The sequence below is a fragment of the Dendrobium catenatum genome, unplaced genomic scaffold (genome assembly GCF_001605985.2).
Source record: "Dendrobium catenatum unplaced genomic scaffold, ASM160598v2 fragScaff_scaffold_621, whole genome shotgun sequence".
Classification (NCBI taxonomy): domain Eukaryota; kingdom Viridiplantae; phylum Streptophyta; class Magnoliopsida; order Asparagales; family Orchidaceae; genus Dendrobium; species Dendrobium catenatum.
This window is the reverse complement of record NW_021319083.1, coordinates 10,642,507-10,778,488: the sequence shown is the minus strand read 5'-3', so window position 1 is coordinate 10,778,488 and position 135,982 is coordinate 10,642,507. Positions and strand designations below refer to the sequence as shown.

The following is a 135,982-nucleotide window of genomic DNA, read 5'->3' as shown; positions in this document are numbered from 1 at the left end:
CCCTCTCCCTCTCTTTTTTCTCCCTCAATCTCTCTCTTCCTATCTTGCTTTAACTCAAAGTCACAATCAACAAAATTGATCTACCATAAACTAAAATAACACTTAATAAAAAAAATTTAGATCTAACAAAATGATTTCAATATTACAACTTTGCTTACTACCTAAATCATCCAAAATATCTCTAACACTTTCAAATGTGTAGTGAGAACAAATAATTAAAGAAAAAACATAAAAAATAACCTTAAAATAGAAATCAGACGGTTTGGGGTCGGACTAGGTCGGCGGTCGGATTGGGGTCAGCGGTCGGAGTAGATTCGTCGGTGGCGGTTGGACTAGCGGAGGCAAGCGTAGGCGACGGCAGAGCGACCGAGAGAGAGAAGGAAAGAGTAAAAATGAAATGCGAGGCACGGGTCTGGTCGTATTAGGGCTTCTACCGGCGGCTTTCCGGCGATCTGGACCGCTGGTAAAAAATCACTTATCAACGACGGTCCAAGCCGCCAGTAAACCGCCGGTTCATATTGATGTCCGGCGGTTTAACGTCGGTTTAGGGACCGCCAATAGTACCGGCGGCTTAATGTAGCAAAATCATCGGTTAGGCCGCCGTTAAAAGCTGGCGGTCACACCGCCGGCTATGCCGCCGGTCCATGAACCGCCGGTTAGAACCGCCGGTAATGGGCATTTTTCCTGTAGTGTATGATTGAAAGTATTATTATATTAATGTGATATTACTGTGTGTGTGTGAAAGATAAGTAAAGACTAGTTGAACTGTTGGTTGGAGACTGATTGACCTGTACAGGATGGTGGGCCGACGGGCTTTCCTTTAAATATGGTTTGGTGTTATCCTCTGCTGATCACGTGATTGCTGATTGAAGTTATAAGGAGATGATTACTGTGCCGATGAGAAAAGAGTGACGACTCTGTTTACTAAGCCGACGGATATAAAGAAACTGATACTGGTTCAAGACTAAAAATACTATAATAGCCATAGCTTTTACTTGTTGAGTATGATTACTACATTGAATTGCATGTTTTAAAGCATTGTTCTTATCGTTATTGTACATATTTATTGATATTGTATGGATTTATTGTTACTGCATGATTTTACTATTATAGAATTATTGTTCATGACACTGGATTATTACTGATTCTGATACAGGTACTGATACTACTAATTCACTATACTGACATTATGCATGTGATATACTGAGCAAGTGACATGTGATTCACTGAACATGTGATATAGATTTCTGGATTGCATGTGATACACTGAGCACTGATATTGAATAACTTGAATTGCAAGTGTACGTTTTGATATGATTTTACTACATTAGTTTGATTTCAACAGTTACGAACGATAGTATTAATTTGACATTTTATACCAACTGATATTATTGAATTGATGATTCCTCTGTATATGATTGATACTATTGATACGATGATTTATTGATTGATTTGATTGATATTACTGATATGAGGATTTATTTAATGATTTGACTGATATTTTAGATATGATAATTTCCCTACTGAATTAACTAATGTTATAGATACGATGACTACTATTGAGATTTGACGCACGTATTGGTTCATTGAACTTTATGGATTTTTCTATTATTGACTGATTCTATCATTGATGATTGTGGATTTAACTGTTTCTGTATTGACTATCATTTTTGTACTGATTACTATTTATGCATTAATTTTTGTTCAGCATTGACTCAATGATTATGTGTAAGTGATAGCTATGATTTGACTGATTGACATGCATATTACTTCTGTACCGTGCTTTGATTTCAATTATAGATTTTTGGTGTCATGCTGGACTTTTTAAGCTCATTATATGTGGTTAATGATTTTCAGGTCATGGCAATGGAGCAGGAGTGTGAGATTGATCAGGAATATTCATATTTTTGTTCTTTTGTCATAGCTATTCTTTTTGTACTAAAGACTAGTTGGATTAGTAATTTTGTTGAAGTTCTTGAGTAATATAAATGAACTTTTGGGTAATAAATATAAATATTTACATGATGTTTAAATTATAGATTTTTTTAGATTGTTTGTCATTGATATATGACTATAGATAGATCTGGTAGTTGATTGACTTAAAGGATTAACTAAATAATTCTTTTAAGTTAAATCTTATGGTGTCACATATAGGATGATCGATCGATCGTATTGGATGATATTTAATGATATAATTGAATTTTTAGGATTTTTGAAGCCTTCTATTTAAGCTTTATCTAAAAACATTATAAGTGTCTTTGGCAGCCATTATGTCTTTGTTCTTCTGAAAAAAAAACTTGAATATAGAACTTAAAAGAGAGAGAGGAAATGATGGAGTTTAAGAGGGAGAAGATCCTTAGAGGGGTTTTCAATGAAGTGTGTAGGAGATTTCACACGGTTTCTCCGGCAAGCTTGCACTTTAGTACCATTGGATTTAAGGTTTTTCTTGAGGAATTTTTTGGGATTTCTTTGGTGTCAAATGATCCCTATACTTCACCGCACTGGGGAAGGTGAAAGAGATTCGTGGTTCTCTGCAATCTCTTGGAGGGAGAAAAAAGAGTTAATGTTCTCTGCCTGTGAAACAAGTTTTGGTCCTCTACTGCAACGGGTTGGTGGAAAAATTTTATAAGGGCTTCTCCATCTTACTGTGTGGGCAAAAGGAGAGAAATTAAAAGATTTTAGTGTAATACCCTGAGGGTTCTTTCGGGGAGTGGATATAGGTTAGGTTGGACCGAACCATTATAGATCTGGTGTTTTCTTTTTAATTTTATTTTTTTCGCACTTTATTTTCTAAATTTATTTTTTGATATAATTATTTAGTTAAAAATATGTGATTGATATTACGTTGTATTGATTTTTTTTTTTAGATATTGAAAAAACTTTAAGAAGATAATTTTTCTTTTTTTTGAAAGAAAATTTTTAACACATCCAATTCATCAACTCTCTTGGTTAACATCGGGACTAATTCTTAAGGGTTTAACACTCCTCGTGAACTTTCAAGTTGTATCAGAGCGAGATTCAAAAATAGAGTTATAAAAAACCTTTGGAAAAATGATCAATGGCTAATTTTAGAGATTGTAATATTATGAAACGATATTTAACTATGCAACCACCTTTATTTAAAAATATTTCTTTTAATTTTTAGAAAATTTGTATGTCTACTTTGTTGAAATCAATTGATTATCGAATATTATATATGATTAAAACTAATTATTCCATATAATCATAGAATTGAACTTTTAAAATTAAATCATTTTTATCATTCTATATTTCTTCTATCTCATAGGAATCTTTCACAAGCTGATGAATCCACATTATAATTTTCTTAATTAAGCTGTTTATTTACTGAATAGAGTATAATAGAATTAAATACTTAATTGAATGTTAAATGCTTGAATTATTTTTTATGTGCTTTGAATTCTTAAGATTGTATGTTGAAATCCACATGCACTACTGATATGAAAATTTAGGATAAATTATTCACTATATTTGAAGGTACTAATGAAGTCAAGCATTTCAGGTTGAATATTTTAATATATAATTATCAATACTTTTGCATGAAATTTTATGAGACTAATTTAGACATGTATATTATATTTACTCAAAGAAGAACATCATTACATGCCTTAGGTAAAGAAAATTCAAATTTTAAAAAGTCAATAAAATTCTTCATTGTCTACTTGCAAAGTTTTATGCCAAAGTCGTTGATATTTGTGAATCAAAAAATTTGAATGAATATTATATTGATAATTTGATTGGCTTAGTCATTGCATACGAGCAAAGCTTAGGTAAAAGATTCTTTGATGCAGGTGAAATAATAGTGCTAAAAGGTGAAAAGATGGATTAGAATAGCTTAGTAGATAATGAGAGCAAGGAGATAGCCTCAATAACAAGTGAATTTGAAAAACTACTAAAGCATAAACATCATCATCAACAAAAGTAAAACAAATGTAAAATTGATAATAATGCTAAGATTTCTTCTAATATTATTTATTTATGGTGTAAGAAATGCAGACATATAAAAAATGAATGCATTAATTTATAAACTCTTAGAGCAGAGAAAAATTATAAAAACTAAGTAAATTACAATAAGAGCAAATGATAAAAAGTAAAAAATCTCTGAGTCATAACTAGTTTCTGAATCATCAGACAAAGAGTAATATGATGAGGTATAAAGTTTGTTTGTGTGCTTATATGTTATAGTGAATGAATGCGTATATGTTTTTTATTTTGTTTTATTTATTTTAAATACTTTCTGTGTTATTTTTGATGTTTTTGTTTGCAATTATTTAATTTTATTTTTTATTTATATTTTTTTTGTGATTTATCTCTGATTAACAAACTTAAATCATATTTCATATTATATTTACATAAGAGAATCAATTTAATTCTCTTAAATTTTTACCTAAAAATTTTAAATAAGTGATGATTGACTTTTCTAAATTATTAAAGGAAGAAAATTCATGATTATATTTTTCCTTCTCATTTCCTTAATCTATTGCACTTTTGAATTAAAAGCTTTATCAATTTAAGAATTGAACTTTTAAAATTAAATCATTTTTATCATTCTATTTTTCTTCTATCTCATAGGAATCTTTCACAAACTGATGAATCCATATTATAATTTTCTTAATTAAGTTGTTTATTTTTAGATCAGATTTATTTTGAGTCTTTAAAGATTAACAAAGAAAGTAAAATTATAAAAATGAAAAGAGGCGTAAAGTGACCCCAAAGATAAAAAGATGTATAATGTATGCCAAAATTAAAAAGATACACAAAAGTGTATCAAAAAAATAAAAGATAAATAAGCATGCAAAAAATTGATAAATAGACACAAAATGATCCCACAATAAGTTAACTTACATTTCTTATATTTTTAAATCTTAAAAAAATCATGTGTCTAATGATACTTTCAATACTTGAGATTAAAAATCATGATTCATGACTGATTATTTTTTTATTGATATTCTATTAGATATATTTTATATAAGAAGATTGAAAAATACATGTTTTCTTCTCTTTTTTTTTGAATTAGATTTTTTATTTAAAAAGAATTTTAACCTAATAGGAGCCTGCGCTAGGGTAGATTAAATTCAAAATTCTAATATTTCTGGTAATTAGTGCAGTCAATTTATTTCTTACTAAGCTTTTGAATAAAATGAAGAGGTAACATTCTCATTCCAAAAAAGAATTATTGAAATAAAGTAATTGTTCTTAAATATCACTACCACCTCCATCTAATCATGGACGACTTGATCTCTTGTGTTTGTGTCATTTTTATTTGTTTCTTTTTCTGTGTTGTCTTCTTTTTTATAATATTAAAGGAGATAATGCATTTATTTGGTTGCATTTGTTTATCTATTATTTTAATCTATTTTTCTGTTACTTAGTTTTTTAATTTCATTTGTCTTAAATTTAAAAAAAAAAAATTATTTTCCTTAGTTTTAATATAATTATCTTAGTGAGAGGGAAATTAAAAGAAAATACTTTTAATTTTGCAAATTCATCCAATAATGTTTGTCACCATAAAAAGGGTGAGATTATTACAACTCATGCTCACGAGTTTATTTTTTTAATGATAATAAATATTATAAATCACACCCTATTATCTACCTGTATTTGTAATATATTTTTATTTGTGTGTGTACTAACATTTTAGAATGTCATATACTATCCAACGAAGATTTAAGGCTCAAAATTAGGTAGAATAGGTTATATTGTAAAGATTTTTAATATTCACTATTGTATTTTTGATTTATTGAGTCAAATCTCATAAGGGTGTATGCTAGCTTGGTGAACATGCACACACATACTAAGGGGGAGTGAGATATAGTCAAAATCAGAAGTTTAATTTTTGAACTAATAGTATTGTATAATTAGCTCATATAACTAATTGTAATGGAAGATCAGTTATGATATTGCAAAATTACCGTAAGTCATAGTTTAGGAAAAATTTTGAATTTCATATTTTATTCAAATTATCTAGGACGATGTACATCATACTAGATGATCTGTAAAACTCGTACCTAAATTAATCATGTAATTAATCAATTGAATCTATTAAATTTTGATCTTATGATGGTAATGTACTAACTGGATCGTATTGTATGATCAAGAGAGATAATTTTGGTTGTCCCATTTTTCATTCAGGATGAATTGCATTTCAGTTGAACTACTAATTGCGGACAATCTCATAATTATACCGAACAATCTGTTCAAATACTTAAACTGATTGTATAGGGAAAAGTTGACAGTACTAGCTAAAAGGGTTATTTTGAACTAATTGTATTAGACGATCTATCGATCGTACTAGACGATCTTTGACAACAAATTAAATTTTAGGATTTTTTAAGCCCTCTATTTAAGCTTTCTCCAAAGACATTGTGAGTATCTTTGGCAGCCATGTGTCTTCATTCTTTTAGAGAAAACTTGAAGAGAGAACTTGAAAGGGATAAAGGAAAGGGGAGAGCTAGAGAGGGAGAAGATATTTGGAGGGGGTTTCAAGGAAGTGTGGAGGGGATTTCACATGGTTGCTTTAGCAAGCCTGCACCTTTGTACTATTGTTTTCAATGTTTATCTTGAGGGAAGTTTTTGGATGAAGAAGAACTCTTTCGTGTCAAAGAACCCAGCTACTCCGTCACACCGGAGAAGGCGAAAGGGATTCGTGGTTCTTTGTCATCTCCTGGAGGGAGAAAAAAAGTACATATTCTCTACTTGTGAAATGAGTTTCGGTCCTTTGCCGCAATGGGTTGGTGGAAAGATTTTATAAATGCTTCTCCGCCTTACTTTAGGGGCAAAAAAGAGACACTAAAAGGTTTTAGTGCAATACCCGTAGGGTGTCTATGGGAAGTGGACATATGTTAGGTTGGGCCGAATCACTATAAATATGGTGTATTCTTTATGATTTTATTTTTTTTGCATTTTATTTTTCGCATTTATTTTTGGATATAACTACTTAGTTGAAAATTTGTTATTGATATTATGTTGTATTGATTATTTATTTTCAAATATTAAAAAGCTTTAAGAAAGGAAATTTCTTTTTGTTGAAAAAATATTTTTTAAATATCCAATTCACCACCTCTTAGTTAGACTCAAGACTAGTTCTTTTAGGGTTTAATACCCCTTATGATTTGGTTTAACACCCCTTAAGATTTTTTACAATTTAGTAGCAAAATTTGATGGGCAATCAAAACTGGATAGACATTTAAAACTTATTCAATTTGCAACCAATTACAACTTGATTTACAATTAAAAATTAAAATTGTGCTAAAAACACTAGCAGTAAAAATGATTCGGGTGGAGCTCGAGTCATTCTAACTTGAGCTTCGCTCATCGGTCGGATCATGAGCTCGAACTTGAGCATAAATGGCTTGCTCAAGCTTGGCTCATGGCATGGATGCAAGTTCACAACTAACTTGTAAGGGGCAAGGCTCTCTTTATATTATGATCCCATTTTCACATCTACGATTCCATCAGACTATGCACCGAGCTTTTGCTTTTCAACCCATGCTGATGCTTCCGCACCCATGTTGTTGTTTCTGCATCCATGCTTTTGTGGTTTCACCTTCTGCACTAGAGCTGCTCCACGAGTAATCAAGTCGAGCTTCATCTCAATCGTACTCGAACTCAAAACTCGATAAACTCGGCTCACAAGCTCGTTAACAAGTCAAGCTTGCAAGTTGGCTTAACTCATTTACATCCTTAGAAAACATAATATGAATACTCGATTTAAAAAAAATACTTGAGTTTCTTTTAATGTTAGGTTTTCAATAATTAAATTTTTTTCTATAAAATAAATGATGCATCATGAAAAATTTATCTTGATCAAACACAAATCTTGAGGCAAAATCAAATCGGAAGCATCAAAAATTAAAACTGAGACCATATAAACTCTGATTTCTAGAAACTTATAGTCAAACTGAGCATCTTGAAAGCACGAACCCAACGACATCAAAATCGACCCAATCCAAGACCAAATGAGTCCAAATCAAAGACTCAAAGCACTTTTGGAAGGATTAGACCACAATTTTAGTTATCAAACATTCTCAAATCGTGACATGCTTATAGTCGAATTGAGCAGCTTGATGAGACAAGTCTAACAAGCCTAAGATCATCAAATTTTGATATCATTATGATAGTCAAAGGTCCATTAAATGGTCCATGATTGTAGGAATCAAAGCAGGTTGCCCATCCGAACCACACCCAATTTAACCTTGATCTTCCACTTATTTACAAGTCATGCCACTCAAGAATTTTATAAATAAAACCCCATTTACTCTTGAAAAGAGTGAAAAGAGGGGGGGGGGGAAGCCAAGAGAGAAGAAGAAAGAGAAGGAAGGGAGCTCCAACCGCCTAGCTCCTTTTTGACCACCACCGGGTTCTGTTGCACCATAGCCAGACCACCAAGGGACGCCGGAGTTCTGCTACTCTACTGTCGAACTACCAAGGGACGCTGAAGTTCTATATAATCACCACAAGACTATCAAAGGACGTCGAAGTGCCACCCAAAGTTGGAGTGTTCCCTGACGCTGAAGTGTCATTATCATACCATCGTCTGACATCGGAGTGCAGCCAGACCATCAGCTAACACTAAAGTGCCACTACTAGAACACTGCCAGACGTAAGAGTGTTGCCGGACCATTACTTGATGTTGGAGTAACTTTGGACTTTTGCAAAACTTTCAGTTGATATTTGTAATCTGGTCGTCTTCAGGGATTCAACTCGACCTCTTTCATACAAGTTAACATCAGTACTCTGACATACAACCTCGAAAAGGTCATACATCTTTGGTGGATTCCCTTGACCTCTTCCATACAGGTTAAAGTTATCGAGAAGGGCTTTAACATACAATCTCATATAGGTCATATATCATTGGTGGATTTTCTCGATCTCTTCCATATATGATAACGTCATCGAACACTACTATAACATATAACCTCATATAGGTCAAACATCCTTGGTGGATTCTCTTGACCTCTTCCATATATGTTAACATCATTGAACAGGGCTCTGATCAACCTTGGATAGGTTATACATTCTTAGTGGATTCTCTCGATCTCTTCATATATACTAACATTATCGAGCAAGGCTTTAACATATAATTTCGGATAGGTCATACATCCTTGGTGGATTCTCAATCTCTTTTATATAAGTTAACATCATCGAGCAGGCTCTAACATATAATCTCATATAGGTCATATATCTTTAGTGGATTATCATGACCTCTTCTATATATGTTAATGTCATAAGCAGGGCTCTGATATACAACCTCAGATAGGTCATACATCATTGGTGAATTCTTCAGACCTCTTTCATATATGTTAACGTCATCAAGCAGAACTTTGACATACAACCTCAAATATGTCATACATCCTCAGTGTGTTCTTTGGACCTCTTTCATATATGTTAATATTATCAAGTAGTGCTCTACGTGAATAACATTCTATCTTTAAAGATTTCATGAACGTAAGTTGTTGATAAAATCATCACTTATATGAAGATCTTAACATGCTAAAAAGCCTAAAAAAAGCACGTTATGCAATATATCAAAGCATGTCTCAAAGATGTAATAATAATTTAGCTTTTTTTAAGGGATAAGTTCTTAACTTCATATAAACAATCAATGGAGTTATATAAATTTAATTTCATGTGAATATTTATTCTCATATAATATGAAATAAAAAAGTACATTGACATCATCCATACAAACTACTATCATCAATCAACAAGCAACTTCAAAATAGTCAAATATCCTTGGTGGATTTAAGTGACTTCTTCTCTACTACACACAAGCATCTCCTGCAACTTTGTTTTCAAAGAAAGGATATAACCTTATCATTATTAGGCCTCCACTCATTTAATAGTGTTAATGTGTTTCTAGAATACTGACATATCATATTAATCTTGCCCCTTAACTTAGGGATATTTGATGTTGGTACACTTCAATATGCATACATATTATCTTAGCAAAATGCCACTGGACACCCGACATCATCGGCCCTTCATCTGATATTTGTCGATGGTTTACGACCGGGCAGTGGTGTTAGAGCACTTCAAGCTTAAGAGCTCTCTCTAATCTCTAGCTAAAGACTCATCATCACTAGAGAAGGCCTTCCTCAACTTGCTTTCAATATCACCTCCATCCAAATATGAAGAAGGATCCTTAGAAGCTGTCTAGTAGTTAGCCCATCAATCTTAACTCCGGCCTTGTGTTGTACCAATCGAACTCTCTTCAGGAAACCCCGGGTGAAGCCTTCATGCATGCACTGATTCTCTAGATCCTTTACCTCTACATCATATATATGCTTATGAGCCTCCTAAAGGTGATCCTAGACGATAGTCTTGAAGGTTATATACTTCATAAAATATTTGTTAACTCTTGAAGATTCTAAGCCAAAGAAAGTGGCATCCTTTTCACCTATAAGAGTCCAACATTTTTTTATAGCTTCAAGTACCACTACCTTCTCTCTAGAGATCTTTTGATCCTTTAGAAGCTGTGTGATTGTTGCTTGTGCTTCCATAAGTTTAATCTGGAGTCGATCTATCTGCTGGTTCTTAAGAGAAGTAATAGTCATAATGTTGGGCAATTCAGTTCTACAGTCGATCAATTTCACATATAGTATCTTCACCTCTTCAGCCTTATGGTTGTAATTCCACTTGTACTCTCATTGAAGATATTTCACCTTCACAAATTCATAGTTCCATTCATTTAAGGTATGGGTGAGCTCAATGCGACGTGACAGTTGAAACAAGACAGGAGGGTGCATGAGAGAACATTCCAATTGATGCATAAAAAAGAAGTGTGAAAATTAAAGGAGAAGACGCTACTCAACAAGTTATCAGCTTTGCAACATCCAAGACACTGATGTTTCAACACATCCCTAAGAACATGTAAGTTGGCAGGGGAAGAGTCAGGAGTAACCTGGCTAGTGCTCGTTGAAATTCCCTCCAATTTCTTCTTCTTCAGTAGAGCTTGAGGATCATCACTTTTTTGCATAGAAGGAAGTTTTAGAGATGGGACAGGTGGCTCGTAAACTTTAGAAGACTTTTTCAACATCTTTGCCTCTGACCTCCTAGCTTGAATTGATAGCCCTAATTTGAATAGAAACTCTTCTTCAATATATTTGGTCAAGTAACGAACCTCGAATAAAAGATGTTTGATGTCAGGGATGTTAAAAATCCTCAGGATGTCTTCTTCTTTGGTATGTCAGGGATGTTAAAAATCCTCAGGATGTTAAAACGGGTAGGTCCTTTAGCCTCCCCCATTTCTCTATGAGACTCTAATCATTTTTCACATAGAAAAATACATGGGCCCAGCTATTCAATAGGTTATGGGTATGCATGTCTAACCATTTGAATCTAAATGTTATGCACCTCTATATATAAATAATGAATCAACACATCCGCGAAAGATACTCGGATGTTAGAATGACACGTCAATCTTTGAAGAATGCAATCAACCCCATAGTCACTGACATAGCTTTGTGCAAAATTTGGCCTAAACTTATTCCACTTGTAGAGATATCGATTAGCTCAAGAGGAGGGGGAAACCGCATCCTAGCTCACATATTAGACTAAAAAATGGTCAGATATCCTGGTGAAGGAAGACATACCCGATCCGACTTTTTAGGAACCTTCGCCACAAGGTCACTAGGAAAATGAATTTTTTTTGTAAAAGACGATCAAGGAATTGCTGGTAATGGTGGATGCAACATTATTCAATTTAGCTCCCTTACTTGACCCCCTCTCATCGTCATTCTAGGCAACATGACGTGAATTTTTTTTAGTCATCGGATCTCTCGAAGGATGGCGATTGCCCGTCATAACGTCTATATAGGAAGAGATGAAGAAAGAGGAGAAAATTCCTGCTTAGTTAGGGACCCTAGGGCTGAATAGGGAATACACATCTAAATAGAGCTAGGGGAAAGCCTTAACTTGAGAAAGAAGATGAGAGAGGGGGAGATGCAAATTTTCATACCCCAAAGAGGGGTATTTATAGTTATGTGAGGGAAAGATAAAGAGCAACTTCAAATTAATAAAAATTAATTAACTTTTAGAATTTAAAAGGGCGTAATTAAGTGGAATAATGATGAGAGAGATGATGAGCCACTTAAAATTAATAAAAATTCATTAATTTTTATAATTCAAAAGGGCATCATTAAGTGGCATAATGATGAGAGAGATGAAGACCCACTTTAAATAAATAAAAATTATTTAATTCTTAGAATTTAAAAGGGCATCATTAACTGGAATAAAAATGAGAGAATTCTAAATATTTTTAATAAATAATAATAATAATAATAATAATAATAAATCTTAATAATAAATAATACGATTCATGAGGCTAAATCAAATTGGAAGCTTCAAAAATTAAAATTGAGACCATCCAAACTTTGATATATGCAAACTTACAGTCGAACTGAGCGTCTTGGAAACACGAACTCAACGACACCAAAATCGCCCAATATGAGCCCAAATGAGTCCAAATCAAGGACTCGAACCACTTTTGAAAGGATCAAACCATAATTTGGATTACCAAATGGTCTCCAACCATGATATGCTTATAGTCGAATCAAGCGGCTCAACGAGGCAAATCGAATAAGCCCAAGATCATTAAATTATAATATTATAAAGACAGTCATAGGTCCATTCAACAGTGGATGATCATAGGAATCAAAATTAGTCATCCATCTAAACCACCCCCAATTTACCTTTGATCTTTCACTTATTTACAAGAGAGAAGAAGGAAGAGAAGAAAGGAAGCTCCAATCGCCTAGCTCTTCTTTCACCACCGCTGGAGTTTAGCCACACCACCACCGAGTTTTGGCACACCATAGTCAGACCACCAAGGGACTTCGGAGTTCTGCCGCATCACCGCCGGAACACCAAGGGGTGTTAGAGTTCTATCGAATCACCACCAGACCATCAAAGGACATCGAAGTGCCACCCGAAGTCAGAGTGCCCCTTGATGCTAAAGTGCTACTACCAAACCATCGCCTGACACCAGAGTGCTGCCGAACTTCCACCTGACGTTGAAGTTTCACTGCCAGACCATCTCCTGACACCATAGTGGTGTCGAACCATCACCTGACGTTGGAGTGACATTGGACTTTTGCGAAACTTTTAGTTGACATTTGTAATCTGGTTGTCTTCAAGGATGAGTCAAACTATTGTTCTTTGCTCAAATTCTAGTGAAATTATTTTCAATTGGATTAGGCCCCATGATTTTTTCTATTTCCCGAGTTTTCTCTGTGTGTGAGCTGAATATCCGTGCAACACTAAGATGTAGAACTATAACTCTATCGCCGCATATATTATGACCCATAATAATAAACAAAAGAAAATTTAGGAATTCAAAAAAAAAAAAAAAAAAAAAAGACTTTTAAGGACCTTAAATTAAATTTTATATTAGCTTAACATTCATTTTACATTATGATGTTTAATGCTATTAGAAGTTATTAGTCAAACTTGTGTAAGTAGTTAACCCGGTAGAGTTGAAAGCTGGAAGTCTTTTATATTTCTTTAGACTTATATTCGAATTACTACTTAATTAATAGTTCTCACTTTAGTTTTAGAATTTAAGGCTGATAGTTTCTCGTTTGCTACGTTGTAAGTTGTCACATTGTTGACCTTTTCTTTATCTTGTATTAATAATATATTATCTCTAAATTTCTAATAACATGAATAACACAAATTTTATTTTATTTTTATTTTTTTAACATGAATAACACAAATGATAAATTTAAAAAACCAAAAAAGTAAAGGCCAACACAAGATAAACTTAATTTGAATTTTATTCGAATCATGATGGAATGATATAAAATCGTGTTCAAGTAATTTTTAAATTAAGATAGTTCACATCAATTTTACTGGTGATGGACTTCAAATTAATAGTTTTTTGGGACATTTATGTCAATTAGGATAAACTCATACGATTAATTATTCTATGCAGATACCAAATGCCATCTAGAGACCAACCAGAATGCGCCACATCACCCCTTCGCTTGATACCGTGGCGCATTCTGATTGGTCTTCGAATGACGTTCTATGTCTTGTCATCGCACAAAATAATTTCTCAACTCACACACGCTACATACGTAAAACCTCGAACCCAAGACATTTTTATTGATAGCCAAAACTCCCAACCAATAGATCAAGATAAGCTGCGTAATAGTTAATAAATAAAAGAGAGGATTATCTGATTCTAAAGCAATATTCAACAATTTATAAAAAAATAATAAGAATATTTTTTTAATTACTTATAAAAAAATACTGTCACGCCTCTCCCTATAATTTTTTAATTAAAACCAATAACAACTGCAAATTTTGCTACCCTTGTGGTGGAACCTTTCATTACCGTCGTCGCAGTTCGTCATTTCTGCACTTTTCTCGATCCGGTGACAACCCTAAACAGGAAACAGAATCACAATCGTCCAATTTTTACCACGTGTCCAGGTCATGTACTACAGCGCTCGGATAACTTATCTACCCTATGGTCCCGATCTCGCGACTCGCCGCTGTTTCTCTCTCTACCCGCAAGCAAGCGAGCGTTCGTCTCGGCCCTTCTCTCTCTCTCTCTTCTGTCTTCGTCTACGCATTTCCGCTCTCCCGTGTTTCTCCTCAAATCCACTGCACTAACCCTCCTGGATTTAATCCTTCCCCCACTTCGAACCGCGTTGGAGAACAAAACAAAACCCTAGAAATCTCACGCTTCAGTATCTCAACATGCCGCCCAAACTTTCTTCCTCATGATGGATCCCGCCGCCTACTCATTTCCGGCGCCGAAGCGCTCCACTCCGCTGTTCATCGATCTCAACGAGATCCCCTCCACGCCATGCGACACTCCTTCCCCGGCCACCGCGCCGCCAGAGCCGGTGGAACCGGCGTCTATGGAGTTCCCGGTCGAGGACGCCTATGCCCTGGTCTGCAGGATTCACGGGCGTCTCCCAGCGATGGACAGGCCTGCAGCGGAGTTCCCCGGAGAGGCTGGCGTCGGGCGGCAACTCTCTTGTGGCCTCTGCGGCCTGCCGGAGAAGCGAGGAGAGACGATGGTCTGCGACGGGTGTGAGCGGGGGTTCCATGTTAGCTGCGCGAGGTACTGGCCTCGGCAGCAACGGATGGAGGTTGAGGATTGGCTTTGTGACGAGTGCAGCATGAATGAGGTGCCGAAGAAGCGGTGGACGCTTGGGGCGGTCAAGTTGCTTGACATGAATGCGTCGCCTCCGAGTGAGGCTGAGGGCGATGGCGAGGAGCAGCTTGGCAGGAGGAACGTTAAAGACTATTACATGTATTTTACTCTCCTTAGAGTCTGCTTTTTCTTTGCGGGATTGTTATACTTTTTATTTTGCATCATTGTTAGAAAGTAAATGGACGCTGATGCATGCACAATCCAATATCTGCTATATCAAAGAAATGCTTTAGTTTATCCATTTGCTATTCTAGAAACTTGAATTGTCATATTCATATTTTACCCGGTAATTAATAAGGGGGAACCTTTTAGTTGACCACAGCAAACAAATAATTGGGGAATGCTTTATCATGACTTCAGAATTGTAAACCCAGGGACCAATGAGCCAGGATCTTATAAAGGATATTTCCCTGGAATATCGTAGTGATCTTATTGTTTTCTTTTCTTCTAGTTGAAATGTTTGTGGATAAAACTGTGAGGTGCAGTGCCAAGTTTTTTTGTACATCATGTAGTAATTGATGATTGATAGGCAGAGTTCCTTTTTTTTTTCCGTTTATATCTGCATTTTGTTAAACTGAATGTTTATGCTGCAGTTGATTTTCATCATTCTCTGAAAGTAGATAAACCTTGATGCATGTGCATCTGGGAGCTCAGTGGACAGTAGCTCTTGGTGTTTAATGAAAATGTTATAGGAAGGCATTGGTTTTACCATTTACTGTTCTAGAATATTAAATTGGAATATACTCAACTTACTTGTGAGTAACTGAGGGAGGAACCTTTTAATTGTCCATGGAGGAAATAATCTTTGGAAAAAAAAAGGAAGTTTAAACCCAGGGATCAATGTGCCATGATCTTATATTGGTTTTTTAACTAGATAATCTCTTTTTGTCCATCATAGTGGTGGTTTTATCCATTTGTTATTTTAGAAAACTGACTTGTGATATAAACATCTTACTGGTGAGTAACTTAGGGAGAATCTTTTAATTGGTCATTGTGGAAATTGTCTTGAAAAAAAAAAAAAATCTCACAAGTGTAAACCCATGGAGGGGACAATCTGCCATGATCTTATAGAGGGTTTTTCCCTTGTTGATCTTAGTTTCTTTATTCTTTCTTTTCTGTTTGTTAAAAAGTCGGTGGATAAAACAGTAAGCTGAAGTTTCAAGGCATTCTTATAATGGTGTCATTTATTAATTGAAGCTTGGCTTCCCCTTTTCTAGTCGCAGCAGCTGTTTTTTTAATTATCTGACAATGCTGCACTTGATGAAAACAGTTGAGGACTGCAGGCTGTGCGTTTTATAGAGAGGTTTTTTCTTATTGCAGTTGAACAGTTGTCTAAAAGTCTAAAACTCTTAATAGGTTTTCTTTTATCATCTTGAAGAGTTGTCGAAATAGCTTCTCTTTTTTTATTCTTCCTCCTTTTCCATTGGGCATGGGCATTAGAAAAATGGATTGATGTAGTAGACTTACTGTTTGCTTGAAGACCTGAAGAGAATTAGGATATTACATAGTTACATGGGCTTTTTGTTTGTTGACCATTTTGATCTACCTTGTTATTAGCTTGACAACACGTTATTGCTAAATCATGATTTGTATAAGTGTTGTTAGTACATTATTTTTGTGTTGATGATAGGACATGTGGAAACATGTTGTCTATAGGATAATAATAATGACAATGGGTGTATTAATGACATGTTCAAATCTTTATATGGTAATTAGTTTCATCAAACTATTGTACCATATATTTTCGGTTTGTGTTTTCCCCATAAGATGATCTATATGCGGTGTTACCGTATAGATTTATATAAATCAAGTTATGAGGGTGTGGACAAGATTAAACTTATACAGATCAAGTTATGAGGGTGTGGACAAGATTAAACATAATATAAGGAGCCATGAAAGTCAAACGAGTTGTCATCTTAATCAGAGTAATGCATGCTTAAGTAACCAGTTCAAGTTGTAAATGACATGAGTGAATGCCATCATTAGGTGTTCAATTGTTTGTGTTGTGCACGTTAGGGCAGAGTATTGCATCAATGTAGACACTTGTGTAGATGTGCATGGGTGTTCGAGTCATGGAGAGTAGGTGATAAGGGATGGAAGGTGTGGTGTTGTGATGAGACGATAAGGAGGAAATGCCTCAACACATTTACATATGGAATGTGGATTTATGAAGTGAAGCCATGGCTAATTTTCTAATCTTGCCCATGGAATGCCTAATATAGTCTGAAGAGTCTTTTATCCAATGTGTGGATGAAGACAATATCAACCAACCATGTGGTTGAATGAATACATTCTAAGAGCAAATCTTGGCCATGTTGGAATAAAGAATGGAGGCCAAAGCTAGACATTTTGGAAATGGATTGGTGGAGAGGGATGATAACAACATAATGAACTATGGGAAAAAATACAACTATGGAAAGAAATTGTGTGCTTTATTCACGATTTAAAGAAAAATATAAATTAGAATTTCATGGGCAACTCACCAAGGTTCCCATATGAGAGAGTCATCCATTCTTACCTAAGAAAAAGCCCAAAGCATTCTACATCATACAACCCAAGCATTCTAATATAAGGCTATCATATATTTATAGCCATATATTTGTGATTACATGAATTAATTAAATAAAATAAATTCTATAGCGCGAGCCATGTGTCAATTCAATTTGAAAACGCTTCTATTAAAACTTCATTAATGTAATTCCTCTTATTTAAACCTTGCTCCAAGTGAGAGAAGGATGACCAAATTTAAATCTTCATGGCCGGAATGTGCTCATTTGATTGAGAAATTTAAATTGTTTCAATTAAAGCTTCCCTTACCAAATCTTCCATAAATCAACCTTGTTCTAAGGGAGAGGAGTGACTAAATTTGAATCTTCTTGGAGTCGACTACATGCTTATTTAATATAAAAATTGAAATTATTTTCATTTAAGCTTCCAATTTTCATTAAAGCTTCCATTGTGTAACTCCATAAATTAATTCTTATTCCGAGAAAGAGTGTTGGCTGAATTTTGACCTTCGTGGGGCTGTATGTGGTCATTTAATTTGAAAAATAAAATTATTTTCATTAAAGATACCATTGGATACCTCCACAAATCAATCTTTACTCGAAAAGAGAAAGGGTTGGATTAATTTTAACATGTATTAAAATGTCTCTTTTTGAATTTCAAATTGAAGGAGGTGGCATCTTCTATGGAGGAGAGATAATGTTGGTTGAATTTTATCATGCATGAACTTGAAGGACTCAACCATAGCTTGAAGGATTCCATTATGATTATGCATTCTGGTATACTCTTGATAATGATGATGATAATTATTAATGAACACATATCATGGCCATATGTTGATCAAATTCCCTTATTTTTTTGAATAATTACATGCCAATTTTAATAATAAAATTGTGTTGTAACAATTGTTTGATTTTTTCTAATTTTGATATTGAGTTTTTATGGTTTCTCTCAAATATTCTTTTGATCAATATTAAAAGATGAAAACATCTTAATTTATTATATATTAGTTGGAACATTAGGTGTAATATGACATATGAGTACTTGAGGATGGCTGCATAAGGAGACTCCATGTCCAAGGTTTAAAAAGGCGATATCAGGAATCAAGATGTCTTGTCTTAGCTAGGCAAGGCGTAAGCTTTGAGGCAGATCAAGGCATAAGTCTCAAAATGATAAAATAAAGTATTTAAAAGATAAAAAATAACTCATAAAATGACAATAAACTAAGTAAATTATGAGTATGATGACTTGTTTAAAAGTAAATGTTATTGGAACGCAAGATTCAAATTAAATACTTACTTAAAACTTAAGCATGCCACTAATATCAAGACTCAAGGCAGTCTCATCATCATCTTTGATAGTCTTCAAAAGAATTCTCATAGTTTATGTGAAAGTCATCATCAAAATCTTTTTTAGCAAAAATATTTTTTCCCTATCCTCTATATTAGTTTGTATTTCATTAGTGTAATCTAAAATAAAATAATAAATTAATAACATAAAAAATAATCAATTATATTAAGATTACCTTTAATTTTTTTTTTTTGAAATTTCATCATCACTTTGTTTCTTTCTTTTATATACTTGTAAATTAGAAGCTGATGCCCATTCAATAGACATTTCAATATCAATGTTGATTGCTTCATTCTCCTCATCAACATAAGTTTCTCCTTCAGCTTCAATTTAAAGAACATCAACACTTTTAGGAGTAACACATTCATCATCATATTATAAATTATCAACAAGTAAATGATTTAATTTATCATCATATATTCTTTGTTTCTGTAATTTGAGGCTTATTTTTTTTAGTTTTTTTGTTACACATATTATAAACAAGCTTGTTCTTCTGCCCTGCAGTCTTCTCTTTATAAGAATTTGATTGAATATGCTCTAATTGTGCTTACATGCAGAAGTCGAACATGTTAGGCTAAGAATTTTAACTATAAATGCTTTTAATTCATGAACATCATCTTCAAATTGAGTCCACCAACTTTCTATATTAAAATGAAAAGTATATTATGAACATATATTCAAGCAGGAAGCTTAAACATAAGCATTCTAATTTAATTTTATAAATGTGCAAATATATCAGGTGAGCGTGTTGGTAACATGCTTGAGCTGCTCTAAATCTAAACATTCCATTCTTTAAATGAAAATATTCTAGTTGATTATTTATTTTGAGACAACCACCTTAAGGAATGAGCATATCCATCCCAAATTTTTGATCACAAAATTAGAAGACTTCCTATATAAAAGAAATACTAAAATTGCTAAAGAAATACACCAAATTCTCAAAATATACAAAATAAGAAACAAAGACACTTTTATAATATTAGAAAAGGACACTTACAACTCTTGAACACAAACAAACCTAAATGAGCTTCATTCCATTAGAAGAAGGATACAGGCGAGGTGGCACTTGCGGCGAGAAGGAGGTTAGAAGCCAAGACGAAGTGGAGACAAGCTCGCAAGCTTTCTCAAAGAGGGAAGGAAAGAGGGAAGTTGGACAAAGCTCGCAAGCTTTTCCAAACAACAAACCAGCAGGTTTTATCTCCAAAAATCACATCATAATCTTCTCTAAAACAACCACAAAACATCTATTTATAGACCAAAGAAAGGAATACAAAAAGTCCCTAAAAAGCTGAAAATAGAAGGCCAAAAGGCACCTAAAACTGCAGTAGAAATCTGTAAAAAAACAGCAAAAAAAAAAAAAACTTCAATTCCACACATAAATGGGGAATTGAAAGTCCAACAGTTTATGTACAGAAATCCCAAACGACACAGCAAAGCACAAGGAAGGAGGCCACGGTTCTAGCAGCCAAGCACAGGAATCAAGCAGGCAAATCTCGGGTCCAACAGCGAAGTTCATTTCAGGGTAAAAAAGGGGACCACGGGTAGTAAAGAAGGCAGCAAACCGAAGGGTCAACAGCAACCCGTGGGAGGAAAACCAGCAGGAAAATTGCAGCAGCCCAAGAGTCAAAAGGAAGATGAAAGAACAAGTTCCACTCACCAAATCTAGCTCCTTTTTTCTTTAATTTCAAAGCCAAACATCAGCTCATAATGAGCTTCCACTAACCTTGAAATAAATGAGCTAAACTTTAGCTCATAATGAGCTAACCAAGAGCTCAAAAATAATGAGCTAACACTTAAAATAGCTCAACACCAAAGCACCCAAAAAGCCCAAACCAAGAACCACTAGAAGTCCAAGGGTCATGAAATTTTGATTTTGATTTGACCCATTCCTTGCCTACATCAATACATGTATATAAACCAATTTTTACTTTTTTATTAACACGAAAGTTCTTATCATAATGAAATTGAGATTCAAGTAATATGCAACAATATATAAGTATTGGTGTAACTGATGATCCCACTTTCCATCTATAATTTTTAAAATTTCTTTGTAGGAATCTCTTGCTATATTTTATTTAGTCTTTTTCATTGCTTCATAAATAAATTCCATTGCGAGAGTCTTCTCACCATCAACCATTCTGAGCATCTTAACTAAACGTTCTTTAGTCTTCAAAGTATAATTTATACTATGTCTAAGAATTTTTTTTTCATAATAATCTTTTTTACTTGTTTCCCTTTTTATTTTTTGTCCTGTGAACTACTATCCATTCTTCAGAAGCAAACATAGCTTCTAAGAGTTGCCTCAACTCCTTTAATCATTGGAATGCCAAATATGCAGTTACAAATCTAGTGACAACAGGTTGAATAATTTCTTTATCATTAAAATTTTTAATTTAGCTGAGTACCCAAGAGTGATTATGATGAGGACATCAGTAAGAGATTTTGACTTGTTTATCATTGGAGGAATCGTAGATCGACGGCTACGATTCAGAATATTTACTTATAACACATTTATGTATTTAATTTTTATTTATATTCTGGTTTACCATTGTACCCCCGAGAGGGATTAGTTTATGTTGTAGCCCTGAGGGCATTTGAGTCTTTATGTTTTCTTTTATTTTGAGACCTATATATAGAGGTCTTCACTATTGTATGAGGTTAATGATTGATCAATAAATTTTTTTAAGCTTTCTAGTTCCCTCGAGTGTTGAGAATTCTTAAGAATGAGAAGTCCCTAGGTGAGGGCAAAGGAATGCCCGTTAATCGTCGGAAGAGTCCGGGCTCACGGTCTACCTTTCCATCTCTTTCCCCTCCACCAACCACCCCTTCCTTTCCTTCCAACCGCCGGCCCCCCCCCCCCCATCTCCCCCTACCTATCAGCCAAGATCTCCCTTGCACCCCAAACTCGCTGGCTCAACCCACTCCCCAACTCCAAAATCGTCGGATAATCTTCACCATTCACCCCCACACCGCCGGCCACTTTCCTCGAACCCCTAGACGTCACCCCCCCATCCATTACCCCTTAATTCCCTTTAATCACCTATTTATTACTTTCCAAATATATCCTTCATTTGATTTGGAAAGTTTGTTTATTTAAATTCAAATGAATTTAATTTTTAAATTCTTTCCTAAATATCCTACACCTAATTTAGGAATTCCCTCAATCACCATAAATCTGAAATTCATTAGATTTGATTCTCCAATCAATAATTAATGTAAGGATGCACATACATTGTATTTGGACACTCCCAACCCCCTTCTCTTGGTCGGCCCCCCTTCTCTATCCTTTTCTCTCTCCAATTAACTTCCCCTCTTAATTAATCCCATTAATCCCCACACAAGCCATCGCTCCCCACTCCCTCTCTCCCTTTGTTGCCGCCGTCCCCTCCCCTCTCTCTCTCTCCTCCATTTAAATTATATCCCAATTAAAACCCAATTTCCCCATAATCCCTCCACCAATTAGAGATTTTGAATTCAAATTCTCCCTCATTCCCTCTCAAATTAATTCCAATATTAATTTCTAATCAAGGTAAATTAATCAAGGAATTAATTGCCTCCTCTCCTCTTGATTCCTCTTACTACCTAAATCCCTATCCCCAAGTCTCTCCAAGCCGGTTGACCTCTCTTCCTCTCCGTCAAATCACCGACCACTTTGGGCTGCCCCGGAATTGAGGAGACTTCTCTCCCCCATGAATGGCCGATCCCGAACACGATCATGGATTCATGTATGATCTTCAAGGAAGAGTAGATATCCTCCGGTCTCCCTTCTTCAACCTCAACTTGGAGATCGACGACACTGTCGACACTAAGTCGATCGAATCCTTTTCATATTGACGTCTGCCGTCGAGGAACACCAAATTTCCGAATAGTGGCGAGTTATCGGACATCCACCAACTTCTTCCCCTCCGGCTTACTTTTCGTTGGACACTATTGTAGGTGTTTCCTGTCTTTTGGTGTCATCTCTTATTATTCGTGGAGCATCAACATATTTCAAAAATACATATGGATTGTTAGCAAGAAAGTTAATGATACTCTTCTGTTGAATATCTGATCAACTATTTGACATTATGGTAACTACTTTCTCAACCAATGTGTTTTTAACTTTATCCACCATCTTTGTTGTTGTTCTGACATCCTCTTCTAACATCCAGGTCCTCAACTCATACATGCTAGAAAGCTGCAGGCCTCGATTATAGCTCCTAACAGATCGAAGCATGTTGATCTATGCTGGACTCCTAGCAACACTGAATAAAATGCTTTCATAAAAGTACTTGACAATATCTAAACATACCTTATTCCTAAGTTCCTTCGTAGCAGCTGTAGGAGGAATAGTTTGAGTGTTTATGTTCACCTCTTCATCATCATTCAGCACAAACCTATCCATTGGCCCATGAATGTCTCTATTAGAAGAAATTAAATTGCTTCTAGTACTAGATCCATAATTCTGGGAATCATAATAAGAGTTATTTTCAATAATTTCCTCCATATTTCTGTGTAACTTCTTTGGTTGTGACACAATTTTTCAAATTATCTGCACATTCTTTTTTCACTTCATTAGGGAACATTTACACATGGTCTAATGTTGACATGTGTGTAAGCCAAGTGATCCTTAAGCCTCTTAACATCTCCAATTATCCTCTTATCACAAATGTTTCATTTCGTGTAAAATTGCCCTTCGTCACACCTTCACCTTGCACTTCAATTTGAGTGCGATATTTCCAAGCCAGAGCTTTTCTTTTTGTGCTACCAGTCAATCTAATCAATTAAAGAAATAAAAAATCAACAATAAGCTCATGAATTTTACTTGCCAATAGTTTTTCAAGTAGTGCATGCATGCCATTTCTTTCATTAATCTAAACTATTAAAATTGTGCTGACAACATATTCTTCAAAGTAAAGGTTATGTCATTAAGTTGATATGATCAAGTTTCATAATTTTCCAGAATGATTTAGATATTCATCAAAGATTTGACAATGAAAAATGCCCACAAGTTTGGATTAATTTATTTATAGATATGCACGATATGAAAAGTTTCCAATGAACATGAAAAGGAGCCAAACAACGGTCAAATTGAGTGAAATTTGATGTTGTTTTTATCTGGTTTTAGTAAAAGAAGGCAAGTATGTTCTAAAAAGTCATAGACAAATAAATCTTGGTATGAGAAATGCTAATCAATTAACACATCAAATGATACCATTATTCCTGGTAGATTAAATTATAGTGATTGGAAGTAGTTTATTAATATGTCTTCTAATTGAATTATTTGTGAGGGCTAGGTAGGCAAGAGATGTATATATAATAAGCTGATATGCTCGAGACTGCTTAACTTTCTCTTAATAGACACAAGTGGCAAGGATTTGGCAGGTTCATGCCAACGATGAATAGCATGTGGGGCACGGGCCTACTAAAATTTTAATTTATATATAATTCTTGAATCAAACAAGTAAACAATAGACCTTGTATGTATAATATTTTTTTCTTAACCATTCCAAATCTTTTTTAAACTTCTCCAAAACTACAAAACTCATGATTTTCAACACTATTGTTCTCTGCTTAGTATTAAGTGCAGCCCATTGCCATGAAAACAGCTTGAAATTATGGTTTTCTCCAATAAATTAAAAAACTATGATTTTCTATATATTTTCAAAAAACTCACCTGTTCAATGGCTGAAATAAAAAACTTATCATCCTTTACTAATAGTTTGCAAATCATTAAATCAATTATTTATATTTACATATCTTACCACGGTGATATGTATAAGAGTTACCAAAATAATGACTAATTTTTTGGCTTAAAAAGATTTTCCTATATTAAGCTACATTTATAACTTTAAGGAATAACTTGAACTTCAGTCACGTTTGCAAATTAACTGCTTTGCATTAAAAAAATATTGAAGCAACATGAAGAAAGCTCGTTGCTGTCATTGTACTAGTCAAAATGAAAGTACATGAAGTAGTGAAGTAGAAATAGTGGTCAAACAGGTAGAAGGATTGTTACCTTTAGTGCAAGCTTCAACTTCAAACGAAGCAGACAAACCCAAAACAACAGTCGAATGGGAAGAAAGGTTGTCTGCAGACTGCAAACAATCCTGTTTGATCGATGACCTCCAATTAACATGAAGTAGGCAAAGCAAAGAAACACTTGAAAGGGAAGAAATTTGCTACCTTCGTTGCGAACTTTGTCAAATCCGATGGTACTGGTGTTATGAAGACGGCGAGGGAGCCTCTCTTTCAAAACTTTACCCTCACGAAACATGGCGAAACTGAAGGAACCCTAAAACCATTATATCCAGGTTGCGTGTATTTGAAAAAAATATGTAAAATGATGCAGCGCCTTATGTTGCCTCGAGGCATTAAGCTTTGACGCTTATGCCTCGGGTGAAAAATCACACGCATCACCAAATTCATAGAGGCTTAAGCCTCGCAACGCCTAGATTGCACCTTGAATTGAGGCGCGCCTCTTGCCGCATGCTTTGATTACTTTTTTTAAATGATGTCCTGATCTATTTATGTTAACGGTATTGAGCAAGCAAGCTTGATTGGTGCACGTAAGTTGGTAGGGAGTGGGCGTGCGTTCAAGCACATAACAATATGCAATAGGACTATTGTAAGCACATAATTTGGGTGATGGTAATAATAATAATAGGTGGATTAATGATCCTGTTCAAAATTATTATATGATTGCAATTTCTTCTTTGTTGAACATATAAAGCATTCATTTTATCAAGCTATTGTTTCAAATAGTTTAAGTATGTATTTTCCTCATAAGATGATCCACATATAATATCCTTCTATAGATTTATATATGTTGAATTATGAGAACGAGGAAAAAGATTGAATATAATTTGGGGAAACATGAGAGTTAAATGAATTGTCAGTCTAATTGGAGTATTCATGCTTTAGTGATTAGTTCAAGATATATGCAACAACAGTGGGGTGACATGATTAGGTGTGTAATGTGTGCGGTGTGCACAATATTGTAGGGCACATGGATGCTAGTGCTGTAGAGAGTAGGTGTTGGGTGTGAGCGGGTGGTTGGCGCAAACATTGAGTGTAATAGGGCATACATATGCTTGAGGATGGTTGTGGCAGTGAGTAGGTACCAATTGGTGGCGATATGAGGGAATGGGCATGTACATAAGCACAAAGTGGTATGAGTAGATGCTCGATGCAGTAGGTTGGTTACCTGGGAATTTGTGTATTAGCGATATCAACTGTTCATAACGGAAGGAGTCGTGTGCAATGTATGTAGTTGAGTTAATGGAAATGAAGAGTGCTGTGTTGTGCATCAGGGAGGTGCGGTGTGTAATTCTTAAGATACATATGGCATGGGTTGGAACGATTTGAACATATATTGAGCAGTTGAGTGTTAGAAAAATACACAACTTGGTCCTATAGAGCTATAATAGACAACAATACGGAATGTGCACAATAATGATGGTACCACACAAACTAGACACATGCTAAGCTCACAACTATAAAGTGGGTGCGACAATTGGGCATGAGAAAAATAGATTTAGGTGTGCTAATTGATTGCAAGAACTAGGCTCAGTGGTTGTGGTTGGGCTTAGCTAATTGCAAGCTGGTGTGGCCATCGCTGCCCAAAAATAGGACTAAGCATAGTTGGCAGTTGTAATCAATAGTACTCGTAGGTGCATTTGGGCACTTCAATGAGAACCATGGCTAGCACAAAAGTAGAACACAAACAACAACTTACATGTAAACCCATAATAAAAGCAATGGAATGTTAGCAAGCATTTCAAGAATTAAAGTGATCAAAGCAACAAAAATCAATAAAGGAATTGAGGAGGAAGGGAAGATTAAGACGACATGACCATGATCATCGTATGATAAACCCTCTGATACCTAAGTGATGCAGTTGCAATCCTATAGAAAAGTAATTGAACTTATTCATCATCCTTGCCCTTGATTAAAGACCTTCAATTGGGCAGTGGGGTGACCTTCGAAGTCGATGAATGCTTGAACAAGCTTGAAGATGGCTTGACATTGTGGGGAATGGAAGGAGGCTGCATAATTTTGTTTGGAAGAGATGGTTGTTTTGTTGGATAGACTAATGGTGAAGGCTTAGCGCTGGAGCTGGAATAGGAAGAGGGAAAGATCCTTATAAGCTTGTAAGGAGAAAATTAGATGGAAGCTAAGAGGGGAAAAAGGAATGAAATGAAATTTAGAGTCCGAAAGAAACGGTAGGAGGAGATCGAACTAGTATGAGTAATAGAGGAGAAGGTAGGAGTAGATAGAGTTAGGAAGAGGGAGGGGGGATTGGCCAAAGAGATGGAGAAGGAATGATAGATGGAGAAGGGAAGGCATCAATGCATTAATTCATTCATCCATCATCATTATCCTTCTAAGGGAACCCCTTTATATTGAAAATGACCCTCTTACATGAAGAATAAAACTTATAAAGAAAATTAAAGAAAAATCATCATATTCTAACTTCTAAGTATGTAACATAAAGAAAATGCAGCAGAAGATATTCATGCATGATCAGTTCAAAGAAGGGTTGGCTAATAATGATCTTGCATCTGTTGTATTCAAAGTGTAACATGTAACGAAATCTTGCACATGTTCAATAGGTCCTTGACATTGGCTAGTGGTTGCCTATGCAGCTATGCTAAAAGTTAATATGCTCTATGCTTAGGCATTTTTTAATTAATTTTTTTAAGTAACATATCAACAAATGAGGATGTTTGCTTTAAGATGCATTACTTCTTTGCGGGTTTGTTAGAAATTTGTCATCTATTTGTGTTGGTTTGGCTTTTGGTTAATGCATTGTAGAAATGAAGTCCTTTTCTTCTGATTTGTGCTCACAATTTGGGTTGTTCTACTTTAAAGAAGCAGTAATTTCAATTTTTTTTTTAATTTATCCAAACAAAATCAGTTATTTTTCGTATTACTACATGTTTTAAACGCAACTTAATATTTTTGAAACATGCATGGTTTAATTCAAACTTTACTTTAAAATTCACCAGTTTTCAGCTATGGTTTGATGAATTAGCTACTGGCATTCATAAGTATGATTTCAGACTACTCCTTTAATGTTAAATAATGTAATGATACTTTTGCTTGCTGCTCATTTGCCACATTTTTTTTCTGGCTTATAACCTTCTATATCTTGGATTAGTTGAGTTTATTCTTTTAGTTTTTCTAGCCCATAGAAGTTGAAATGCTGTCCTGTAAACGTTGCGTTTCTTATGTTATTCTCATTTTTTTGCTGGTGTGCCGGGGAATGTTGCTGTCAAATTTAAGTGTCTGGGTAAGTCATCATGGGTGTTTGTGTTAGTTCATCTATTTTCAGCAGGACACGGTTCATGGGCAATTCCCTAATAGCATGTGTTCTTTTTGGGTTTTTATTTAGTGATTAGGTGATTATATTAGCATTGCGTTCCAAGTGTTAGGGAGGTGGGTGGCACACCGTTTATTTATATATGGAGTATTTAATGTGAAATGCCATTTAAGTAAAAAAAAATTGTGGATTTGATTTTGATCATTCATTTAGGGCCTATTTGGTTGGAAGTAAAATGGGTGTAAAGTATTTCAATTGTAGGGTTTTAAAAATATTGGCATTTGGTTTGATGAAAAAGGAATGCAAAATAAAATAAAGTAAATGTAGTGTAAACCATTTTAGTTCTTTTTTAAGGTAAGCTAAACTTGCTTAATTTTTAGCGAGAACTGTTTACACTGCAAGGAAGGTCACTTAACCACCGCCACATGCTGTCGCCCACCATCGGCGATGTGCCATCACTTGCCGACCGCCACCCACTATTGCTGGCCACCACAGTTGGCCGCTGCAACCACCCTCTATTTGCTACCACTACCGCCGCCACCCACCGCCACCGTAGGTCGCCACTGTTGCCACGTCACCGTAGGCCGCCACTTGCCGCAGGCCACCACCAACACCATCCGCCACTTACCGCAAGCCACCACCACTGTTGCCAGCTATTGCCGGTCGCTGCCACCCGCTGTCGGCCACCAGCTATCCGCCTGTAGCAGGTCACTACCCATTGCCGCTCGCCGCCTCCACCCACCGTCTGTCACAAACCAGCAGCACCACCACCCCCGGCCGTCACCGACCACCCATCGCCGATTTTTGTTGTTTCCATCTTTAGACTTTACACTACATTCAATTTACTTCAAACCAAACACAAGAAAAAAAAAATTATATGCATTTACTTTACACTCATCCAAACAACTCCAAAGTTTTTCTTTTTACACTATATTGCTTTTACGACACATTACTTTTACGATGCATTTCATTTTTAACCAACAAAACAACCCATTAGCTAATTTTTTGTCATACAATTGATAGGATAATAAGGGGACTCCTGATCACATGCACTTCTAGATTTTCTTTCTACTTATCAGACACATGGACGCTTGAACATGTTATGCGGGAGGATTATGAAATGAATGATATGATGATAAGACATCATGATGTTTTATGCTGTTTTTTCTTTCAATTTGTTTTAATATCGTTACATTGCAATTAATAGGCCCTTTCTTATTTATAGGAAAAGAAGAGTGTAATGAAGTTTAATGATGATTTGTATGTCTACAGAGCCGGGTTAGAATTTTTCGGGCCTATAGTTCTCTCTTCTTCTTAATCTCCCCGCTTAACCTTCTAACTACCACCTCTTCCCCCTTTCTTGCTCGTCTTCTCTATCCTATCCTCTCGTCTTAGCCATCCCAACGAGCTTACTAAGGAGTTCTTTGTCCATTAAAGTAAGGAGCACTTGACAATGGTGGCATATACTTATTCTTGTCATCTTCCTTTCCTGGAGCTTGGTATAGGCATAGGGGAATATATATAGCACATGAACGGTCTACCTCCTTCCAATGCATATTTGAAGTTTTCTATAGAATGTCTTTCTTTATTTTTGCTATTTTAAACAGATTATATTGCATCTCACCTTTTGGAAATCGATTGGAAGGATTGTGAGCAGAGTTTTATATAATTTGTGTCACTATAAATAGATTTCACTCGTCAATCTTATTTAAAATCTCCCTGACCTCGTTTTTATCACTTTCTTTGCAAGTTTACATTGTATTCTAAAATTTGTGGATCCTATAATCACAATTTTTTATCCATTTTCATATTTTTCATGTATATGCCTTTCTATCCTTATGCTTATAGCTACGTGTAACTTTGGTGGGTTGTGGCCCGTACCTTCTAGATTTTTTGTATTTGTGTGGAGTCTGTAATTTTATCCGTGCTCCCTTGAGTAACGTGCATTTGATTGACTCCTTGTTTGGCATAATTCACTAGGTATATTTTGGTTTATTTTGCCAATGGTTGAATCATCAATTGCAAACTTGCTTGCATACGAAATAATTAATAATTAAATTATATATGTGGTTCTGATCAAAATTTTACCTATTACTGCAGCAATATTGTCAAAATCTGGCAAAGTAGTATGGTTAAATAAACAAAGGGTTTTTGTTGAATAATTTAAAATTACATCATTTCAAGGAGAACTAATTAATTTATTAGTATATTTAAATTTTTGGGCGTTGCTTACAAATTTTGTTATCATGTTTATTTGTTTGCACCATTGTTACGTAATTCTTTAATCTCATAACATATGCAAATGTCCCTGGTAACAAGAGAAAGTAGAGATTTTGAGAATTGAAATCCAGATATGAATGCAATAACTAAATGTCTAAATTATGGCGCACATGTGATTGGTACTACCAGTCTAATAACATGCATAAGTAGAAGTTTTATTTTGTTTATTGCATGGTGAATATGACATTAAAATAATAGATAATACATCAGTGATAGATGAATTTGACCTATAAAAATATCCTTTTATTTAAGGGCGGATTATATTTTCTTTTACCACCAGCTGGAGCTATATATGCCATTGAAGCGCACATGCTTACGCAATTATGGCAGTTTTGATAGCGGGAGAAAAGGCATGAATGAATGAGCATTATGAGGAAATGCTTTTATTGATATTGAATTCAACTATTGTGCAGGATTTTCTGCTGGATAAGCCTTCTTAGATTTATTTATTTTGTTAATTTTACTCACCTATTTTATTTGTTGACATTGAAGTTCGTCAGGCCATTCTTAGCCTTATCCCTGTTATTTGCGATTATATAATGAATACTTATTCTTCTGTATTTCTGATTGAGTGTTGCATGAGGTGTTATATCTATATTGTGCAAATTTTTTTTTGCTTAACTTCTATTTATCACATTTTTTCTACCCTTCCTCCTTTCTAATATTTCCTCATTAATTTATCTATTTTATGGGTGCATTTTCTATCATTTTTTGTGCATGTCTAAACCACTTAAGTTTATTCCCCACTATATTATTATTTTTTCGATGCTACTCTTACTGTCCTTTTAATAAATCATTCCCTGCTCCATTCTTCTTTCCTAATTTTATGACGCATCCTTCTTATTGAATATTGTTGCACCAATATGTTTGTTCATTAAGGTCTGCACTTCTTTACAGGCATCACATGTTTCTTGTTTGTGCTGACACCCTTTTTTAAAATTTTATTTAATTCTCTTTTATCAGGATTTGCATTTCTGCATAAAAGCATATTTGGAACTTCACCTAATTGTCAATGGTCGACCATATTTTCATTAATTGCTTTTTTGGGGGCATTTAATCCTAAACATTTAACCCTATTTCAGATAAATGATCTTGCGTTTGAAGCACTTTCTCTTTTGCTATTTCTTTTTTAATGATTTGATGTTATGTTGGTAAGGGCTAGTTTTTTTAGGCTCTTTGTTCTATGCTTGGTTTATTTATCGGCATCTTCTATGTGGCTTACCTTATTATGACTGCTTCTTTTGTTCTCCAGACCTAATGAAACTGTTTTGAGTGGAGCAAGCCCACAAGATTTAAATCCAAATATTGGTCACCCAATGAATACATTTGCTATAGGAAATAGTACTGGTATGGTGGGGAAGGTAAACAATTCAGAAGCTGCTCCACCCCTTGCGGCAGATACAACCAATGTTTGTGAAGGCCTGCTTTTAGGAAGTTCTATTAGGAGTAGATATCCTGTTAATAGTGGTACAGTGTCCAGTCATTCACAGGGGGACATCTTTCTCTGTTCCTTGAGAGATTTTGTAGCTCAAAAAGGAGGCTGTCTGGGTGATGGCTGGCATGTAGAATTTAAACAATCTGCTAACAGTTCTGATTCATATGCAGTTTATTGTGCTCCTGATGGTAGGAGATTTGAGTCGGTGTTTGATGTTACTCGTTATCTTGGCTTAACCTTTAACGCCCAGTCTATAGAGATTGAAAAAAGGGATGCTGTTTCTGGATTAGTACAGAGATCATTGCCTTCTCGAAGAAGGAAAAGAGACTTTTCACAAATCTCAACTTTAGAAACTTCCTCTAAAAATCTGAAGAGCATTACTAGCAACTTTGATAGGGAGCATTCTTCTGATGCTGAGATTTTGCACCCTCAGTTCTCTTGTGTCAGGAATGTTTCAAGAGTTACTGATAATCCCCCTGAGGAAATGTGTGGCTCTATCTCTCAAAGTTCTCTGGTAGGTATCTTTCTTTTTATATTACTATGTTTTTTAATCATTATGGTTTCCTTTCATTTCTATCATGGTGATGTGCTGAAAGTTCCTATTTGGCATGTCGTACATTTCCAGGTTGCTCTTCCTGTTCAGTTTGAAGATTTCTTTATTAGCTGTTTTGGAAAAATTGATTTACGAATGGCTTATCATAACAACTGTCAGATTTGGCCTGTAGGATACAAATCTATTTGGCATGATAAAATTACTGGATCAGTTTTTGAGTCTGAGGTATTTGATGGTGGTGATTCTGGTCCTATATTCAGAGTAAAAAGAGTTCCTTGTTCATTATTTTCCATTCCAAGTGGGGCGACTACTATTTTACATAACACGGCTGCTGGAACTGATGCTACCGTAGGAATGGATGAAAGTTTGCTTTCTGATGCGGTTGACAGAGATGATGACATTATGATGCTCATCTGTGATCCTAGTCCTGCGGACAACAATTTGTTATCTTTGTTCAGTGGTGATGATGGTGAATCACCTTATGTTTGCTCTATTCAAATTGATACTCAAGAGTCCATTGTGTCAACTATCTCTTGTGATGGTTGTCATGTTGAAAGGCGTGGTGCTATTTCAAACAGGAACTCTAGCTTAATGGATAACATTGGGGAATTCTATGTTGAAGGAAGATCTTCTACTGCAGTATGGAAAATGGTTTCGGAAACTGTTCTAAATGCATGTCATGAAGTGTTCAGTAGGATAGGATGCGTGCGGTTTGGTTGCAAGCACGACTCCAGTGGTTTTCCATCTAAACCAAATAATGTTGCTGCCAAACAAGTTCATTCAAATGGCTCATTAGCTAGATTCTCATGTGCTTCTGGACCTCTGAATATTCCTCAACTAATTAAAAATGATACTGTACTAGAATCTACGTGCAAAGCTTTGTTAGAATGGTTGGATGGGGATAGATTTGGGTTGGACATGGGTTTTGTACAAGAAATGCTTGAAACGCTTCCTGGATCCCATGCTTGTTCTAGATACCTGTTTCTAAAGGATAGGAAAGATTCATTTATACCTTGGACAATTGGAGGTGGTCTGCTGGTAGCTGCACCAAAGAATGGAGAAAAGGGGGAGGAAATAGCATTAGATAGTTTACAGGAAGGGAGCAAAGGATCTGTCCTACCGGAATTTGATGAGTCTCAAGCATGTCACCGCAGGCTTCCATATGGGCGACCTTTGAGCAATAAGCTTCCTTGTGATCTTGTTGGGGATGTTTATCAGGTGTTTTCTTTAGTGATTAGAAACTTAGTTTAGTAAGGTTACCTTTATCATGTTCGTGTGGATCTTTAATCTGTTTCATTGAACTTCTCTGACTTCTTTATGTTTTTCTGTTTATGATAGATATGGGAATTCCTTTGTCGTTTTCATGAGATTTTGGGCCTCAAAGAGCATTTGGATTTTGATGAACTTGAAGATGAACTAGTTGATCCATGGCCTTGTGTTCCTAATAATTTATCTTCATCTGAAAAGCAGAGTCATGATTCTAGAGAAGGAATTTCTCAAGCAAATGGAAATGCCGTTGGATCATTTTATACACATGATTCGTGTGAGAGTTTTGATAGAGATAACACATTCACATTCATTCCTATTGAAAATTCAGCACTGAGGGAAGTCGACCAAGTGAAGCTGGCAGCTCGTACTTATGGGAGGTGCACAGGTCTAGCTCTGACAAAAATTCATACTTCACTACTAAAAGTGCTAATTGGCGAACTCTTGAATAAAGTTGCAGTTTACGTAGATCCAAATGCTGATGCTAGGGAATCAAAACCAAGACGTGGAAGAAAGAAGGATGTGGATAACAGTCACATAAAAGATGCAAAATTGGAGACACCAACTTTTAATGAGTTCACATGGCCAGAGTTAGCTCGTAGATATGTCTTAGCTGTCTCATTACTTAATGGCTGCACTGATTCATCAGAATCTTACAGCCGGGAAGGTGCAAAGGTGTTCCGCTGCTTGCAAGGTGATGGTGGTGTTCTTTGTGGTTCACTTTCTGGAATAGCTGCTATGGAAGCTGATGCACTGGTAAGAGAAAACAGTAATTTCTATTGCATATTTTGCTTTGCAGAACTTCATCCAACTAAAAGAAAAACTTCAACACTTTGATGATGATGGAGAGTTTTAATTTCCATTTGATCATCTTAATCGATTGCATTTTATTAAGACTTGCTTGGAGAATTTCATTATGAAGCAGATACGTTTTAACTTATAAATCAGGAAGTTGTTGACTTAAAATATTGAATCTTAATTTTCAGGTGCAGTGCAAGTTACTGTTCGTTTATGCTGATTTTATGAATGGCATCATTTATCATTCAAAATAACGATAAAAGGGCATCATCTGTAGCAACTCTAGCATTTTTAACGTCTTCTTATTTCTCTTTAATATTGCATATCTGAGTGACATGGAACTTTATAGTAGAACTTTTTGAAGTTTATTTATGTGTAACCATTAATGATATGCATACTGAGATCATACTGCTTATATTGGGCAATGACTTTGATAGGAAACACTTGTATTTGATAGGAAACACTTGTAGATCTTCTGAAAAATAGCGAGAATAGTGACTGGACTGCTGTCCACAGCAGGAAAACACAGCAAAAAGCAGTTTAACAGCAGTATTTCAGAGGAAATTTGAAAGAAAACTCAAAACAAGATTTGTATTCCACTAGACGATGAATAAAATACCAAGATACAATTGATCCTCAATTCGAGAGGAGGATCGATCTCTCCCAAATCTCTAGACGCCACTAGAGCCCTAAGAAAACCTAAATCTAAGAGATCTCAAATTTCAGCCAAATTCAAGATACCCAAACCCTAGAAAAATAAACTATTTAATGCATACAAATCAAAAGGAATTCCCTAAATAGTCCCTACAATCAATTTCCCTCCTAAACTTCCTCAAAATTCCTTCCTAAAACAGTCCCGCAAGGCGAGCGGCTCGTGCGGCCTCCGCCTAGGCGGAAACTTCCGCCATTTCGTGTCTGGGCCGGTCCCGCGTGGACCGGCTGGACTGGTCTAACAGACTTCTCCGATTGTTATTATTATTATTTTTTTATGTAGGTGGAATTTCTCTCAGTTCACCATAATTTAATTATTATACTGATCCGAGTTATTCACAAGTAACGCATATCTCATGCTTCCAAAGAATTTATATACGTAAAAATTTGTTTTTTGTGTTACCGTCACATTATTGATATCTAGAAAGTTCCCTTTTATTAGATATGTTGTCAGCTTGTCATCCATTATTACATATTGTCGTGACGCTCCTTCTTGTGTTGTCTTGCGCCTGCTTGCCCTAGCCTCCTTCAACTTTGTTACTTCTCTAGGGTCACAATTTTGTGGAGAAGTCTTCTTGTAGGCAGGAATTTGTTTGTCCGTAGCAACCTTATTTTCTTGTTGTTCTCTAGGTGATTATATTAATTGAGTAGCATATCTGAATAATGTTGTAAATTCAGCTTCATATTGTATAACTGATCTATCTCCCTGCACCAGTCTCATAAATTTATCCAGCATATGCTTCCTTGCAGAAAGCGGCACGATCTAATCTCTGAACATTTGTATAAAATCATCCCACTTAATTTGCATATAAAAAAATTCCTCTAGTTTTGTTTTGATGCTGACATCTCCACCATCTTTTTGCTTCTCCATCAAGTGCAAAGTTTGCCAAGAAAAATTTTCTGTCCCTTGGACAAAACATTCATTCTAAAATCTTTTTAATTCTTTTATAACCATTTTTCAACTTCAATTGGTCTCTTAATTCTCTTAAATAATGGATGTCTCATATCTTGAAACAGTTTTAGATACTTATCCATAGTCATTCCACCACCATTGCTACTTCCTGATGGTTGATTCATTGAATCTTGAATAAACTGAATCATAGATGTCATCATTTGTGTAAGTGCATCAGGGTTAACATTAACATTAAGCACTGACCTTTACTCTACTTCCTCCTTTCCTCCACTTCCTCCTCTTCTCCAGAACCATTTTGGTTATTGTTTACAATAAGACAATTTATTTGCATTAAATCTTTAAATCATTAATAGTCATCCTAATAACTCTTCAAGTATGTTTCATATCCTAATTGGACTCTGATAACACTTTTGCCACGACCTAGCCCAGATGCTCGAATTAACGAGGTAGGAACTAAAAGTCGGATGGTATAATAATTCAATATAATTCATACACAACACAACATACAATTTTTTCATTTTTTCTGAAAAGCCACTATATACACAGTCCAAAAATTCTATTCATTTTTCATTTTAAAAGAAAACTAAAATTTACATCAGATGATTTACCTGTTTTCATTATTGCGTCGCCTTTTATTGACAAACTATTCCCTTTCAGCCATTAATAATTTTGAAGATTTACCTGAAAAATCAAATTCGTGAGTTAAAGTAAACTCAGTGGATATTTTTTACATGTAAATGTTAAAAAATAATTTAACATGGATAAGTACAATACATATAATCTTTGATATATGTCTATTAATTTAACATTTACTAAATATTTTCTTTCTTTGGAATGTATATCATATTACATCATGTATAATGTATTCCTTTTCCATTTTAACATGTATTCCTTTTCCAAATTTTCATCAGTACAATAGCACCGTTTAAATGTATCAAAGGTACAACTATTTTCATTACCTTTTCTATTTCCATTTAACATGCACGGGTACGTTGCTTCCCCAGCTAGTACCATACGGGGGTGAACTCTTGTAATTTGCAATACATTTTTCTTATTATATTCACATATGTTTTATTTCCATACGTATATAACTTTTGTCTTTTCTTTTCTTTTCCATATTTTATTTTCCATTTAATCATTATTTATTGCATATATATATATATAACCTTTCACTTTAATGAAACTTTCAAATATTTATAACAAATACAATTGATTAGAAAACTATATAATCATAAGATATTTATACCTTCAACATTTGTAATTTATGCAAATAATCAAATATTTAGAAGACTGTATGCATAAAATAAAATCTTGAAATAACATAATTTACATACTTTATTCTCTTCTTCCAATATTCATCCTTTAATTGTTCACAAATATAATGATTTAATTAAATATTAAATCTCAATTTGAATGACTCAACAAATATTTGATTTCTTACATACCTCACCACAAATTTTCTTTCTTGTTGAATCCTTGAAGAATCCAACTCCTTTAACTTGATCTCTTTCTCTTCTAGATTTCTAAAATTAAACAATATAAATTTTCATGGAATGCGATTTAATAACAAATTTAATATAAAAGGATTTTTTTTACTTACAAAAAAGTGATTTTCCAAATCCCAAAATCTTTCTCTTACTCTCTCAAAATCTCTTCCCCTTGCTTTAAAATTTCTTTATCTTCCTTAAATAAAACATCACTTGCTTTAGATGAAGTAAAATGATGAAATTTATACAAAAATGGAAAGAAATTTTTTAACAAACCTTCTTCCATCTTTCCCTCGGTCGTTCCTCTTGTTTCTTCTTAATATCCACTTTTTTAGCAATAGGAATGAAGTGGATTTGATGATTCTTATCCCCAAATGCGATTGATTGCTAAAAAAAACGAAAGGAAAACTCCCAATCCTCCCACGCAAGCGTTGTGCAGTTCCAGACTTCCACCCTCTATTCACGAACGTCTCTTCTGTTTCGCGAAAGGCTTCGACCCCTTTCTTTTAATAGGTCTGAACCGGCTGAACCGAATAAGATATTATAGAATTAATAACCAAGGAGCTAGAGTTAGGCACTATTGCGAATTTAAAAGAATAAGAAGATGAAGTGATACCTACAAGAGGCTAGTACCTATTGGTGGAGTCATTTCTAGTGATGCTATGGTTTTCAACCTTTTTATTTCTTTTGTGCGACTCAATTAGTATTTTTTGTGTTACCTTTTTCACATGCATTATATATATGCATATCTTTGTTATTTTGTTTGATCTCCTTGTATTGTCCTGTTTTTGCCTGATGTTTTGTCATGAATCTTATAACATTTTTATTTTGAGGAAGGAGTTATGCTTTGCGAGGAGTCGCCCGATTTCATTCCTGCACTCAATCCTTCGTTCAGAAATGGGAGCCACTCTAACGTTCGGCCCGTTCTAGTCGCGCGTCCTGTCCGTCTGTCTCTTCCAGTTGAGTTGCAGTTATATTAAGGTTGGCTGGTTCAATTGAACCGGCAAATTAAACCGATTCTTACAACCATCATAAAATTTATCGAATAATCATGACATGAATCCTTCAATACATTATGATAATGATAGGTCGTTCCTTGAAAGCTTGACACTATATGGCCTGAATATTGCGATAAGTGTCAAGGGTCGCTGCATTGGCGCTCGAGTGTAGTGTTAAATAGGCAAGGGTTTCCCCATCATGGATGTATGCGGGCAAAGAAGCTAGTTCAGGAAACTAGAGCTCGGATAGGATCTTGGAATGTAGGTTCTTTTAAAGGAAAATTAATGAAATTAATTGATATTATGATTCATAGGAATAAATATTTTATGCATTCAGGAAACTAAATGAGTTAGAGAGAAGGCTAAGGAGATTGATAGTTTAGGATTTAAACTTTGATATTCATATAGAAGTCATACTAGGAATGGTGTATGCGTGATTATAGATAAGAGTTTGAAGGATAATGTCATAAAAAATGATAGAATTGGAGACAAATTATATGTTTAAAGATTATTGTTGATGCTAAGATTATTAATATTATAAGTGTTTATGCTTCTTAAGTTGGTTTTAGATGTGTTTAAATTAAAATTTTGGAATAATTTAGAATAATTAATTAAAAAAATGCATCTTTAACAAAGAGTTTCTATTGGAGGAGATTTAAATGAACTTATTGGTAGAAAGGTAGAGGATTTTAAAAGTATTCATAGTGGTTATGGATTTGGAGCAATTGATGAAGGTGATAAGACTATGTTAGATTTAACTCTAGCTTATGATTTTGTAATTGTTAATACTTTATTTAAGAAAAGAGATGAACATCTCATTAATTTTATAGAATGGATATAATAAATTCAGATTTATTATTTTCTTATAAGAAAAATAGATCTTTTAGATTACAAAGATTGTAAATTTATTCTGAATGAAAGTTTATGTACACAATATCGCCTATTAGTTTTGGACTTTAAGATGAAGGGGCAACATATGAAAAATATAATAAAACATTATTCTAAGATTAGATGGAGTCATTTAAAGAACACTAATAATAATATTTTTGAGAGTAAGATTCGAGATCTTAAGATTTTGTTTGTACATGAGGAAGCAAATTTTATGTTGGAAAAAGTTGTTAGTAATATTAAGAATGTTGCAAAGGATATGCTTTGAATTCAAAAGAAAAAAACTCGTAATAATAAAAATAGTTGGTGGTAGAATCAAAATGTGCAAGAAAAGATAAAAAATAAGAAACATTGTTATAATAATTGGTTTAAATGTAAAAGCTTTGAAAATTAGGAAATATATAAAGAGGCCCGTAAGGTGTCTTAAAAAGCAATCTGTAATGCAACGATTTTAGCTTTTAATTATTTATATAATATATTCGATTCTTAAGAGAGTGAAAGATATATCTATAAGTTAGCCAAACAAAGAGATAAGAGTAGTTAGGATTTAGTTCAAGTAAAATGCATGAAGGATGAAGATAAAAAAATATTATTTTTTAGAAGAGGATATTCAACAAAGGTGAATGAGATATTTTACTAAGCTTTTCAATGAAGATTGTAAGAATACGATTGATTTTAGTGACCTTAGCACTTTAAATGAAAATATAGATTATTAGTAAAACTGAAGTTAGAGTGGCTTTAAAGAAAATGAAAGGTGAAAAAATCATTGGACCTGATGATATTCCCATAGAGGTGTGGAAATGCTTAAGAGATGAAGGAATTTCTTGGCTTAATAAACTTTTTAATATTATTTTGAAGACTAAAAAGATGCCAGATGAGTGGAGATTGAGTGTGTTGATTCCTATTTTTAAGAATAAAGATGATGCACAAGATTGTGCGAATTATAGAGGAATTAATTTAATGTGTCATACTTTAAAACTTTGGAGAAGAGTTATGGAGCATATGTTATGACGTGATACTAATATTTTTCAAAATCAATTTAGATTCATGCATGGTAGGTCTACTATGGAAGCTATTCATTTATTGAAAGGGTTGATGGAGAAGTTTAGAGAGAATAAGGAGGATCTACATATGATATTTATTGATTTAGAAAAAGTATATGGTAAAGTTCCAAAAGAAGTGCTATGGAGAATTCTAGAGAAGAAAACAATTAATAATGCTTATATTCAAGTCATTAGAGTTATGCATGCATGAGCTATTACTTGTTCAAACACAAGGTAGTTTGACTAAGTATTTGTCTGTTTCAGTTGGATTGCATCAAGGATCAGCCTTAAGCCCTCATATCTTTGCTTTAGTCATGGATGTTCTTACTAGACATTTGCAGGAGGATGTACCCTGGTGGATGCTTTTTGCTGATGATGTTCTTCTTGTTGATAAGACTAGAGAGGGAATTGAAGGTAAACTCGAATATTAGAGGTCAACCTTAGAGTCTAAAGGTTTTCGTTTGAGTAGATCTAAAACCGAATACATAGAGTGTAATTTTAGTAGTAGTAGATCTAGTGGGGGGTTTGTGACTTAGAGTTTAAATGTTTTCGTTTGAGTTGCTCCAGTGACAGATAATTTTTGAGTGAGTCGCCTTAGATGATCTGGTTATGTAAAACAGCGGCCTTCTGATGACCTTGTTAGGAGAGTAGTTGTAGACCTTAGAAGACTTTGTTAGAAAATATTAGAAATGACATTTCTTTGTTAGATTTAAATGAGATATTTACTCTTAATAGGACACAATGGAGAAAAAGGATTCATGTAGCCGACCCCACGTAGTGGGATAAAGGCTTAATGTTGTTGTTGTATTAATGTCACGTGAGTTTTATTTCTTGTCAGATTTTCTCTTTATTGAGATGTCATTTGGCATGTATTAAAGGCAAGAGGGAATTTAGGGCATGTGATGAAATTCTCACTGCCTTTCTACTTTCTACTTCCACTCTTTATAAGTGATGCAACCAATAAATTGTTAAAATTACATACAAACTAGGACACCTTCCAAAATACCACAAAATACCAAAATACAACAATTAAACAAAAAACAACTTCACTTTAATAATTGAAAGACGACACATACAAACTTAGAACTTAGAAACACTTAAAAATGCTTTTCATTTGTCGAGAAGAAAGATACAAGTGGTATGGAACTTGCGGAGAGAAGAAAGAGGTAAGAAGCCCGAGACGAAAGAGAGGACAAGCTCGCAAGCTTTCCCAAGAAGAAAAGGAATGGAACTAGCTTACAAGCTTTTACAAGAAGAAAACCCTCAGGTTTTGGCTCCAAAAAGTATCATATAACTCTCTCTTTTTAAGCACCAAAACATCTTATATATATAGGAGAAAAGGGGCAGCCAAACAGCCCAAAACTACCTCCAACCAATCCAATCAGGACTGGGGAAATGGAAGGCCAGCAAACGGTCCAGGAGCAGCACCCGAAGGGCCACACAGGGAATCGGAAAGGCAACCATGGGAGACAGGAACGGGCACCACAGGGAATCGGAACAGGCAGCCAAGGGGGGAAGGAACCATCCACGGGAAAAGGAGCCAGGTGGGGGAAACCAAAAGGCCAAGGGAAGGGGAAAGAATAAGAATTCACTCCACATAATGAGCTAAAAAGTAGAACTTCCCATAGTAATGAGCTGAAAAAACGGCAGCTCAAGCATTAATGAGCTATAACATAGCAGCCCAAGAGCTTTGGCACATAAGTTAACCCCCCCCCCCCCCCCCCCCAAACCCCCCCCCCCCCCGTCCCCCCCCAAGAGACCCTCTTGTATGTAGAATTGGAATTTAAATGCAATCTGCTTTTGCAAAAAACTCTTCTATTTCTTATCCTGTTTTGGAGTCCCCCCTCATGTCTTATTCTTCCAAAAACAATAAATTCTCAAACTCTCATGCAAGCCACACAAACAAATTGAGAAGATAGAACATGGTTGCTATTAATCCACTATGTAGGCTATTAGGTTAGCTTTAACCCAAAAAAATGGCTTGAAATATTTAAGCACCACCGATCCTTCACTAAAGATGCCAATACTTATCAACAGTAATTAAAGTTTGAAGTTTTAGAATGGTTGTATTCTTGATACCGTTTATGCTGAAGTTTTCACTTTGTTTTTTTAGTAACGTGTCAACAATCTCCTTATGTATTTTTCTCTTGCTTGGGGTGGAAGATGCATCTTAATTATCCATAAATCTTTTTTTTTTTCTGTGAACCACCTGGCTTCCCACTAGAGGTTGGGAAAATAAAATACGAGCAATTGATTTTTTACTATGCTTTCAAATGTCAGTTTCAATATCAGCTTCAAACATGGGGATCTTTTGACATATTATTATCAAAATTTAAAAATGCGAAGTTGGGAACTTAGATGTTTTGTTTATTGAGACGTGTGTTAGCCTCAAGTGGGATTGGGGTGTAAGTCTAAAAAAAAAAAGTAATTCATAAAATGCTATTAAATTTCAGCATATCAACTCAGCTCATCATTGAAAGCCATAAATTCCAACAATAAGAAAAAACAGAGCAAATCTTAGTATTTAGTATTAATCTAATACTTAAATTAAAATCAATTTAAAAATATAAAAATAGTAAATAATGAAAGAAAACTATCTCCTACCCATAAAGCTTGACGTGGAAGTCTATGCCCACTTGTTGGCACTTGCTTCATACATTAATTGATTGATTAGCATGCGATTTCTTTGACTCTCGCTTGCGGATGCTTGCCAGCACTCGACTACTCTCACTTACAAGTGGTCGCTCTCCTCCCAAATTGCTCCCCTCTATCGCTAAATTGGTTTAAATTCTAAACCTAAAAACTTGGAAATGAGAATTTGACTCTTAACAGGACACAATGGAGAAAAAATGATTCATGTAGCCAACACCACGTATTGGATAAAGGCTTGATGTTGTTGTTGTTGAATTAGTGTCATGTGAGTTTTATTTCTTGTCAGATTTTCTCTTTATTGAGATGTCATTTGGCATGTATTAAAGGCAAGAGGGAATTTAGGGCATTTGATGAAATTCTCACCGCCTTTGTACTTCCACTCTATATAATTTGCTTTTGCAAAAAATTCTTCTATTTTTATCCTGTTTTGGAGTTCCCCATCATCTCTTCTTCTTCCAAAAATAGTAAATTTTCAAACTCTCATGCAAGCCACACAACCAAATTGAGAAGATAGAAGATGGTTGCTATTAATCCACTATGTAGGCTATTAGGTTGAGCTTTAACCCGAATAAAGGTTTGAAATATCTGAGCACCACCGATCCTTCACTACAGATGCCAATACTTATCAAAAGTAATTAAAGTTTGAAGTTTTAGAATGGTGGTATTCTTGATACCGTTTATGCTGAAGTTTCTTCCCTTTGTTTTTTTTAGTAATTTGTCAACAATCTCCTTGTGTATTTTTCTCTTGCTTGGGGTGGAAGATGCATCTTAATTATCCATAAATATTTTTTTCTTGTGAACTACCTGGCTTCCCATTAGAGGTTGGGAAAATAAAATACAGGCAATTGATTTTTTGCCATGCTTTCAAATGTCAGTTTCAATATCAGCTTCAAACATGGGGATCTTTTGACATATTATTATCAAAATTTAAAAATGCGAAATTGGGAACTTAGATGTTTTACCTCATTGAGATGAGGTGTTAGCCTCAATTGGGATTGGGGTGTAAGTCTAAAAAAAAGGCAATTCATAAAATGCTATAAAATTTCAGCATATTAACTTAGCTCATCAATAAAAGCAACTAAATCCTACAATAAGAAAAAATGAGCAAATCTTAGTATTTAATATTAATTTAATACTTAATTAAAAATCAATTTAAAAATTAAAAATAGTAAATAATGAAAGAAAACTAGCACCCACCCACAAAGCTTGACGTGGAAGTCTAAGTCCACTTGTAAGCACTTGCTTCCTACAGTAATTGATTGATTAGCATGCGATTTCCTTGACTCTCGGTTGTAGATGCTCGCCAGCATTTAACTACTCTCACTTACAAGTGCTCGCTCTCCTCCAAATTGCTCCCCTCTATCGCCATATTGGTTTAAATTCTAAACCTAAAGACTTGGAAAAAATTATTTGCCCACCCCCATGCATGATATTAGCATGATATCCATATCTCTAGGATACTCACTGTTCTATACGCTTGTTATTAGCTTGTAGGATGAATTTCTTTTAATTTGTTGATGCAAACTTATGTAATGGTGTTATCATGCATCCTTTTCACATTCTAGTTAAAATATTTGTTGTTTGGAAACAAAAATAAAAGTATATTTTATTGAAGTAAATGGTAATTTAAGATTTTTGCCTCATGATTTGAGGCATGTCTCAAATGAAAAAGTGTAAGTCTCACCCAAGCTAGAATTTTTTTAAGTTTTAAAGCGCTTACTAGACATAGGGGTGTAAGTGAGCTGAGCCGGCTTCTGTGCCGGCTCGAGCTCGATTCGTTTATGGGCTCGCGAGTCGAGCTTATCGAGCTCACGAGCCGAGCTCGAGAGCTCGAGCTCGAGTTCGAGCTCGTTTTGTAAACGAGCTCGAGTTCGTGCTTGATGAAGCTTGACTCGTGAGCTCACGAGCCTGCTTGAACTACTGTTAAATTTTTTTTTGAATCATTAATATTTTTATTATATTTAAAAGTTTTAAAAAAATTTAATGTAATATTCAACAACAGCGTAATAAAAAAATTCTCGAACATCAATACCAATAAATGCTAATAAATGAAAACAACTTTTTAGTTACTAAAACAATGAAATTTTCAAAAAATATATATAATTTAAAAGATGTGAAGAAAAGTAGCTTTCTTTTCTAATAAATGCTGAAGGCTCTTGAGCTCAAGCCAGCAACCTTCTTTGTTCGAGTTCCGTGTCGGCTATCCACATGTTCGAAATGGGCGGGAAAATCAAAACCGGGCGGGAAAGTGATGAACGGGAAATCGTGTGTCTCGACGAGCTCGATATAGTGTCGCGAGTCGAGCTCGACCACCCCTGACTCGAGCTCGACTCGACTCGTTTAGACCCCTAACTAGACACCTCATGGTGAGGCATTCCTCGAACACTTTTTAAACCTTGAGTATCCTAAAAGGCTTCGTGGAAAAATTAAAAAAAAAAGTTACGTGATTGTAAATAGAAATATCATATGGTGCTTCCATCTCAAGGTATTGTTGTTTTCGTAGTCCTAGTTTAACCATGTAATCTTATATTATACCTGCGCCATCTTGTGTTATTGAAAATTATTTATCATGACAAGCAGCAGTGTAGATACATGGTTTTGCTGCATTGACATGCCTATTAGCTTTACTGGGAAGTACCAGTTGAAGGTGCTTTATTAGTTTACTCATGGATCAGACTTCTCTCTCTTTTTTCAGCTGTGGCTTTTATGTTTGGGAGTTGACTCTCCTTGTTCAATGAATTGTCAATCTATTCTATACTTTCGTTTGTGTATTTTGTAATATCTTTGATTTTGTTTTTATTGTAAATATTTGTAAGGTTATGAACCTGGAGATACATTTTAAGCGTGTAGGCTTACTAATTTGTAAAATTATCAGCTGCTTGCAGAGGCTGAAAGGCAAATATCTGATTCAGCAAAACATGATGTTGAAGTTTTGAAAGTTGATTTCAAGTATTCTGAAGCAGGGGGTGGTTGTGAACCAACTGTTGATACTGCTTGCAGCCTTCCTGAGTGGGCGCAACCTTTGGAACCTGTTAGAAAGCTACCTACTAATGTTGGGACTAGGATCAGAAGGTGCATCTATAATTCTCTAGAGAAGGATCCTCCAGATTGGGCAAAGGAAATTCTGCAGCATTCAATCAGCAAGGAAGTTTACAAAGGGAATGCATCCGGGCCTACCAAGGTTAAGTAGTCTTTTTTTTATCGCTTTACACCTTGATTTTTCAATTGAAATATTAAGACAAAGATTCATTGAATACTCTGGCGAACCTTTATTTCCTCTGTTGTTTTCCTATACTCTGATGAGGTTTTATTTCTTTTTGTGCATACATGTCGTCACTATAGCTGTGCTTTTTTCAATGCATCATCTTGTTTTTCTACTTCTGTTTTATTTAATATGGAAATTATGTGCTTAATCCTATTTTTCTGATTGGTTTTGGCACAGAAAGCGGTTTTGTCTGTGTTGGCCCAGGCAACTGCAGGAAGTGTACATCAGAAGTTCCACAAGAGACAGAAAGAGAAATGCCCCATTTCTGTGTCGGATGCAATTATGAAAAAATGTCGCATTGTGCTGCGCTCTGCTATATTGGGTGATGAATCAAAAGTATTCTGCAATTTAATTGGCACTTCCTTACTGAACCCCAATGACAATGAGGATGAAGGCATTCTTGGTTCGCCTGCCATGGTTTCTCGCCCTTTGGACTTCCGCACTATAGATTTAAGACTGGATGTTGGGTCTTATGGTGGTTCTCATGAAGCTTTTGTTGAGGATGTTCGAGAGGTCTGATTTTCCTATTTCTTCATTTAATTAACATTGAAAGTTCATTTACTTGCCATGAATTCTGTCCTTATAGTGTTGATTGTTTTATAAATAATACTTTATACTTTATACTTCCAATATATATATATATATATATATAAGTTTAGCTATGTCTTCTTGATAAACACATGCATGCCACCAAGAAGACTCACCTTCCTTTGGAGTTTTCTTGATCAGTCCTTGGATTTCTTTCCTGAACTGGTTCTCCAAAATCTATCCACCTGACAGCCTGCAGTCCTTCATCATCCCCCATCACCAAGCCTTGTTAAGCTTCAGCAGTTTTCTGTCTCAGGTAGCCGCAGCAGCTTCACAACAATCTCCAGCCATGGTAGTCCTCAGCCTCTGCATGTACAAGGTGCAGTCCCTCCTATTAATCAGAAAACTTCCAGTAGTCCGCCTCCTACAGAATATAATCTTCAGCAATCCTTTCTCCACCTTTCTTTCCACTGGTTCTTAACAGAATATGCACCATTGCTAGCAAGGAAAGAAATGGAAACCAGAGAACTGGAGGGGGAATTGAAGAGGAGAAGAGGTTAACTAGGAAAGAAAATGAATTGTCCTACACCATGGGGGTGAGGGTGTATTTAAACCATATCTCAAAGTATTTCTATACATTGAAGTTTATACAAATAATCCCAAAACAAACTGACTAATAACAGCTTTATTCAGAAAACTAAGTAGAAATTTAGGACCAAAACAATAATCTCCAGAGTGGTTCTTTAATTCACAAAGATCTAAGCAAACATCTATCACTATCCTCAACAACACTAAACAATGTTGAAATTCTGATGAAGCCAGCGTTTTTTTTAACATATATGATGCATTGTCATCTATTAGAATCCTTGTGAACTCCATATCCCCTTGATAATATGGATTTTTACATTCATATGCTTAATCTTTTCATGATCATGGGATTCTTGGAGAGGAATAATGTGCTGTGATTATTACAAAACACAAGCACAAGAGTGAGCATGTGCTGAATCAACAATTTAGTAAAATATCTTTTATGGCTTCTCATGCAACAATGTATTCAGTTTCAATTATAAAAAATGCCACAATTGGTTGCAAATTTGCCTTCCAATTAAGAATATTTTTGAACACCTTAAGCACATAACTTGTAAGGAATCTTGAGTATCAAAGCATCCAACAAAATTTGAATTTACATACCTTGTAATCACTTCTTCTACAAAATCATATTTTTCATACCTCAATGTTTAGGTCATGGTTTCAATAAGTATCTTAGCACCTATTTTGTAGCTTCCAAATGATGTCTCCCTAGATTAGCCATGAACCTGCTTATAACAAGTTGTTGCATATATGACACTACCTTGTAATCACTAGCTTATCAAAGCATCAACAACAATAACAACAACATCAATCTTTTATCCCACTATGTGGGGTCGGCCATATGAATTATTTTTCTCAAATGTCATTTCTAATATTTTCTAGTCAAGTCTTTTTAGGTCTACCTCTACCTTTCTTAACATAGGCAATCACTAGCTTATCAAAGCAGCCAACAAAATTTTAATCCACAACTTGTAATCACTTCATCTACAAAATCATTTTTTTTTCATATCTCAATCTTTAGGTTGTGGTCGCATTGAAGTACCTTAGCACCTATTTTGTAGCTTCCAAATGATGTCTCCCTAAATTAGCCATGAACCTGCTTATAACAAATCATGTCATGCATGATACATGACACTACCAATAATATTTTGGTGGGAAATCTTCTTCATATATAGTCTTTCAATATCAGTACCTGGTGCTTGATCCTTGCTGAAGATAAAATATTGTGCTAAAGGTGTAGAAGCATTCAGAAGTTGCTTCCCCATACCCATTCACAAGCCTTTTGTTGTATGTACCTTGTGACAAGAACAATTCTCAATATTCTTTATTTTTGTTGATCTCCATTTTAAGAATTCTCTTGGTAGATCAATAAGGTCATTTGTTTCAAGCCCCATTTAAAAAGGCGAAATCGGGAATCGAGATGTTTTGCCTTGATGAGGCAACACATAAGAATTGAGGTGGATTGAGACGTAACTCTAGAAACGAAAAAATAAAATATTAAAAAAATATAAATAATTCTTAAAAATGATAAAAATAAAATAAACTATCAACATAATGGTTTATTTGAAAGTAAAAATTATTATCATATGAACATTTGGAACAAGATTCAAATTAAATACTCACTTAAAACTTAACTACTCCTTAAGGATGAAGTCCTAAGGCAGTTTCATCGTAATTTTGATATTCTTGAGAAGAATCCTTGTAGTTAAGTCAAAGTCATCTTCAAAATTTTTTTAAACTATAATATTTTTTTTCTTATCGTCTATACCAATTAATATTACGGTAGATATAATTTAAAATAAAATGATAAATTAATAACACAAAATAATTCATTGTATTTAAGAGTACCTTTTGATTTATTTGAATGTCCAACCTCACTTTGGTTTTTTCCTTTTATATAATTATGAAGTAGTAGCTGCTCAATGTCAACATTGATTTGTTCATTCTCCTCATCAACATAAGTATGTCATTCATCATCAGCTTCAAGAATATTAGTACTGATTGAGTGATTGTTATTCATCATCAAATTGTAAGTCATGAACAACTAAATAATCAAATTTCTCATCAATAGTTATTTGCTTTTGTAATTTGATGTGCCAATCATATAGTTTTTTGTTAAACATTAATATAAACAAGCTTGTTCATACGTCCTGCAACCAATCAATTTCTTCTCTTAGTATGAATTTGGTTGAAGGCGCTTCAATTACGTTCACGTGCAAAAGCTAAACATATTAGACTATGAACTTCAACTATAAATGCTTTTAGTTTGGAAACATCATCTCTAAATTTAGTTCACCAATGTTTTATATTGAATAAAAAATTAAATTATTAACATGTATTCAAGTAGAAAGCTAAAACGTAAACATTCAAATTTACAATTAGAAATGAATGCAAACGTATTGGGAGAACGTGTTTTGTAACATACTTGAGTTGCAATAAATAAAATATTTCATTCTTTAAAAGAAAATTCTCAGGGTGATTATTTGTTTTATGATAGGCATATTCAGGAACAAGTTTATTTATGCATGAATATAAATCAAATTTACCTCTTTATCTACACGAGAATTCTTATCATAATGAAATTGACGGTTTAAATAATATGCAGCAGCATGTAAGTATTGTTGTAACTAACGATCTCACTTTTCATTTATAGTTTCTCAAAATTCATTGTAGGCTCCTTCTTGACGTACCAAATCTCTTGCTATGTCCTTCTTAGCTTTATTTATAACTTAATAAATAACTCCCATTGCCGGGGCCTTTTCTTATTCAACCATTCTTAATACCTTAACTAAAGTCTGGTAGTTTTCAGAGCATACTTTGTACTTCACCAAAAAGAATAATCTTTCATAACAATCTCTATCACTTGCTTTCCTTATTATTTTTTGCCCAAGAATTTATTTCCCATTATTTAGAATCAAACATGGCTTCTAATGATTGCCTTAACTTATTAAATTTTTGCAAAGTTAAATATGTAGTTGCAAATCTAGTGATTACAGGTTGAATAATTTTTTCATCAGTGCACTTTCTCATTAAACTGAGCTCCCAAGAGTGATTGTAGATAAATTGACGTACAATTTTCACTTTTAATACAATAGATTTATTTTATGGCAATTACTGGTAGGGGCGTCAATTATTGACGCAAGCCGATAAGTCGACCCAAATTCGACCCAGAAAATCCGAGTTTGGGTCAATCCATTTAACAAACGGGTCAAGTTTAGGTTCTAATTTTCGACTTGTTTGAAAAATCGGGTCAACTCGCTAACTCGATGATGTAGACAAGGGGGGGGGGCAACTCATGTCCAAAATAAATCAATTTTTGACTTCCCTCGAGTTTACAAGCTCAATCAAAATTGAGCTGAAATTTTAGCTCATTTATGAGCTGGTCTTTAGTTCACTTATTGAACTAAGGGTTAGCTCATTATTAGCTAACATTTTAGTTCTTATTTATCTTTTTATTAAATGTTATTTCTATAGTTTTTTATTGTTTTTATTTATGATGTCTTTTGGGTTCCAAAAGGGCTTTTGGAATCCCGAGAAAGTTGTTTCGTTTTCCCATGCTGTGGCTCCTTGGCTTCCACCATGGGTTGCTGTTTTCCGTGCCTTAGTCCCTTGGATTTCCGGCCGGTTGCTGGTTTTCCGAGCCTGGGAGTTTTCCCGTGGCTGTGGCGCCATGGTTCCGTGTGGCCTCCTTGGCTCCCGCGGTTGCTCCTTCGGTTCTTGGACTTGGGATGTTTTTCCGTAAAAAGTAATAGGGTTTTATGGGTTGTGATGTTTGGAATTCCAATGAGAATTCAATGTTTTGTCTTTTGGTATTCCCCTTTCATACCTATAAATATGAGGGGTTATGTATTGTTTTAAGAATGTAATGAAATGTTATTTTTGGAAAAGCTATAACCTGCGGGTTTGCTTGGAAAAGCTTGCGAGCTTTGTCCGTCTTCTTTCTCATTCCCTCCGAAAATCTTGCGAGCTCTTTCCAACATTTCATCTTGGCTTCTAACCTCTTTCGTCTCTCCGCAAGTGCCACTCCATATGTATCCTTCTTCTCTAAGTGAAGCAAGTTTAGGGTGTCTTTAATTTCGAGTCATTGTAATTTGTTTAAGTGTACGAGTCGTCTCTGTAAGTTTTTTTTTTAATTTCTAAATCTATGTTAGATTTGAAATATAAGAGTTTGTTCTAAAATCTCTAGTCAATTCCCTTCTTCTTTTTGGTTTCTTTTGGGTTGTCTATGTGGGTTCAAGAGATATAGGCCCCTTATATTTCTTGCCCTCATCATTTTGGTATCAGAGCAAGTTAGGAAGTCCTAGGATTTGGTCGTCAAATTATGGTTTGTCAAATTAGTTTGTCAAGTTTTATTTTGTTTGTCAAGTCAAGTCTTGTCGTTAGTCTTGTCTTAAGTTTAAGTTTAGATTATTTTTTGAGTCAGTCAAAAATGGAAAACAACAAAAAAAATAGTTTCATTCATGGAAGAAAACGATCATGACAATCCTGATGTCCCTCTCCCGTTGGACAGATGGATTCCTACAGAAGGTGATTCAACTGATCTGCTTCAAGACTGTCTATACAAGCTTCAATATCACATGTTCCTATGTGATAAAAAATTCAAGAAGGGAAAAGATATCTACAACAACAGTTCAAGAAGGAACATGAAGAAATTTTAAAAAATTTGAAGAAAAGATCAAAGAACTGGATGCTCCGTCTCCACCTCCTCAAGAACAACCAGAACTGACTCATCGGGAGCTGAGTCCTCAAGAAGGGGAGTCTGATGTAGACAAGGGGGGGGGGGTACCCCACACTGGCAGACCTTCCCCGCACTGGCAAACCTTGCACCGCATCACGACTTGCGCAACTCGCACTAGCAGATCCCCCCCACATCGCACTGGCAGACCTCACATTGCGTTCTCCTGCCCTCTGCCTCACCCAAGTCACATGTTGGGTTGGGTCTATGTACAGATTTTTGACCCATTTGTTTAATCAGGTCGGGTTCGAGTTGGATCAGTTTCGGGTATGTCCCATGCTCGACCTGAAAACCCATTTTGACACCCTAACTAAGAGTGTAAGCAAGTCAAGCTGACTTGTCAACCTACTGGATAAATGGCTCGTGTGCTGAGCTTGATAAGCTAACGAGCCAAGCTTGAGCTAGCCCTGAATCGAATCGTTAGCTTGTGAGCTGACTCGTTTAAAAATTTTTAATATAAAACATACTTAAAATATATTAGCATTCAGGATTTTAAGTATAAAGTTGTTGAAAATATTTGAAAATTATATCTCACTTTCTTATATTAAGTGATTATTAATTCTCTTATAATTTCGCATTCTTTTTACCATTATATTATAATAATTACTTAAATCATAATCATTTTCTTTCTTTCATAATAAATGAGTCGGGATCCATCTCGAACTCGTTGAATAAAGTTCGAGCTCGAACTTGATTAATTAATTAAGCTCAAACTCAAGCTCAAGCTAAGGGTGACTTGAGCTCAGCTCGACTCATTTTCACCCATAATGTCAACTATCCCAATGTCTCAAGTATTTAATATATGCAGTGTGCAACATATGAAGTCTATTAATGGTGCTTCGTCTTTTTCATTAACAATTTTGTTGGCCACTTGTATTATCTGTAACAACTTGAACTACCAATGTTTCTCCTATTTACTCAACAATTTCATCCAACTTTTCAAATAGCAGTTGTGCATCTTTTACGAAAGCTGAAGCATTAATAGATTTTAGAAATACAATATCTTAAGAATTGCTAACAAGTAAGTTGATGATGTTTCTATGTCGAATATTTGATAAGCCATCTGACATTACGGTCACTCCTGTCTCAACCCATGTCTTCTTCGCTCCATCAACCCTGCTAGTCGTTGTCATGACTTCATCTAACATTCAAATCGTCAACTCAAATATGCTAGGAATCTCCAGGCTTCAACCATAACTCCCAACAGATCAAAGTATGTTGATCTATTATGGACTCCTAGCAACATTTTCATTAAAACACATAGCAATGTCCAAACAAACTCTATTCTTTAATTCCTTTGTAACGGTTGGAGGAGGAATAAATTGAGAGTTAATATTTTTTCTTCATCATCATGCAACTCAACACATCTATTTAGTCATCGGGTGCCTCTATTAGAAGAAACAAAATGTCTTACACTACTTGATTCATCATGTTGGGAGCCGAAATATGAACTATTCCTAATCATCTCGTCCATATTTCTTTGTCACCTCTTTAGCGGTGGCTAAGTTATTCAAATAATCAATACATTTTTTTTTTCACTTCATCAGGCACATTCACACAGTCCAATGTTGATATGTATGCAAGCCAAGTGATCCTTAAGCCTCTAACACCCCTAGTTATCCGCTTATCACAAAAAAAAAATGCATTTAATGTAAACATACCTCTAGTTACTTTCACCTGGTTCTTCAACTTGAGTGCCATTCAAAACAATCTTTTTTTTTGTCATCCATCCTTGCCAATCTTTATCTTGAAAAGCTTTAAATCCATCATGCAACATGGCAACAAAACAAGCTCAAAGCTTGCAATAAATGATGGGATTAAGGACCTATAAAAATCATCAAGCAGTAAACACTCCTATATAACCCACTTAGCACATGATGTCAAAATCAGCCTACAACAACTGATGCATTTACAATCAATTAATGCATTTAAAGTAAAATATTCAATCAAATAGCAAAAATGTCGACTTTAAATATGTATGAACTTAAATCCCGTTCCTTCTCCATTTTGCTTAAGCGCACAAAAGGAAGTAAATATTGTTACCTTCGTTGTGAGCTTGTGTCCTACCTTCCAAACTAACAAAAGATCGGCACTGTCGAAGGATCGAAAGAAACTTTATTGAGCTACTCTTTCAAAACTCTACTTCACACGAGGCCGGTGAAGCATGCGAAGTCGAACTTGTGTCTTGGGGACGAGCTTGATGCCAGGTGCCACTTGGTGTTGGAGATGGGTTCGAAGCCCGGATGTTGTTTGCGTGTTGGAGACCAGATCGACGTTGAAACAATACACTGCTGCTCATTGCTCGTGTGTTGGAGACAAACTTGACCGAGACGACTAGGATTAATGAAGAGCTGCTCGCGTGCCTTTCTATCTTGAGAGAGATGCGTTAAGTATGATACATATAAAAAGAATGTAAAGTATTTGAGGTGATGCCACAAAATGCCTCGAGGCATACACTTTTTATGAAAAAGGCATAAGCCTCACAAGAATGGTTGAGTTGAGTCTTAAGCCTCGAATTGAGGAGCCTATTGTTCGCCTCAAATCAAGGCGTAGCCTCGATTGCCTTTTCAAACCCTGTTTCAAACTCAATCTTGAGCAAGGCCTACAATCTTTTGATTTTTCAAGTAAAAGATAGGTTGTGCTACTATCCTCAACATATTTCAGATATACACTAGAATCTTAATTTCTATGTGTTAAGCCTCCATCAATAAAAGAAAGAAAATATTTTGCTTTGCCATGTGGCTCTCATTTTATAGAACCACACTGATTTGAATGCACATAATTTAAATTTCTTTAGAATTATGTTTCAAAGTTGCAAACTTTAACATCTTCTATTTTTCTAGCATTCAATGTTCAAAAAAATCTAAATTACTTGGCTTCTTATTTCCAAATAACCTAGTTTATACAATTCTTCTAGCTCTATTATGCTTACATATTCTAATATTTTCATTAACAAGATTATATGACATGCTTACACAAACCCCTAATCACAATTTTACCTTCCAATGTATACACTACAGTCATATGAATGCCTTTCATGAAGAATAAATAGAATTTTGTTCAAGTTTGGGCTTTCACCATAACATTTAAAACTTTATCCACACCAGTCTAATTCACCAAGAAAATGGAATTTCTTCTAGTTCAAATTGTATCTTACATCCTTGAGTAGCTTTTCCATGCTATCATGGATTTTTTGTCTAATTGCTCCTTCACCTTGAACTTTGTATGAATTGTTATTTTTACGATACATCATGAATTTTTTTTTCATTGAGAGGGAAACTATTTTAACGCCTATGGTTGGAGCATCTAGAGTCTTCTAATCCTTTCCTTCTCTCCACAAGTTTCCATCCCATTGTATCATTCTTTTAAAATTGAGAGTGGTGTTGGTTGGTAAGTTTTGTTGGGATTTACCGGAGGAGTCGTGGCAGACGTTGGATTGGATCAAAGTAGCTGTGGTGGACCACTAGTTTGCATGTCCTTGAGCATTCTATTTAACTATTTTAAAACCAGGAAAGTAGGGAGCAGGAGCAGAAACCGAACAGCCCAACAAGGAAAACCGGGAAAGCAGGGAGCAGAAGCAGAAATCAAATAGCCTAGCAGGGGAAACCAGGAAAGCAGGGAGCAGGAACCGAACAACCCAAAGCAAATGAACAACTCAGCTGCCCCACCTACAAATCCAAGTCAACCCAAGCACAAAGAACCCAAAGAAGCTACACACCAAAGGAAAAAACATGCCCAAGAGCACCTAAACCACACATGCTCATCGGTTGCCTTCCATCATTGGGTAAACAAAAAAATAAAACGTAAAATTACAATAACATAAAAAAAATGATCATTTGAATGCATCAGATTAGGTGGTCAATAATTCAAACAATAAAGTGAGTTCATCATAATTTCATTATTTGGGTAGGCTATTTGCAACCTCCACTAGAAATTTATGATTTTTTTTTTCTTAAAATAAGCGTTAGACCTCTTCTCAAATATGTTTAGGTGGGAGTAAGTTGATTTGTGCCAGAGTAGGAGGCATATGAACTCCTTCCTCTTCGTCAATGATTGAGACCCCTCTGATTGTGATGGAGAACATTTGATGTATTTACAATATCTAGAATGCTGTAAATATGAATTAAATATTCTAGAGTAGGTGGTTCTTTTGGTTTAGTATGGGCGCTAGGACTTTGGGTGTCATTTGGAGGATGAGCTACATTCATGGTCTTGATTCAACATAGTCATGCCCCATTTATTCATGGGCGAGTTGAGTTGCTTGGTAATGGAAGTCAAACAAAAGATCAATAATTTTGTGGTTGCCGTCTTTTAGTTATTAAATTGGTTTTTGAGTGAGTGAGCTGGTGTACCTTTATTAGCTAACTTGTTTCTTGAATTTTTGTGGTATGGTTTGAGGTAGGGTTTTGATGTTTAGAAGGCCAGATATAGTGGGGCCTAGCTTAGGAATCTTCTGAGATGGTTTACTTTGTGTTGTGCTCATTATTCCTATGAGTTATGGTTGAAGATTTTTAGAGTTTTAGGAGCTGATGTCTTATCTAAAGGGTGATTGGACCCTCCGGCTAGAATTCTCGATGAGTGGCAGTGTTTTAATGATGTACTTTAGTCACCAAGCATGGAGATGCTTTCCACTTGCATACTGTGAAGCAATTTTTGGTAGCCAAGGTTATTAAGGTATATCATCTTTAGCTCATACTCAAGTCATGCACACACATGACCAAGAAAGGGTGAGTTTGCTTTTGAGGAGTGGCTGCTTGAAACGAGTCAACTTGAAAGAAAATAAAAGATTGAAATCAATTTTGTAGTCTCCTTCAAAATTTTTAAATACACCTTTGCCTCGATTGGGTATTTATAGCATGTGAATGCGAATGTCATTCTAGTATCTGGGTGAGGTATATGCTTGATCGATGAGCCTTATTGTGTTCAAGATTCTTGTTGGACCAAATACCCTTTGATTGGAGGCATTTTAGTCATCCAATTGATGAAGGTGTGGAGAAGCTTGCACTTTGCCTTTGAGATTCATGTCAAACTATCATAATCATAGTGTGATGATGGATAAATTGATGAAGTCCTTCAATCCTGTGTTTGATGTTGGAGATCTACATTGAACAATTTGATCTAATTAGATGACATTGATATCAATGTTGGTGACGATGTTAATTGGCTGTTGGAATTTACATCAAATCCCCAATATCAAGGCTGATGAATGTGTACTTTCATGAAGTTTTCTTGTTAGCTTCTCAAGAATTTCAACATTATTGAGCAGTTTAGGAGTTAGGTTGATCGTCCTATGGACTCCTTGTATGAAGATTATCGGAGCAGAAATCTTTACATTTCTCTTAATTTAATGATCAAACTTATTTTGGGACAATTTCAGTAGTGCCATATTAGTTCATCTTTTATTTCTAACTCTTTCCACCTCGCACTCTCATTGCATTCATTGTATGCTTCTTATCATCTTTACTTGGACGAGCAATATCTCTTGGTGCTATCAGTTGAATAATGAAGTTTGTATTATTCAGTTTACCTGACCTTTTTTTGATCAAATTTAGCTAATTTTAACGCTGTTGTTAATTTATATGGGCATTCTTTTATCAGAACTGTTTACTGTTGCTCTTTTTCTTTGTTCACTAAGTTTTCACCATGAATTAGAGATCACTAGTGAATTCGCTTTGTTATTAGCCTTATAATCTTTTGTCTTACATAGCAAAAGTTCTACCCTATATACTTTGTTCTCATCACCACTTGTTTATACCACATCCTTAAATCTGCTTACTTCATAATTGACCAACAAAAGTTGCCCTCATTTTTTCCATTTAACTTTTAAACTCTCAAATAATTTAGAAATTTTCTTAGTTGACTAGATAGACGCATTAGAAAAAATGAAAATGTTGGAATATGCACTGTGGTGAGAAATTTAGGTTGTTATATATTGATAACCTTTTGAATTATGAACAATACAACTTTCTTAAAGTGACCATAAGATTGGTGGCTAGACCACCTTTTGTTTGTTAATGCTTCCTTATTTTTTGTTCTATATTCAGAATAACTGTTATGTATAAATGCTTCCTAATCCTTTTCATATAACGTCAGGTTTGGCATAATATAGGCTTGGCATATAGGGATCGACCTGATCTCTCACAGTTGGTTGGAAATTTGTCAGAGAATTTTGAATTGTTGTACGAGAAGGAGGTTCTCTTCTAATCTAGCACCTTTTTATTTTTATTTCTTCCACTTTAAGTATTTATTACTATGCTATGATTTTCTTAATTGCAAATTCATTTTTAATATAATAGAAAACATGTCATGTGTGCATATTGACCATATGTAACAAAGGAAACTTACTTTTACTTAATATGAAAATAGTAATAGATGAACTAATTAATTCTAACTAATTTACCTCTAGCCTCAAACTAACGTGATGCAGGGTAAGTTTGAAAAAAGAAGAAGAAGAAATAATATATTAAAATTGAAACTATTAAGAAACAATAATCTAATAAGCAACCATCACACTTTAACATGGAGATTGTCTCTCCCCAGAGTGTTTCAAGTCTCAAATTCTAGAGTAGGTGAAGAAGAAGAGTCTCCATATTAAAAAAAAATAAAAAAAAAAAATCATGCTATAAACTTTCTTATATTTGTCAGAATTCTTATATTTATTGATAAAAGAAATATTAATCTACTAATAAAATGTTAACAAATTATTAAAAAAGTAGTAAACTACTAACTGATTGCTATCAAATTATTAACTGATTATAACATGAGTTAGAACAATTCTAATAAAATAATAAAATATAAAAAATATAAAAATCTCAAATATTCGTGGCAATAAAATTTATGTTCTCCAGGTGCAAAATGCAATTCTGACGTGTTGTGATAATACCAATGTTTTGAAAATCAGACTAGACCGGCCGGTTCAACTGGTCGGGTGACCAATCCGATCCAGCTTACGGAGCTTCACATCGAATCAGCTCGAACTAGTAGTTCAACCGGTGAACTGGTCCGATTTGGAAAGAATCGACTTGTTATATAATTTTTTTTGTTTTAATTAAATGTTAAATAATATATTTTAGTTTATTAAATTCTGTTATCTTTTTAAAATATTTTAATTAAATATAATGATTAATTACACTTTAATATATGCATATTATTATCTCATTTATTTATATTATATTAATGATCATTAATTTTTAATATTATATAAATTTATATATTATATTAAATATTATTCTTATAAATATTTTTTAATTATAAACATATAAATATATTATTCTTAAATGATATTTATATTTATAAGTTTTATAAATATTATTAAATGCTCATATGTTAATATTATATTATGTTAATTTTATTAATTTTTAATAATAATATTATTATTATGTCATCCAGTTCGACCTTGGTTCGACTAGTTCCGGGGTTGAACCGGTTGAACCGTAAACCTTTCATTCTTCTGGTTCATTGTTTGGTCTAGTTTTCACAACCTTGGATAATACAACCAAAGTAAACATTATGTTCAATCAACCATGGATTATCACTTGTTAGTGGTAATTCTAGTGGAGTTTTGGATGTTGTGATCTTGAAAGAACACTAGTCATTAAGAGAGTGTAAGAATCGGCGTGCTACTACTTAAAAATCTGAAAAGTCATCTTGATCAGATTGCTCAATTGAACCTGGACTTTGTTGATGCTTTTGATCGTGATGATTTGAATCTATTGAGTATAAGATGAGTTGTAGATGGCGGATTGTCTTACTAGAGAGATTCACAGTTGATTTGTGTGGTCCGGTCAGATTTTTTTTCCTTCATTTTAACTTTTTTTTTTTCAATTTTTATTTTTTGTTTGGCTGGTGTTGTGTGGGTATAGAAAAGATTTGTTAGAGTAGGATAATCATGTATATGTTTTAAAGGATTATTGACTAATATCCATTTGAATATTACTTTGATTAATGCTACTTTTATAACTATGATGGTAATGATTGGATGTTTGACCTAATGTGACATTACTTTTTGAAGTCTCATCTTAGGCCCGGGAAGGAGGAAGAATTGAATTATATTGTCCTATCTGCTTACAATTTCTTCTAAGATTCTTTTGGTTGGCGGAAATCAATAAGGTTTAAGAAATTAGGATGATAATTTTTAGGACTTTGAATTGAAATTTGAATTTGAATAGGGATAATTATATGGAAGATAGGTTTTGAGAAAGATTGCTAGAGGAGAGAGATAAAATCTGTATGACGTAGAAAACAAGGGTTTAAGGAGGGTTACTGTTATGTGGAATGTAAATTGCTATTCATGAACATGATTGTAATATTAAAGGAGGGAATTGCTATTGTTTTGGGGAAAAAGAAAAACTCTTATAAAAGTTGATTTCAAAAATATTGCATAAATAGCAATCTAAAATTGTAGCTCTATTACAAATTTGATGCATGCATGCCTTGAAAAAAATCTGCAATAGATAATATTGAAGAGGGAAAAGATGAAAAAAATTAAGAAATAATTATTGGGTAAGAAAGCCTGCCTTTTGAATAGGGAGATTGGTTATAAAAGTTTTAGAGCTCAACTCTGAACAACAATCAAATCTTAGAGTAGATGAAGAAGAGTCTTCTCATGCAAAATGAGAATTTTATTCATGTCATAAATTATCTTATATGACTTGAATTTATTGATAAAAAATAGTAAATTTCTAGGGAAATTGATAATAAGCTGATTCATTTCTAACAACTTGTTAACAAAAAGGCTAATAAATTAATTAACTTGACTAGAACAATCTTGATTTGATAATATAATCTAAAAATATAAAATAAGTCAAATATCAATGAGAATAAAATTTCAAATTTATGTCTATCTCAACTTTTCTCATGTAACGCTTTGGTCATTAAAGGGCTTGGTATCCTTTCTTAAGATCTAGCAGACATTTTTGAACTATCTGATACTAGGTTGCTATGTTTAAATATGGATGTGGTTAGATATGCGGATTGAATTTTCTTTGTACCCCTATGTTTTTTTTTGTGAATCGCATCCTGACTTCCTTGGAAAGTTTTTTGTCATTAAATTCTAAACCTGCACATATTTATTCTCAGATTGCTCGAGTTCTGAGAGAATATTGAAATATTTTTTTTTGTAGGCTCTCTCTATAGTAGTTTCTTTTTTTTATTGAGTATTTAAATTTTTAGATCACATTCCTCCTTTCAGATCGGAAAGAGGGTAAATGATTTATTTTCTTACTAAACTCGTGATAGGATATTTTATATAAATCTTCGAGATCTATGCTAGTGCTTGATGGCCTAATTAATGGGTATTAATTTTCTTTTGTAATGTAGTGAATGTGATGGGGACATCAATGCATAGAAAGTTTATCATAGAAGGGTCGTAGATCGACGACCACGATTGTCATGACCCGGCCCGGTGAGCTCTTGTAGACGAGGCGGGAACGAAATTGCACGTTCAGAACATAAAATTTTCTTAAAACATGCATTGAATTAATCTAAAAGATTTCACAAGAAACTAAAAGCGTCTCTAAAAATTTTCCAAATATACAAAATATTTCATATCATTTTATATCACTTCAAGAGAGGATTTACATGTACAAAGGTGGTTACAAAACTTAACATTTATGCCAAACCACCCAAAAAGGTGTAAACTACAACTAAGAAAAACATAAAAAGAACGTATCAGCTGGTCCTCTACGACTGTAGGTGAACCAAGGGTGATCAGCCATTCTTTGCAGCTGGTTCTCCTGAAAAGTATCCCAACACGAGGGAGTGAGCTAACGCTAAATAGGAAAACTCTAGCCCTAACATTTTCACATGCCTTTTAAAATGAAAATTTTCATATATGCTAGAGGTGAAATGCCTTGATTGTTTTGCTACACACGATAGTTCTTATGTCTTATGAATGTTAGATGCCTTATGTATGTCATATGCCTTATGTATGCCATGTGTCTTATGGATGTCATAGTTTATATATGTCATAGCTTATGTATGTCATATGCTTACTCATGTTTTATCTTATACAACCGTATCGGAGTATCAGGAGTGTACTGATCGGATACACAAATATTTTTTTGGCAATTCATTTCTTTTTCTCTTTTCCCCAAAGGGCCATTTTATTCCGTATTGCTCATAAGGGCCATATTTGTGCTTTCGCACCATATTTGGTACTCCGCCTTCAACATGCACAATCATTTACATAATCTTTCTATAGAAATATAGGTATGAAATGTAGCATTTTGATAATAACTATATGCCTTGATCATGAAGTAAGTGCATGAAAGAAACTTCTATGAAATGGTTAGAATTTTAAACATCAACTATGCATTTGCTATGTATCAAATCAAAAAAATATATACATTTGTTATGTATCAAATCAACTAAAGATATGCATTTGTAATGTATCAAATCAACTAAAGATATAAAACATAAAAGAACAATAAAATCATAAAGAACATGAATATGTAGAATAAGAGATTCCTATCTCAATTACCCTTTGAAAGTCTTCAGTTCACCAACTTCTCCTTAATTTCTCTTTTCAAAACCTAAGGGAAACATTACAACATAAGCCTCATATGTCAATTCAAACCGCTATATCACAATAACCCTATACATGTCATTGCTAATTATTCCCCTTGAACACATTATACTCATTCTCCTACCCATACCCTCAAGATAAAAGGGTACAACAATAACAACAACATAAGATATCATTTATACATCATCAACCCTACACAATTCATGATTTTAAATAAATTATTTTCGGATTAAAATTATATAAAAATTTAAAAATATTCTTTTCTTTTCAAATTATAATTTTTGCTTCATTAGAGGCTTCTCAAGTCTTTTAGAAATAAATTTAGTTATCTCAAAGCTTACAATTTGAAATTTTGGAAAGCCCTAATGTGGAAACTCCAAATATTCTTAAGTAAAACTTTGGATTTCAAGGTAATTATGCTTCTAAATCCTTCCTAACCTTATTCCTAAAACAAAAGAAAATTTTCAAGGAGTATACACACATACAATCCCTAACACTTTCCTATGAATGCCTCAACATATAAGCCAAAACCCTAATTTGAAATCTAAAGAAAATTAGGGAAAAAACATATTCTTTACATGAAAACCTTCCCTCAACTTCCTACACTCTTTTCCCTTTCAAAAACCTTAGGAAGTTGAGGGAAGGTTTTCATGTAAAAAATTTATGTGTTTTCCCTAATTTTCCTTAGATTTCAAATTAGGGTTTTGGCTTATATGTTGGGGCTTTCATAGGAAAGTGTTAGGGATTGTATGTGTGCATACTCCTAAGTAAGAAAAATGAATTTTTATGAAGAAAAATTTTAGGTTAAAAAAGTTGGGGTTTGGTGAAAAATTTCTTTTGTTATAGGAATGAGGTTAGGAATGATTTAGAAGCATAATTACCTTGAAATCCAAAGTTTTCCTTAAGAAAATTTGGAGTTTCCACATTATGGCTTTCCAAAATTTCAAATTGTAAGCTTTGAGATAACTAAATTCATTTCTAAAAGACTTGGGAAGTCTCTAATGAAGCAAAAATGAGAATTTGAAAAGAAAAGAACATTTTTAAATTTTTATATAATTTTAATCCGAAAATAATTTATTTAAAATCATGAATTGTGTAGGGTTGATGATGTATAAATGCTATCTTATATTGTTGTTATTGTTGTACCCTTTTATCTTGAGGGTATGGGTAGTAGAATTGATGTAGACAAAGGGGGGGGGGGGGATGCAATCAAAAATTTGGGAGAGGGACCCAAATTTTTTATCACAAAAAATAAACTCTTACTAAGAACAAAATAAAGACATAAAAATACTCAAAATACACTTTTTATATTATATAAAGAAACTTACAAACATAGACACTTACTTGACGACACTTACAACTTTGAAACTTACAAATGACTCAAAATCTTGCGAGCTCTTTCCAACCTTTCGTCTTGGCTTCTAACCTCTTTCATCTCTCTGCAAGTGCCACTCCACCTGTATCCCTCTTCTATAAGTGAAGCAACTTTAGGGTGTCTTTTAATTTAGAGTCGAATTTGTAAGTCGTTGTAATTTCTGTTTGTTTTTTAATTTCTAAGTCGGTCTTAGATTTGAAATGTAAGAGTTTGTTCTTCCTCATCTTAGTCCCATCTTTCGTGATTTAGTGGTTTGTCGGTTAAGGGTCAATCATTCGTGCGGGCAAGGGGTTAAGGCTCCCCTATATTTTTTGCCTCCACCAATTATGTATCAGAGCAAGGTAGGAAATCCTAGGTTGTGTTTGTCAAGTTGTAGTTTGTCAAATTTTATTTTAGTTTGTTAAGTTTGTCAAGTCAAGTCGTTTGTTGTGAGTCTTGTTGAGTCTCTAAAAGAATTGTGAGTCTAGAGTTTTTTTAGATTGAGTTTTTTTGAGTCGTCTAAAAAAAAATGAAAAAAGACAAAAAAATCAAAGAAAACAAGTCCGATGAAATTGAAGATTCTATGGATAGGTGGATTCCTTCAAAGTCAACACATCCTTTGGAATATGAACTGTACAAGCTTCAAGTATGGATGCATCTACGTACAAAAAGGTACATGAAGAAGAAGCAACGTTTACAAGATCAATTCCTGAAAGAACGAGATGAGATCCTGCAGAAATATGAAGATAAGATCGAAGAGCTGGATGCGACGCCTTTGCCTCCTCAAAAGAAACCAAAGCTAACTCATCGGGAGATGAGTTCTTCAAGAAGGGGAGAATCTGATGTAGACAAGAAGGGGGGGGGTCAACTCATGTCCAAAATAAATCAATTTTGGCTTCCCCCGAGTTTACAAGCTCAATCAAGTTGAGCTGAAATTTTAGCTCATTTATGAGCTGGTCTTTACTTCACTTATTTAGCTAAGGGTTAGCTCATTATTAGCTAACATTTTAGTTCATAATTATCTTTTTATTAAATGTATTTTTTATTATTTTTTTTATCTTTAATTATGTTTGTCTCTTGGAATTTCAAACCGGCTTTTGGAATTCCAAGAAGTGTTGTTTCCCATGTGTGGCTCCTTGGCTTCTACCATGGGCTATTGTTTTTTGTGCCTTTGCCCCTTGGATTTCCGGCCGACTGCTGGTTTTCCGAGCCTGGGAGTTTTCCTGTGGCTTTGGCGCCTTGGTTCCGTGCGGCCTCCTTGGTTCCTGTGGTGGCTCCTTCGGTTTGTGGGCTGGGTTGTTTTTTCGTGAAAAGCAAGGGCTTTTTATGGCTTGTGATGTTTGGGATTCCTATGGGAATTAAATGTTGTGTCTGTTTGTATTCCCCCTTTCATACCTATAAATATGAGGGGATTGTTATGTTTTAAAAAGTTGAATGATATGTGATTTTTGAAAATGTAAACCTGCGGGTTTCATGGAAAAGCTTGCGAGCTTTGTCCGTCTTCTTTCTCATCCCCTTCCGGAAATCTTGCGAGCTCTTTCCAACCTTTCGTCTTAGCTTCTAACCTCTTTCGTCTCTCCGCAAGTGCCACTCCACCTGTATCCCTCTTCTATAAGTGAAGCAACTTTAGGATGTCTTTTAATTTCGAGCCGAGTTTGTAAGTCGTTGTAATTTTTGTTTGTTTTTTAATTTCTAAGTCGGTCTTATATTTGAAATGTAAGATTTTGTTCTTCCTCATCTTAGTCCCATCTTTCGTGATTTAGTGGGTCGTCGGTTAAGGGTCAATCATTTGTGCGGGCGAGGAGTATAGGCTCCTCTATATTTCTTGCCCCCACCAAGAATGAGTATAATGAGTTTAAGGGGAATAATTTGCTATGCCATGTGTAGGGTTAGTGTGATATAGTGATTTGAATTGACATAAGAGGCTTATGCTGTAATATTTCCCTTAGGTTTTGAAAAGATGAATTAGAGAAGTTGGTGAAGTGAAGACTTTCAAATGGCAATTGAGGTAGGAATATCTTATTTTACATATTCATGTTCCTTTATGATTTTATTGTTCCTTTATGTTTTATATCTTTAGTTGATTTGATACATAGCAAATGCATATTTTTAGTTGTTTTGATACATAACAAATATATATCTTTAGTTGATTTGATACATATCAAATGCATAGTTGATGTTTAAAATTCTAACCATTTCATAGAAGTTTCTTTCATGCACTTCATGATCAAGGTATATGATTTTTTATGAAAATGCTACATTTCATACCTATGTTTCTATGAAAAGATTATGTAAATGATTGTGCATGTTGAAGGCGGAGTACGAAATATGGTGCGAAAGCACAAATATGACTCTTATGAACAATACGGAATAATATGACCCTTTGGGGCAAAAGAGGAAAGGAAATGAATGGCCAAAAAGATGTTTGTGTACATGATCAGTACACTCCTGGTACTTTGGTACGATTGTGTAAGATAAAACATAAGTAAGCATATGACATACATAAGCTATGCTATCCATAAGACACATGACATGCATAAGGCATATGACATACATAAGACATCTAACATTCATAAGACATATGAACTATCATGTGTAGCAAAACAATCAAGCCATTTCACGTCTAACATATATGTAAATTTTTATTTTAAAAGTCATGTGAAAATGTTAGGGTTAGAGTTTTCCTATTGAGCGTTAGCTCACTCTCTCGTGTTGGGATACTTTTTAGGAGAAACAACTGCAAAGAATGGCTGACCACCCTTGGTTCACCTACAGTCGTAGAGGACCGGCTGACAGGTTCTTTTTATATTTTTGCTTAGTTGTAGTTTACACCTTTTTGGGTGGTTTAGCATAAATGTTAAGTTTTGTAACCACCTTTGTACATGTGAATCCTCTCTTGAAGTGATATGAAATATTTTGTATATTTGAAAAATTTTTAGAGCCGCTTTTAGTTTCTTATGAAGTCTTTTAGATTAATTCAATGCTTGTTTTAAGAAAAGTTTATGTTCTGAACGTCTGATTCCTTTCCCGCCTCGTCTACACGAGTTCATTGGGCCGGGTCGTGACAACGATTGAGTCATTATATTATTAATTGTTATGTGTGTTTTATTTGATTTAATTTAGTTTGTGAATTTTTCCTTAATCTTATGTTGTAGGCCCAAAGGTATTTGTGAACTTTTCCTTAATGTTATGTTGTAAGCCCAAAGGCATTTGTGTCTTTTGTCTTGTCATGTGGTGGAGCCTATATATATGGCTCTCCCCCCTTGTAAGGTGATGATGATTATGTTTGAATGAATTTTGATTTTAGCTCTCTTCTCTTGTGTGAGAGTGAGTGTGGTGGAGTGGTGAAGCCTTAGGAGAAGGCGAATGAAGTACCCAACAGCCCATTAAGGCGAGTTCTTGGTTCTCCCCTTGTATCTCTTCCCCTTTCCCTCCTCCTTCCTCCCTAACCGCCGGTCAACTCCCTTCCCCTTTCACCGCCCACGACAAGTCCACCACCGCCACCTCCCCATCCAAGTTCCCAGTCCATCATTTCCCAAATATGAAATTTTGACCTTTGGGATTCCAATTGGACTTCACTTGCCCCTTGGAACTCTTCATGTTAATTAGTTGCCTCTGATTATTTTCATTTTCAAAAATAGTTGGGAATTGGAAATGCCACAACCGCTTCCCTTTTCTCATGGTTGGCCCACTCTTGGAACTCTTCATGTTAATTAATGGGAAGTTGACTGATGAGGACATCGTCAAAGATTTCGACACATGTACCATTAGGAGACGCCGGAGATCGACGGCCACGATCATGAGTTTTATTTTGAGTCATTTTTTTTAGTATTTTATTTTATTTTTTATTTTTTCAGTTTTTCCGCTTTTGCCCTTATGGGTATCTGGTCGCTATTGTAGCCCAAGGGGCATTTTAGTCTTTTGTTTTCTTTGTCATTTGGAGGCCTACATATGACCCTTTTCTTATGTAATAGTTAGTTTTGATGAAATGAAATTTACTACTTGTTCTCTTTGTGAGTTCCTCCCTCCAAGATCTCTTAGTGAGTTCGCCGGAGTAGGCCCCTTCCTTTTAATAAAATCTGAAATTAAAACCTCAGATTTTTCCCTCCAATTCCACTTAACTTGAAATCTAATTTCAGATTTCTAAGCATCTCACCAAATCCTCAACCACCATGGCTGCCCCCTTGCTGTCCAGAAAATTCTGGACTTTTACCGTGGCTGTCCTCATTTCCAAATCTTGGAAATTGCTTGCCCAGCTTTTTCTTTTGTGATCCTAAGGCTCCAGCCGAGGTTCTGTTGCCGTTCAGCCATCCAGGGAACCCAAGCCGCTGACCATGCTTTAGGATTTGCTGTCCAGATTTCAGAAACAGCCCAGTTTCCTGTCTAGAAGCTTCCCGGAGCAAAATAACTTGCTGCCCTGACGTCCAAAGCAAGCTAGTCTGCTGTCTAGCTGTCCAGAATCTGCCCCAATTGCTGCCCTAAGGAGATCCCGTGCTGAACAGCTGCTGTCCAGTAATTTCAGCCAACGCCAAAGCTTCATATCTTCTATTTCTTTGGTGTACCTTCCATCGAGGAGCACAATCTTTCCGGACGTTAGATGCTCACTAGTCATCCCATGGATTCCCCGTCACCGGCTACTTCCCCAACGGACTAGACTTTGGGCACCATTTTTCTCTTAGTGGCATTGCTCGGTTTGCTCTCAATCTTCCTCCGTTAAAACCCCACCGTTAAGAGCGTGAGTGAGGAACCCAAGGTGAAAAGTTCTATTTGTTAGCCGTGGATTATTGTTTTTTCCATAACATTACTCTCTCTATTCTTATGTTGTCAATTTGATATTGTCCCATTAATCTAGTTGTAACCGCATGCCTTACTTAATTTTGATTTGATAATTCTGAAAGCCTAACTTGGGTAAGCATTAATTCTATAACCCGCAAAGTTTTAATAGTCTTATATTAAAATCCCCAAGCAGTTCTTGTTTCCATGCATTACGTGTTACATCATTGACCCATTAATTGCCTCTCCTTATTTTCATTCTCAAAACTAGTTGGGAAATGGAAAATCCACCACCTCTTCCCTTTACCCATGATTGGCCCACTCTTGGAACTCTTCAAGTTAATTAATGAGAAGTTGACCCATTAATTGCAAAGTTAACTTTATCTTTTCCCTTTCCCAAAACAAAATTTCCATTTTCCAATCCCACTCTCTCCCTTCTCCCATTCCCCTAAGCCCTACCACTCTAATTAACTTCATACCATTCCTAATCTCCCCCAAATAGCAAAAACAATGGCTTCCCTCCCAAATTTCAGCCATCATCTCTTCTTCTTCATTGTGAAGCAAGACACACGGAAGGCACTACGGAGCAACCATTTGAAGATCAATTGGCCGAAACCCCACCACATCTGAAGGAAGCTTCCCAGCGACGTAAATACCTAAGTTTTTCTACTCTTACTTCATACATTTAAGTAGATAGCTTTGAAGTCCAATTCTCTGTGGCATTACTACTTTCATGTTAATTTAAATGCGCTAGCTTCTTAAATCATCAAGTGCATGGTTCTCGTAGTGACTGATCTATGTTAAATGTTGGATCTTTTTGCCAGCCCATCTTAGTTAAGTTGTTTATTTGATTTAGCCTTCTTGAATTCCAGAAATTTGGTTGTGGTAAATTGCTATTTGTGAATTGCCTTTTTTATTTGTTTGAAACTTGTTTTAAGCATCCCATGATTAATAGCTTGCTGATTTTAAATTTAACTTATTTTTAATTTCATAATACAAATCTTCACATGCTAGTCCTACATCAGAATGTCTAAAGCTAATTAGGTTATTAATTAGCACTCGTTAAAATAGAAAGCAACAGCCCTTAAATATCTGCAATAGGATTTCAGAGTCTAGCTTTTATCTTTCAAGATATCGTTAAGGCCTTGCTTTAACATGTGTGTTTGTCCACTTATGCGTGAGATAGATGAAGCATCGAAGAAAATGGAATTTGACCATATTTTGATTCATTTCATGGCTTTTATTAGTTTCACTGGCGGAACTGCCAATGGTATCAACGCGTTTTGATTCATTGTTGTATTTATGCTTTTGGTTAAGCTCAGGTGCTGTACCTAGTGAAGAAGTTTGCTGACCGATCTTTTGCTGAACAAAGCACTGAAACACAAAAGGAATTGCAAGACATACTCTTCAATACCAATGAATTACCTAAAGCTCCTTGGGAAGAAGGAGTCTGTAAAGTTTGTGGAATTGATAAAGATGATGATAGCGTACTCTTGTGTGATGCTTGTGACTCTGAGTACCACACTTATTGTTTAAACCCTCCACTTGCTCGGATTCCAGAAGGAAATTGGTATTGTCCATCCTGTGTTCCAGGTCAAACTAAAATAAAAGATACAATTGCAAGTGCTCAGCCCCCCCATTGTCAGCCAAGAAGACCTTTGGGGGAGGAAACACAAGCCTTTCATGAAGCTTTATATGAACTGGTAACATCATTGGAGCAGAAAGAATACTGGGAACTAAGCATTGACAAGGTTTGATATTGGCATTTCATATCTTTTGTTCGAAGAATTTTGATGGGTTCTGTTTACAAATACTGAGATTTATAGTATTTATGTTCTAATGCCGTCTCATTTATTGTTTAGTGCATATTATGTCAGTTCTACTTGTTTCTATACCCGGAATTGAATTCACATGTCTGGAAAGCTGAAGGATCAATTTAGCTTTTCTTATTCTTTCATGTTCATGTGTGACTTTAGATTCCTGGATAGTTTATGATGTGAACTGATAATTGCGTGAGGTATTCTTTTTATATATTTATCTGACTTAAGCTGTCATCTATGTTTAGTGGTTGAATATGCAAATTGTGTCATCATGGAATGAATATTTCGAATCGTAATAGATTATCTTTTGTATCTTCTAAAATCTATTTGTTGGTGTTTGCTCTTTGTTTGCATATTTGATATTTCAATTTTACTTGGAACTGAGTTCACTTTATATGATCATTGGTTTGCTTTAAATCAAGGTTTTCTATTGTTCAGGATGATTTGCTTTTTATAGCCTTATATAATTATGGTTAGATTTTGGAATTTTGAGGAAACACTTACTTAGTTTCTTGTAAGGGATTATTGTGGTCATTAAAGGGAAACTAAATAAATTTCTTTTAGATCTTGTTTTTATTTATTTATTTCTTGGAGCTTGATGTTGCACATCAAAGAAAGCACAAGTCAAGTACAGCAACTTTGTTAAATATGAGAGACGCACGGAATAACTTGGAAAAATGCCATTGTAAATGATTATATATAAAAAAACGTGGTGTCAACTGTTGAGGATAAGGAAACTAAAATTTAATTTCGGTATCTAATTTTTCAAAACAAAGTTCAGTAATTACTAGTAAGGTGTTTTGAGAACCGAAGTGAAGGAAAGCATGTATGACTCACAAGAAGATCATAAAAGATAAAGATTTATGTGATCTCAAATTTAATCCTCCTATGTTGATGAGATCATAAATGAGGATATATGTGAAAGTTTGGAGTTGCTCCCGTGGAAGATAAGATTAGAGAGAGTCGTCTTAGATGGTTTGATCACATAAAACGGAGGCCTTCCGATGACCCGGTTAGGAAAGTAGAGGTATTAGATTTGACTTATGTTAAGAATGGTAGATGGTTATCTTAAAAGACTTGGTTAGAAAATATTAGAAATGATCTTTCTTTATTAGATTTAAACGTGAATTTGACTTCTAATAGGACAATGGAGAAAAAGGATTTATGTAGCCGACCCCACGTAGTGGGACAAAGGCTTGATGTTGTTGTTGTTGTTGTATGCTGATGACCTCATGGATTAAACTACCTATTATTTGGTTACAATTACAGAAGATGACATCCTTTAAATAAAAGGCAAGGGTGGTTACGAAAAATAATTAATTTGCTTTAGCCTAGAAAACATTTCACTTTTTAGCAGTAGGGAAGGGATTGCCCGAGGGAATTGAGTCAACAATCAAGATCAGACTCCACAACCTTCAAGAAAATGTGAAGCTTTGGTTAGCATGAAAGATTTCAATGATTGTTGATATGCTTGAGCTAACGTCATGCTAATAGTGCATTTATATGTTATTGTGATTGTATGACGATTGAATATATTGTTACTCTGTTCTGCAAATGATGCCTGTTCACATCCTGAAATAAATTTAATGTTTTCAGCTGAATGATATTGACATTTTATCCTTTTCTTACTGCAGAGAGTATTTTTACTGAAGTTTTTATGCGATGAAGTACTTAATTCTCTGCTTATTCGTGAGCACCTTGAGCAGTGTACGGATCGGTCAAATGATCTCCATCAGAAACTGCGTTCCCTCACAGCTGAGTGGAGAAATTTAAAATTAAAGGAGGAAATGTTGGCAATGAGAACTGTGAAAGACTACACAAGCAAATCTGTTGGGGTTGAAGGTACAGTGAAGGAGGATGCAATATCTGCCATGCTTGTAACACATGGTAGACTGATGGAGCAGCAACAAAATTTTTGTAACAAAATGCACTATTCCTCTATTCCTGCTGTGAAAGTTATACCTATCCAGTTAGAGAGTTCCCTTGAGGAGAATGGTCAAATTGATGCCAACTTGCAAATGAACCAGCTTTCAAAGAATGCCAATGTTAAACATTCAAATGGTAATATGTCTCAGACCTGTTCTCCAAGCAGCACAAATATTATTGATTGTGGAACAGCAGCTGATGTTGAGCTTCCATTGCGCAAGGTGTTAGTAAATGTTTCTAACAGGAAAGATGATCAAGAAGCAGAAAAAATCATAAAAAACATTGAACATAGCGAGCACATGTATGCCGTTAATGATAGTTTAGATAAAAGAAACATCTTCAATGTTGAGAAGAACGGAAACTTGTCAAATGCAGGTGCTGTTCTTGGGAAGTGTTTGTTGCCTGATAACGGCGGGACAATTTTTAGTGACCATACTGTTACAATGCCCAACAGTTTTGGGGTGAAAATGCCATTGCAGAACTCGCTCACATTTCATCAAAATGCTACTTTACAAGGAAATGTCTTGAATATTAATTTCAGTACATTTGATTCTGATAATTGTGACCTCGAGGTCAATTCCTTGAAAAAAGAGATATCACAGTTGCAGGAGTCTATTGCTAGTATGGAATCACAACTTATGATGGCATCTTTGAGGAGGGAGTTCTTGGGGAGGGATTCACTTGATCAGTTGTATTGGATCATTGGGAGGCCTGGCAAACGGTCATGGCTGGTTGTAGATGGAAGTATGCTGATAGCACAGGAGAGGAGACAAGTTAAGGAGTTGTATCTTCAGTCTAAGCGTTCACAAAATTTAGGTTCAAGAGGTTCAGTTTTGAGGAGAAAGGCACCATCAGGCTTGTTTCATTGTTACGACACATCTGGCTATGATATGCATGCGAGTGCATATGGTTCATCCTCAATTGTTATATTTGAATCTGATTCAGAACTTGAAAAACTTATTGGCTGGTTAAGAGATAGTGAACCTAAAGAAAGAGAATTAAAGGAATGCATCTTACCGTGGCAAAGACTTAGATTTTATCCGGAACATAATTGCGTTACCCGTGAATCTCAGCTGCCATCAAATAAATCTTCCATTTGTGAAGATTTTGTAGCTCCTTTCTCATTAAATACAAAGGCTGCTAGTATTCTTGAAAAAAAATATGGTCCTTTTTCGGAGACTGAAGGCAATGGAATTCCTAAAAGACGTGGGAAGAAGGCTAAAGTTTGTCATGATGATAGAATGTACAGATGTGAGTGTCTGGAGCCCGTATGGCCTTCTCGCCACCACTGTATTTCCTGCCATCAGACTTTTTCCACCTCACAAGAACTTGAAGGGCATAATGATGGAAGGTGTACTTCTAGTATTCCTGCATCTGATGAAGGCAAAGAATGTGAAGATCCAGTAAAAAATAAAGGAGTAAGATGGGAGGCCACCAGGGTGAAGGAGCATTATGATGGTTTGGACAATGCAGAGTCAATTAAAAATGGAAAATTGGACATTAGCTTGAAGTTAGTTAATTTTCAAAGGAAAAAATGTCCATATGACCTTGACGAGGTTAGTAAAAGTTTCATCACAAATGATTCAAACAAAGAGTTGGTTAAGGAGATTGGTCTTATTGGTTCAAAAGGGGTTCCCTCCCTTATTCCAGGTTGCGCCAAGCTATTCCTTGACCCAACACTTGTCCTTGATAAAAATAGTCTTGCCAATGATTCTGTAAATGAGGGTATCTCAAATCACATGGAAGCTTTTAATAATGTTATGACACTCAATGATATTGAAAAAGGGCCCCGGAACGTCCCTGGAGTGCTTCATAATGGGACTGCTGATGATCAGGACGTGTGTTTTTTGCAAAATGATGTGCCTGCATCCGGTTATACTGAGGTTCAAAGCACTTCATCCCATGCATTTGGTAAATCAGAAAATTTAAAAGGTTCTCGAAGTTACACAATTCCCGAGCCATCATTAAGACCTATGTTTGGAAAGATATTTCAAGTTGTAAAGCGTCTGAAGATGAATCTACTTGATATGGATGCAGCTTTGCCTGAAGAAGCAATCAGAACTTCAAAAGCGTGCTTTTTCAGGAGATGTGCATGGAGGATGTTTGTTAAGTCAGCAGAATCAATATTTGAGGTGAGGCGCATCTTGAAATGTAACTATCTTTTATTTATTTATCCTGCAGCCCATTTCTGCCGTCTCTTTATGAAATTGTTAATTTAAAAAATTGAATCTTATGGTTCTTGGGACATGAAGGCAATTCATAAAAATCCTGCAGGATGTGGATGTTTTACATGGTAATAGTCAAATGGTTGTGGTACTATATTTCAGAAAACTAATAATTTGTGAGACATTCCTGGTTTTGTTGAAATACTAACTTGAAAGCTTATTTACCACCCGATTTCATCGTTTGTTAAACTGCTAGCATTTATGGTTAGCATTGTTCTTATATTTATAGTGTTTTGATATAGGGCGTGCAGCATAAATTATTGTTAAAAACTTATTGAATGTTTTTATGACTCATTCTTCATTTATTACTATTGGGTGCTGCATAAGGTTTTAATCTATATTGCCCACATCTTTTGCATATTTTCTGTCCATATTACCTCGTGTCTATCTTTTCTCCTTTAGATCATTCCAAAAATTCTATTTATCTGCTTTTTAGTATATCTTCTACTCTCTAATGTACATGTTTAAGTAATTAAGTTTATTTTTTACTATCTTATCTTCATTAGGTGCTATCTCTAATTTAATCATTACTCTGTTTATCATCTATGCATCTTTTTGTCACACAACCATCTTAATGGTTCCATTTTTTCGACACTTAACTTGGCTATAAGTGATTTTTTTATTTCTATATTGTATTAATCTCAGTAAACCATATAACATGGGTTACCTAATTGCACCTTGAAATTACCATTTAAGTCTCAAATATATTTCTTATTACAGTCATTTTTTCATTTTAACCAACTCTAGAATTATTCTATCATATATATCCCTTTTATAGTTAAATAGATTCAAGATAATTAAACTAATCGCACGTAGAAATTATTTTTTTATCAATATTGTTGGATGATTATCTATTTCATATTTTTTTAAATTTGCATTTGATACACTCATATTTTTGTCAACTATCTGTAAGCGCTATAACTTGTACACAATTCCTTGTTCTAAGTTAATTCATTGCTTACAATCTCTATCTAATGCTCTCTACGCCATAACAAGGGTTGTGATTGGTTGTGATGAACTTGGTTTTGCTAGGCAATGAAAACCTTAATCGAGATTATTGTGAGCTTAAAATTTAGTGTATCTTCCATTGATCGAATATATTCACCTATAAATAGAAAAATAAGATTAACACAATCAAGAAATAAATAATTAGGAGAATATTCCTATTTATGTGGATATAAAAATATATCATCCTATTAGGATATTCTCTAAATATAATTTTTCCTGAATATTACTCTTTTTAATATACCAACACTCCCTCTTCATGCTAGATCTTATATACATCTCAACTCCAACTTGTTATATTAATAAAAAAAAATAGACTTCTCAAGGCCTTTGTAAGATAATTGCAATATATTCACAACTTGAAATATTAAAGTAATAATCTTTTTGTAAAGCATGGAATCCCATATGAAATGATAATCAACTTCAATGTGTATAGTTCATTCATGATAAACATGATTGCGGGCAATATAGATGACTGTATGGTTTCATTGTATTGTGTCATAGGCTAAGTAAAGAGAAAATTAAACTTTCCTAAAATAGTATTTACCCACATAATTTTATACGTTTAGTGAGTCATAACTCTGTATTCAATTGCAACAATAGAATTGGCCACTAAAGATTATTTCTTATTTTTCTTGATGACAAGGCTTCATCAAGTAAAAATACAACATCCCGAAGTAGACTTATTATCTTCAATAAAGCTAATATAATCGCCATCAGAGAAAGCTTGATGTAGACAAGGAATATAGGGGACCCTATATTTCTTGAACACAATAGACACACAAGAAGAAAACTGACACAATGAGTAGAACTTAAAACAAATTTTATTAGATAAACGCAAACGACCCAAAACTTGACAAACACAACAAAAGATGCTAGGAGATTTTAAAGAAATAAAGAAACTTAAAAAGACGCTATCCTCAGACAACCGTCAGAGCGGGTTCCTCACATGCATCGAATTTGTAGGTTAAATAAGTAAAGTGCATAGAACTAGCAAACCGATGGTCCACCACAGCAAGACTGTCCCAAATGCTTCCAAATCAACCAAGACACGACACCCTAAAGTTGCTTCACTGTTGAGAAGAAGGATACAGATGGAGTGGCACTTGCGGAGAGACGAAAGATGTTAGAAGCCCAAGAAGAAAGGGTGGAAAGAGCCCGCAGGATTTCCGGAGGGGATGAGAAAAGAAGGTTGGAAAGAGCCCGCAGGATTTCCGAATAAACCCGCAGGTTAATAGCAAATATGCTCACAAATATCAACTGCCTTTTCCACACAACATCATCTCATTTTTATAGGCAAAGAAAAGGAATGCCAAAAGCCACCTTTATGAATGCACACATCATCCCAAGCATTATTTTCCATAGGATTTCCAAAAGCCCTTTTCGGAAAATCAACCCAGCAGCTCACGGAACCAAGGCACCAGCAAACAGGCGGAAGACCAATCGAGCCAGCAAACCAAAGGTCTACCAAGCCATATGCACTACCTACCATGATCATTGGATGCTTTCCCATCATTGGATAGCTAAAAAAGAAAAGAAAACAAAATATACTATTGTTCAAATAAAATAAAAAGTACATAAATTCTTGATAGCATCAAAGCTTCATTTTTAAAGTATTCATTCTTAGTATGCAACCCTTTTTTGATAGGCTTTTTAAGTTACCTAGGAATTTGCATATTTATTTTGCAAAATATTGTTTTGTATTTTGCATGTGTTGGCTAAAAAATTCAATAGTGAATGAAATATCAAACTATCAACACTCAAATAAAACATCTTGTCAACTAATCTTCGATACTGATAGTCATCTAGTTGCTCTTCATTATTAAGAAATCAAGAAGATCACTTTTTCAGCAAGTTAGTAGCATACTTCCTTTGAGATAATGTTACCCTTTTTGCATTTTTAAATTCAAGAAAATTACTTCGGTTACTCTATTTCTTTGGTGATGAAATACCTTTTAAGTTATTAATTTACGGTTTTACCTTAGATGAATTATGATCACTTCTAGTGAGCAAGATGTCATCAACATAAATAACAAGTATGATGAGCTTAAGGTAATATGTTTGACAAAGAATGATCTGTGGTCCTATTGTGAAAGCTAATTTCAACTAGGAGCCATTTATAATATATTAAACCATGCCTTTGAACTTTGTTTAAGGCCATATATAGCCTTCCCAAGTAAACAAACATGATTTGTCCCCTAAAATTAACTTATTCTACAATGTCTCAATTAAATTTTCTCATGTTAGCTCTAGGTATAGGTTTTTATCGAGCTGCTTTATTTGATCTGATCACCCATGGCTATTCTAAAGCTTTATTGTTTTTGGGATCTGGATCGATTATTCATTCAATGGAACCTATTGTTGTATATTCACTAGAGAAAAGTTAGAATATGGTACTTATGAGAGGTTTAACAAAATATGTTCCAATTACAAAAACTATTTTTTTGGGTAAAATTTCTCTGTGGTATTTTGCCTCTTTTGCTTGTTTTTTTGTTCAAAGATGAAATTCTTAACGATAGTTGGTTGTACTCACCAAATTTTGCACTAATAGCTTAGTTCACAAATGGATTAACCGCATTTTATATGTTTAGGATGTACTTACTTACCTTTGATAGGTATTTGCACATTCATATCCAGGAAGTTGAATCACCTAAATGGCTTCCAGTAGATCGCCATAAAAGAATACATTGCTCAGCCATTTATAATAGAATTCATTGATGTCTATTGAGAGGAGAATCAAGAGAGTTATACCCAACAACTATGGATAAGCTGTCAAAACTATTTATTTCATAGACCTAAATGAACTCTTTGGCAACCAACCAAGCTTTCTATTGATTGATTGAATCATCAAGATCAAATTTGACTATAAAGACCCATCAACAAGAAATGGGTATAACCCTAAAGAAAAAGGTAATCAAATCCCTTGTTTATGTGTAAATATAACACTCATCTTACCATCCATATTAATGCAATAAAAAATTTGGGTCTTCCCAAATTTTTGATCACAACAAACAAAGACTCTTTCTAGGATGTAGAAAGACATAAAATACTCAAAAACTTGTCAAAATATAACTAACAAAACAAAACACAACTTTAATATTATAAAAGAACTTACAAACAAGGACTCTTACAAACTTTGACGCTTACAAACGTTTGACAAATTTATGACTTCAAAACAAACACCTAAAGAAGCTTTCATCCATTAGAAGATGGATACAGGTGAGGTGGATACTTGCGGAGAGACGAAAGAGGTTAGAAGCCGAGAAGAATGGTGGAAAGAGCTCGCAAGATTTCCATAGAGGAGATGAGAAGGAGAATGGAACAAGCTCGCAAGCTTTTCCAAGCAAACCTGCATGTTATAGCTTCCAAAAATCACATTTTCACTTAACATTACATACACAAAACATCCCTATATATAGGCATGAGAGGGGAATACAAATAGCCACAATATTAATTTAAAAGCTTATTTAAATAGGGAATATGAAAAGCCAATAGTCAACTCCAGGAAACAAAGCACCAAAGCCGCGGAAAAGCCCCCAAAAAGTCACGGGAAAACAGCCCAGGCGGAACCCGAAGAGGCAGCCGCAAGAACCAAGGAGGCCCGCATGGAATCGAAGCACAAAGGCACGAGAAAGGCCACCCAGCACGGAAAACCAGCAGCCAACCGGGGAAACCAAGGAGCCAAGGCACGAAAAACCAAGAAACCATCCACGGGAACCAAAAGGACAACAAATGGGGAAATGAACCTCAATTTATGAGCTAAAAAGGCTCTCTACTAGACATTAATGAGCTGATATCTAGTAGAGGAAAGATTTATGAGCTTGAAACATAAGAAGAGGCTCATTAATGAGTTGATTCAAGTAGAACTTACAAAATGTTTCAAGTCAACTTGTTTTGACCCATTCCTTGCCTACATCAGACTCCCCTTCTTGAGAACTCATCTCCCGATGAGTTAGCTTTTGCTTTCTTCGGAGGAGGCAAGGACGGTGCATCCAATTCTTGAATTTTTTTTGCTTCAAAATTTTCGGCACTTGAATGTAGCTGCACTTGAATCTTGAAAAGCTTGATCTGAATTGGGTCAAAAGAACTTTCTTGTGGCGAGGTCCATTGGTTTACTTTCTCGCTTGCTTTCCACTGGATGTTTATTTAACTTGACTTAGAAAGGCACAAGACTTAAGACACAAACCTAGAAAGACGCACAACTATCATGACACACCAAGAATCAACATCACTCAAAACAAAACTTACACATAAGACTCACAAGACTTACAAGACTTACAAGATTTACACAATAAGACTTGACTTGACAAACCAACTTATAAACCTAGGACTTTCTAACTTGCTCTGATACAAAATTAATGCAATAAAAAATTTGGGAAGGGACCCAAATTTTTTATCACAACAAACAAAGACTCTTTCTAGGATGATAGAAAGACATAAAATACTCAAAAATTTGACAAAATATAACTAACAAAACAAAACACAACTTTAATATTATAAAAGGACTTACAAACAAGGACTCTTACAAACTTTGACGCTTACAAATGTTTGTTAAATTTATGACTTCAAAACAAACACCTAAAGAAGCTTTCATCCATTAGAAGATGGATACAGGTGAGGTGGATACTTGCGGAGAGACGAAAGAGGTTAGAAGCCGAGAAGAATGGTGGAAAGAGCTCGCAAGATTTCCATAGAGGAGATGAGAAGGAGAATGGAACAAGCTCGCAAGCTTTTCCAAGCAAACCTGCATGTTATAGCTTCCAAAAATCACATTTTCACTTAACATTACATACACAAAACATCCCTATATATAGGCATGAGAGGGGAATACAAATAGCCACAATATTAATTTAAAAGCTTATTTAAATAGGGAATATGAAAAGCCAATAGTCAACTCCAGGAAACAAAGCACCAAAGCCGCGGAAAAGCCCCAAAAAAGTCACGGGAAAACAGCCCAGGCGGAACCCGAAGAGTCAGCCGCAAGAACCAAGGAGGCCCGCATGGAATCGAAGCACAAAGGCACGGGAAAGGCCACCCAGCACGGAAAACCAGCAGCCAACCGAGTAAACCAAGGAGCCAAGGCACGGAAAACCAAGAAACCATCCACGGGAACCAAAAGGACAACAAATGGGGAAATGAACCTCAATTTATGAGCTAAAAAGGCTCTCTACTAGATATTAATGAGCTGATATCTTGTAGAGGAAAGCATTTATGAGCTTGAAACATAAGAAGAGGCTCATTAATGAGCTGATTCAAGTAGAACTTACAAAATTTTTCAACTCAACTTGTTTTGACCCATTCCTTGCTTACATCACATATCCTAGTTTTAGAGAGGATTTTGCAGTATTTTTCGATATGTACTAGGAATATATTTGGTTATGGAGATAAGGAAATTGTATGAAAGAAGAGAAGATTGTAAAATGTCATATAAGAATGTATAGGATGAGTTATAAATTATTTTTTAACTTTTCATAAGGTAATCAGTTTGTAGATATTAGAGAATTCATTAGCAAGTGCTTTTTCTTAGTTGAATCTAATAATGGATGGAGGTGTTGCTATATAAGGAAGTTAGGTTTGTCGAGCGTAAACCTGTATTGTTGTAGATGTAGAAAGAGGAGCTTTTGTAAGTAGAGTAATTGGAGGTGGAGATGACTCGGAGGAGGAAAAGGAGGAGAAAAAAATGAAATGGCCTCATGAAAATAACATCATTTGAAATATATAAATGTTGAGTAATAGGATGACCATTTTATGTGTTAGAATATTCGAGAAATATATATAGAATGGCACTAAGAATGTTTTTTGACGATTGAAATGCATGAAAAAAGCAGGGAACTAAAGATCCGTGGTGGTTGAGAAAACATAGGTTGGTTGGAATTAGAAGAGATGAAAGTTTATCGAGGGGACGAAAACTAATCAATGTGATAGAAAGCAATCAAGGTTGCATTCCCTATTTGAAGTATTAAATTACGAACAACATTAAGCTGATGACGATTTTTGTGCTCAGCCACACTATTATATTAAAATGTATATGCGTAATATGTTTGATGAAGAATACATTATTAGAGCAAAATTTTGAAAATATTATTGCATAATTTCTAGAGTTTTGTTTGTTTGTAAGGTTTTGATTGATTTAAAGAATTAATTTTTATTTTGTGATTAAGTGTTTGTTTGAGGCAGCTTTCTCATTACTTTGCTTTTTAGAGTACAACCACATTTTCGTTTGGTTAATGATTTCTAGAAATTTTTATAATAGGAAGCTATTTTTTACAACAAGATTTTCTAATTTATGCTAGATTTGCTAATTTATGCTAGGGTATAAGAAAGCTAATGTCTAGCTTTCTTCAGAAAAGAACATATTTAAAAACTGAATTATATTATAGTTGTGGATCTTGATGCTTGCTTGTTGACCTAAAAGTGGGTACATTTATTGTCATATTGGCAGCACAACTAGGTTTCTTTAGTACCTTTCCCACAAATTTTTAATTTTTTTTTTCGTTTTCTGTATAAACGAGGGATTGTTGGTTTTAGCTGATCATATTGCTGCATTTATTTACCTTAGAATATTTTTCTAATGAACGGGATCTCATTTAGCATTCTTTAACTCATAAGTCGAAAATTTCATGAACTTCAAGTATATCTATTGTCTTTTGTAGTTGGTTCAAGCTACTGTCTTGTTTGAAGACATGATCAAAGCTGACTATTTAAAAAATGGATGGTGGTACTGGTCTTCCCTTACTGCTGCAGCAAGGACAGCCACATTGTCATCTCTTGCTCTTCGTTTATATGCTTTGGATGACTCTATCATCTATAACAAGGATCCCCCAGAAAGTTTGGATCCAGATGGCCAACGGCTAATAAGCAGGACGGGAAGGAAGAGGAAAGATTTGGAAGTAGGGTCCTAATGTTGCTAGTGAAATATTGTGAAAAAGTTTTGAATTTGATTGAGACTTATGCGGTGGCACCTTCTTAAAATCTCAGAAGGGTTCCTGCCTTGCTCCAGTAACATCGGCAAAGTTATGAATACAGAAGAGAAGAGTAGAGCAAATCGGCTGCTACAGCCTTCATGTACATAGTGTGACTGACCACTGACAAGGGGGGTGGGGGTGGCTGGCCCAAGACCAGGTGATTCGTTGGTTATGTGGGCTTTTTGCTAGAAATAGTTGCTGGTTTGGCTGTTTGGTTCTTTTGTAGTGCATCTGAAGATGTCATATGATCCTGATGGGCAAAATTCGAATTGGCAGTGGCAAGCCACCCTTAGTTCAAAAGATTTATACAACATACAGAATTGAATCTTTGTAAAAGAAGCTGAACTTTGAGCCGATTTAATCGAATGAAGGGTTCTTTCAAATCTGCTTTTCCATTTTGATTTCTACATCCAATTTTGCTTGGTTCCTTGTTTTTCTGTTTTTCTAATTTCTTGAACTTCTACTCCAAAATAGTACGGTATTGTGCTTTCAAATATTTCAGTTTATTTGCAACCAATGTCACAGGGAGCCGTGGAAATAAGTAGGGTAAGTATTCTGTTAGAAAGACTTCATTCTATCTCTTTCTTGGATAAAATGATAATGAAGCAGCTGACAAGATTTTCCAATTGAGGACTCACTTTAAAAAGGTAGCATTCATGCTAGTATTCTGATGCTTTTAAAGTTCATTACATTAATCCTATTGTCTTTCATAATTCTCTCCGCTTTTCTTGATGAGAAAATGATTGTTTTACTGTCATTTTTCAAATATGGCTTCAGAATACTAAGGGCAACTTAATATAATGCTTGACCTCTATATTTCCTGCTGAACCTGTAATTATTTTTTTTCATATGCATATTCATTAAAAATATGTTCTGTATTATCTTTGCAGTGTCGCTTGGTCAAAAGAGGATCTTGTTGCAGCTCCCGCTGTGATTATTGAAGAGTGTAAATATGTGAATGTTACTTTAATTTTATTAAAAGCTGTCAACAGGTTAGTTGCATGTATTTCCCACCTATTTATTGTTATTATTTGCTTCATGAGGATTATTTATTATGGTCTTAAATGTTCATTTATCTCTTAGTTATTGTGGTGAACATTCAATAAATCTTGCAACAATTTTCCTCTTCTTTTTTAATGGTACTTAGCCGAATGTAATTTGCATTTTTTGGATGGTATAGCAAGTCAATGAAATTAATTCAACTCGTGGACTGAATAACAATTCCATAAAAATATAGATCCACTTTCTTGTTTAAGCCCTATTCTATTTTCCTTGATTGCATTTACTAACAATCAAGCAGAGCTTTCTTGAGTTTCAGAAATTTCAAGGCCATTTCCTGAAAGAAGTTTAGTTTTTATATTATCACTCGAGGCTTCCAGTATTTCAAAAAAAATTTTATCAGCTTTCATGTTTCAAGGATGACAGGTTGATGAATTATATCAGAGATTTTAAGAACAAAACAGCTTAATGATGCTTATGATTAATTTTATGCAAAGTCAAAAAGCATTGGAGCACAATATGGCTGGTGATGATTGCATGAAACAAGCATAATAGTTGTTGATAAAAGCAATCCTAATAGATAAGATTTGATTGCGACATAATTCATGATGATGCAGGCTAGTCACAAGATTTCTAGCCTGTGCTCGAACCCCCCCCCCCCCCCCCCCCCCCCCCCCCCCCCCCACACACACACACACACCATTGTGGATTTTTTTTTCAATTTTGGGAACGGGGTATCCACCCGCTGCTACCCTTGAAAGGGCGTTTGGCGGCGGGACAAATTCTCGACTGATCTAGAAGATGCAGCCACCCCAAAAACCTCCTGACCCGCACTTGATTATAACCAACTTAAGAGGCACTGCAGCTCGAGGAGAATCGAACACGGGTTAAGGGTTCCCAACTGTACTCACCCACCAACCAAACCAAGCAACGGTGGGTATAATTGTAGATTTCACATGTTTTCTCCTATGAGCGTATGTCTTGTCATCCTGACTTTTTAATTGATTTTGTGTACTATTATTAGATTGTTTTAGCTTGCTATTTTGCTGTGAAAGTATAATGGGCTTCTTATGAGTAGTTATATCCTACTTCGTGGCTTGTGACTGTAGAATTTCGCTTTATTGTTGTATGTAATAACTAAGGTTTAGTTTGGCACGGCTTTCTTAACGCTTCTTAAAACAGTTTTTTAGTATAAAAATTAATTTTTTTGCACTATAAATTTACTTTGGCCATAAAAAAGCTGTCCCAAACTAAACTATATTTCTCCACTGCTTGTTAATCAATTCTTTCTTTTTTCTTAGTGTGATGGAATATGAAAGTGTTCCTGCAGCGTGGCCACATTGCTGAAGAATGCTTACGCGGTTGCTGTAGCACTACAGCAGCCGTTCATGTAGATGTTCCTAAATTAGATTCGGTTCCTGTGGCTTGCGGGGTCGATAGTCAAGATCTCTGAATCTGGTTCTCCTACATGGAAAATTATTAGGTCCATTCACAGGACCTAACATCCAATTAAAACTTATCTCGTGGAATGTGTTTTGACTGCGCTTTGACTAGTTTTATCTGCGCTTTTGATATGCTTGACTTAAAATTTCACGGACACGTGTACATTCCACATGTTAATATTTTATTGGTGTCCGGACGTATCAGGTATCTCTACGTCCGATGACCGGACCTAATAATTTTCTCTGCTGATTTCCTGCTCTTCGGCAGTTACAACTATTTAGTAGTATCTTTGTGGAGGTCCCGTCCTTCAACTTGCCGTGCATCAGTTGAAAAAACTATCCATACCTTTGAATTGGAGAAATTTGCATATAGTTTAGGGTTCAACTCTTTACTAACTGTGGCACTGTGCACTTCATAAGTAGCTCGTCCTATATGCTATTCCCGTTTAATCATTTTTCTGTGAAGGGTTGGTTTCTTGGCAGATTGAGACTAAAGAAGAATGAAGAGGCAACAGGCTGATTTAGATTTTTTCAAGTCATCTATAAGTTATGTAAGAATTTTTTATTCAATATATTTTGTTTTTATGTTTTAAATGCTGTGCAGGTAAGGTGGTCCTTTTTTTAAATTAGGTTCATATATTTTTTTATTTTGATGAATTATATTTATCTAAATTTAAGTATTTAAGATTTTGTTTGGGATAAATTTTTTATTATTTTATCAAGTAATTTTTTAATATAAAATTTTTATTTTTTTGAATTAGAAAAATTTGTATTAAAAAGTGGCTCACTGTAAGACAAGCCGTCCCAAATAAAACTTAAATTTCAATCGAGTATGAATATAAAAATATTTCATAAGTTTTTAGAATATTAAATGGGAGAAATATATGGATTTTGAATTCAAGGAAATTTGATTCAATGGAAAAAAAAAATTCTAATTTTTTATTTTATGCATGCAAATTGGAAGTGTTTTTTTTATTTATTTATTTTAAATTTTATTTCTTGTCCTATTTGCCTAGCTAGGTTAGACAGTAAGCCTACGGAGAAATCTAAATCCAATAAATACAAGAAGATGAGCTACCTAAATTAGATGAGCATTAGAATCCTCTAATATCTTTAAAGGTGAAAATATCATAAAATTCTCAAAAAATGTCTTTCAATATCTTATTTATAGTGTTGGAAAGAAAGAAATTATTTTGTGCGGAGTTTGGATGCAAAATGTAATCTGGAGACCAATTAGAATGCCTCACGTCATTCGTACTAAGTCGCGATATTGAGCAGTACCAAGCAGTATTGAGCCGTGGTACTGGGCAAAGAGGTGATGTATCTTATTTTGATTGGTCTCCAGATGATGTTTGGCGTCATAATAATTAATCATTTGAAAGGCTGTAAAAGAGGGTACATTTAGAGATGATAAACAGCCAATGATTTATTTATTTCAGACATGTGGACAAGATGTGGCTATATGTGAACAACCATCTTCGTCGTAGCTTTAGCTGTGATGACTAAAAAAATTTTAATTTGAAAAAATTTGTATTTTATTTTGTGTATGATGTGACTGACAGACATCAAATATGTCTCTCAAATATATCATATTGTATTATATTAAGGTTTTTTTTTGGGACAATTTTTTTACTAATTTCAAAGTAGTTTTTTTATATAAAAAATTATAATTTGGGAGTTATTTATACTAAAAAGATGTTTTAGAAAGTAATTAAAAAATTATCCAAAATGAAACCTAAATATATAATGATAATAAGTATTAGACAAGCGTGTTGTGGGTTGGGAACTTTTATTTGTTCCGGTGAACGGAGGTAGAGCTATGTTCGGATGGCACTTAGATCGCGCCACGTAGTAGGCATAAAACTGCGGACCTGACCCGACGAATAGTGGGTATGTCGCACGTGCATTTTTTAAATTCATGACAACCCAGTATTGCTAGGTATTACTCGGTATTTGTCGATTTTGCTCGGCAATAATGAGAAATACCATTATGTGAAGACAAATAACGAGCAATACCTAGTTTTTCTAGAAAAACTCGGTATTGCTTGGTATTGGTCTTCTCAGAGCGGTATTTCTTGTTATTGCCAAGCAATACCTAACAATATCGAGCAATACCGAGTAATACTAGCAATACGCGAACATAGCATTCCCGGGTTCCGGTCCGGGCCAAGTCGTCGGGCCGCGCGGTAAGAGTAAGAGCACATGACGCGATCTCAGTGGTGACCGAATGTAGAGCTACATCTAATCAACGGACCTAATAATTGTTCGTGGGTTGGGCACATAGTGATGATGAGAATGAAGTAATAAAAAGTGAATTTGAGAATAATAAATGATTTAAATTTTGAAAGCAATTATTGAAATATTATTTTGATAATACATTTACTAAGATTTATTTCTCATATTTTAATGAGAAATAAATATTTATATTTCTACAATTTGAATTGTATTTATTTAATATATAAATAAGGGTGTGCCTTGTTTCGATAATCGAATTGAACCTATCATATTTAGTTAGTTAGTATCGAATGTTGAAGTGTTAGTTTGATTATTATTTGTAATTTTTAATTTCATCAATTTTTTTAATTGTTTTTTTTATAAATTTTATAAAAAATAAAATTATATTAATATCTTTAAATTTAAATTAATAAAAACCATGAATTAGAAGTAAAGAAGTCATAAGAAATCACTATGACTATTATTTATTCCACAAATCAAACTAATATTTTTTTCTTAATACATGTCATAAATTAAAAAAAATCAAGTTCATAATTAAAATAATTATATTTTTTTTATCTAAAATTAAATTGAATTGATCAACATAAAAATTGATTAAGTTTAAATCAATTTGAAAAATAACCTGATCAAATCAATTTTTTGAATTTTATAATCTAAATCAATTCATTTAAATAAATGGTGACCAAAGAAATATCCTATTTTTATTTATCTTATACTTTTATAATATAGAAATATTATATTTATATGTTATAACCATATTCTCATACTTGTATATCATAACTTCAAACAATCACATGCCCTTAAAATTGTAAACAAGTAAAGTCGAGCTCGAGTCATCTCTAGGTTGAGCTTGAGCTGGATTAAGTAATCGAGTTTGAGCTCGAGCTTTATTCTACAAGATCGAGCCAACTTGTTTATTATAAAAGAGATAAAATAATTATGATTCAAGTTATTATTATAATAAATTGATAAAAAGAATAAGAAATTAGAAGAAAAATAATAATTTACTAAATATATGAAAATGAAATATAAGTTTTCAAATATTTTTAACAACTTTACACTTAAAATCTCAAATGCTAGTTGTTGCGGGCTAGAATATATGCGGAGATAGAGTTAGAAACTTTAATCTAAGCATTGTACGGATATTCAACACACAAATAGAAGAAAAAAATAACACCATAATTTTATATGGAAGACCCTGGAAAAGGGAAAAACCAGTAGGGCCGACGCTCAGGTTAAATAATTCCACTAGTATTTGACTGGATTACAAGTGACTATCTCGTCCCTAAAATTGAGGATGATCAGATTATAATAATCAACCGTCGGATTGAAATCCAGCTTTAATTGACGGTCGGGCAGAAATTTGGTGTTAGTCGATTGTCGAGTAGAACTTTGACGTTAATCGGCGGTCGTGCAGAAGTTCGGCGTTAGTCGGCGGTTGGGTAGAACTCCAGCGTTAGTTAGCGGATGGTAGAAGTCTAGCGACAATTGTCGGTCGGGCAGAACTCCGTCGTTAGTTGGAAGCCGAGCAGAAGTTTGACGTCAGGCGTCAGTCGTTAGTCAGGAAAAACTCTGGTGTCATATAGAAGTTCGTCGTCGATCGGCTGCCAGGTGGAAGTCTGGTAGTGGTCGAGGAGTCTGGTTGCAAGAGAACTCAAGTTTCTCTTCTCACTTCTCTTCTTTCTTTTTCTTCTCTTATATTCTTGCTTGAGTTCCCTCTCATGAGAAATTTGGGTTATATTTATAATTTTATGAGAGTGACATTACTAGTAAATAGGAGGAAGATCAAGGATAAATTGAGAGTAGTTTGAATGGACAGCCGATGTTGAATCCCTTGATCATGGACTATTTTCTGGGCATTTGAATGTCTTAGTGATATCAAAATTTAACGATCTTAGTCTCGTTGGATTCATCTAGTTGAGCCACTCGATTCGACTATAAGCATGTCACGTTTGAAAATTGTTTGGTAATCCAAATTATGAATTGAACCTTCCAAGTTTGCTTTGGGTATTTGATTCAGACTAATTTGGGCTCGGATTGAGTAGAATTTGGTGTTGTTGGGTTTGTATTTCCAACACGTTCAATACGACTATAAGTTTGCTAAAAGCATAGTTCAGATAGTCCCATATTTATTTTTTGAAGTTTCTAATTTGATTTTGCTTCGATATTCATGCCCGATCAAGATATTTTTTTAATGATATATCACTATCATATTCTAAATATATTTTATATCAATATTTTTTAAATGAGCTAGCTTGTGATATAGCAAGTTGAATAAGAACTAGTTTAAATTTGACTCATTGGTTCATCGAGCTCGGCTAATGAGCCATTGATTGAGTTTTGCCCTACCTGACTCACAAGTTGGCTTGCTCACTTACCTACACCCTCTACATTTGCTCAAACTTATATAACGTATTGACTGAGAATAAGGCAAAATTATTTTGTGCGTTCATAACTCGTCACGTCACCTGGTACACATCATCGATACATAATAAAAGTGACGTGATTTGTCTTCGGAGCCGTCCAATGACCTCCCATAATAATTTTTAGTAAATAACTTGGAGAAATCGAATGGGCAGTGCTCTAATGAATGAGCAATTATTAAATTCGGTGTCCGAATGCGTTCAGAGATCAATAACCACGCACTATGTCACCTAAAAATCGGTATTTTGGACTCGGTATTGCTCGGTATACATTCGGACCGTTCGATTTTTGACTGGATGTAATAATTTCTCCTAATGAACTCCATTAAAATAAATTAAGCCAACTTAGACTAACAGTAAATCAGAGCCGTTAATTTACATCAATTACAAAGTCCACATCTCTCAAAATCTGTCACATTTTTTGCACAGCATCTTTCTCTCCAAATCAATCAAAAGATTCCTATTGATGCCGAAGACGGCAAGATCTCATAGTAGAGGCAGCCGATGCTTCTCCTTTTCGCTAAAAGAAACCGACCGTCCGATTCAGCATTGGCAATATCGTAATTTCGCAATCATTTCTCGCCTATTTAAGCCAAGCACGCACCCAACGTCACCATGATCGCACACAAATTTATTAGTTTTCATCTTCTTCTAGGGTTCCAAAATCGGAATCCCCTCTCTCTCTTCCATTCTGAGATCTAATCGTGCCATGGCGACTTTGGGGTCATGGGAGGTAAAGAAGCCGGGACGAGCTTGATGGGATGTCTAATCTCTATCCTTCGCAGGGGATTTAATTTCTTTTATTTCTTCTTTGTATAGTTTTTTTTTTTTTCTGGCTCGGGTGATTGCTGGGCGCAGCGGTTTATCGATCTTTTCCTTGCCTTGTTGTCTCTGATTTCGGAAAATGATTGGACAGGTAAGGTGGCGAGGGTGCAAAGCGGGAATTGGTCGATAAACCTCTGCATCCGGCTCTCACTTTTTTTTTTTTTTTTTTTTACTTTTTTTTTTATTTCTGTTTTCTTTGTTTAATTGATTATTGCTTCTGTTTTTTTTTTTTTGGTTTGAGAATATCATTATCTGGAAAGGACTGTGATTTGTGATGAGTCTGGGTTGTGTCATTTCATTTTATATTTTTAAAACTGTTTGCGTCTTTGATTTTCTTTTACTGAGTCCGGCATTAGTTGACTTTAGTGAGGAATTAGGAATGATTTGTTATTCGCAGAAGAAGATATGGAGGCATATATGTTGGTTGACAAGCTCTTTAAGGTTCATTCAACTTGATCCTGCTAGCTCAATAGCTCCTTTTTTTTTCTTTGAAAATTTTTAGACAGGTTAGACTTTGTTATAATTTTTGCAGATTTGAGGATAATTTGATTTGCATGATAAAGGATTGAACTGGCATGTTTAGTATTAAGATACTGGTATGGGTGCCCTAAAGCCCCAACGCAAATGACTACGGATGGCAATTGTTTTAAATATTTTCTTTGTTATATATTGAATTTTCCTTGTGATTAAGTTCTTTCTTATTGTAATGATTACATGTAGCTCCGACCAAATCTAAGCCTTGGATGAGCTAGGTGTAGAGAAGGATGTGCATGAAATGTTTTGGTCCTCTTCTGTTCAGCTATAATCTTCAAGCCTTGGAGGTTAGAGGTTTGGAAAAAATTGCAGTGACTGAGAGCCTTGTTTTGCTAGATGAGCTAGTTGTGATAGATCGTTCTTGATCAAATTTAACTAACGACAAATATACTCTATGATATGTATTTGATCCCACCCCCTTATTTATCATTCGTTTGTGTCAAGTTTCTAGTCGACCACCATTTGTGGCTTCAAGTTCAAGTTGATTTAGGCTTCATTTGGGACGGTTTTTTTGCTGCTTCTTAAAGCAGTTTTTTAGTAAAAAAAATTTAACTTTTGTATTATAAAGCTGCTTTAAGAAGCAATGAAAAAGCCGTCTCAAACGAAACCTTAGTCATTCTATTCATGAAATTCTTCAAGAATTTTAAAATTTTACTTTGAATACGGCTATTTTGTATTTTGTATATTGCTGCATGTATTTGTTGAATATGACAACATTGAGAAATTTCTCTGACATTTCACACCAATTTGAGCTTGAGGATGTCAATAGGTTGAGGCTTGACAAGGCAAAGCTTACCGACAAGGTGAGAGACTACAACTGCAATCAAGGCAAACATGTTGGGCAGAAAAAACAAGTCAATGAAGATGTGCTATGATTGTTAGTCAGAGGGAAGCTTTTCCTTTGCTTGATAAGGATTCTTAGTCCAATGAGGTATCTATATCTGACCTTACCTGACTTGATTATTCATACAATAATAACCATATATGTGACTAGTGATAGAATAGGATTTGTAGATTATTGTAGTTTCCACTTGGTAAAGGAGCATTGCAAACAGAATTGGGAGTAAGTAGAGTAACTCTGGCTGTAGTTGTAAAAATGCTGCTTCTTAGAAAATAATTAATTGGATTAATATTTGAACAATATTTTGTATTAATATCTTGTTAATAGTTTTATCATATTACTTTTGTATGTTATTTTGTTTCCTTTGATTGAATGCTTGTTGTTAACAATTTAGATTATGTAAATGGCATACCAGATTAGGCCATATTGGTTGTAGGAGGATTGATGGATTAGCTAGAGAATATCTATCAAGTCAATTGCTGAAGCTGAACTCCCTATTTGTGAGCCATATGGTTAGGAGGAAAAGTTTGTGAGAAACCTTTTGCCTAGGCTGAGTGCTCAACATCCTCTGAAGCTTTTCAATTTAGACATTTCTTCACCATTACTATTAGGGATCAACATGATGCCTTATACATAAGATTTGAACGCAAGATTTCTTGATTTATAGTCAAAGTTTCCAACTAACAGATCAAGGTGAGTTACATAGTTACATAGTTTGTTGTTGTTGCTTTAACCAAGTATGAATGGAGATTGATGATTATGTATGAGGTATAAGACATAATTGGAAATTATAAAGCTTGCCTATTTTGAGATGTTATAGGCTTATAGCCAACAAGAGGATAAATAGGGCTGCAAATGAATTGGTCTTTAATAAAATACTTGTGACTTGGTTTGATTATAACTCGTTTGTAATCGTTTTATTAAGTAATCAAATAAGTTTGAACATTTTTTTTTAAATATTCGATGGTATATTAAACAAGTATGAACAATTGTGTTCGGCTTGTTTATATTCATGAAACAAACATCATTTAAAGTTCGTGAAGAAGATCATTAAGAAATTTGATTTATGTTTGATACAAAGATCGTGAGCAAGCTAGTTTAAAAGTAATGTTTGGAATTAAATATATTTCTTAATATTGATTTTAATCTTTATTTGATATTTTTTTTGCATAATTTTAGTGTTATTATAATAAATGATTTTTTAATAAAAAATTAATTCTAATTTTTATATTATCCTCTTTCATTTGAATGAATTTATTCTTGAACAAGAGATATATGTTCATAGTTATTGAATTGTTTGTTAAAGTATTCATGAACGAGCTTATTTATAAGAAGAATCATTTCTGAGCTAGTTTATTCTTAAATGTGCTTGTTTTGTAGCTTGAAAACACTTGTTATATACGTTCGTGGATAAAATTTATTATAATTATTTGTAAGTAGGTTTGATGAGGTTCATTTGTTATGCTAATGAAGATATAGAAAGTCGGGAAGATTAGTTTGTTTAAAGATCGATAAGCATGAAATGAATCAAACACAAACTGAATATGAAAAATTTTAAACGAATTAAACTTGAACACAAATAGAAAAGTTTGTAACGAGTTTGAACAAGCTGATAATAAATGATCTTAAAATATTCATTTGCAACGGATGTTAACTACAAGGTGTAGTGAAAATGATCTCACTTCACCTAATCATAGACTTTTACAGTTATGTTAACATATTTTCTATGTAAAAGTAACGACAAAATCTTCAAAAGGGAATGAACAAAGATATTTATTCAATGTCACATCTAAGGCCTTGTTTGATAATTGTCTGTGTTTGACTTTGCTTCTGTTGTTTTGTATTTTTGCTGTGATGTCAAATAAATTATAGAATTGCTTTCTGAAGACATGTGATAAATTAAAGGGAAGATTTACATATTTATCATTCTATACTATTCTATTTATATGTTTAACACCTAAAATTTTAATATTACATATATACCACTTATAGTTCATTTTCATACCACATATGTGTGGTAGAAATGAAATATATGAGTGGTAGGAAGGAAATATGAGTGGTATATTTGATATTAAAGTAATATAGAGTGATATGTATGTAATATTAAAGTTTTGAATATTAAATATGTAAATAGGATGGCATAAACTGGTATGTATGTAAATTTTTCTAAATTAAATTATGTGATACAAAAGTAATATGACATTAACATGCATTAATAAATGATTATTAATTAAAAATAATCATATAGCAGCTATAATTTTCTTAATATATATATTCCAGATTAAGATTTTAATTTATACTAAAAAAAAAACATTTTTAAAAATTTGAGATTTTTAAGAATAATTTTTGGGTGAGTACAAGAAAAATTTTAATAAGCCATCAAATTAATCCTAAATCTCTTATTTTTTTGTTGTATAAGATTGCTGTTTATTTAATTGATAAAGACCTTAAAAGTTACTTTTAAATTTAAATTTTATTTATATGAAATTTATGCACCAGCACTTACCATTCAAAAAAAAAAAAAAATCTTAAAAATTGATTTCCAGATTAGTTTTGTTTATCATTCCTTCATACATTTGATGATGATTAGCCCCAACAAATTATATGAAGAGACGCTTTAAACAAAATTTTGAATTAAAAAATTGTTTTAGAAAGCAGTTTAACAGGATAAATTTAGGTTAATATGTGGCATCTTAAGCTGCAAAAGTAGTTCCTGGAGTTGTTTTAGATTTTCTTTCAATTTCAGTATATGAAATGAAGTTGCATTCAATTAAAATTAGCTTTTAATGTTTATTAAAAAAAATGCATGCCTTCATGATTTTCTATATTTAATCAATTAAAGATTAAATAAATTATTAAAAATTAAAAATATCTCCAAAAAAGCTTCAAATTTTTGTGAGTGTCTTTACTGAAATATCTTAAATCAGTCGAAAATCTTGAAAATAAAGTTTGAATTCTATCAAAATTTGAAGTTATAAAATTATTTATTATTATTTTATTCGAGACCTTGAGATGTAATTTAATCGTGTGGCTTATATTTATGGAAAACATATATTAGAAATCATATGTTATCTACTTTAAATAGCAGAAAAAATCTCTCAAACTGGTAATAATTAAAAAAAAATATTATTTTTTCTTTTAATATATTATAAAATATATTTTTGTCTATTATTTTCATCTATTCTCTATGTTTTAATCGATTATAAAAATTGAATTGTTAATTATGTAATTAAAATTCCTTGCACTTGTATGTTTATAACATCACCTTCATCAACTCTTACATAAGTTCAAATAGCTTTTAAAAAATTCTTTTCTAAATTGATACATCACAACTATCTTTAAGATAAAATAGTTCTTATTAGTCTTAGTAATTTAACATATAAGATCTATAAGATATTCTTGAAAAATATTTTTTAACACCATCAATCTTTGGATCCATTTTCTAATACAAGCAAGCCTTCTATCAAGTTTAATTGAGGTTTGATTGCATGTGTGAGCTTTGTTCAAATCATGCATGATATGATGCAAATCTATTTCGAGCATTGTTGAATCAAGATCGAATATGATTTGAATATTATTTAAACTTTATTTGAAATATGTTAGAACATACTTTGAATTTTGTCCGCGCAAGCTAAGTAAGGTTTGTTGTGTGATAGGAAAGAACCCCTCAAAATTTAAAGAATTATTTTATAAGATGGTGGTGAGGCTTGCAATGCGTTATGGCTCAGAATGCTAGTCATTTAAAAAGAAGCATAAAATTAAGTATTGCATAGATGAGAATGTTCAGGTTGATGAGTAGTTTCACATTTTGAAAAGGTTGTAGTAGCTCCAGTGGCAGATAAGATTGGAGAGAGTTACTTTAAATGTTTTGGTCACATAAATATGTCGACATTTTGATGATCCAGTTAGGAGAGTAGAATGCATTAGATCTGTTCTATGTTAAAAAAGGTAGATGTAGACCTAAAAAGAATTGATTATAAAATATTAGAATTATGCTTTTTTATTATATTTAAATAAGAATTTGAATCTTAATAGGGCATAATAAAGAAAAAAGAATTCATATAGCTGACCCTATGTAGTGTGATAAAGACTTGATGTTATTATTGTTGTTGTTGTAAGCTAAGTAAGGTTTGAACAATATCCTAATACTGTTCAAACCTTATTGTGGCATAATAAAACTTAGAACATGTGTTCGAGCAAGGTTCAAATATATATTCTAATAAGATTAAAATAAAATTCAAATAAGCATATTGATAAATCACCAAAAATCACATTGATATGGCACAAATCTTGAGGCATATTTAAATTAGAAACCTTCAAAATTTAATTTATGACCATTCGAACTCCAATCTCAACAAACTTACAATTAAACAAACGTTTCAACAAGACAACCCCGATGACACCAAAATTGGTCCGATCTGAGTCCGAAGGGGTTCAAATCAAGGAGTTGCAGCATACTTGAAAGCTTACAAACATTAATTTCATAACCAATCAAATTTTAATATGGTATATTTATAATCAAATTGAATGACTCAACGAGACGAATCCAGCAAGCCTAAGATCATTTAATTCTGACACCATTAAGACACTTAAATGCTTGATGAAAGCTCTATGATCAAAAGAATCAATAGGGACCGTTCGATGGAGACCTCCTAATTTACCTTAGATTTTCTTCATATTTACGAAGTATTCTACTCCCAAAAAATCTATAAATAAGCCCTCATTCTTCTCATGAAGGAGGAGGAAAAAAGAGAAGAGAGAACTAGTGCGAACTATCTTGCATTTTCTAGCCATCACTGAAGACCACCATTAGTTATTGCCACTAACAACCACCGTCACCACCGACGTGCAGCTTAAAAAATCACCACTTTCTCCAAAATATTAAGAAGACTTTACCTTGCTGTTGGGTATATGTGCTCGTATAACAATCCAAACTGTTAACTATCGAGATATTGTCCGCTTTGGTCTAAGAGCCTCACAATGTGATGTATAAGGTCACCCATCTCAAAATTGCTCTGGAATGAACACACTTAACTATGGAGTTTCTTAATGAAATTTCAACCATTACACCAAAAGGCATATCAATATTTAAGAGTTGAGCTTCTTTTACTTTAGGAGTTTCACAGTCTTCATGTGGACATCAATTTTCTAAAATCATTCTTAGAAAAATCAAGCCTTGTTGTTAGGCATAGATAATCCTTTTGTGGATGTTTGATCTTTGTACGCTTCCTCTTCTTCAATAGTGAAGAAAAGAAGATTTTTGTATCACTTACTATATAATAGGTTTTATAACACGGCTAGGTTCCATGGTTTTTTCTTTTCTCGATTTTTTCACGTAAAAATTTTCTCTGATCTTATCATTTTTATTTGTTCGTATTGAATGTTTGTACACCACTAAGATGTGAAACATAAACTCTATCGACTCAAAATTTTTAGCACGCAACAGTTTGACGCCGTCTATAAGAACCATTCTCAATATTCTTCTTCGATGGTTGATTGAAGTAACACCAATAACAAATTTTCTGGTTCCTCTCACCGAGTTAATTAGAACCTATATGGAAATCATGGATGCCGTAATACAGCAGGTGGGGAGCCTCAATCTTTACTCTTAGAAACTCGGATTCTAAGGATAGAAGAACAACAAGCAATAATTTTGTAACTCTTGGAAGACACTGGTCAATAAAAGGTCTCATCGCAAAATGATAGAGTTCCCTCCTCACAATATCATCAAATAGGGGTGGACAATTTGAAGATGCTCGTGATGAACACCCTCATCATTGTACTGGTGTTTCACCTCCCCCACAGTCTAATCTAAAGGTTGATGATGCTGCAAGCTCAACCCATTTTATTCGCAGAGCTCACCAAATGAAAAATCCTCCACCGACTCTATTAAATTTATCTCAACCTCAACTTATGGATACTTCTCATGATGTTATACGAGATGAGTGATGACGTCTTTTCCAAGATGAATTCCCAATAAAGGATAAGAATCAATTTAATCATCAATATAGCTTCCAAGATTCATCTTCACTAACAAATAAAATTCTCCATCATTATATTTCGACAAGATTCAAATTACGCACTACAGATTCTTATGCTGGGTCAATTGATCCCTATGAGCATGTTGATTATTATAGAATTATCATGCATATACATCGAGCCTCTGATGCACTTATGTGTCAAGTTTTTTCTACTACTCATAAGGGTTAAACTTGCATTTGGTCCTATTCTTTACCAAGAAATACAATAAATAATTTCACTCATCTTGTTAGACTCTTCATCGTACAATTTATTGTCAATTGAAGAATTATTAAATATTCTTCATATCTCTCTAGAATTCGACAAAATTAAGGAGAATCTTTGAAAGGTTATTTTCAAATATTTTTTCCTAAAGCTTGTCAGGTCCTTGGGGTGGATCCTGAGTTACGGTAAGGTGATTTTTTTAGAGGACTTCATCCTTGACCATTTTATTCTTTATTTATGCGAGATGCCATCTATTCTAATGATGATCTTATTCACATAGTATAGGGACAAATCTCTGATGATAAGGCTATCGATGCCCTTTTAAAATAATTTGAATAATCTCCTAATAAAAGAAAGAATGAGCAAGAAGGTGATGCCCACAAAATCTCAATAATGAAGTATGATAAAAAAATTATGATATTTAGCCTCGAACTTCTCAATAGAATCTTGACTATAAGCAAAAGAAGGACTATACTCGCCTAATTACATCCAGTGTTAAGATTCTAACGGCTATTCTGAATGAGAAAAATGTTAAGTGGCCTAATCTCAATGACTGGAAATTAGAAGTATTATTATCATTTTCATAGAAGTCATGGGCATGCTATTAAAGCTTACTAACAGTTGAAAAAAAAAAAGATTGAGAGGTTGATTCAATAAGGATATCTTCGCCAATTCATTCAAATCTACCTGTCCCACATAGAACAAATCATACTAGGGGGAAAATCATAAATAATAATGATAGCAAAAAAATAACCATTAAATGGTGAGAGAAATTGAAACCATTGCAGGAAGACCCCTAATGTCCTCTCAAGTTCTTCTCGTTACCCCAAAAGAATCAACATTAAAGAAATATTGAATTGATCACTCCATCATATTCAATGATTCAGACATGGAAGGGATTCATTCTCCACACCAAGATTTTCTTATTATCAATAATGGCATTGGTGATCCTTGCTAAATGTTAAAAGAATTCATATTGATAATGGAAGTTCCATCAATGTTTTATTCTACTCTACATTTCTTAGTATGGGTTTGGTTAGAGAAAAGCTTCAACCAATTGGAGAACCATTATATAGATTTGACAATCCACCGGTAAGAGTTGAAGGAACAATCACGCTTCCAGTAACTTTGGGTGAACTTCCTCAACAAACAACACTTATGATTCAATTCGTAGTAGTCAAATCATAATCAACATATAATGTTATATTTGGGAGACCCTTATAATCAATTTTTGGAACTGTTGCTTTTTTGCCACATCTTAAAATAAAAATTTTAACTCAAGTTAGGGTTGGTGAAGTACATGGAAACCAACAAGTTGCTTAAACTTTTTATCTTAGGCAAGCTCAACAACAATCATCAGTAACTTTGAGTATTAAGAATTTTGATCTTCAAAATGAAGATATGATATAAAGGGCTTCTCTTGTGGAAGAATTAATTCATGTGACATTGTCAGATGAATACCTAACATACATAGTGCGAACTAGTTCTTTACTATCATATGAAGAAAGAGTGCAATATATAATTTTTTTTATAACAAAACCAATACATCTTCGTCTAGAGTATGACCGACATGCATGGGATTGATCTGAAAATAATCACACATTCACTTTAGATAGATCCTACCATCAAACTAATTATCCAAAAAAAAAAAAAAAGCACCAGATCGTTTGAAAGCCATTGAGCAAGAAGTTGATAAACTTTTAGATATAGGGTTCATTCGAGAAGTTCATTATTCTAAATGACTTGCAAATATAGTTATGGTAAAGAAGGATAGTGGAGCTTGTTGAATATGTGTAGATTATATTGACTTAAGTAAAGCTTCTCCAAAAGATAGCTTTCCTCTTCCTCGCTTTTATTAATTAGTAAATGCTACTTCTAGTCATCGAATAATTAATTTCATGGATGCTTACTTTGAAAATAATCAGATAAAAATGAATCATTCTGATGAAGAGACTACTTTTTTTCAAACTGACAAAGAACTCTATTGTTATCGAGTCATGATATTTGGACTAAAAAAATGTTGGTGTAACTTATCAACCCCTTATGAATAAAGTTTTTAAAGATCTTATTGGGCATACAGTAGAAGTTTATGCTGATGATATGTTAGTGAAGAGTTAACGAATGAAATCATCATCTTTTAGATTTTGAATAATGCTTTCAGCTTCTCATACACTATAACATGCGTCTTAATGATTCTTCTAAGTGCGCTTTTGGGGTTACATCAGGAACATTTTTAGGATTCATGGTTACCCATCGAGGAATTGAATCCAATCAAGATAAGATCAAAGCTATAAAAAATATGTCTCCAAGAAATATAAATGTTATATAATGCCAGAACGAACAAATAACAATTTTGTCATGCTTCTTAGCTCAATTAGGAGATAAATATTTGTCATTTTTTAAGATACTCATGGGCGATCAAAAATCAGGCTTTCAGTGGATAGATGAATGTAAAACTAATTTTGAGCAGCTCAAAATATATCTAACTTCATCTCCTTTATTGTCAAAACCAACTTTAGAAGAAATTCTTTATTTAAATCTTGTTGCTTCTCCCTACACTATAAGTCCAATATTAGTATGAGAAGAGAATTTGTGTGTGTGTGTGTGTAGGGGGGGGGGCGCGCGCGCGCGCGCGCTTAAATATTTTGTATATGATTCACATATCAGATTCTCATTTCTCTCTTTTCTCAAACTCGGATTTAATTTTGTTCTTGAGAATCCTACAATCATTTGTGTCATTATATCATTCCTTTTGTGCTAAGCGCATTATGATCATTTTATTCCCTTCCACTCATTAATAGCCAAATTTTTAAGAGGAACCAAACAGTATGTTTTTTATAATCACAATAATTATACTAGACAAAAAAGTTCTGAGGCTAGCTCGGGCTATAAGACCTCAACCTCCGGGAATTGAATCTCAATTTTCTAATAAAATTGATCACTTAAACTTTAAATCACTTTCAATCAAAGTCGAGCCCCAACACTTAGGATAGGCTGGAGTGTTTTCTAAATTGTTTCAGAATCTTAAAAACACTTCCTACAATTCTTCCTTCGACTCCAGAAATAAATGTTCAAATTTGATCCAATCCCAATTAAAAATTCCAACCTTTATCTCCTTTGACATCGATCTTTGAAAATCCTAAATAAAATTTCTATCGCTATTTTAATCGAAAGTATTCGTAGGAAAACTCCGGTTTCGCTACGATGTAATTAACTACGAGGGCTTGCGCTCGTAGAAGATTTAGTAATCCAGACCTGATTTTCAAAATCAATTTTTCAAAATCTCCAATTAATTTTCTTTGGGAAAATCAAACTCGACGATCATTATCGTCATTTTCGAACGATCAATAATAATTGATATCTTCTTTCTTTGGAGAGATATATCAATTATTATCGTGGTTTTGATTATGAAATTATTGATCTTTTATCCAAATTAGAATAATCAAACAATAAGTTAAATTCCATTTTGATCTTCTGGGATCGAATGTAATTCTCCCTTTGAATTTGACTACGATAATTCGGATAAGATTATAATTCTGAAATTTGAACCCGTTAGGGAACGATACGTTCGTCTTTCAAGGCGATATATTGTTCATAATGACGTGTTCTATTTCAAAATTTAAGATTAAATATTTCCAAAGAAAATTAATACATTTTTCGAAAACTATATTTTTTTAATCAAAACAAGAGTATGACCAACATGCATGGGATTGATCTGAAAGTAATCACACATTTACTTTAGATAGATCCTACCATCAAACTAATTATCCAAAAAAAAGCACCAGATCGTTTAAAAGCCATTGAGCAAAAAGTTGATAAACTTTTAGATATATGGTTCATTCGAGAAGTTCATTATCCTAAATGGCTTGCAAATATAGTTATGGTAAATAATGATAGTAGAGCTTGGAGAATTTGTGTAGATTATATTGACTTAAGTAAAGCTTCTCCAAAAGATAGCTTTCCTCTTCATCGCTTTTATTAATTAGTAGATACTACTTTTGGCCTTCAAATACTTAATTTCATGGATGCTTACTTTGAAAATAATCATATAAAAATGAATCATTCTGATGAAGAGACTACTTTTTGTCAAACTGACAAAGAACTCTATTGTTATCGAGTCATGATATTTGGACTAAAAAAATGTTGGTGTAACTTATCAACCCCTTATGAATAAAGTTTTTAAAGATCTTATTGGGCATACAATAGAAGTTTATGCTGATGATATGTTAGTGAAGAGTTATGAAAGAAATCATCATCTTTTAGATTTTGAATAATGCTTTCAGCTTCTCAGACACTATGACATGCGTCTTAATCCTTCTAAGTGCGCTTTTGGGGTTACGTCTTTAGGATTCATGGTTACCCATCGAGGAATTGAATCCAATCAAGATAAGATCAAAGCTATACAAAATATGTCTCCAAGAAATATAAAGGTTATATAATGCTAGAACGAACAAATAACAACTTTGTCATGCTTCTTAGCTCGATTAGGAGATAAATATTTGTCATTTTTTAAGATACTCATGGGCGATCAAAATTCAGGCTTTCAGTGGATAGATGAATGACAATCTAATTTTGAGCAGCTCAAAATATATCTAACTTCTTCTTTTATATTGTCAAAACCAACTTTAGAAGAAATTCTTTATTTAAATCTTTTTGTTTGCCCCTACACTATAAGTCCAATATTAGTAAGAGAAGAGATTTGGGGGGGGGGGTAAGATTCTATATGATACTAAGGGAAGATATCCTTTGGTAGATAAAATGGCTTTGGCACTAGTATTTTTAGCAAAGAAATTGTGCCCATATTTTCAAGCTCATACAATCAACTTATATACATACCATCATTTAGAAATCAGAAGCTTCTGGTCGATTAATCAAGTGATTAATAGAATTAGGATAATTTCACCTTCATTTTTTTTATCCGACCAAATATCCAGTCACAAATACTTGCTTACTTATAGTGGAATGCACCATTCAAGTTTCAACTCAATCATCACTTCCTTCTTCTTTGTCACCTCGTTGGATGTTATATATCGATGGAGTACTTGGAAGTTATGGAGTAGGAGCATGAATATTTCTTATTTTCCCTCAAAATGATACTTTAGAATGTGGACTCTATTTAAAGTTTGCATCAACCAACAATGTCGCAGAATATGAGGCCCTCGTGGTAGGGTGAAAACTCGCCATAGACTATGAGGTTCAAAATCTAATAATTCACACTGATTCTCAACTTATTAGATTACAAGTAGAAGGAGAATTTGATACTCATATTCCACAGTTATTGTAATATCTCAACCTAGTAAAATCACTTCTCTCTTGCATCAATTTATATCAAGTCATCTATATCCCTTGAGAGCAGAATGCTCGAGCTGATACATTATCCAAGCTAGCAACTTCTATAACAGTTGATACATATAGTACAAGATACAATAAGGATATGCACTTTCCAAGTGTATAAGGCCTATGGGAAATATAATATATTGAAGAAGAAAATGATATTTCTTAGATGGATCATATAGTTTTTTTTTTCTTTTATGATGGTATTATATCAGAAAATTCAATAAAAATTATTCGCATTTGTTGACAAGCTAAAAATTTTATCATGATTTGAGATGAATTATATAAAAAATTATTTGCATGACTATACCTCAAGTGTTTACCTCCATTAAAGTCTGAATATGCTCTTCAAGAGGTTCATTTAGGTATTTGTGAAGAACATCTGAGAAGTAGAGCACTTGCTCAAAAAATTTTGAGGTAGGAATTTTATTGGCCTACAATGAAACTAGATGCATTAGAATTTGCACGTAAATACAATAATTATCAATTGCATTCTAATCTTACACATATCCCACCAGTGGTGTTTTCTTCTCTTCAAAGTCTATTGTCATTTGCTCAATGGGGAATATATATCATGAGACCATTTCCAATAGTAACATGATAGAAAATTCATTATTTTGACTATTGATTAATTTACCAAATGTGTAGAAGTTGAGCCACTAGCAAACATTATTGAAGCAAATGCGAAGTAATTCTTATAGAAGAATATCATATGCTACTTTGGACTTCCTGCAAAAATTATTACATTTAATATTGAAACTCAATTTATAGGAAAAATGTTAACATCTGTCTGCTAAGATTTTCATATTCGCCTGATCCACACAGTCGTGTCAAACCCATAAACAAATGGTCAAACAGAAGTGACAAATAGAATAATTATAAAAGGGTTGACAACCCATTTAGATAAAGCTTTAGGGTAATGGGTGGATGTGCTTCTTAATGTGTTATTGTCCTATCATACAATATGTAGAACCCCAATAGAAGAAACCCCTTATAATCTTTGTTTTGGCACTGAAGCATTTATCCCTGTTGAAATTGGTATCGTAAGTCCCAATGTCCAAATAGTTGATGATACTAATAATGAAGACAAGCTACATTATCATCTTGACATTCTCCCAAAAATATGTGATGTGGTTCCATTGAGAAGGGATGCATATCATCAGTGAGTAGCTTGTCATTTTAATAGAAGAGTAAAACCCTGACCTATCACTATTGGAGATATAGTCTTACAAAGCATAGTGGCTGCGGAGAAAGGACCTCAATGAAATAAACTTTCACCTCTATGTGAAGGACCTTATATAGTGGTGACAATGGTGGAGCCTCAAACTTTCAAACTTAAGGATTTAGAAGGAAAGATGCTGCCTCGAATGTGAAATGTCGAAAACCTTCAAAAGTATTATCAATGATGTAGTCTCTAATTAAAACTTTTATATACTTAAAGATATGCAAATCTTCATCCTTAATATATAAATTATTTACTTCATCTCATTATATCCCAAGGGGATTAAATCAACCTCTTCTATATAGGTTAACATCATATATTGATAAACATTCTTAGGAAGATCTTTAAACAAAATCCCAAAGGGGATTAGATAGACCTTTTATACACATGTTAACATCATATATTAATAAATAACCTCAGAAAGGTCTAAAAAATATTTTTAAACAAAATTTCAAAATGGATTAGATCAACTTCTTTTATAGATGTTAACATCATATTTTGATAAACAACTTCAAAAAGGTCTAAAAGATTTTTAAACAAAATCTCAAAGAGGATTAGATCGATCTCATTTGTACAAGTTAACATCATATTTTGATAAACAACCCCTGAAAGGTTAAAAGATTTTTAAACGAAATTCCAAAGGGAATTAGATCGACATCTTCTATGCAGGTTAACATCATATGATGATAAATAATCTCAGAAAGGTCTAAAAAATTCTTTTATTAACATGCATACAAGGGAGATAAAAATTAAAATAAAAACTTTTATAACATGCTCTATAAAATATACAATATAAAATCATACACTATTAATAGTTTTTTCACTATTTAAAACACTCTAAGCATCATCTTTTATAATTGGTTTAATATCCTCATATGCTTGGCTTGGGGAAAGACCTTCTACATATGCTCCTGTCTTGCAAAGCACTAGTCGAATTCCCTTTAAGAAGTCTCGAATAAAGCATTCATCAATTCATTGCTTCTCCAAACTCACTTCACTTCTACTGCATATATATGATTGCAAGCTTGTTGAACATGATATTGAATTATACTCCTGAAGGTTATGAATTTTTTAAAATCTTTTATGGCTCTTGAGATTATAATTCTGATATAAACTTAGCCCTTGACAAACTAGTTTCTTTCTTAGATAGAAGATTCTGAAATATCTGATTTTCATCCTTAAGCATCACTATTTTCATTTTAAAACTTTATTGGTCCCTCACATGTTGGTTAATAGTTGTTTGTGCATCTACCAATTTGTTGTGAATTCAATCTACCTCTTAATGCTGCAAAGAAACAAAAACTTTCATGATAGCTAATTCAGATCTATATTTTGCTAATTGGTCTTCCATTTCTCTCATATCCTTAATTTTTCTTCGTATGTTTGTTTATATTCAAGATATTTAATATTTTGCTACCCCCTCTTGCTCTTTGTGTGTTAGCAACCGTGAATGTCACTCACATTTGTTTTTTGAATGTGATTTTTCGTTCCGGATCCTTACTGAGCTTTTCCCTTCTTTGGCTAATTTTTACCTGAGGCCTAATCAGCTTCAAGTATACGATTTTTTGGGTAACACACGTGATTATAACAGATATGATCTCAACTTTTGTTTTCTCTCTATTGCTGTTCTAGTTTACTGGATTTGGAGGGAGCGTAATTGCAGGAGGTTCTCTAATCTTATGAAAGTCATTTTGAACTGAAAAGTTTGATCATTCTAGCGATTAGAGCTAAAGTTATTAAGTGGAAGCATTATGAAAGACTCAAGGAGAAATTCAGGGAAATTCTGGACTGAAGTTTTGGTGTTATGCTGTTGCTGGTTTCTGTTTTTGTCTATTATTTTTGCTGGACTGCTGTGTGCTCCAGGTTTTTTGACTGGTTTCAGTTTTCTTCAATGCCCGTAATTTGGTTTGCTGCAACTGGAGTTTTTGTGGACGATGATGTACAAGGTCTACATCCATATTGCATCCTTGGATGGTCGATCAGCAACCAAGACTGCAAAATTTGACGCTTTGATGTCCCTTCTGCTTTGGCTTTGGGCAACTAGTGTCTATTCGGTTGGCTTCGTTGATTACATATGATCTTGGCATTGATGCCATTGTGGTGTAGACCTATTTTCCTGAGTTCTTTTTGTAATTTTTTTTTCTATTTTCCTTTCTGTTGGTATAGTCACTTTACTTGTAATTTTGGCTTGTAACTCTTTGGTGATCAATATACGGGCTCTGCCCCCATTTTTCCTAAAAAAAATTCACAAATTCAGTATTTCAGTCATTCAAGGATTGAGTTAGCTCAAGATCAATATCCATTTGCCGCAATATCTAAAACAAGAATATGATATATATGTAAAAAAAACATATATTTATATATGTATGAATAACTACTCAACAATTCATTAGCTCGTCCACCTCTGATACATTAAGGAGTCAAAACTTCTGCAGGAATATGTAACTTCGAAGGACAAATATTTGGAGAAGAATCTTTATGACCTTTATTGCTGGTAGCTATTATTAAAGTTTTGTCTACTCTTTTCTTCTTCATAGACAAAATGGGTGGATCATTATTCTTTAAGAATCGGAGCCAATTTTTAAAGTATGTGTAGCTACCTCTTGAACTCTATTCGACTTTTTTTAACATATTCGCACGAGACCTTCCCACATGTATAGACATACCAACTTTGAGCAAATAATCTTCTTCTACATATTTGTAAAGATAGTATACCTCATATAAGAGACTTTCAACATCAGGGAGGTTGGAAATTATCAAAATGTCATTCTCACCCACATGAATGGGAATTGGCAACTTTTTTAATTTTACTCGTTTTTTATAAGATTCCAGTCATTCTTCACAAAGAAAAATCCACTAGCCCTATTCTTTAATGGATCGTTGGTTTGAAGATTTGACCATTTAGGTGTAAATGTTATGCGACCATATACATCACATCTAAAATGATCTATTCTCAAAAGGTACTTCTATGTCAAAACTACTCCACGATCCCTAAAGATGGCAATCAACCCCATAACAATTGACACGGCTCTACAATAAAATTGGGATAATTTGACTCCACATGTTATTGAAATATTAATTAATTCTGGAGTAGGAGGGAATCATAAGCCTACTCGTAAACTCATTTTATAAATGGTTAAATACCCTAATGGAAGAAATTATGTCCAATCATATTTTTCAAGAGTCTTTATAACAATATTGTTGGAAAAATGGGAACTTCTTGTGGAATATGATCAAAGAATCACCCGTGATTGTAGACATCATGCCACCAGCCCTTGCTACCTTGTATGATCTCTTTGAACCATTATTTTGTGTATGGGTAATTGATCTTCTTTTGGCATAGATAGTTTGAGAGGAGAATGATCGCTCATTGAAACTTCTTCTACACATAGAGGACCACTAGAGCTTGATAGAAGATACCGTATATTCAAGACAATGGAATGCCTCTAATGTAAGAAAAAGTAGAGAATAGAAGGAATAAAATAGATAAATACTACTGCACAAAGAGGGGCACTATAGCTTGAGCTAAGACTGTGGAATGCCTATAATGTAAGAATGAATATAGAATAAAAAGAGGAGAAATGCAAAAAAAAAAGATTCAAGATGAGAAGTGGTGCAAACTTCTTTATCTCATGGGGTGGATATTTATACTTAAGGGGGAGGAGAAGAGATTCATGAATATAAATGAGAGAGTTATGGAAATTTATAAAAAATACTTATATGAATTCATGAAAGAGAATAACATGGATTTATGGAGGGCCAAATTTTTGGAAGAGCTTGTAAGACTTGTAATTTAGGAGAAGAAGCTTGATTGTAAAAGAATTTAAGAAGCGGCGTATACGCTGCACGAGTTGGCGCATTGATAGAATGCGCGACATTAATTGGCGCATTCTTAGAATGCGCGTGATTGCATGGCGTATTCCATAGAATGCGTGGTATTGCTTAGCGTATTTTTTTAATTTCCGAAGATTGCGCCTAATGTTTTGGCGTATTCCAGCCATTCATGATTTTATGGATTCAGTGCAATGGCAGGGGGAAATATTGCCTCAAATTCGATGCATTTTTATTGGATTCAGTGTTCTCGGAATCAGCAGTATTGAATGAGTAAGAAGTTTTATTTTTGTTTGTGATGCCGTATCCCCACAAATTTTTACGTTTGAGATTTTGAGGTTGGGAATGATAATATTGTTGGATTAGAGTAGTTTTATTAAGTTTAAGAATTATAAAATTAATATACAATTAATAAAACCCAAATTTTTTGTAATGAATTAAAAAAGTTGAGTAGTATTTGTTAATGAATTATATATATTGTACCTTTATAAAGCATAATGGAGCTTCTATAAATAAATTCGAGATCATTTGAACATTTTGGATAAAACAGTTTCAATCAATATACTGACTCTTATTTCAAAAGATTTAAAATATATTTTTGAATTCCGTGAGCTTCGATGTTCAAAAATAGGGGGGCAAATAATACATAACCAAAAATTATCTTGATCTGCATGAATCTCTTTGCATATTTAAATTAGAAACCTTCAAAATTTAATATATGATCATTTGAACTCAGATCTCAGCAAACTTACAATCAAATAGAATGTTTCAATATGACAAACCCGATGACACCAAAATCGCTCTGATTTGAGTTTGAATGGGTTCGAATCAAGGAGCTGCAACATACTTGGAATCTTAAAAACATTTTTTTTTCATAACCAAACGATTTCTAAATATGGCATATTTATAATTGAATTGATCAGCTCGATGAGACAAATCCAACGATCCCAAGATCATTTAACTCTGACACCATTAAAGCACTTAAATAACTCATGATGAAAGCACTATGATCAAAGGAATCAATATGAATAGTTGGATGGAGCACTCCTAATTTAACCTAGATATCTCCATATTTATGGAGTATGCCACTCCCAAAAAATCTATAAGTAGACCCTCATTCTTTACATGAAGGAGGAGGAAAAAAGGAGAAGAGAGAACTAGTGAGAGATCTCTTGCATTTTCTAGCTATCGCCAACGACCACCACCAGCTATTGCCATTAACAACCACCGTCACCACCAACGATCAGCTTAAAAAATCATTACTTTCTCCAAAATATTAAGAAGATTTCACCCTACTGTTGGGTATGTTTTTCCGCATGTGGACATGGACATCAGTTTTCTACCTTCTTAGAAAAATTTAGTCATGTTGTTGGGCATAGATTGTCCATATGTGGACATTTGATCATTATACTCTTCCTCTTCTTCAATAGTGAAGAAAGAACGATCTTTGTATCACTTACCATATATTGAATTTTACAACTAGGCTAGGTCCTATGATTTTTTCTCTTTTCGGATATTTTCACGTAAAAAACGTTCTCTAGTCTTATCATTTTTATTTACCATGCTGAATGTTTGTTCACCATTAAGACGTGAAACATAAACTCTACTGACTCAAATTTTATAATAAGAAATACATATAATACAATATCATGTGATTAGGTCTTCATCAAAATTACCTCAATTTAAAATAAAACGCATGAATCAGTCAAATATTATACAATCGCTTGGATCATATAATGCATCATCATTCAAACATTAAGGACTTAGCCATGATTTACAAAGTCAGTGTTAACTGCTTTTCTAATTGGAGGAATTTATAGAAAAAAAAAAGATGAAATTAACAATGGAGAAGTATATGGAGTTGCTGGAAATATTGGAACATTGTTGCTTAGTATTTTTAATTGAAAGATACTTAAGAATGGGGTTATGGGCATAGCAATGCCTTACATATGAAATAAATTTTTTTTGTATATTTTTCTAAATAAATAAATAGTGGTGATATTCCTCCAATTATGATTATTTTAAGTCATATAAAGTCAAATTTTACTCATGTAGGTAGTTATTAAGGACTATTATATTTTATCCTAAGCTTGATTAGGATTGACATGTATTTTTATTTTTGTTTTTGTTTTGAGTTTTAAAAAATATGTTTGGTTTGATTTTTGTAACTATTTTATATTTTTAATTTAAAAAAAAAAAAACTTCTAGGCATTTTTATGTGCATTCAAAGTATTAAATGAAAATCACCCCAAAAGTCATGGCCAAGCTACAAAATAAAATAATACTTATTTTTATTTTGAATACCAAAAATAATTTTTATTTTATATTAAAATATTAATAAAATAAAAAATAGAGTAATTTTCAACAAGCCCATATTTTTGTTTATATATCTTTTTAGTTGATATTAAAAAATTATATTCTTAAATTTATTTTTATAACATTGATTTTTTGATAGAAGAAAATATAAGAGTGAATAATATGAATTTCAATTAAATAAAAAAAATTATTAATTTTAATTTAAATAAATAAATTTAATTTTAAAAATTATTTAAATTTTTATCTTATATTTATATTATCATTATTATATTTAAATAATAATTGAATAGTTTCAATATTTATTATAAGAAGTTTTAAGCACCCAACCGGCGTTCGATTTCAGAAGGTTGGATCCACGTCCACCTGCGTATCCCACTTTCACAGTCCACCAACTTCTTTTGCTCGCTAGTCAAATACTCTAAATTCTCCTCAGAAACTCCGCCACCGACACCGCCATGGCACGTTAACTATAGCCAGTCGTCTCCTCCGATCATCCCACCTTCTCCTGCATGGCCCTCCCTCTTTCCAATCTCCTCCAGTTCCCTTCATTTGCCTCAAAAGCTCCTTCCCTTACCTTTCAATCAACCTCCAAAGTCTCCATCATCCGATGTTCCGTTGCTTCACGACGCCCGCCGCTTCGACGCGAGTCGCAGCGAAGGAGTTCAATGTGAGATCGGTGAAGGCGAGGCAGATCATCGACAGTAGGGGAAATCCTACGGTGGAGGTGGATGTGGTGACCTCCGATCTTTACCGATCGGCAGTTCCCAGTGGAGCTTCGACGGGGGTCTGAGGCTTTGGAGGGCATCTCCAACCGAACGGCAAACACTTGTTTGCCGTTCTTGTTTTGCTCCAACCGATCGCCATTTTTTACGCCATTGATCGCAGATGAACAGTGCGTAGTCGCACTGTTCACTCAGGCCATTTTTTGCTCTCAACCGGAAAAACGCGCAAAAGGGAGGGCGATCGTTATCTTCTCAAAAACATCTAAAATGGCGTTGATTGGAGCATCACCGCGCCATTTTGGAGTTTTGCGTTATTTTACCGTGAAAAATGAAGTTTTCGGTTGGAGATGCCCAAAGGACGGGGATGAGAGCGTGTATGGGGGAAAAGGCGTGGTTAATGCAGTCAGGAATGTGAATGAGTTATTGGGACCGAAGCTGATTGGGATCGATGTTAGGTCAGCTAAGCGCTGATACTTATACCGTCTCTTCCTTCTTTTGCATTTTCTTTGAAATCAAAATGAAAGAGAAAAATCATAGCACGAAACGCTCAAGTAAAATAATGTATTGATTTTTTGTTAGCAAGGGCTACAATTTTTGTCCAGTCACTTTAAATGACTTTTACTTTACATGAGATTGCCTATGAATATGATGTTTGGATTTAAGTTGTGAGAGATTAAAGGAAGTTATTTATAGCTAAATTGAAGGGAAAATAGTTGATTAAAAGTAATGTAGTATGTGACCTTCTTTTTGGATTCGGTCCCATGGTCTGTCCACCCCTGACATTGTGGCCAGCAAAATCCTCGGCTCGTGATTTATAAAACAAACTCAAACAGTGGAATAGGCTGTCAATACTGATGATGATTACATGGAGAATACCCTTAATATAAATTTTGATGTTTTTTTTTTTAAATCCAACAACTATTTTCTTTTTTTTTTTTCATCTGGCATGATCTGCCTTTGAACTGTTGATTTTATTGTGCACATTCTACAGAATTATGACTTAAGTGATTCTAATAATGACACCAGGGATCAAGCTGAAGTGGATAGAATCATGCTTGAGCTTGACGGAACTCCAAATAAGTCAAAGCTAGGTGCCAATTCCATTCTTGGAGTTTCTCTCAGTATTTGTAGAGCTGGTGCCGGAGCCAAAGGTGTTCCTTTGTACAGACATATTCAAGAAATATCTGGAACCAAATATCTTGTTATGCCAGTCCCAGCTTTCAATGTGATAAATGGGGGGAGCCATGCTGGCAACAATTTAGCAATGCAAGAATTCATGATATTACCAGTAGGTGCAAGTTCCTTCGCCGAAGCTTTGCGCATGGGTAGTGAAGGTAACCATGCTCCTTGCTGCTTGATTTGCAAGTGAGACAGTTGTGCTATATTATCATTGACAAAGTTGCATATCTACCTTTTTAAAACTTGCTTCGTGCTCCTCATTTATCCTTGAGCCCAACTTGATGATACGCCTCTGTTCACACTTGATATCAGTGACTTCTTGTTCGTTTATGGCGTTAAACATTCATTTAGGAAATGCTACTTTTCTGATGTTTATTGTTTACTGTGTGTAACAGTTTATCATATTTTGAAGGGTATTATTAAGGCAAAATATGGGCAAGATGCATGTAATGTTGGAGATGAAGGTGGTTTTGCTCCGAATGTTCAGGATAACCGGGAAGGACTTGTCCTACTGATGGATGCAATTGAAAAGGCTGGTTACTCTGGAAAGGTAAAATGCACACGTAAATGTCATTGTGAGCTTTACTTTCCATTCTGTTCTGATAGTTGTATGCTCTTTGCAGATCAAAATAGGAATGGATGTTGCAGCTTCAGAGTTTTTTAGAAAGGATGGAAACTATGACCTAAACTTTAAGAAGCAGCCGAATGATGGAGCTCACGTGCTGTCAGCTCAGAGTTTATGTGAACTGTACAAAGAATTTATTAGAGACTTTCCTATTGTGTCCATTGAGGATCCTTTTGACCAAGATGATTGGAGTTCTTGGTCATCTCTCCAATCTTCAGTGGATATCCAACTAGTAGGAGATGATTTATTGGTTACAAACCCTATGAGAATTGCTGAGGCAATTCAAAAGAAGGCCTGCAATGGTTTACTTTTAAAAGTAAGAATTTGCCATCTTGTTTTCTGATTAGTAATTTATTGTCTGAACATTTTTAAGTTACATGATCTGGAAGACGACTGGTTTATAGCCTAAACAAATTTTATAGTATATCGTAAGATCTACCTTAAGCTGGCATTCAGTATTTTAAATTTAGCTGTTTTTATTTCTCTATGGAAGTATTTGTTGAGCGATATAATAAGATTAAATAGAAAATTCTTTTGGCTAGTTGCTTATCTCACAAGGTATAAGGTTACCCTTTCTTTATATTTCATGATTTTAGCGCATTTGATGATAATCTCAGTTTATGATGATCATCTTACATACCATATATGCAATGATGGCAAAGCTGAACAATGTTAAAAGTTCGAGTTTCTGATTTTTTCACTCAAACGTTGTAGCTGAAGATGTGATCATAGCTGAAAAATGTAATGTTAAAAGTTCGAGTGTCCACAATCCTATTTCTATTGCCGCTGATTTGAATGTTTTTCCTAGTGAGTATTCTGCTTGGATAATGTTTTTGGATTAAATGCAGTTTGATTCATCTACTTCCGGCTATTTGGAAGTATTGGTTATAGATCCTGTAGCAATTCACTATGTTGCTAGTTCGGTAGCAGTTTAATCTTGTAGTGTATTATGAAGTGGATCTACAAGTAGCGGTTTGGAAGATGGGTGGCAGTGAATGAGTACTAGTTTTTTAGGTGGACTTTCAAATTATCCGTTTGGTTTTTTTTTTTTTTTTTTTTTAAAGTAGCTCCAATTCCCTTCTGCTTCCAACTGATTGTGCGGTTTTCGTTGGAAGCCATGGTTTCTTAAGGAGGCTTCCTGTTTGGTTAAATTGACAGTATTGCTGCTTCTATTGAGGCGTGTAACTCTCTCCATTGTTCAGTTGCTGTAGTTCTCAATACCCAAACATGTCTGTATATCTATTGAGTCTGTTTTGTGGAATCACTTCATCCTTTTTGTATGTCCTTTGTGGCCATGATGGTCTCATCAACGAAGTTTGGAATTCAACGCACAGGCCAAGGGCTAAATTTACTCAACCAAGAAATCAAACATTTCTGTAATAGTAAACTTGCTTAAGCGGTGTGCATTTTATGCTCAGTTTTATTGAGGCACACCTACCTAGGAATTAAGTGCACAGACTAACAGCTAAATTCCCTCAATCAAGAAATCAAACATTTTTGTAATGTGAATTTGATTCAAATGTGTATATTTTACATTGTCAGTTGCACCAGCTATTTTCCAGCTTTTCGTAAGAGAAACTGATATGCCTTGGAAGTAAAAACAGTAAGGAAATAGTAGAAAACTGCAGGAATTTGAGGAATAGTGGCTGATTTTTTACTAACACTTGAATACAAAATAAGATACAAGAGATTTACAATTAAAGAGGTAGATATGCTCTCCCAAACCACATAGATGCCACTAGGAAGCCCTCAAAAAGAAAACTACAGGAACCTGAAAAAACAAATCACACATAATCCAAAAAATAACATAGGTAATCCTAATTATGCTCCTCCAATTTTTCCCCCAAAACAACATTCCTTTCCATAATTAATTTTTCTCTCTTAATTGAATTTCAAATTCTAATTCTTTGCTTCTCTAATTCCCTCCTTATTCATCCTCCTCTCATAATGAATCTTAATGTTTCTAGGCCCCACAAGCTGGGGCCGAAATTTCTGCTTCAGGACTTGCCCCCACCCAATTATGGCTTTGGTTTGATTCCAGCTGGATCGGCTGGACCCCTCTTGCTGAATCTGTTGTCGCATCAATACTCTCCTTCCCAAAATGCATCTTGTACTCAAGGTGGAAGAATAAAAATTATCTCCTGATTGTCTCGTGTGACTCCTATGTAGCTTCATAATCAAGCAGTCCCTTCTATCGAATTAGGACCTCATTTGCTCATGTCATCCTCATCCCTTATCGTGCTCCATTAATCTCTATAGGTTCCAAAATCACTTATATGTCCTCCGTTAAAGTTGCTGGTAATGAGGAAGAGGGTGTGTGATCTCCAGATAATTCGCCTTAGTTGTGATACATGGAAAACTAGTGGATTGATGATGATGCTGGTAACCTCAGATGATAGGCTACTGCTCCAATGCACTCAATCACTTCATAAGCCCCGAAGTAACTTGGTAATAACTTCTGATTCCTCCTCTTGGCCAGTCCCCTCTATTGGTATGGTCTCAATTTCAAATAAGCTCTGTTCGGGCTCAAACTGCACTTCTCGTATGTGTTCATCTGCTTTTCTCTTCATAAATTGTTGAGCCTTTAGCAAATGCCCCTTGGTTTCTGGTAGTATCCTCTCTCTCCTCCAAGTATTGATCTACATTGGATATTGTTGTAGTTTTATGTCCGTACTATATCAGATGAGGTGGATCCCTCCACTCTTGAAAAGGATTATTCACATTGTTGTGTAGAAAAATGTGTTATGCCAATACTCTATCCATGCTAGCCATTTGGCCCATAATTTGGGTGTGTAAGACACAAAACAATACAAGTCTCCACGCTCCTGTTTACTACTTTCGTTTGGTCATCCGTCTGTGGGTGATATGTTGTGCTCCTTTTCAAGATCGTGCTTTGCATCTTGAATAACTCCCTCCAAAAAAGACTAAGGAATACCTTGTCTCTATCTGATACTATCACTAATGGAATGCCATGTAAGCGCACTACCTCTCAGATAAAAACTGTGGCGATTGATATAGTGGTTTAGGGATGCTTCAACGAAATGAAATGGACATACTTGCTTGGTCGGTCTACCACAATTAGTTCGTTGAATATCCCTCCTAGCATGAAAACCCCTCAATGAAGTCCATTGTCACTTCCTCCTAAAACCTCTAAGGTAAAGCTAATGGTTGCAACAATCCCCCAGTACAATCATCAAGCACTTGTGCCTTTGTCACACATCACACCTTGCTACCATATTTTCTACATCCTGATCCATCCCCGTCCAATATAACTCAATTGATAGTCGACTGTATGTCTTCTATACTACCGCATGCCCCTCTATCTCACTACCATAGAATTCTTGTAGTAGCTTGGGAATGTAACTTGAGGTTCAGGGTAACACAAACCTCCCCTGGCATAGTAACTTCCCCCCTTTCACAGTATAGCCTGGGTGACTATCCGAGTCATTCCGCAACTCTTCTCTGATCTTCCTCAACACTTCATTCTGCTCACTTTCTTATCTCAATACTTTCCATTCTAAGATTATGGGTACTGACAAGGCTGCTAACTGGGGCTCCTCCACCCTTCTGGACAAGGTGTCTGCTACTTTGTTTTCTAAATCCGGTCGGTCTTAGATCTCAAAATCATACCCAATCAACTTGAATAGTAATCTCTGATGCTCCTCAATGACCATATGTTGCTCCAACAAATACTTCAGACTCCTCTGATCTGTCCTGACTAAGAAATATCTCCCCAACAGATAGGGCTGCAACTTATGAATAGCCAAAACAATTGTCATTAGCTCTACTCTTACACAAACTTGAGTCTTGCCCTGCCTGTAAGCACTTAGTTAAAATATGTAATTGGTCTCTGACCTTGCATGAAAATTGCTCCCAACCCATAACCAGATGCGTCTGTCTCAACTACAAACAGTTTCCCAAATATGGGAGCACCAAAACTGGTACATTGATCATGGCTTTCTTCAGCTCTTGTCGCTTCCTCCCCCCACTTAAAGGCATCATTCTTCAATTGCTAAGCCTCACAATGGCCCCGTATCATTTAGCAAATTTTCGGTAGTAACTAGTGAGCCCTAAAAATCCACGCAACTTTGTCAAGTTCTTGGGAAAAGGCTAGTCCACTATAGCCCGAACTTTGAACTATTTTGTTGCCACTCCCTCTCTAGACACAACATGTCCTAAATACTCCACCTGTGGTTTCCCAAATGAGCACTTGTTCCAGTTGGTACGCAACTGATCTCTCAAGGTTTCCAGTACTACCTTCGCTTCAAGTGTTCCTAGTGTTCTATTTTTGTCCTGTTGTATATCAAGATGTCATAAAAAAACACCAAAATAAATTTTCTTAGGTGCTGCTGGAACACTTGGTTCATGAGGGACTGGAAGGTAGCAGAGGCATTGGTGAGGCCAAAAGGCATATCCAGGAACTCATAGTGCCCCTCTTATGCTCTTAAGGCCATCTTGTGCTCATCAGTTGCCTTCATCTTGATTTGATGGTATCAAGGCTTCAAGTTAATCTTAGAAAAGATCACTGCTCCAAATAACTTATCCAAGAGTTAATTAATCACGGGATGAGAAATTTATCTAGCTCTATTCCTTATTTAGAACCTTAATCCATACAAAATCTCCAGTTGTGATCCTTCTTCTTCACTAATAGAATTAGATTAGAGAATGTGCTCACATAAGGCCTAATGATCCCTACTTCCATCATCTCCTTAATCAGTCTCTCTATCTCATCTTTCTAAATCTAGGGGTATCAGTATGGTCTGACACTTATAGGAGAGGTACCCTCTTTTAGATTGATGGCGTGCTCGTGGTCTTGCGGCGGTGGTAACTTGATAGGTTGCTGAAACACATCCTAGTACTACTGTAGAATCTACTAGACCCCCACTAGAATTTCTCTTGCCTCATGTTCCTAGACTGCTTCTATGCTAAATAACTCCACCAAGCGACCTAGGTTCACACCCTGGATCATCTTGAGCATGGTTGCAAGTGACACTATGGTTTTGCATAAACTAACATCCCCTCAAAGCACTACTTTCCTCCCCTCTACGTAAGTCTCTATGGTCAAAGCCTTTTAGTTCACATTTATGTCCCCTAGGTTTTGTAGCCACTTCATTCTCAGAATTACATCCGTAATTCTTAAATCCAAGAGAAGGAAGTCTTCCACCACCTGAATATCTTGCAAGGTCATCACCACCCCTTTACATATCCCCTAACCCCTCTCTATCTTAATTGTCCCCATCATCATCCCACATCCTTCAGTCCTCAGCATCTTCAACCTCAATCGTTCGACGACCCAATTCGAGATGAAGTTATGTGTAGCCCTACTGTCCACAAAAACACCATCGGTTGCTCTTTGATTTGTCCCCTCACTTTCTTGATGTGATTCAGAGTCAATCCCACCGCAGAGTTTTAGGACACTTCTACCACATCTAGATGTAACAGCTATGTTTCCTCCACGACATCCTCCAGCTCGTCCCCGCTCTCCTCTTCCCCCTCACAGACCATTAAGACATGAAGTGCTCGATTCTTGCACCTATGTCCCGGTGTGAATCTCTCATCATACCTGAAGCATAACACTTTTTCTCACCTGTCTTGTACCTTCGCTTCTGTAAGGCGCTTGAAATTTCCTCCAGGATGAACTTCAGTGCTCTTCTCCTTTGGCACTTCCCTCTAAAACGACATTGTATGAGTCCTTGGTGCTAGGGTCGTGAGTTGTTCTTATAAGCCCCTCCCATGGTGTTGCTTCGGCTGGCCTTCTCCCTTTGATGTTTCTCTTCCACTCTTTACGCTAGCTCCATCGTCTCCCTCTGGTCCTAGGTCTCAACACCCTGAACTCTGCTCGTATGCCTTCCTTTAGGCCCTTCATGAAATTCCCTTCTAATCCTTCGTCAAAAATTCCCCCTATCCTACACGACAGCAGCTCAAATTTCTCCCGATACTCCATGATTGTCCTCTTCTGAGTTAAGGCATAGAACTGTTTCGTGGAGGTATCCTTCCCAAATGTCTCGGAAATATTCCAACAATTATTCCTTAAATTCTCCTCGTGAATAGATCAATTACTTAGCTTCCCGTCACTAAAACCAAGCTAAGGCTTTGCCCTCTAAACATAGTCCTGTTGCCATGAGCTTTTCTCCTTTTCTCAGCCCATTGATAGTGAATTAATGCTCGACCCAATACACCCAACCCTAATCATCTTTCCTTTAAAAAAGTTGACATTTTTAACTTCCTTGATCTCGCATCCATATCCCAATGGTTTCTCCCTTAGTTGGTTCCTTCCGTATAGTGATGGTGTGGTTCTCTCCCTTCTTCCCTTGGCGGATTGGGACCCCAAGGCTTAGCCCAACCATAGCCTCCTCCGGTCAACCTCCCCCCATGCGTGGGTGGTCTCCCAAAGGGTTCGGCCTCCCACCTTCTTGCTGCTCTTTCTTTGGGATACCCTGATGCACCTCCCACCGAAATCCCCTGGGTGGTCCATGAGGGTAAACACTCTCCATTTTGTCATCGTCCTCTTGAATTTACTTTCCCTTGGGTTCAACCTTAGGAATCGCTGGTGAAACTTTTGATTGCATCTTGATCATCTTCTTCTTCATATCTTCAAAGTTCTTGAAGTGGTTCTCTCTGGATGAAAGCCTTTCTTCAATAGTTGTGAACTTTACCTCCATTCCAAAATATTTCTCCTCCATTCCGGCCCTGAGTTGTTTCATCTCTCCTTCCAAAACATCCATCTTCTTTGCTGCCATTTGCCTTGCTCTGATACTAATTTGATATGTCTTGGAATTAAAACAAGCAAGGCAACAGTGGAAACTGTTGGAATTTGAGAAACAGTAGCTGATTTTTTATTAGCACTTCAATACGAAAACAAGATAGAAGGTATCTATAATTAGAGAGGTAGGTCGCTCTCCCAAACCACCTAAACGCCACTAGAAAGCGCTCAAGAAGAAAACTACAACAACCCAAAAAACAAGTCACACATAGCCCCAAAAACAACATAGGTAATTCCCCCCGTCCCCCCTAAAACAACCCTCCTTTTCATTATTAATTTTCTTGTCCTAATTGAATTTCAAATCCTAATTCTTTTCTTCCCGAATTCCCTCATTATTCTTTCTCCTCTCATAATGAATCTTAATGTTTCTGGGCCCCACAAGGGCGGTTGAATTTCTTCTCCAGGACCCTCACCCGCCCAATCTGGGCTTTGGTTTAGCTGTTGCTGGACAGGCCGGCCCCCTCCTGCTGGAACAATTATTAGGTCCTCCGACTGGACGTAGAGCTACGTCCGGTCGGAGCTAAAATTGCGCCAAAAAATGAGAAATACCGAGCAATACCAAACAATAACGAAGAATACCATCATGTGAAGACAGACCCAATACCGAGTTATACCGAGCTATACCGAGCAATACCGAGTTATACAAAAAAATACCGAGTTTTGGAAAAACTCGGTATTTTTTTGTATAATTCGGTATTGCTCGGTATAGCTCGGTATAACTCAGTATTGGTCTTCACAGAGCGGTATTCCTCGTTATTACCAAATAATATCTAGCAATACCGAGCAAATACAGAGTTTTTTTGCCGGATTTTAGTGCCGACCGGACGTTTCTCTACGTCCGGTCGGAGGACCTAATAATTGTTCCTCCTGCTGAGTCTGTCGCCATATCAGAGACTTGTTGCTTCTTTGTGTAACCCTTTATTTTAAATGTTATTTTTTCAGGTAAACCAAATTGGAACTGTAACTGAATCAATTAAAGCTGCCCTTGATTCAAAAGCTGCAGGATGGGGGGTGATGGTGAGCCACCGTAGTGGTGAAACAGAAGACAATTTTATTGCAGACTTATCCGTTGGCCTGGCCAGTGGGCAGGTATGAACTCTGATGGGCATTTCTAATATCGGAATTCAGTTTAGTGTTCGTTATCTTCCCATTGTTGTCTTTTTCTTATTATTGCTTCTTGTACAGATCAAAACTGGAGCTCCATGTCGTAGTGAGAGATTGTCCAAGTATAATCAGGTCAGAGTGTGAATTTAATTTAGCTTAATATTCTTTTACTTTATTAATATCATTTCAAAAAGCTTTCTTTAGTCTGGACTCAGGAAATTTTTGGCTGGTTAGTATATGATAACAAAATAAATTTCAATTTGAAAATGAACAGGTAAAGTTGAGTTGAAATAGCAAGGACCTGTTCTTATAAAAATAATTGACATCTACTGTTTTGCAAACATAGTGTAGTTAGAGATTCTCAGATGATCTCGGGGTTTCTATACAATGAACAATTATAATTCATAGAGAGCGTCAATAAAGATCTTGTATGAGTGGGCATAACCACGTTATTGCCTGTTGATGCTGAGAAGTTGTCCTGGTTTGACCTTGAAATTTTGCATTCCAATAGAACTACTATTTTCACAAATATGTATATATGTACTTGCACTAGCTTTCATTCCAATAAATTATACTCACAGCATGAGTGGAAGTGGAAGTTCCTACTTCTGCAAGTGGAAAATGGAAGCCACTTCTAAATAGGCTGTTTAGTTGTCCAATAGGGAAGCACATGTTAAAAAACACCTAATTTCTTATGTGGCGATGTCTGCCATAAGTGAAAATAGTAAATTCATAAAGTAATAACAAAGAGTCAAGAACTACAAGAAGGTGCCAAGATTTATATGATTTGGCTAAAACAAACCTACATTCACAAGAAAGGAGTGATAATGTGATTCATTTTAGAGAAGCCCAAAATTACCCACTTAAAAGTTTATCAAAAGACACTCTTTGCATGGCTATTTTATCATCTGAAAATTTCTAGCACTTCCATACGTTAAGTACATCATGATTGTATTTTATGACCATAAAAAATCTTTATTCTTCTACTTCCCTCTCTCTCTCTCTCTCTCTCTCTACATAATATTTCTCTTGGCCTCTTTATTCTTCTCTAGCTTGTTTTGTGACTTCTCTTACCAAAGTAATCATGTAATATTGCTATTTCAAATTATGCTACTAATCCTAATTACATTTGTCCACAAAACTTACTCCCTCATTGCTAATTTCCACATGTCTATTATCATTGTTTCCCATGAAACTCAACGGTTTATATTTTGGTGGGATTAATGGGATTCTTATAGATGGGGCCATGGCTAGTTTGACTAGAGAAGTTATCATAGAAATTGGAGTTAACATGAAGGGGTTGGCATTGACCTCCTTTTTGGCATCGATCACTTGCACGATCTTATCACTTGCATTTTACTGTCCCTTTACGTGGGGTCAGCTATATAAATCCTTTTTCGTCATTGTGTCATGTTAAAAGTCAAATTCTCATTTAAATCTAATAAATAAAGATAATTTCTAATATTTTTTAAAAGTTTTTTTAGGTCTATCTCTACCTTTCTTAACATAAGTAAAATATAATACCTCAACTTTCCTAACCGGGTCATCGGAAGGCCTCCGTTTAATGTGACCAAACCATCTAAGATGACTCTCTCTAATCTTAACTTCGGTCGGGGGGAGTGTCGGGAGGGAGGAAGGGAACTTGCCTCCCTTTTGCTTGTGTGAGCCGAACTAGAGAGGACCAAGGGGTCATGAGGCTTGCCGTTACTATCTATTAGCCTGAGAGTGAGAAAATGGGGGCCTCTCTTTAAATGTGAATTGGATCCCTTCCTGATGTGGAAAGATGCTTCTTTTTTGTGTCAGAACTGAGAGCTTTAGAGGGAGAAAGTCCTGGAACTTCTTTTTTTTTTTCTTTATTTATTTTGGAATCTCGGAGCATGTGAGAGAGAGAGAGAGCTCTTTTGTTTGCTTTTTTTTATGAAAATATCGGTTGCCACCTATACATAAGGTTGCATGAGAAATAAGCTTCTTTTTTTATCGTTTTCCCTTGTTTTATATGTGTGAGAGAGATGTAAGAGCTTATATATTAGATGGCTGTACGTATAATGTGAGGACTTGAGTTGGATGAGATATTTTTTGTCCTTTTCTTCTTTAAATGATATTTAAATAATCATTTGTGTTATATTTAAATGTTAATTTGAATATGGTTTAATTAACACTCAAATGATTGTTTAAACATTGTTTATAATGATTTACATAATATTTAAATATTATGCAAGTGATTATTTAAATAATGCTTATAACTATTTAAATAACATTTAAATTATCATTTAAATAATATACAACAACAACATCAAGCCTTTGTCCCACTATGTGGGGTCGACTACATGAATCCTTTTACTCCATTGTGTCATGCTAAAAGTCAAATTCTCGTTTAAATCTAATAAAAAAAGATCATATATAATATTTTCTAACCAAGTCTTTTTAGGTCTACCTCTATCTTTCTTAACATTAGTCAAATCTAATATCTCCACTTTCCTATCTGGGTCATCGAAAGGCCGTCATTTTATGTGACGAATCTCTCTAATCTTATCTTCCATTGGAGTTACTCCAACCTTTTCACATATATGCTCATTTCATATCCTATCTTTATGGGTAAAGTTGCTCATCCACCTGAGCATCCTCATCTATGCAACACTTAACTTAGTATTATGCTTTTCTTTTAATAGCCAACATTCGGCACCATAAAGCATTGCAGATCTCACAACCATCTTATAGAATTTTTCCTTAAGTTTAAGGGGGAATTTTCTATCACAGAGCAAGCCTGATGTATTCCTCCACTTCAACCATCCAATTTGAATTTTGCTGATAATATCCCCATCTATTTCACCATCACTCCAAACCTAAAATTTGTACTCTTATTAATGACTTGATCACCCAAAGTCATAATTCAGTCACTAGGTTTATTACTACTAAAATTACACTCCATATATTCAGTTTTAGATTTACTTAAGCGAAAACCTTTAGACTCTAAGGTTGACCTCCATAATTCAAGTTTATCTTCAACTCCCTCTCTAGTCTTATCAATAAGAAGAATATCATCAGCAAAAATCATACACAAAGGTACATCCTCTTGCAAATGTCTTACGAGGATATCCATGACTAAAGCAAAAAGATATGGGCTTAAGGCTGATCCTTGATGTAATCCAACTGAAGCACTTCTCTTTAAACTTTTTCACATGCTTTCTCTAAATCAATAAATATTATATGTAGATCCTCCTTATTCTCTCTATATTTCTCCATCAAATCTTTCAATAAATATATGGCTTTTATAGTAGACCTACCCGACATGAATCTAAATTGATTTTGGGAAACATTAATATCACGCCGCAACCTACGCTCCATAACTCGCTAAGTATGACACATTAACTTAATTCCTCTATAATTCCCACAAGCTTATGCATAACCTTTATTCTTTAAAATAAGAATTAACACACTCATTCTCCACTCGGCATCTTTTTAGTCTTCAAAATAGTATTAAAAATTTTAGTAAGCCAAGAAATTCCTTAATCTCCTAAGCATTTCTACACCTCTATTGGAATATCATCAGGTCCAAAAGCTTTTCTATACTTTATTTTCTTTAAAGTTGCTCTAACTTCAGTTTTATTAATACACCAATAAAAACATAAATCTTTATTTTCATTTAGGGTGCTAAGGTAGCTAAAGTCAGTCGTCTTTTCACATTCTTCATTAAAAAGTTTATCAAAATATATCATTCACATTTGTTAAATATTATCTTCTATGAAAAATACTTTTTGATCTTCATTCTTAATACGATTCACTTGAACTAAATTCTTACTACTTATATCTCTTTATTTGACTAATTTATACATATATCTTTCTCCCTTATCAGTATTTATTCTTTTATATAAATCATTAAAAGCTAAGATATTTGTATTGCATATTGCTTTATTAGATCCCGTATATGTATCTTTATATCTTTCTTAATTATTAGAATTTTTACATCTAAATCAATTTTTATAATAAATCTTCTTACTTTTTATCTTTTATTGCATATTTGGTTCCACCACCAACTATTTTTACTATTATGTCATCTTTTGCAATATTCTTAATATTACAATCCACTTTTTTCCATATAGCATTAGTATCCTCATGCAAATACAAAATCTTAAGATCTAAAATTTTATTCTCAATTTTTTTTAATATTATTTAAATGCCCCCATCTAATCCTATAACAATGTTTTACTCTATTTTTTATTTTCTTTCACTTTATCATAAAGTCGAAAATTAATAATCGATATTGTGTACATAAATTTTCAATCATAATAACTTTATAATATTTACAATCTAGAAAATCTAATTTTCTTACAACAACAACAACATCAAGCCTTTGTCCCACTACGTGGTATCGGCTACTTGAATCTTTTTTCACCATTGTGTTCTGTTAAAAGTCAAATTCTCATTTAAATCTAATAAAGAAATATCATTTATAATATTTTCTAACCAAGTCTTTTTAGGTCTACCTCTACCTTTCTTAACATAAGTCAAATCTAATACATCAACTTTCCTAACAGGATCATCGGAAGGCCTCCGTTTAATGTGACCAAAACATCTAAGGCGACTTTCTCTAATCTTATCATCCAGTGGAGCTACTCCAACCTTTTCATGTATATGCTCATTTTGTATCCTATATCTAAGGGTAAAGCCACTCATCCACCTAAGCATCCTCTTCTTTACAACACTTAACTTAGTATTATGCTTCTCTTTTAATTGCCAACATTCGGCACCATAAAACATTGCAGGTCTCACCACCATCTTATAAAATTTTCCCTTAAGTTTGAGGGGGGGACTTTTCTATCGCACAACAAGCCCAAAGCATTCATCCACTTCAACCATTCAACTTGAATTCTGTTGATAATATCCCCATTTATTTCACCATCACTCTGAACAATAAATTCAAGATATCTAAAACGTGTACTCTTACTAATGACTTTATGTCTTTATTGTCCAAAGTCACAATACCCTCACTAGTCTTATCGACAAGAAGAATATCATCAGCAAAAAGCATACACCAAGGTACATCCTCTTGTAAATGTCTAGTGAGAACATCCATGACTAAAGCAAAAAGATATGAACTCAAGGCTGATCCTTGATATAATCCAACCGAAATAGGAAAATACTTGGTCAAACCACCTTGTGTTTGAACATAAGTAATAGCTCCTACACACATATCTTTAATGATTTGAATATAAGCATTATTAACCCTTTCTTTTCAAAAACTCTTCATAGCACTTATCTTAGAACTTATCATATGCTTTCTCAATTTCAATAAATATAATATTTAGATCCTCCTTATTCTCTCTATATTTCTCCATCAAACCTCTCAATAAATGTATGGCTTCCATAGTAGACCTATATGGCATGAATCCAAATTGATTTTGAGAAACATTGGTATGACGCCGCAACCTGCGCTTCATAACTTGCTCCTATAGTTTTAAAGTATGACACATTAACTTAATTCCTCTATAATTCGCACACTCATGCGCATCACCTTTATTCTTAAAAATAGGAATTAACACACTCAATCTCCACCTATCTGACATCTTTTTAGTCTTCAAAATAGTATTAAAAAGTTTAGTTAGCCAAAAAATTCCTTCATCTTCTAAGCATTTCCACATCTCTATTAGAATATCACAGGTCCAACAGCTTATCCACACTTCATTTTCTTTGAAGCCTCTTTAACTTCAGTTTTACTAATACGCCGATAAAAATAAAAATATTTATTTTCATTTAGGGTGCTAAAGTCACTAAAGTCAATCGTATTTTCACAATCTTCATTAAAAAAATTTAGCAAAATATCTCATCCATCTTTGTTGAATATCATCTTCTAAGAAAAGTACTTTTTGATCTTCATCCTTAATACATTTCACTTGAACTAAATCCTTACTACTATCTCTTTGTTTGGCTAACTTATACATATTTATTTCTCCCTCCTTAGTATCTAATCTATTATATAAATCTTTAGAAGTTAAACTCTTTGCATTGCAAATAGCTTTTTTAGAGTACTTACGAGCCTCTTTATAGCTTTCCCAATTATCCGAATTTTTACATATAAACTAATTTTTATAATAAATCTTATTATTTTTTATCTTTTCTTACACATTTGGATTTCACCACCAACTATTTTTAATATTATGACATATTTCCTTCGAAACTCGAAGCACATCTTTTACAATAATCTTAATATCACTAGCCATTTTTTCCTATATAATATTAGCATCCTCATGCACAGTCAAAATCTTAAGATCTAAAATTTTACTCTAAAAAATACTTTTGTTAATATTCTTTAAATACCCTCATCTAATTCTAGAAAAATGTTTTACTTTATTTTTTATTTTTTATCCCGTTATCTTAAAGTTCAAAATTATAATTAATGTTGAGTACATAAATTTTCACTCATAATAAATTTATAATCTTTGCAATCTAAATGATTTAATTTTCTTATATGAAAATAATCAATCTGTGTTTTACTATATTCATTTTTATAAGTGATAAGATACTCATCTCTTTTCTTAAATAAGATATTAGCTATTAAAAAATCATAAGCTAAAGAAAAATTCAATATGGCCTTACCACTTTTACTTGTCGTTCCTAACAAATGGCCACCATAAATACTTTTAAAATTATCTACCTCTCTACCAACGTGTCCATTTAAATCTCCTCCATTAAAAACTCTTTCTTCATGAGATATCTTTTGTGTTAATTCTTACAAGTCATTCTAAAATTTTAATTTTGAACCTATATCCAAAATTACTTGAGGAGCGCAAGTACTTATAATATTAACAATCTTAACATTAACAATAATCTTTAAATCTATAATTCTATCTTTAATTATATTAATTTTTATAATATTATCCTTCAAACTCTTATCTATAATTACACCTATATCATTTCTAATACGACTTCTACCTGAATAGCATAGTTTAAATCATAAACTATCAATCTCCATAGACTTCTCTTCAACCCATTTAGTTTTCTGAATCCATAAAATATTTATCTTCCTATGAATCATAATATTTATTAATTTTCTTGTAAGAGAACTTATATTTCAAATTTTTATCCTAATTTTAGTTTCATGAACTAGTTTCTTTGCCTACATCTATCCTTGATGTAGGAACTCTTGTCTATTTAACACTACACTTAGGCGTCGGTGCAACGGTCGTTGTACACTTGTCGTTGTATTCAGGCCATACAACACTTCGGCTCCAGGGGACGTCCTAGCATAATATAATTTTTAAAAAAATTCATGTCATGATTATTCGATAAGTTTTACGCTTACTGTCGACTACCTAACACAACCCTCTACTTTTCTCATCCAGTACTTGAAACCAAATGATTAAATAGTACTTACTATTATTTAGATAATATTTGAATTATTATTTAAATAATTACTCAAATGATTATTCAAATAATACTTACATGATTATTTAAGTAATATTTAAATGAATGTTTAAATAATGCTAAAATAATTATCTAAATAATATGGTAAAATCTATTCAGCATTCTCGACACAAATCAGATGAAACTCGATCGAAATATGGATGGGCTCATTTAGAAAGTCTTGAGGATCAGAACGCACTCGTGCAATTCATTTCAAAAAACAAGACCCATATCAAAAGATTTTAAGTACGGAATGAGCATGCACATGGAAGGTTGAAATGCACGTAAAATACATATCGATTCAACGTCGACTCGATCACACATATTTTCAAACATAATCACGGACAATATGTGATCAAAAGTAATAGATTCCAAATACAGCGATGAATCGAGGTAAAATGTTTGATTTGACCCTTCATCAGACACAAAGTGGTGCAATGTACATGAAGGCAATCGATCTGCCAAATAAGATCGTGCCAGTGACCGATACCAAAAAGGAGGTCAACAGTTGGGAGAAATAATAAGACAAAAGAGACAGAGAGAGGAAATTTGGAGAAAAAAATGATTTTATGTGGCTAAAATATTATTCTTGAATTGATGAAACTATAATTTTGCTATGAATTTTGTGGCAAATCTATTGACAGAAAGATACCTTTTGAGGAACTTTTAAGAGGGTAATTTCTAATATTACTTAAATGTTTTTAACATATATTCTTTAGTGTTGCTCTTTGTTTTTTTTGCCTTGGGATATTTGAGACTTCTCTTCTATGATGAGATTGGGTGTTCTTAGGTTTAAGGATTAGTATTTTCTTATACTCTTTTATTTTGAGCACTTGTGTAACTTCTTTATAGTGGATCAGATTAGGGTTGGTAATCATGTTTGAAATCAAAACTCATTAGATAATCATTCAAAATAAAAAAAAATGATATACTTCAACTCAAAGATGCTCGTTCAAAATAAGTTGATTTAACTCAAAATGAACTCATTATATGATATGCTATATTTGTGTGGTAACACATTTATACATGTATATATAAAATAAATAATTATATAAATAGTGCATATATACATATATGTGCATTTATATTTATCATATTTAACAATCCATCCTCATAAATTAATTTTAAATACTTTTATATACATAGTAATTATGATTAGTTGTTTAAAATAGTATATAATATCAATGTGCTTTACTCAAATTAACTTGAAACTCGACTCGAAATTAAACATTGCTGATTGGTCTCAAATTTGGCTTGTGGCGAAATAAACATTTTTATTTTCAAGGTTAGGTTGTCTCTTTCTAAGTACTTCACTTGATGTTTCCCTTAGATTGAATGCTCTCTCCTTACCAGCGGATGCAACCTTATTTTAGTCCAATCATATAAATGTTAGTGTCTTCTTGTCCGGACGAACCTGGAGCAAAAACTGATATTACACCTTACCAGCGGATTCAACCTTATTTTAGTCCAATCATATAAATGTTAGTGTCTTCTTGTGGTGCTAGATCTCTTTTGTTAAGTGTGAAGCCAAAGTTTGTAATTATTCAAAATAGTTGCTCATTTCAATAATATGAAAGTCATAAATAGATGCTAGCTACTATAAAGTACTAAAGGGGGTTACCATAAAGCATAACTAGATGCTACCATAAAATCTTAAATGAAGACAACCACAAAGTTTATGATGGAGGCTATAGAAGTCTTCAATGGTGAGTATTCATTAATGTTGGAATGTGAACTCTTTGTTATATAAACCTATATAATCTTCAATTATAAATCATCTCACAATCATAAGAAAATAAAGAGAAGGAGAGAAGAGGAAGAGAGAAATGACAATAAAACAAGTTCTTATATTAGATAAGATAAAAGAAGGAGAAGCATCATCAATTTTTTTTTTCCTCGATGTGTAGCCCGCCTAGTCTTCTTAAAAGATGTTTGTCTTCCTTCTTAGTTGTTAATATAGACAAATTGATATTTTCGTCTTTACGAAATGTCATCTCTCTTTAGGTATGTATTTTAAAATATTTGATCTCTATGCGGCAATAGACTTAAATGAGTCCACTAAATAATGAAAACTTGTTACCTTTTATTTGAAAATTTTTGTATGATTATTCTCTCATCTTGATTTAGTTTTTGCTCAAAATTTTATCAAAATTCTAATATCTTTGTTATTACTTTGTGTGTTTAGTATCTTCACTCTGAGTAGGCACATCCGTATCCTCGCTCAAAATTTGTGGTTGTGGCTGATGAAGTGTATGGGCCTAATAATCATTGTAAAATTATGAATGTGCTTGTAAGAATGAATATACAAACACAAAACAAGCATATAAATACATGCATATAATTGCAATACATCTAACAATATCTTATTTGATAAATTATACAAACATTCGTGTATATTATAATAATGTAAGTATATACTATATTTTACTTCAATAAATAAAGAATGAGATGTGCACACATGGAAGTATGCATGTATAAACATACAAGAGATGCATTCTAAATTAAGTATAGTTATTATAAAATGTCATAAAGAATTGAATATTATAATGATATATTGATTTAAGTAATTATATGTTATGAATTTATATTATAAATATTATATTTATATGATTTATTTCATAATATATTACATTATCTATACATTTTTAATAATATAATTATTACTGTTTAATATATTTAAGCATATTATTTATATTATAAACTAATGAATAATGCATGCATTAATACTTGGTATATAATTTAAACATATACTATTATAAAATAACATAATTGTAATATTAAATTTTGTTTTGTTTGTTTGCATGTCTAGAAGAGTAATAATTTCGTAGGGAGGTAATCACATTTAATATTTTTCTGAATAGATTTTGGAGATATGAACCAGAAGTTATATGGCTTTGAAATTCCTAATCAAATTCTTGGAAAGAAATCACTTTGAACGCCCCCTTTCGATCAAAGAACCGAGATGATTCACTTGCCTAATTACTTGCAAAAACAAGAACTAATTACTACTGCTCCCGCAAGCAAATTTTCTGCTTATCTAATTATTTGTAGTCTGCCAGTATATCCTAGATTTATTCAACTATTGTTCTGTTCACTAATCTTAGCTTATTATTCGGCTTCTCGTAAGCATCTTAAATCTTGTATGTTCATTCCTGATCTATGTGTAGCTCTTACGAATTGAAGAGGAACTTGGAGATGTGCGATATGCTGGCAAAGCTTTCAGATCTCCACAATAACACTTTAAGGTAGTGCAAAACTGTTTAAACTTGGGTAATCCTCTTGCTGGAAAATTTTGTAGATTTCAACTTGGTTTCAATTGAAATTTCAACGGGCAACAGAGATGCTATTTTGCTATTTGTGAGGCTAACTGTTGGTGCAATGTCTGTTGTTTTGAGTAGATTTGAGTATAGCAGAAGATTTCTGCTGAATAACTGAAACTAGTATGCTCTTTCTTTCTTCATTTATGTTTTTGAATATTGCACATATGTTATAAGCCTTTTTTAAAAAATAAGCTAGAGGATTCATATATTAAAGATGTTTCAGGCATTTGTTAGCCATAAAAGTTTGTTTGGGGCGGCTTTCTTACTACTTCTCAAAGTAGCTTTTTTGTACAAAAAAAATCTTGTATGTCTGGACCATTGATATAAAACAAAAGTATCAACTTGAAATCATAACTCTCAATCTATCACACAAAAATTGATGTGCGAGTTGAGGTGTGAGTTGCCCATCAAGTTATGCATGCATTAGCGGTATCGAAAATTGACATGACACAAAAACCCGACTCTATTCTGACCCAAAATTTTCAAGTTAGGATCAACCTGATTTAAGAAAGGGTCAGATTCGAGTCCCGATTTTTGACCCGTTTTGAATTTCATGTCAGATTCGGGTCTAGCATGCTGCATATAAGGAAAGTCGGAATGGTGATGCAATGTTCACAATTTTAAATTAAAAAATCCTAAAAAATTTATCACACTTATTGCATCTTACGAAAACAATGAAGACCATTTTTATTAAATCATATATTTTATTATAATCATATATATAGTATTGAGTAGTGAAAATCTTGAGAAGACTGAGGACGGTCGTAGGTCATTTGTTCCCAATCACGATATATCGAATTGCATCCCTTTTATTTTCTACACGTTTGTACATTTGAGTTCTGATATTTTTAGTGCCAACTGCCAATAATGAGCTTTATATTTTCTTATGTTTGGCTGAGAAAAAAAAAATTGCAATTTTTTTTTTGAATTTTCAAATGCGCAATTTAGTTTATTTTAAGTGTATTCCAAAATTTTCCAAATTAAGTTAATTCAAAATACCAAAAAACTGCAAGCCCATAGAACTCTAAACACGTGTTATTCCTCTCACTTAGGGCATCTCCAACCGAAAATCTCATTTTTCACTCCAAAATGCCGTGAAACTAAAAAATAATGTGATTCATCTCCAATCGAATTTCATTTTGCCAAGGTAATAGTCGTTTTCTTCTTTGGCGCGTTTCTTTGGCTAGTTCGGTAGAGACTGAAAATTTTCAGAGATGAACAGTGCAATGTCAATATTGACGTCCCACTGTTCACCCGCAACCAAATAACATTAGTTTTACCGTTCGGCTGGAGCTCGCGAGCGATGCTATTAAAGCCTTTGGAGTTTGGTTGGAGATGATCTTACGACTGTCTTGCTCACAACCATATTCCCTTGTTGGACCACTTTACTTGCTACTGTCTTCCTCGCGATCTTCCCTTGCTATGTCCTCTCACTCATGATAGTTTCTCGCCAAACTCCCACTTATCAGCACAACTCGATGAAGAGTATTTGTTGATATTGTGCTACCAATTTTGTGTATCGTCTCCATCGGCAATATCTTGCATGAACACTATTATTCTTATCGTGCTCTAGAATAAAATTAAGATGTCATTTCTGAATAAATGAAAAAAAAAAAAAAACTCATGAGTTTATTTTACAACCAATAAAATAATTTAAGAAAAATCAAAATATAATATATTCAATTTACACTGCTCTTGAAATGCCTCGAATATCATAAATACTTGCAAGAACTAAGAATGAAGAGAATCCTATAATGTAATGGCAGAGGGCCACTCTCTTTTGTAGACTAGCTACCCTAAAGGCGTTAATGGAATATATAGTACCAACCTATATGTCCACAAATGCCCATTTTGATAACTCGTTGGTCTCTAAACAGATTTACACCCAAGAGGCACAACCATAAGGAAGCCCAAAGCAAGTCTCGCCTTAAAGGGGGGTCATTAGAACGAGCAATTATTACATCCGGACACCGAATGAATTCAGAGATCAATAACCACGCGCCACGTCACCTAAAACTCGATATTGAGGACTCGGTATTGCTCGGTATACATTCGGATCTGTTCGGATTTCACCGGACGTAATAATTGCTCCATTAGAACCAATCTATGAGCAAGCATGTATTAATTCTAATGGAGCTTGATATATATGAACTCATCTTTGGAGAATTAGATTAGGGATGCTCTTATTTCTGATGAGTACATCCAGAGGACTCCCCCCAATAAGTCTTTGCTCTAACGGGCACTCTCTCTAACACGGTTTGATTCTCTCAACGATTTTCCACAGCTAAGGTCATAAGCCTTCCATGAATGTCTCAATCTAAGCTACATAAAACACACGCACATATAAAGCTTATGGTTTCGACTATGTTGATCCCTTACTCACAACCACATTCACCTAAGAGACTCGCCGCTCACTTTGAGGGAATCGTCTCAAACACTTGCCATTAAAGATTCGCCCAAAGAACTCTCCCACGAGGACTTGCCCGAGCTAATGGCTAAGGGCTTCTCCAAGACATGCTAAAGGCAAAGAGCCACGTACATGCCTTTCAGCCTAGCCCATATATTTTTGTCTCTCTATATTTTCATTTTATGTATTATTTAACTTTTTTTTTTTAGTATAGCCTTTCATGTAGTCCTCGAAATCCAATATCCAGAGTCATATTCTAAACTTCATGATATTTTTACTGTTTATAATGATCATTTAGTTTTCCATCTACTCTCCACACTCATTGATCGCCATACTCTATTTCCTTTTAAATTTGTTAGTAGGGCCAACTGTTGCCCACAGACAAATTTTAATCCACCATAAATATTAATTTTTAAAATATCAAAAGTTTTATATACCTACCAAAGAACAATGTAGAGACTTGAGATCTTTAGATTTTCTTTATCATCATAAATGCTTTTGTCTAAAGGGGACATCACTACTATTCATACTATTTATGCATACAAAATAGTTTGATTACAACAAGCTTAGAGAAATTTAACATGCTAAATAAACAAATACAGGGAAGCCGAATTGGAAGATATGTTACTTAATATTTCTTTTACTAAGTGGGCATTAGACTTAGGCTTAGTTTGGGACGACTTTTTTTCTGCTTCTTAAAGCAACTTTTTAGTAGAAAAATTATTTTTTTTGTACTAAAAAGCTGTTTTAAGAAGTATTAAGAAAGCTGTCTGAAACGAAACCTTAGGCTTCATTGGGAACAGCTTTCTTATTGAATTCTAAAGTAGTTTTTGAGTATAAAAACTTTTGTTCAAAAAATTTTTGTACTAAAAACATGCTTTAAAAATTAAATTATAGATTTTAGGAAGAGATAATCAAAGAGGTGAATTAAATGTGCGTCTGATATTTTTTTTTTTGGGAAATTACGTCTGATATTTTCATTCCTGAACAAAATGCGATGATATGACCTTATGATAGTATGACTTAATTTATGATTTGATTCATAAGCGAGCTGGTCTATTTTAGCCTTCGTTTGAGACAGCTTTTTTATTGTTTTTTAAAGCAGCTTTCTAATAAAAAATTATTTTAAGAAAC

At 34.2% G+C, this 135,982-nt stretch overlaps 2 protein-coding genes across 4 annotated transcripts; both read left to right on the top strand.

Annotated features, from left to right (window-relative positions):
• The first annotated feature begins 14,513 nt into the window (after positions 1-14,513).
• On the top strand, positions 14,514-84,164 carry LOC110113390 (methyl-CpG-binding domain-containing protein 9). Its single transcript, XM_020845953.2, has 11 exons — positions 14,514-15,286; positions 31,879-32,575; positions 32,687-33,832; positions 33,953-34,636; positions 46,246-46,551; positions 46,813-47,148; positions 58,583-58,681; positions 70,464-70,892; positions 72,596-75,019; positions 82,771-83,729; positions 83,973-84,164. Exons 1-10 carry the CDS (start codon positions 14,748-14,750, stop codon positions 83,017-83,019), a joined length of 6,909 nt encoding a protein of 2,302 aa, XP_020701612.1. The 5' UTR covers positions 14,514-14,747; the 3' UTR covers positions 83,020-83,729; positions 83,973-84,164.
• A 6,601-nt stretch (positions 84,165-90,765) lies between these two features.
• LOC110113386 (enolase 1, chloroplastic) lies at positions 90,766-132,475 on the top strand. Of its 3 annotated transcripts, XM_020845947.2 has the most exons (8): positions 111,686-112,115; positions 112,378-112,504; positions 113,076-113,383; positions 113,624-113,778; positions 113,852-114,169; positions 121,559-121,705; positions 121,802-121,852; positions 132,289-132,475. In XM_020845947.2, the coding sequence occupies exons 1-8, from the start codon at positions 111,935-111,937 to the stop codon at positions 132,355-132,357; spliced, it is 1,356 nt and encodes a 451-aa protein (XP_020701606.1). In that variant the 5' UTR covers positions 111,686-111,934; the 3' UTR covers positions 132,358-132,475. The 3 variants fall into 3 exon arrangements, with proteins under 3 accessions (XP_028550977.1, XP_020701606.1, XP_028550976.1); XM_028695144.1 differs by lacking the exons at positions 111,686-112,115; positions 112,378-112,504 and adding an exon at positions 90,766-92,471; XM_028695143.1 differs by lacking the exon at positions 111,686-112,115 and having other exon boundaries at positions 112,302-112,504; positions 121,559-121,633.
• Positions 132,476-135,982: the final 3,507 nt, after the last annotated feature.

What these genes read in the sequence shown, in the direction of transcription:
- LOC110113390 (XM_020845953.2), top strand. Translation starts at nt 14,748, where the DNA reads ATGATGGATCCCGCCGCCTACTCATTTCCGGCGCCGAAGCGCTCCACT. An exon ending in CTATGGAAGCTGATGCACTG is followed by an intron (nt 34,637 to 46,245) that starts GTAAGAGAAAAC and finishes TAAAATTATCAG; the next exon opens with CTGCTTGCAGAGGCTGAAAG. An exon ending in TTGTTGAGGATGTTCGAGAG is followed by an intron (nt 47,149 to 58,582) that starts GTCTGATTTTCC and finishes ATATAACGTCAG; the next exon opens with GTTTGGCATAATATAGGCTT.
- LOC110113386 (XM_020845947.2), top strand. Translation starts at nt 111,935, where the DNA reads ATGTTCCGTTGCTTCACGACGCCCGCCGCTTCGACGCGAGTCGCAGCG. An exon ending in CTGATTGGGATCGATGTTAG is followed by an intron (nt 112,505 to 113,075) that starts GTCAGCTAAGCG and finishes TAATGACACCAG; the next exon opens with GGATCAAGCTGAAGTGGATA. An exon ending in TTTGCGCATGGGTAGTGAAG is followed by an intron (nt 113,384 to 113,623) that starts GTAACCATGCTC and finishes TGTGTGTAACAG; the next exon opens with TTTATCATATTTTGAAGGGT.